Source organism: Cavia porcellus, unplaced genomic scaffold (genome assembly GCF_034190915.1).
Source record: "Cavia porcellus strain 051 isolate PalLab524CR breed Dunkin Hartley unplaced genomic scaffold, mCavPor4.1 scaffold_8, whole genome shotgun sequence".
NCBI classification, from domain to species: Eukaryota; Metazoa; Chordata; class Mammalia; order Rodentia; family Caviidae; genus Cavia; species Cavia porcellus.
Window position 1 is genome coordinate 6,161,946 of NW_026947491.1, and position 138,429 is coordinate 6,300,374.

Below are 138,429 nucleotides of genomic sequence, written 5' to 3' on the forward strand. Positions count from 1 at the left end.
TGTCCTGTCCCACATAGAGATGACTGATGGGCTGTGTGACCTGTGCCATACGAGTTCAGGTAGCACAGGGACTGCTCTTTGCCAGCATCACCCACGAGTCTACCTTCACTGGAGTGATTAGGATGTTTCACCCAGGTTTCCCAGGAGCACACATCTGTGGTCCATCCACAGCACGGTCCGGCAGGGAGGGGACAGAGCTGGCCTGGGAGCCAGGCACCCAGCATTGCAACCTTTGCACCCAGGACCGACTCCTGTGCCTGCCAAGGGACTCTCCCCAGTAAGAGGCTGGGGTCTAAGGGGTTTGATGGAAAATAACCATGTAAGTTTAAGTTTTAAAAATTAATTACAGTAAAAGACACATTCTTGTGAATCACATCGGAATCCTCCCCGGCTTTGCACATACTTGTCCCTTTGTCCTGGCCGCTTCCTGCAGCAGCTCTGCAGTGCTCTTTCCTGAGGGTCTTTAGCTGCGCTGTCCTGACTACCTCCATGTCCTGAATGGATTCGAAACCTCTCCCTTTCCTGGTCATTGTGACTTTGGGGAAGGGCCAGAAGTCACATGGCACCAAATCCGGTGAATCGGGTGGACGAGGAGCTGGTGTCGTGTTTTTACAAGTCTTGCTTTCATATGGGTGACGCTTGGTGACAGCTGTCACTGTATTTTCGATCACACCTCATATCACTCTGCACCCTTTGAAGACAATGGGGCCCAAACAAGGGCAAAAGCAACAAAAACCCTGAAATGAAAAAGATCCAGCACCCGATGGACTCCCTAACACCTGTACCCACAAGAGGACCCAGTTGGGGGAGGCAAGGTCAGGGCTAAGCTCAGACTCAGGGTAACAGGGACCCAGAATCCCAGCCCCCTGAAATAATATGAACAGCAGGACTACTAAATCTTTCATTATTTCCCGTTTCCCCTTGAGCATACTGACTTTGCAATAAAAAAGCTGTCATTGACACTCTTCTGCATGGACATGGGGCTTTGCCTTGGTTTTCTCCCTGGTGAACCCACTTCTGTCCCTGTGGGTGTCATACGGATCCCAGGTGCCAAGCAGGCAGTGGGGAGCCCAGTACAGGCACGACATACAGAGTCCTTGCTACAGGAGCAGGCAGGGGCAGCCTTTGTCCCCACCGTGACCCTGGGGTAAGGACAGGGAACAGGCACAGGCTGGGCCAGCTCCCTACGCCACGAAGGAAGAGAGCAACCCCTCAGAAGCCTTGGGGCTCCCTTCCCAGGGGCCACCTTCTGCCTGGGTTACTCTGTGAAGTCAGTGAGCATCATCCTTCAGAATGTCCCATGCCTGGGTTACCTGTGCCTGGGGTGTGTTGTCACCACACCAATCCATAAGGACCCAGCTGTCACTGTGCGTGCCACCACAGCTAGCTTGAAACAGTGTTTTAAAAGCAAAAGTTTTTTCAGGAGGTGCTAATAATAGGTCAAAGTCTGACATGGAATTTGAACTATTTTAACAAAACAAAACAAAATACATAAATACAACCCTCAGAATCCCAGATCACACATGGTGCCTTTACAAGTTATTATGTTTTATTTTTGGTTTTGTTTTTTGTCTTTTTGAACAGGGTTTTGCTGGGCAGTTCAGGCTGGCCTTGAGCTACTTTGTAGCCCAAGCTAGTCTCAAACTCACAGGCATGCGCCCACTCCCCAGGATGAGTGCATTCGTTATGGGTTGCAAATGTGAACAAACAAGAAGCATTTTGAAAGAATCATACGCCCAACGTTGACACCCAGAGAGCACTGTGGTCAGAAGGCGAGTGGGCCGTGACGCCAGCCTGGCCCCGCGAGGCTCGAGCCTAGCCCCAGTTGCATCACACATCACCCCATTTTTATGGCTGCGCAGAAAGAGCACAGCGCCGCTGGGCTGTTCCCGAGGTTTCTCTTTGTGGATGGTCCTCGGGGCTTTGACCACATCCCATAATTACCTCCCCAGGACAGGGGAAGTGACATAATCAGAGGTCTTATGTGAGGGCCGACTACTGTAAAATCTCACTTCACTGGGATTTAGGGAGCCGTAATCTCTAATTAACCAATTTTCTTTTGCTCAACTTCTAGAACATAAGGAATCTCTGTCTGTCTGCCGTCTGTCTGTCTGTCTGTCTGTCTGTCTCTGTCCCCCTGAGAAATAAGGATAAATTTAACAAATATGTCAAACAACAGTTCTAAAAACTGTTGAGAGAAATTAAAGTGAGTATAAGTGGTGAGATATATGTCTAATTCAGGGATGGAAAGACTCGGGATTGTTAAAATATCAGTTCTCCACTCTCTCCTGGAAGTTGGTCAATAATTCAACCCAACAATGTGCAAATTTTTAGCAGGACTTTTCAAAAACTTAGTAAGAGAATTTGAACTTTTATTATAGCATCACCATTATAATTTTGAAAAGAAGTGAAGGTGGAGGACTTTGTTTCAACTCAGTGATGCAGTGCCTATCTGGCAAGTGCGAGGTTCTGAGTTCGATTCCCAGTACAAAAAAATTACATTGCAAGTATATGCAACAGAATGAGCCAACATAAGAATAGAATATCTGATATAGAAGACAGGATTGGGATTAACGATCATGAAAAGAAAGATTTCTTTTTTTTTTTTTGTCTTTTTCAGGCTAGGCTTATGCTCACTTTGTAGCCCAGGATGGTCTTGAGGGTTTTGTTTTGTTTTGTTTTGTTTTTTGTTTTTTGGTTTTTTTTGGTGGTACCAGGGATTGAACTCCCAACCTCACTTTTGTTGGGCAGTTGCTTATGCCACTGAACTAAATCCCCAGCCCCTCAGGCTGGTCTTGAACTCACAACAATCCTCTAGCCTCAGCCTCTTGACTGCTGGGATTGCAGGCATGCACAGCGAAGAATGATTTTTTTTTTTAATTTTTTTATTTATTTTTGGTGCTGGGGATCAAACTCATGACCTCGTGTTTGCCAAGCAGGCACTCACATGGCTGAGTTAAACCCCTGGCCAAAGAATGATTTCTTAAAAATAACAAAGGACCATGAAAAATCAACCCAACAGCTACAAGATGATACAAGGAGGGCCTCTTCACCAACCTGAGAACCTCAGTGAGCCATACAGGAGTGGAGAAACCCTACCCATTGCCCCTCCGCCATCCTGGAAACTTTGGCCTGGAGGAACCCAGGGCATTCTCCTCCACCACAGGACAGGCAGCCAGCATGGGCAGCATCCAGGGCTTGGCAACCAGCTTGTCCAGACAAAGCCATGGTAAATCCACTCTAACAAGGGAAATGCTTTGCATACAAACCCCTAATATGTAATTGGTTCTGTTATATAACTATAGGCTTTGCTCCTATGGTCCGAAGTACAAAGTCAATAGTTAGCACATTGTGTCAGTTTCTAAATTGTGCTTCCTGCTGTCATTATTGCTAATTGTATGACTGCAGCTAGTTCATCATATCTGTTGTAATCAGTTGTTCTCCCTTGTGTAACAATATTAGGAAACTCTAGAGTAACAACCTCACCACAGCCCTATACCGAAAGACTGAGGCCTGAGCCAAGAAGAAGTCAACATTCTACTCTCAATTAATTAGGAAGGTAGGGTCTTAGAAAACACACAAACCAAGAATCTCCTACACACAGAGGATAGCCCTGAAGGATACACCTTTCCTAGCAAGACCTTGATATTAGAGTGCTACCTACCACCAAAATTCACAAGAATCATCACAGAAAGCAAAATAAAAATGTGTGAAGTAGAAAATGTCAAGATGAAGGAGCAAAATGCAATCTCAGACATTCCGCCCACCCAGAACAAGTCCAGGAGACACTGATATAGAATAAACTGGAAGTTACACCCTGAAATTTCTGTAATAACAGCAACTAAAGTAAGAAAACAGTTCCATGAGGCTGTTAAGGAAGTTAGATCAGAAATAATCTCTCAAGTAAAAAAAGAAATGACAACCATAATGAAAGAATTGCCGAGCGTATCTAAAGAATATGCAGATAAAAACAGAGGAGCATAGGAAAATTATGGAAACTTTGAATGAGTAATATAGGAAAGAATAAGATACATGAAACAAATTCAGAGAGATAGCCAGGAAATTGAAAATTCCATTGAAAAGTGGCAAAATTACTAGAACAAAACTGAAGTTAGGCTTGCAGATGGTAAAGACAGGATTGCAGCTAGTGATCACAAAAAGAAAGATCTCTTAAAAATAACAAGGAACCAGGAAATAACTCAAAGCTACGAGATGGTGCAAAGAAAAACAATATAAGACCAATAAAAAGGAGTCAAAAGAAGAAAAAGAAAAAGCAGGAGTCAACACAAATGACACAAAAAGACTATTTACAAAAATAATAGCAGAAAATTTCCCAAGCACAGGGAAAGAATTTGACATTCAGATAATGGAGTCATATAGAACTCCAATTAGCCATAACCAAAATAAATCTACACCCTGACATGTAATAATCAGGATTCCATAAATTTAAAACAAAAAATTCCAGAAATTTAGCACAAGAACAGAATACTAAAAACTGTTGGAGAAAAAAAAAACCCATATCACCTATAAAGGGAAGCCCCTCAGAATAATGGCAGATTGCTTCACACAAACCATCAAGTCAAGGAGAACTTGGGGTGGGGGAAGAGCTTGGAGTGAAGTATTTAGTCCTGGGAAAAAACGTCAACTTTCAACCCAGATTGATGTACCCTGAAAAACTATCTTTCAAAATTAATGGAGATACTTCCATGACAAAGAACAACTGAAGAAATTCATGATTACCAAACCAAGCCTACAAAGAGTAATGAAATATATTCTAGAAAGATACAAAAATGACTACAATTCCAAGAACCACAATAGAAAGAAACAATGAAGCAGTGCAATCAATTAAACAGAGGGAAAAAAGTAGGAAACCAATAGCAGGTGTGGTGATGAAGGTCTCCAATCCCAGCACTATGGGGGTCTGAGACAGGAGGATGTGAAGCCTGAGCCCAGCCTGGGTAACTTGGTGATTTAGTGTGGTTCTGTCTCAAAATGAGAGAGAGAGAGAGACAGAGATAGAGACAGAGACAGAGAGAAGGGAGAGAGAGGAGAAATGATTATAGAGCACCTACTCTAGCTGGGCCTGGTGGTGCATACCTGTGATCCCAGCACTCAGGAGGCTGAGGCAGGAAGATTGCTAGAAGTTCGAGGCCAGCCTGGGTTACACAGTGAAGAAAGAAAGAAAGAAAGAAAGAAAGAAAGAAAGAAAGAAAGAAAGAAAGAAAGAAAGAAAGAAAGAAAGAAAAAAAGAAAAGAAAGAAAGAAAGAAAGAAAGAAAGAAAGAAAGAAAGAAAGAAAGAAAGAAAGAAAGAAAGAAAGAAAGAAAAGAAAGGAAAGAAAGAAGAACCTGGTGTTAGCAGGAAGAGCAGGATCTTTGCCACAGGCAGAACTTGGTTTAGAATCCCTCTCAGTCTCTTATTGGCTTTGTGACCTGATTTGACCTCCTCCAGAGCCTCAGTTTCCTTTATGGTTTAAAGACCAGAGAAAAATGACCCCTGCTTTGCTCATGGGCCTGGCACAGCACTTTATGCAGAACAGGTGTGGAGCAGATCACCTCCCTCCTTCCCCTCTCCTCCCCTTCTTTTCCCTCCTTCCCCAGGAGGGCACAGCCCTGGCCTGCAGCTCCTGGGCACGGAGGCCTCCACGCGGGCCTGCAGCACAGCAGGGCTGGCAGAGGGGACGCATTCAGTGCCCCCCTAGCAGGAGGGGAGGCCTGGGAGGAAGGAGCTCGCGTGTGAGAAACTCCTGGAGCCCTCGTGCCTTGTGATTAGCATAATAGGTGTCCAGAGAACTTTGAAGATAATAACACGTCTGCGCCTCCCTTTCAAGCAGCGATGGGGTGATACTGGATGTCGGTCGCACAGCTCGAGGCCCTCTGGGGGCCAGGACTCATTGCTTATCTTAAGAAAACTCAGTGTATCAGGAAAACGAAGCCCACAGAGAAGAGGGCGCAGGACTGTGCTTGGAAACGCCTCCGCGGGGTTGGTTCCTGGGGTGGAGGAAGCCTGTGGTATCGGTGGCCCATTTTCCAGTTTACAAAGTTTTGTTTTTGGGGTGCACATGCATACAGGCATGGGCATGAGGCTCAAACCTAGGGCTTCCCACTGAGTTCACCCCCAGCTCTTTCTTAATTTTTTTATTTCTATTTTTAGAATGAGTCTTTCTAAGTCACCAAGTTCCCCAGGCTGAGCTGGAATTTGCCACCCTCCTGCCTCAGCTTTCCTGAGTGCTAGGGTAACAGGTGTGTGCCACCACACCTGGCTCAGTTTACAGAGTTTAGACAAAGCCCTTGCACATCCATGAACCTGTCGGTACCGCGGCACCTCAGTGGTTTGTAAGGTAATCATCCTATCCCGGAGAGAAACCAGGGCCCAGACAGGAGCCCATGGGGTCATCCAGCTGGCAGCCCTTTGTCAGGCGCAGGACTCGAATCAGCTGTCCTCATTCCAGGGTACTGTGGCCTCCTTGGGCCCGAATCTGCTCTTCCCACTCACAGCAAGACCTCTGTTTACCTTCAGCTGCCGCGGCCCCAGCTTGGCTGCCCCATTCCCAGGAGCTGGCCACATGACTGGACACAGTACCTCGAGTGGTCTCCTCAGCAGCTCTGTCCCTTAAGGTGCTCTTGTCCCTCTCCTACCTGAGCAACATTTCCTGTGCCTCAGTGCACACAAGGCAGCCGCGGTTTGCATTTCTAACCCCCTCCACACTCTGGGGCCCCCTTCCACTGCTGCCTAGGTCTTAGCTTCTCCCTTGAGAGTTGGGGTCACTCCCCCACTGTTGTCACTCCTCCTGCTGTTCCTCCAACCCCCACCCATCAAACTGTCATCCCCTCCCAGGAGCTCCCCCTGTTGGGTGTGGTGACGCATAGCTTTGTCCCAGCACTCAGAGGCTGAGGCAGGAGGATCACTGCTGAGTCCAAGGCCAGCCTGAGCTACACAGTGAGTTTGAGGCCAGCCTGAACTGCATAGCAAGACAGAGCCTAAAACAAAAAGCCAAAACATTCCTGTTGCTAATGTGTCTCCGCCGCTGCTAATTGCTGGATTCTGTTTCAATAACAGGAGACAGAAAGTACTCCTGGCAAGGAGCCACCAGCGGGAAGAGTTCCCGGGAGCTTGTGTCCTAGGCAGTAAATCACTTCTTTGATAAAAGCACTACTTTGTGGTTAAGTGGTGTCTGTGTAACCCACAGTGCAGTGCCTGCTTGGAGTAGAACAACCTAAGAACTCAGAGACGGCGCCACAGGGCTGCAGGGAAAATTCGTCCACTGCTGGCCAGCCAGCAGGCAGCAGCAGCGGAGCTGGAGTGGGAGGACCTGCCCACCACAGGATGTTATGGGTGTCGCAGATTTCACAAGCACAAAAGCCCGGCCAGGCCATCTGCTGTGTTGGAAAGGAGCCAGTGAAGTCCCAGCAGGGTGCTGTGTCCCTGAGGAAGGCTGGGAGGCCTGTCAGGTGTCTTGTGGAAAAAAACCATCCCAAGAGCTGTCAGAAGAAGTTACCAGCCTCCCTTCCTGTGTACTGCTTACACAGGAAGGGAAGCGGCTGCCTTTGTGCCAGGGAAGTGGCCCGCATGGCACAGGCCTGGCAGGTCCCGCTGGAGCCTATTTCTCTTGGGGTAAAGGGAGCAGCAGAAGCCTGCACATCTGGCTGACTTTATCTTACTTTTTATGGCCCCAAAACCCCAAGCCTTATCTTCATATTTATGAGCTCACACATCAAATGGGCCCCTGAAGCTCCCGCCCCTTAGATTTCTGACTTGGCAGTCCCATTTCCACAAGAACTTTCCCCTGTGCCTCTCCACTCTCAGCTGATGACTCCCTTCCTTTCCCCTCGATGCACCCAGAAGAGACTGTGGACTTGTCCTGTCCCCACTGCCCAGCACCTGCACGTGGATGGACCCTGCCGTGGAGGCTCTGCCGGCCTCTTTTCTGTGTATTTATTTTTCTCCTGGGGTGGAGGTGGGGCTCCTTTCCCGTCAGCTTGCAAACATCCTGAGCAAAGCAAGAGAGAAACCCTGCATCGCCTGCCTGAGGTAGACTCTCTTTCTTTCTGTTTGCAGTAAAAATTCCCGCCAGGGTGGCCTGTACCTGACTTTGCTTACACCTCTTCGAGTATGTCTAGAAATCAACCCGCCCATCTGCATTTCCACCCACCATCTTTCCTTGTGCATTCTTTTTCAGTGCCATATTGCGTTGCCTGACTCCATTACAATTTCCTCTCCTGTTTACACATACTTGTGTTAGTATTTGCATTTACAAAGAAAGCTTTTTTTATTTGTTTGTTTCTATTTATTTATCGATGTATTTTTTGAGACTGGGTCTCACTATGCACTTCAGGCTGGCCTTGAACTCACTTATGTAGCCCAGTTTGGGCTATATCAACTCACAGCGATCCTCCTGCCTCAGCCTCTTGTATTTATTTTTTTAGGACAGGGTCTTGCTAGATAGTCCAGGCTGGCCTGGAGCACATTATGGAGACCAGGCTTGGTCTGAACTCACAGTGATCCTCCTGCCTCAGCCTCCTGAGTGTTCATGCCTGGCACCAAATCTCTACATCATCAACCTTTTTAATGTTAGCTATTCTGTGAGTGTGTAGTGGCACCTTACTGTAGTTTGAATTTGCATTTTTATGATGAGTAGTGCTGTTGGACACCTTTTCTTGTATTTATTAAACTTATAGCGATATCTTTTGTGAAATATCTGCTCAAATCTTTTATCTATTTTAATTAAATTTTATTTTTTATCAATATGCAGGAAATCTTCATTTGTGATATGTCTTTTGTTAACATATGTATGAGGTGACTAAAAATAGTGAATGTTTAAATATTTAACAGTATATTACAGAAAAAGGCACATTGCCTTGAATTCCCTCAAAATCTTCCTCCTCACTTTAAACACGCTCATCCCATGGTCCTTGCTACTTTCTGTAATAGTTCTAAACTCCTCTTTCCTCACTGTCTAGAAAGTGAGTTTTAAAAAAAAAAAATACAGTGAAAACCAGGCGCGGTAGTGCATACTTGTAACCCCAACACTAGGGAGGCTGAGGCAGGAGGATTGCTACAAGTTTGAGGCCAGCCTGGGCTACAGGGTGAGTTCAAGGTCAGTCTGAACTGCACAGCGAAGCCCTGTTTCAAAAATACACACTCAAATACAGTGAATGCTGCTGCTGAGCACCGCCCAGCAGAAAGGCAGGCTTATGATACACGATGCTGTGTCCTCATCCTCCTTAGTCATCCAGTGTGGCCCTGTGCGATTTCCAATTCGCTCTTAAAATCAAAATGACCATAAAAGAGAAACATTTTAAAGGACAAGGAGGCAGCCAGGACAGTGCAGCTAAAGACCCTCAGGAAAGAAGACTCCAGAGCTGCTGCAGAAAGGGGCAAGGATGGTGGGATGAGTGTATTAGAAATAATGGAAGTGTTTTGAAGGGAATTAATGGTTATTTATCTCTATTTATTTATTTATTTTTGTCTTTGTGAGACAGGGTCTCGCTATGCAGTTCAGGCTGGCCTTGAGCTCACTTTGTAGCCCAGCTGGTCTCCGGCTCACAACAATCATCCTGCCTCAGCCTCCCGAGTGCTGGGATTACAGGCATGAGCCACCATGCCCAGCTCAATGGTTATGTATCTTTTACTGCAATAAATTTTTAAAAATTTTTTTAGATCTGGGGATTGAACTCATGATCTCACATTTGCCAGGTAAGCACTTGGGCTGCTGAGCTAAATCCCTGGCCCTTGTAATAAACATTACTCAGATTTTTAAATCTCACCTAATAGGGTAGATACCTTCTCTCCATCTAATTTACCTCATAATGCCTTTTGATAAACTGAAGTTCTTTATTGTAATGAAGTCCAATTTAATGATCTTCTCTTTTGAATTAGCATTTTTCATGTCTTCTTTATAAGATCTATTCCACACCAAGGCATACAGGTATTTACCTATTCTTTTTCTATCTTTGTGGTTCGACCTATTATGTGTAAGACTATACTCTACTTGAATTAACTTTTGTAACAAAAAAGAGTTAAATTTTTTGTATTGGTGATCACTTAATTCAGAGCCATTTATTGAAAAAGCATCCTTTCACCACTGAATTTTAGTAGCATTTTATTGAAAATTAGTTTATCTTATCTACATCTATGAGTCAATTTCTGAGGTTTCTACTCAGTTCTGTTGGTCTTTAGTTCTCTCCTTGCATCACACTAGATGACTCTGCATTTATCTTTTAAATGTTAAACTAACCTTGCATTCCTGGAATAAATCAAACATGGTTGTGATGTAGCATTACCTTATTGAAACATTCCACTTAGGGGCTGGGGATTTAGCTCAGCGGCATAAGCGCCTGCCTTGCAAGCAGGCAGTCCTGAGTTCAATCCCTGGTACCAATTTAAAAAAAAAAAAACACCAAACATTCCACTTAAATATTCTTTTTTTTTTTTTGTCTTTTTCCTTTTTATCGGTACCAGGGATTGAACCCACGACTGCCTGCTTGCAATGCAGGTGCTTATGCCGCTGAGCTAAATCCCCAGCCCCTGACTTAAATATTCTGAATAAAACAAAAGATGTACATTTCTACTTATTTATATATTTAGTTTTAGTATGGGGATCAAACTCAGGACCTCACATTGCCAGGTGGGCACTTATGCTGCTGAGCAGTCTCTCTCTCTCTCTCTCTCTCTCTCTCTCTCTCTCTCTCTCTCTCTCCTTTCCTCCCTCCCTTCCTCCTTCTTTCTTTCTGGGACAAGGTCTCACTGTGCATTTCAGGCTGGTCTTGAAAGTACTTTGCAGCCTAGGCTGGCCTCAGACTAGCACTGATCTATCTTCAGCCTCCCCAGTGCTGGGATTACAGCGCCAGCACGCCTGGTTTGCATTTGTGTTTCTGAGAGAGATGAGTCTTTAATTTTGACTTTTGTTTCTCTTTTTTAGCACTGGCCAAGTTTATTTGAAAAAATAAAGAGTGAGGGAGAAAGTGGCTCTGCAGAGCAAGTTTGGGTGGAGTGAAAGAAAAAAACCAGACAAACGCTCACGCTGGAGGAAGCAGGACAAACTTCATGAAGGAAGCCACAGCTTTTCCTGAAGTGTGCTTGTCTGACTTTGATGTCAAAGTTGTGTTCACCTCATGAGATATATTGGTTAGTACTCTCTCTTTTCATTATTTGGAAGAGTCTGTGTAAGAAAAAGAAGTCTTGCTTTTTGCTTTCTTTTTATTCTTCTCCTCCTCCTTCTTCTTCCTCTTTTTTTTTTTTTTTTTTTTTTTTTGGTACTATAGATCAAAACCAGGGTCACTACACCCTAGATCTTTAAACGTTTTGTTTTTTTTTTTTAATTTTTTTTTGCTTTTTTCTATTTTATTGGTACTGGTGATTGAACTCACGACTGCCTGCTTGCAAGGCAGGCACTTATGCCACTGAGCTAAATCCCCAGCCCCACGTTTTTAAAAATTTAATTTAAAACATTTTCCCTGATTGATGTGTTTTGAAATTTTGTTGAAGTTTCTCTTCTTCCTCCTGCTTCTTTTCTTTGTTTTTATCCTTAAATAAAATGGATTTGAAAAAAATTTTTTGAGAGTTGCTTTCCATCTCCTGAATTTAAGCAATGATCCTCCTACCTCAGCCTCCCCTGCCTGGGATTGTAGTTGTTTGCTACCACCATAGGCAAAACTGAAATTTTCTTTTCAGAATTTTTTAAATTTATGTAATCAATTTCTCTCTCTCTCTCTCTCTCTCTCTCTCTCTCTCTCTTTCTCTCCCTCTCTCTCTCATTCTGTCCTGAGACAGAGTCTTATGATGCAGTTCAGGCTGGTCTTGAACTCACAGTAATCCTGTTGCCTCAGCCTCTTTAGTGCTAAGATTACAGGCACGTGCCCCCTACAGTGGGGAAAATCATGCGTGTGTGTGTGTGTGTGTGTGCGTGTGCGCGTGCGCGTGTGCGTGTGTGTGTGTGTGTGTGTGTGTGTGTGTGTGTGTGCGCGTGTGTGTGTGTGTGTACTGACAATTGAACTCAGGGCCTTATACATGCTAGGCAAGTGCCTTACCACTGAGCTATAGCCTCAGCCCCCAGTTTTGTGAATAGCTATGGAATTGTTTAGATTTTTTTTATTTCTCCTTAAATGTCTTTGGATAATTGTGTTTTTCTAGGAATATGTCCAGTTCTTCCAAATTTTCAAATTCATTGGCATAGCATGGTTTATAATATTCTCATATGTTCTGTGATATTTAAAGTGATGCCACTTTTATTTTTCTACTATTGTTTAATGGTGCTTTTTGAAATTAATCTTTCCAAATTTATTGAATTCATTTTTAAAAGGGCGAATATTTTGTGGAGCTTGTCTACTGAATGTTTATTTTCCCTTTTATTAATTTACCTCAGCTTTTTCTTTCTTCCCATTAAGTTTAAATTTTCCCAGACTTCTTGCAGTACATGCCCATGTCAATGATCCATGCTCAGTGAGACCTTTCTTGTTTGTTTGTCTGTTTGTTGTTTGAAAAGTATGTTAGTTTTTTTCTCTTGTTGCTGAGACAAAATACCTGACATCCCAAAATAAAGGAAGAAAAGGTTTATTTAGCTCACAGTTTGTGGAGATTTCAGTCCATAATCTGCAGGCTATAAGAGAGGGTGGCATGGCTGAGGGCAACAGTTCATGATGGCAGAAAACAGCAAAAGCAACAAGAGCAGAAAGAGAGGAATGTGTGAGAAGCCTTCCCTCCCTTGTATGGTGTATAGACCACACCCACCCTAGAGCAGGTGCAGCACTCACACCCCCAATCCCAGCATTGGACCATGAAGTGATCACAAATTCTAGAAGCCTGTCCTCATTACTGCATGAGGCTTTGGGGGACATCCAGATACCAACCATAACAGACTGGGTCTCACTATGTGATCCAAGCTGGCCTAGAACTCACTACATAGCCCAGGCTGGCCTCAAACCTGTGTCAATCCTCCTGCCCCAACCTAGCTCTGGGATGACAGGCATGCACCATGGTAAGACCTTTCTTGACTGCCTGCTTCAATTTGAAACACCTCTTCTCCCTCCTTTTCTCCCACATTTTTCCCTTGGCATTCAGCACCATTTAACACACCATATATTCTCCTGATTTATCATCCCTTGCTGTTGTTATCCAGTTGAATCCCTTCAAAGGCAGAGTTGTGCATTTTATTCCATTCCCTGTTGAATCTCCAGGACTAAAACCACTTCCTCTTTAATAAAGAAAACAAAGAGTATGTGTGTCCAGCAATGAAACTAGAGCTAGATTTATCTTCATGTATATTAGCACACATCTGCAGTACATAGTGATCGCATTCATCCTGGGCTGTTAGTATGCACAGAAAAAATCTTAATTTTTTTTACTTTCTTTTACCTTCCCTTCCTCCCTCTTCCATTTTGGTTCCCCTTCCCACTTACAGAGGATCTATTTCTCTATTTCCTATGACCTATCTTTTCTTTTATTCAAAGTTTTTATACTTTGGTTTCTTCATATAATAGAAATCTTGTGATATTTGTGCTTGACTATCTGACTTACATCACTTAACATCATGGTCTCAAAATGCGTCCCCTTTTCTACCAATGACTCAAATTTATCCTTCTTTATGGCAGAATAGTACTCCATTGTGTGTAAACTCCACATTTTCTTTATCCATTCATCTACTTACGGGCAAACAGGCTGCCACCAAGATTTAACTATTATTAATTGTGCTGTTATAAACATGGGTGTGCACAGATAACTGTATACCATGTCTTTACCTCTTTCAGAAAGAAACCTAAAAGGAGAATAACTGGGTTGAAGGGAATTTCTAGTTTCAGGGTTGTTTGTTTTTGAGCCATCTACATACTGATTTCCACAGTGATTGCCCTGGTTTAAACTCCCACCCACAGTGTGGAAGGGCTTCTTCTCTCCCGTAGCCTCACCGCCATTTGTTATTATTTTATTTCTTGATAAGAGCCATTGTTTCTGGACTAAGATGGAATCTCAGTGTTGTTTTAATTTGCGTTTCCCTAATGACCTATGATGTTGAATATTATTTCATATATTTATTGGCTATTGTACTTCTGAGAAACGTCTATTCAATTGCCCATTTTTGATCAAGTCTTTTTTTGGGGGGAAGGTCTCTTTTTTTTAATGTCTTTGTGTATTTCAGGTATTGGTCTTGTATCCAAGGAGTAGCTGGCAAAAAACCAAACCAAAACAAAACAAGTGACAACAACAAAACCTATTCTGTAGTTTGTCAACGGCTAACTTTATTGAGCCTCATTCCACAAAGCTTAACAAGAAAGGACAAGTAGTATTTACTTTTTATAGAGGGGGAAATCAGGGCACAATAAACAGGAAAATACTGATTAGAAACCTAATTTTAATCCAACCTGTGCTGTTTCCTAAAACCTCTAGGTCTCGCCTTTAAGAATTTAGTAAGAAAAAAAAAAAAATTCAGTAACAAGCAGGGCGGGGTAGTGCACGCCCCCATCCATAATGCCAGTAATCTGGGAGACTGAGGCAGGGGGATCACAAGTGTGAACCCAGCACAGAGCGAGGGTGGGTGTGTTAATGACTTAGGGAGCTCGGTTTCAAAATAAAATTGAAACATGAGGATGTAGCTCAGTGCAAAGGCCTTGGGCTCAATCCCCAGTACCAAGGAAAAAACCTGTGCAGAGCGGCGTGACCGAGGTCCGACTCCGCAGTGGGGAGCCGGCGCTCCACGGCCTCTCCAGTGGCTGAGCACGTGGGTCTTCCAGTGAGCCACCACAGGAACACTGCATAGGAATCGCTCTGCCCTGGACACCGCCCAGTGGTGGATTGGGTCGCTTTTAGTTACCAAGACCAAGAAAGCAGCCCTAAAGGGGTCGGGGTAGGTATGCAGGACCTGCGCAGTCTTGCTAGGGAGCAAGCGGATGGGTCCCTGCAGCCGCAGGAGTCCGGAACCCAAATTCCAGGGTTGCAGTTTCCGGCGGGAGGTCTCCTCCGGCTCTCCCGGAAGCGACTTCCGCTACCCGGGTAACGGACCGGGGCGTCCTCTTGGTGCCTGTGGGATGGAGCTGGAGGACGCGGTAAGAAGGACGCTGGCGGGCTGGGGGCGGCCAGCGGCGGGAGGAGAGCGGCTCGGGGAAGGACGCTGGAGTTTCTGGCTCGGCGAGGTTGCCGTGACGGAGGGCGGAGCTGTGGGTTAGTGGGTGGCCACCCACGTGGCTCGCCCTTCTCCGCGGGACCACCCACGACACAAGCAACCTTTGATGTGGGGGACCCGGGCATGAACCCAGATGGCCCCAGGGCATCCCTGCGTCTCTCTGGGAATCTTGGCCGCCTCTTGCGCGGAGATTCCTAAACTTGGGCTTGGGGAGAACCTGAGATGTCCACGTTAACATTAGCGTTATCAGTAAGGGGTCATTCGAAATTTTACAAAATTATCAGAATAAATCTGACAGGCCATTTGACGTGCGGCGTAAAATGCGACCTTCTTCGATGAGACTGAGTGTTCGGTAATTAAGTGGGAACAGGAAGTCAAACCAGAGACATGGAAGTCGGATAATTAGGCCTCTGTGTGTGTAGAACAAGACGGGTATGGAAAGCTGGTAGGAGCTGCTTGGTACAGGTTAATTCGGTAGTGAACGACTAATGTCTAAATACTAAATATGAAATTAATAATTAGCAGGGCATGGCGGCACACACCTGTAATCCCAGCACTTGGAGGCTGAAGCAGGAGGACAGGACTCTATTAGAGGCCAGCCTGGGCCACACAGTGAGTTCCAGGTTAGCCTAGAATACATAGTGAGACTCTGTCTCAAAAAGATAAACAAAGAAAAAGACCAAGCAATTAATAATTACGTAGCATTTATGCTGTGAGTGGATCCCATGTCTGTTTTGTTCACCTTTGAATCTCCAGAACCTAGTAAAATGCATACTACACACCCAGCTGACACACTTTTTACTTCTGAATAAATAAATGAGCTTGAAATAATCTTAATAAAAACTAGTTCCTTAAAAAAATGGACGGAAAACAGTAAAAATGGAAATAAAGTTGTGTAAAGGGAGAGGGGATGGGGAGGAATGGTGGGGATAAGATATGTTACATACAGGTACAAATTCCCTATGATGATTGTGATTATTGTATATGTCAAAAGTGTACCAATATAATTAATTTTTAAAAATTAATTTCATTGGAGGAAGCATATATGTTTTTGGTCGTCCTATCAGAAGTTCATGATGGCCATTTAATTTTAAAGTGTGGTGATGCACACCTGTAATCCCAGCACTCAGGAGACTGAGAAAAGAGGATTACCCCAAGTTCAAGGCCAGCCTGGGCCACATAACAAGATCCTGCCTCAAAAAACCTAAAGAAATAAAAATAAAGTCTGTATACTTCTTGTCTTTTTTTTCCTTACACTTACAAGGAGTTTTATATTCTCATCTTTATTTACCCTTATCATTTTTCATCTCTCTGTTCTCCTCTCATACTTTGCATATTTGGTACATTTTCTCTAATAGCTTAATTCAGTTTCACACTGCACAAGAGACTGGATGTTTCTTGTTTGCAGATAAATATGTCTCTGCTCGGTTTTCTTGGGATTTTTTTATGTATAGTATAAAATTCCCAGGAACTTTTCACATAGAACTAAGAACTGCAGGCATTAGGATTATGGTGTAATGAAAACACTTTTGCTATCTTTTTCTATAGAAAGAGTTAAAAGAACGCTGCGCTCAGTGTGCTGCTGTCTCTTGGGGTCTCACTGATGAAGGCAAATATTACTGTACTTCCTGCCACAATGTTACAGAAGTAAGTAATGGGGGGGGCAGTTTTACATTTTCTTATATTTTAAAATTTTCAGCAGAAGGCTGGGCTACTGCTTAGTTCACAGTGAGCGTATTTTTATCTCGTACAAAACCTAAATTCCAACAATTAGTTGTCTTCAGGTGATGTTTAAGTTAGGAATTTGCAAGTCAGATTGAGAATGAACAATCAGAATTGAAGGCTTTGGTATGAATTATCCTATTTAATCATCCCAAACTTATGTAAGTCACGTTAAAAATAGTGATACTTTTCTAATTTCAGTTTTAGAGTAACATTCAGACATGGGAAAGGAGATCAAAACTAAATTGCACGTAGGTCAGACAGCAGCAGTTATAGTAAACACGCATCGTTTTAGTACTGAAGTGTGTTTTGCATAGAGACAAAATTGAGTCAGTTTGACTTTTGGGTTGGTGTGCGAAAGCCTTAAAAGTTTATTCGTTTAGCAGATACTTAGTGATGATTACTTTGTTTAGGTACTATTTTAGGAACTGAGAGATTCTGAATAAAAAGCAACCAAAAGGGCTGGGGATTTAGCTCAGCGGCATAAGTTCCTGCCTGGCAAGCACAAGGTCATGAGTTCAATCCCCAGTACTAAAAAAAAATAGGCAACCAAAGATGCACCAGAATGGGAGGTTTAACATCTCCCCGAGATGCTACCAGCCTTAGTTTTAGCTCGCCCACTTCAGTTCTTCACACTGACCAGAGCGTCTTTGGAAACATTACTTAGGGGGATGGAAAGCTACCTTAACATCTACTTTGGTTTCCTACAGAGATCTAAGGAAGTTACCAACACTGATGTTATTCCTAACACCAAGATAAAATCCATCAGCAGGGGCCTCAAAAGGAGAAGCAAGTTGGGTGAGCTCTTTGTTCATAAGCGTTGAATGTCTTTATTAATGTCTTTCACTGTGATGACTTGGGGACAGAAAATGGAATTTTATGTCGATTCTAGAGAAAATGCCAGATTTTAAAGCAGGTATGGTTTATCCAAAACAGAGTTAAAGTTGGTAGCTCGGGATGGTAGATTGTACATGAATGTATCTACATGTGTCCTTTTCTTTCTTACCTTGCTGTTTTTGTCAGTGACTCCAATTTCCAGTGGAGCAGCTATGATGCAGATGCTGATAAAACCAAAAGGAGCATTTGTTCTTTTTATGCCCTGGCATAGTCTCCTGTCCTTCGTAGCTATTGATTATGGGTAAAGTTTTCTGTGCTTTTAAAGGAAAACGCTTCCGTTTTGAAATGATTCAGCAGTAAGATGTTAGGTAAGGCCAGCGAAGCATGGTATCAGTTTTCCAAGTCCCATGTCACACACTGAACTGTGACACACCCTTTTAAAATAGGGAAGATTATTCTCTCTTAAAATCGCCATGGGTGTGCCTGGAGAGGCAATCATGTCATTAATCCAGTGAGCGCCTGTAATTAAGTGTGACCGAGAAGGGGCTCAGGTAAAGTCTTGGAGATGTTTGCTACTTTGTGACTAACTCCCTAGGACCAGATTCTGAAGTGTGAATCCAGGAAATGATAATGGTGATTCCTCTATGTGAGGTGACTCTGAGGACACACACACACATATGTACATTTCTATACAAGTATATATTTATGAGACATACATTGACATTTTTAGATAAAGAACAAAGAATACCTAAATACTAACTCTGTTCCTATTTAAGCTTTAATAATAACTTTTTATTGGGCTAAGACCTGATTAATGTTCATTAAGTTTTTTCAGAATAAAACCTGAGGAATTCAGGCTTGATGGATTGACATAATTAAAGTGTATAGTTTATTTCTTTGGGATTTGTTTGCTTGTTTGTTTGTTTGTTTATTTTGAGACAGGGTCTCACTAGCTCAGGCTGGCCTTGAAATCACTGTGTACTCCCTGCTGGCCTCGAATGTGTGGTGATCCTCTTGCCTGAGCCTCAATAGCCTTAGCCCAATGCTGGGACTCCAGGTGTGCGGCACCATGCCTAGCCTTAAAATGTATAGTTTATACTTAAAATTCTTAAGGAATGTTATGATTTAGATCAAGAATGACCCCAAAACTCTTGATGGGAACTTGAGGTGCTTTAGTATGTGCATCCTTGGTTTCTAGATCTATATGATGATAACAGCAATACTACTTGTTATATAAAATAGGAATTCAGAATTTGGAGTACAGCTTTATCCATATGTGGACTGCTAGAATAGTACACAGGAACCATGTGCATGAGTGTCCATGTGTGTATGTGTTTACACTGGCTTGATTTCTGGATGGTTGGGATCATAGACTCCGCCTTTCGCAGCCTGGATCCCTTCCATGTGGGAATCAGCTCCATCAATGGTGCTGAAGACCTTGAGACATCTCGGTGCAGGACAGGAGTTGGGGTCTTCTGTGAATACAGGCAGGAGGGAGCTGGGGGCAGCAGCAGACCCCAAAAACCATGTATGAAAAGCCTTGATTGCCTGCTGTTCAGAGTGATGGTATTCGTCTAGCAATGAGGGATGAGACCCCCAGGTCCGCCCAACTCTGCTGTTCTCTCTGGCCAGTTGCAGGAGTCATTTACTGTTAGCTCTATGTAAGGGGCAGCGGCTTGCTGTGTAACCAGTCTCTTAGGGCTTTTGGAGGATGCCAGGGGATAACTTCCAGGCTCCTGCACCTGGGCAGAAATCAGTGTCGTTTCCCTTGCTCGCAGCTTCTCACTGTGACCCGGACTGGGGGAGAATCCAGCTCCATGGAGTCCACTGCCCTTTTCTGTGCCCCTGGAACCCCCGGTCACATCACTCACTGACATTTATTCACTCATTTGCCAACCATGCCTTGTTCCCGTATGAGTTGAATAGCAAAACAGGGGAGCAGTGGCTGCTTAATACTTCTGCAAGGCATTGTTCAGTAAAAGTTACTTTTTTCTGAGACAGAGTTTTGCTATGTAGTTCAGGCTGGCGTTGAGCTCATTTTGTAGCCCAGGCGGCCTTGAACTTGAAGTGATCCTCTTACCTCACACTCCTGAGTGCTGGGATTATAGGCGTGTGCCACCACACCTGGCCAAAATGCATATTTTTACAACTTATTTCACTTGTGTTTTTAACATGACGGCTCTTCTTTTCTTTTGCCCCTTAAATGAATATTTCAGAAAAATTATAGGTAAAATGTTAAAAATCGGATAAATTGTACAAACTGCTTAGGTGGTTAGCATTTGTCTGCTAATTGGCTAGAGGGGACACAAGAAGTATAAGCATAGAAACTCTTCAGATTTATACAGAGGATCCAAATCACAGTGCATAAACAGACTGGAATTACATGGTAGTGTGGTAGCTGATTGGACACAAATGTCTAAAACTTGGCTCGTTGTCACTTAGAGAAAGGCTGGGATTGGTACGTGTGCGAAGGCTTTCAGCATATACTGTGTCAACAAGCAGAAGCCCTGAAGGCCCTCGGAGTGACCCCAGAATTAAAGGTGAGCCTGTTGGGGTGTAAAGGTGCTGTTGGGGAGTGAGGCTGGGGAGCCGTATAATGCTAGGAGTGTAGACGTGAGCTCTTCTCTTCCTGTGGCCTCTGATTTGCTTGCTATATAGAAGGAAAAGACTCAGCTCGGGAATCTTTAATGTCTTCTTCTCCGGGATCTAAGGTGGAAGAGGGTTTATGCATGTTGCCCCTCCACCTGGCACTGTGACGAGAAGCTTTTTAAGGACAAGCGGGTACAAGTGCACTTAGGTGAAAGGCCTTACAGATGGTACAGGAGAGTCTGCCATCCAGACACAGCTGTGTATGTGTGTGTGTGTGCGCGCGCGTGTGTGTGCACGCACGCTCATGCTCGCACACACCAGAATCACCGAATCACCCCCCTTCCACCTCAGGATGAAGTGTTACACAATTTTTGGAAGCGTTACCTGCAGAAGAGTAAGCAGGCATATTGTGCAAACCCAGTCTACAGCAGAAGGAAGACTGAGGTAGGCACAGGTCTGAAAAGCCGGGTTGCAAGATATGTAATGAGTGTGGAGATGGAGATCGAGGAGCTCAGGACTGCTGTGGGCTCCCAGCTCTGCCTCCTCAGGGTGCTGGGTGCTGGATGTGTGTCAGTACCTGCCGGGGTGCTGGACAGAGGACATCACATTTGAACCTATTCCCTGCCTTCCCAGCTTCCTTCTCTCACAAGCTCCTCATGCAAGTTTTCTGTCCCTGTAGTAAGGTCGGATTCTAGGCCCTCAAGGCTGGGATCTCGGCTTCTGACTGCAATCAGTCTCTGGAGGCTGTAGCAGCCCAGGAGACCCCGGCTTTGCAGAGGTGCTCACCCCGTGTACCCTTTAGAGTACACAGAGGTGGTGATGCAAGGAGGGTAGTTGGTGAACCTGCTGGGCACCTGCTGTAAACCTCGAGTGCTGCCAGAGCTCAGGCACACAGGAAATCATTGGCCAGTGGGTCAGAAAGACAGCGCGATTGCGGGAGGAAAGATCTGGAGAAGGGAAAGTTCATGCAAGTGATTGGTGTTAGCCAGGTCCAAAGGCAGGCAGGAGCCAGCGGTGCGCATGGTGCCTTCTCCCAGAAGTGCAGGGCCTCAGACGCAGGGCCTGACGGGCGCTTGCCGTCCTCTGCAGTATTTCTTCTCACTGTGTTTGTCATGAGCAGGAGTCGCCCCACCACCCCGACAGGGACCATGTTAAGCCCTGTGCAGCAATTTTACTGGCAGTATTTTGCAAACAGATGTTGGAAGGAAACGTCTGTCATTCAGATGGGGTGAGTGGGCCCGAGCTGCTCAGCGACATAAACTGGACATCTGGCCTCGACAGTGGAGCAGAGTCACAATCTGACGCCCCAGGGCCAAAGCCCTTTGCTGCCCTGAGAACACTGCACTCAGGTAAAGATGAGAAGCGGGGTGCTGGGGTATTAAAGCCCGGCTTGGCTAGCAGTCACTCAGTGCACCCCTCAGGGCCTGGTGAGGAGAGGCTAGGGCCTGGGAGGCCTGAGTGAAGTCTTCACATTCAAAAAAGCACATCGTCAGCCGGGTGTGGTGACGCAGGCCTGTCATCCCAGCACTTGGGAGGCTGAAGCAGGAGGATCACTGGGTTCAAGGCCAGCCTGGGCTGCAAAGTGAGACCCTGCCTCAAAAAAATCAGAAAGGTACATCATTTGTCCTCCTCCTCTTCCTCCTCCTCCTCTTCCTCCTCCTCCTCGTCGTCCTCCTCCTCCTCCTCCTCCTCCTCCTTCTCCTCTTCTTCTTCTTCTTCTTCTTCTTCTTCTTCTTCTTCTTCTTCTTTTTGTCTTTTTTGAGACAGGGTTTCACTGTATGGTTCAAGCTGGCCTTGCATTCACTTTGTAGCCCAGGTTGGCCTCAAACTTGAAGCAATCCTCCTGCCTCAGCCTCTGAATGCTGAGATTACAAGCATACATACCTGACTCACATTGTCTTTTGTGTAGTCTTTATAGGGAAATAAAGAGATCTTTAAAGAGTCCAGAGAGGAGGCTAGCTCCAAAAAAATTGCCTATGTGTGGGCTCAGACTTGTTAAAGAAAGTTACAGCAAAAAACATTGTAGCTGTCCTTCCCTAAAATAGATGAGCGGTGAAGATAATATACCCAGTTTCTAAACACAGACTCAAGCAAGCTGAGTAAATGTTATTTATTTGTGCAACTGCTTTCTGGTTCAATTCCTTAATTTAAAATAAATAAGGAGGTCAGGTATGGTGATGCACAACTGTCATCCCAGCACTCAGGAGGCTGAGGCAGGAGAAGCACTGGGAGTTGGAGTACAGCCTGGGCTACCCCTGAGTTTAAGACCAGCCTGCACTACATAGCGAGACCCTATCTCAAACAAACAAACAAAAATAAACCCCGATAAGATTAAAATGTTCATGTTCACTGCTAAAAACCTGAAATCTCTCTCTTGGACTCCATCCCACGCCCCTCACACAGGCGCCGGTCAGGCTGTGCCCTGGCGAAGCGCTCAGGGGGCCAAGATGAGTTGTAGCTTAATCTTCAGATGTGTGAAGTGGCAGAGTTGTTCTGGTGGTGCCCTTTTGTTGTGCAGCATAGTTGTTTGCATCTTGTCTCTCAAGGTCTCGCTCTGTTCTATAGAAGCAGCCTCTGTCTGTTCCGGGTCCCTGGATGGCGTGGAGTACTCGGAGCGGAAGGAGAAAGGTGTCGTGAAGATGACGGTACCCAGGACACTCGCCCTCTGCTACTTGTCCTTACTGTGGCAGAGAGAAGCAGTGACTCTCTCAGATCTGCTGAGGTGAGCCCAACTTCCTGTGCAGCAATGACACCTTTGGGTATTTTGTTTGTTGCTTTTTTGAGACAGGATCTGCTCTGTAGTTCAGGCTGCCCTGAACTCACTAGGGAGGCCAAGGCTGGCCTCAAAATCTCAGGGATCCTCCTGCCTCAGCCTCCCGCATGCTGGGATTTTAGGAAGGCACCACCACATCTGACCCTGTTTTTGATTCTTCTTCTTTGTCTTCATCATCCTCTTCGTCTTCACCAGGGATTGAACTTATGACCTCACACTTGCCAGGCAAGCACATTCCTGGCTCAACCTGTTTTTGGATATTGTTAATTTCATAAGGGGGCTTAATATGTGAAAGTAGCTGAAAGGTTGGAGAAACTGAGTTGTATTCTGAAGCTTAATTCCCCCTTAGCTATTTATCTTCTCATTTTTCTTACTTTTTTGTTAGAAATAATAGTATTTACTTCACATGAGATGTAGGGCAATGAATTATCTCATGTGAAAGTGAAAGTGACATAAAAGCACCTGATCAGAAGTATTGAATTTTTTTGTTTGCTTATGTATTTGTTTCATTTTTGAGACAGGGTCTCACAATGCAGTTCAGGCAGACCTTGAACTCACTGTGTAGCCCATGCCAACCTTGAACTTGTAGCAGTCTTTCTGCCGTGGCCTCCCGAGTGCAGAGGTCGCAGGTGTGCAGCCCCACCTGCGAGTGTTAAATATTTTTTAGGAAAAGATGAATTTAAGATTAGCAAAATTAAGGACAGGTGGCTCACACCTGTAATCCCAGCATTTGGGAGGCTGAGGCAGGAGGATCGCTGTAAGTTGGAGGCCAGCCTGGGGTACAGAGTGAGTTCAAGGCCCACCTGGACTACATAGTGAGACCCTTTCTCAAAAAGACAAAAAAAAAATTAGCAAAATAGTTACCAGTAGTTGACAAAGCATGCTTTCCTGTTGAAAGAGCTAAAATACAGATTATCTGTGTTATGAAAGTTGTAAATAAAACCATGAAGAGGAGCTGCTATAAGAGGCAGCACGCATTTTGATTTTTCAAAATAGTCTACAGGATTTTATAGCTCACGAGTTGCATAACCACAGCGTGGTGTGTAAGACTTTCTCACTGGACCAATACAGCAAAATCATGAAAGTATGACTCTTCCCTCCTGTGCTCTGAGGAACTGGACTGGGTTTAGTGCCCACAAAGATTTGGAGCCAGATTCCTCCCTCTGCCATTTCTCTGTTAAATCACCTTAAAGTTATTTAGTTTCCCTCTGCTTCCATTTCCTGGCTGGTAAAAGTCATAGCCACCTCACAGGGTTGTAGGACTCTCAGCAAAACTGCATCATAAGAACCTGGTCCTCGGCCAGGCATGGTGGTGCTTGCCTGTGATCCATGCCAGTAATCCGGGAGGCTGAGGCAGGAGGATTACCCTGTGAGTTTGAGGCCACGCTAGGCTACACAGTGAGTTTAAGGCCAATCAAAACATAGCAAGGGGGGCTGAGGATTTAGCTCAGCGGCATAAGCGGCCTGTCTTGTGAGCAGGCAGTTGTGAGTTCGATCCCTGGTACCGATAAAAAGGAAAAAGACAAAAAAAATATAGCAAGACCCTGTCTCAAATTAAAAAGAACCCCTTTTGGTCACGATTGCTATTAAGTCCACCGTTGCCATCATCATCATCATCATTGTTCATTATTGGCACCCGGCTCTTTTATTAAATGAAAGGCTTCCAGTAAATGAAGGTTGTGCCTTTGAATTCGGCCACATCAGCCTATAACCAGGCCTTTCCCAAGTATGATTAACTCGGCCCACAGAGCCCGTGATTTGGGGGGGGTCCTGCCTCTGACTCAAGCTTCCGCCTGCACTGTGTGTGCATCAGGTGATATCACCCTCACGCAGGCCCTAATTACCATCCTCGCTAGCAACTCTGGCTTCTGTCTCCAGCCCAGACTTGTTGGCCCAGGGCTAGCCCCGAATATTTATCTTACAGCTGCCTGCCTGCAGGACACACTCCTTGGACATCCTTGTGCTATCTGGAGATCTCAGGGCTGCCAAGTGGCCCTGTCTGTCCCATCTGTCCCCCTGCCGTGCTTCTCCTACAGTGCTGGCTGGCTTGGTGCACACTGTACCCTGCTCCATCTTGTCTGGAGCCCAGGACATCTCCATTTCTTCCTCCCCCATGCACAGTTGGTCATTACGTGCTGTCAGCTCTCCTTCCAGAACAACCCTCAGAATCATCCCTTCCTGCATCTGAGACATCTCTGTCCTCACCCATGTTGCTTCACAGTTTCCCAGCCAAGCTCAGTGTCTGCAATCTTGTGTGGTTCCTGCCCATTTTCCTGCTGATAACCAGAGAGATCTTTAAAACCATATCCGTCTCCTCATGTCCTTGGAGCTGGGTAAAAGGGCTGGCCGTCCTGCCCAGGGTGACCCTAAGGACCTTGCGGCTGTCCTGGGCGTCTGTGGAGATCTAGGAGGTGTACTTTTAGGGGAGCATCTATGGAGACAGGGTACGGGGAGGACAGTCCTCTCCTCCCTTCACCCCTGCCCCCACACCCAGAATTGAAAACTGCTTTCTAGGAGATGGGATTTGCTAGTGGGGCGTTTCTTGTGCTCCATGAAGTATGTATTTAGGAACAGAGTTTAGGGCTTGGCAGAAGAGGAAAAGAGACCAGAACCATTCATCCCCGTTTTTTGTTTTTCTGCCAGAAAGAATTCGAAGCCATCGGTCCTCTGGGCGTGGTTTCCTGACCAGCAGCTTCAGCAGGGGCCAGGCAGGAAAGCTGGTGTCAGACCCGGTCTAGACCCACCAAGCCGGAACCAGCCGCCAGGGGATTCATAGGGACCTGAAGTCTCAGAACTACGGCTAAACTTAGAAAAATAAGTATCTAAAGGAGGGAATTGGAGCCTGGTCAGAGTCCCCCAGGCCTGAGGACAATCATGTCCGCCCTGCCTTACTCTGCTGTTTAAACTTTCTGCAGTGGCCGCAGTCTTTAAGATGGATTCATAAACCCCTTCAAGCATCCTGGAAAGGTCCCTGCCTCCCTAGCAATAATGATTATAAAGAAAACCAGCCAGCACTTATCTGTCCCCAAGTATCCCCCAAGCCTCCCTGCACTGTGACCTGTGAGGTGCAGGTGTGGGTCGAGTCCTGGCCATCAGGAAGTCCTAGGCCAGAGCAGGAATAAATGGGTCCATACGCAAACCAGAAAGTGCTCAGACAGGAAGTGCAGTTCTCAGGGGACCTAGGGTGTCGTGAAATAGCGTGATTAAAGGGCCACTTTATTTTTTTAATTACTTAATTTGGGTTTTTTTTTTTAAGATAAGGTCTCTCTCTAGCCCAGGTTGGCCTTAAACTCACAGCAGTCTTCCCGCTTCGGCTTTCCAGGTGCTAGGATTATGGGATGGGTCCCCACGCCCAGCAAGGTGGCTGTTTTGGATTGCCTGAGTTACTGCTTGGTGTTTTTTGTAAATGTCTAATTTTTGTTCTAGCAAGACATGCAATGTTATTTATAATTTAATGAAGAGTAGAATTATGATTTTTAAAAATTTTCCTTACATAACTTCTTTGAAAAAGATGTGCTTTTTGTTATTTGCATACCACGTTGCTTTGGAGGGGAGAGGGAGAAGTCGAGCTCACTTTGAATGAAAGAGGCAGCCCTTGAGACTGAGAAGTCCTGGCATTCCAGGCAGACAGACCACTAGTGCCAAACCCTAAAGCAGGAGCAGGCTGGGTACGATCGAGGGCACATGGCAACACTGCCCGGAGGAGAGCGTCAGGAGAGGGAGATTGCCAGCATGGCACAGCCAGCTCTTTGTAGGGAAAGTTACAAGTTGAGGTGTTTCCTAGATTGAAGCAGCATTCATGTGTGGTAATACACACACTTTAAAGATGTGCTGTTTGCCGGGCATAGCGGTACTCACATGATTCCAGCCACTTGTGAGGCTGAGGCAGGAGAATTCCAAGGTCAAGGCCAGCCTGGGCAATTTGGCAAGGCCCTGTCTCACAAAGTGAAAAGGACTGGAGATGTAGGTCAGTGGTAATGCCTGCCTAGAATGCAGAAAACCTTGGGTCAATCCCACACACGGGGGGTGAGGAGTGAGTACAGAATTTGCTCAACTAGGGCCGGGGATTTAGCTCAGCAGCATAAGCACCTGTCTGGTAAGCATAAAGTCTCAAGTTTGACCCTGGTACCAAAAAAAAAAAGAGAGAGAGTTTGCTTAACTAATTCTTTCCCTTTGGTTTTTTTAAACTTAAGTTTATTGGTACATTTTAGCTATTCATAATGATTGATTTATACAGTCAGTTTGTACTGAACATGACATAATTTGATTCATTTTTTTCTCTATCTCCCTATCCTCCCTTCAACACCCTTTTTTTAAAAAACAAAGTTTTTTTAAAATTTTCCCTCTGAAGTAAGATTTTTAAGAGTTTGCAAAATCAATACAGAACTCTGATTGAAGCCTTTTCTTTTTTAAAAATACAGATTTGTCGAAGAGGATCATATTCCTTACATAAAGGCTTTTCAGAATTTCCCAGAAGAGATGAAATTGTATGGACGTGACAAAGGAATCTTTGCTATAGAGGTGAATTTCTCCTTTTTTTTTTTTTTTTTTTTTAACTTTATAGCTTTCTTAATAAGTCACTAATAAGACACTGTTGTAGCTGCGTATGGTGGCACTTGCCTGTAACCCCAGCATTTAAGAGGCTGAGACAGGAGGATCACTGCAAGTTCAAGGCCAGCCTGGGCTATAGAGTGAGTTCAAAGCCAGCCTTTATTACATAGTGAGACCCTGTCTCAAAACAAAACAAAAAAATCACAGCTGTGTGGAATTCATATTCTCTGCCTGAGTTACTGCTTGGTGTTTTTTGTAAATGTCTAGTTTTTGTTCTAGCAAGACATGCAGTGTTAGTTATAATTTAATGAAGAGTAGAATTATGGTTTTTAAAAATTTTCTTTATGTGACTTCTTTGAAAAAGATGTGCTTTTTGTTATTTGCATACCATGTTGCTTTGGAGGGGAGAAAACGTTTTCTCCTGTTTGGGGAAACACAAGTCTAAGTCTTGTCTGTGTTCCCTCTTTCCCCCAAAATAAGACTGAGCTGGAAAATAATCGTCCTTGAAAATTAGAGACCAATAACAGTCAGGTATGGTAGCTTCCAGCACTCAGGAGGCTGAAGCAGAAGGATTGCTTCAGATTCAAGGCCAACCTGAACTGCACAGTGAAACCCTGTCTCAAAAAGACAAAAAAGAAAAGAAAAAATTAGAGACCAAAAATGCCAGCTCTGACCAATCAGCCTTTCCTGGCCTTCGGAAAACTAGGCCCTGTTCAGAGAGCCCCTGATGTCCCGGTTGTCAGCTGGGATTCCTCCCCAGCCTGTTGGGCTCGAATGTGTTGGAGACAGCAAGTGAAACACACACAGTTCCGGCATCTCTTCCCTCACATTAGAGAACTGTGTATGGTCCAGGGTCACATAGAGCCCTTACTGAAGTCCTGCGTGACACCCAAAGCTTGAGCATGACTCCAGTTTTATACAAGAGCCGGCGCTTTGGAAGGCGAGGTAACCTGTCCAGGCTGAACACCTGGTGTCTAGGCCAGAGTGACACTGATTTAGGCTTCATACCCATCGTGTCACCTTCTGGTCTGTCTGCCTTGTTCTTCAAAACCCTTCACTGGCCTCGGTGCAGCGAGGGCTTGTCACACTGGGTCCTGTCCAGCAGTCATTTGGAAGCGTCAGCTAGAAGGAAATGGATGCTGCAAATGCAGATAAGTCGGTCTGTGTCTCCTGTGACATTTAGGTCTCAGGCTGTTAAATAGCGGCAGCATTCTGCTTCTGCTCAGGGTGACATGGAGACTGATTAGGACCTTCAGCTCAGTGTCCTAACCAGACTCAGGTGGGAACGGTTCCAGGCTTCGGTGCTTTAGACCTCAGTTGTTACTCATGAGGAACCCACCCTGCATGGTCATCACTGTTCTCTGGAGAGGGGTCTGAGCCGCAGGCATCCTCTGGCCTGCTGCTCCTCCCCGGCATGGAGCCTTGCTGGCCATATCAGGCCTTGGGGTTGAGAGGGTTAGGGTTAGGGACCGGGTGAAGCAGCGGGAACAGGAAGCAGAGCAGAGCGCTCCAGACCAGTCACGAAACCTCCAGCAGCCGAGGTAGGGAAGGCCCAGTAGGCAGAGAAGGATTCGGTGGAAGGGGCCCGCAGTGTGGGTTTGAGTCTCCACTCAGCGGAGTGAGATGACAGTTGCTGAGCGTCGGCAAAATCAGAATAACCAAGCTTCGGTGCTTCTGAGGCCCCCAGCCCTGCTTATGTCTGTCGCAGTGTGCGTGAGCATCCCTGCTCTGAGGCACCCTGGGGCCGGTGCTCAGGAGGGCTTGAGTAGGTGACTGAAAGCCCGTGCCTTCAGAGCAGGCAGCTGCACCCTGCTAAGCGGTCCTCTGGGAAGAGCCATCTGGTCCCCGGCCCCAGTAGACAAGGCTGCATGGCTTCACATCGGTTCACTTCTCCTCCAGAGACCCGCGCTCCAGAGTCAGCGGCTGGAGGTAGTTACCAGCCTCCCCTTGGCTCACCCAGCACCCTCCCCCATTCCCCTAGCTTTCCTCCCTGCTTTCTGCCCCACCCCTTTTTTCTCCCAGAGCTCTGCCAAGTGGGATTTAACTCAGGCTCCAGCCTGGCCCTCCAGGCCAGTAATGTTTGCTTTTTTTTTTTTTTTTTTTTTTAGTACCAGGGATGGAACTCATGACCTCACACTTCCCAGGCAGGCACTTATGCCACTGAGCTAAATGCCCGGCCACTTTGTATTTTGTGGTACTCAGGCATTGTTATCACACTGTGACACTGCGTGAAGCACACTTTGCTATTGTGTGTGTGTGTGTGTGTGTGTGAGTGTGTGTGTGAGTGTGTGTGTGTAGGTATGTGTATGTTTAAAATCTATATCTTTAGGGGCTGGAGATTTAGCTCAGCAGCATAAGCACCTGCCTTGCAAGTGTGTGGTCGTGAGTTCGATCCCCAGTACCGATAAAAAAGAAAAAGACAAAAACAAATCTATATCTTCTGGCTGAATCAATCCTTTTGTTTTTGTTTTTGTTTCTGTTTTTGAGGTAGGGTCTGGTTGTGTAGTCCAGACTGCCTTGGACTTGCTTATGCAGCCCAGGCTGGCCTTGAACTGACAAGAATCCTCCTCCCTCAGCCCCCCAAACACTGGGATTACAGGCGTGCGCCACCCCCCCACCCCGGCTCTCTTCTCAGTTTATACTGAGCTTGTCTGTTTTGACAGTTTTTGCCTTTGAATGGGTTTCCTCTGCTGTGACTCTGGCTCTGCCATGAGACTCCCAGAGTGAGAGCCTTCTTTCCTCATGGTGTCTCTTAAGAAGCTTTTTTTGTTCTTTTCAGTCTTTTTCCTTTCTTCCTTCTGGTTAATTCAAAAGACCTGTCTTCCAGTTCACAAGTTCTTCCTTCTGTGTATTTCGTCTCCTGCTTTGGCACTCAACTCTATTTTTATATCATTGATGGAGTTTCCCAACTGCAGGTTTCTGGTTCTCTCTGTATCTCCCTGTGTTGAATTTCTTTTTCAGCTCATGAGTTGCTTTCCCATTGCCATTGAGATATTTTTCTGTTCTCCTGTATCTCGCTGAGGTTGTTTGAGATCATGACTGTGAATTCTTTTTCAGGCACGTCATCGGGAAATTTCTTAAGTCCGTTCCTGGAGACTTCCTGTGTCCCGTGCAATGTCCTGTTTCTTGTGTCCCTGTACTGGTTTCTGTGCATTCCGGTCATCTCTTCCAGTTTTTTGGAGGCTTTCCCTGTATGGAGAGTCCTCTGGGGGTGGATATTGGGCATGTGGGCTTTGGATCAGGATGACTGTGGCGGTGTGGTCCCAAAGTTCCTTCAGCGGTACCCTCACTGCTGGCACCTGTGGCAGCATCATGGCCTCAGCTGTGGGTGTCCAGGGCTATGGCAGCATCTTGTGGCTCTGTGAGGGCGGGACTGCTGTCTACTGGCTGTTGGGCTGGCAGGAGACATTTGGCAGGCTTTCTGACTGTGGGGACAGTGTCCAGCCCACTCTCGAGCTGGACTCTGGCGTGGAGGTGCCCAGAGCCAGCCTGTGCCATGACAGCCTCACCTGGGAAAAGGGCACCACCTCCACAGAAGTGGGGATACGGGCTGCCTGGCAGTTGAGGGTGGTCTGCTGCACCCATCTTTGCCTCCCTTCCCTCTAGCCACTTTTAAGATATTCTGCTCCTTTCTGGTTGTTGGTATGAGTTAGATTTTCAGGTGCCCTGTCCTTTTGACTAGGTTTTACCTAGCTTAGCTGTAGTTTTCATCAGATTTGGGAAATTGTCTTCCAGTATGTTTCCAAACATCTTTCTGTCCTTCCCTTTCTTTCTCTCAGCACACTAGTCACATACTAGACAGCTAGACCTTGTGCAGACCCACGAAGGCTTTTGTGTCCTTCACCCCTGGCTTGCTTAGTAGGTTTCATTTTCAGTTTCTATTGATGTGGCTTCAGAATCACTGATCAATACTTCTTGAGCTTTTAGTCTGTCTTAGATGTTCAGTGTTTTTCATGTGTAGAAATTTCCTTTCTGTTTTGTTTTATTTTGTCTTGTGGTACAGGAGATTAAACTCAGGAAGTGCTAAGCTACATCTCCAGCCCTTTGCATTTTTTCTTTTGAGCCAGGATTTTGTTACACTGTGTAGGCCGTCCTTGGATTTGAGATCCTCCTGCTCCAGCCTCCCACATAGCTGGGATTAGCACTGTGTGCTGCCACGCCCAGCTAGACCTTCCATTTTAATATTCTTTCTTCCATTTCTCTTCTTGTTATGCTAGTGTTTTCTTTTATACCCTTCAGTATATCAGGGATGTTTACTGTCATTGTCACAGTCATTTCTGGGTCTCTTTCTGTTGATTGGCTTTTCTCTTGGCTATGGATCATTTTCCTGCATCTTTAACACTGAGATTTTTTGAGTGGATACAGGGGTTGTGAATGTTCCTTGGCGATGGAGTGTTTTTTCAGCTGGGTCAGGTCAGCTGGGCCCTGTAGGCACTTGCTGCTGAGCTTTGCCAGGAGACCGCAGAGCCTCCATCCCAGGGCTGACCTGGCCACCTGCAGGCCACCCGTCCCTCCTCAGTGCTGGCCCTGGCTTCCATGAGGCTGCGCATCATCAGCTCTGCTGCTTTCCAGTGATTTCCCCGCCTCGGGTTTCTGCGGCATGTGTCCAGATCAGTTCTCAGCGCAGACTTGAGAGGACTCTGCCCGCACATGCCAGTTGCCTCGGCCACCAGGAGCGCACCATTGACCTGTCGCTGGGCCCTGCCACAGAGCAGCTTGCTCCCCCCACCCCCCGCCTGCTTCTGCCCTGCAGTTTGGGAACTGGCTGCAGGCAACTCGGGGCCACCTCTGCAGTGCTCTGGGACTGCAGTCCTGTGTCCTGGGTTGTCCGGTGCCTGATACTCTTCTCTCTGTCTTTCCCAGGTTTCTGGGTTTATGGTGGGAGGTTCATTCCCACAGCTGTTCATCTTCCAGGGCAGAAACGGAAAGAAACCTTCTGAATAGTGACTTTTCAAACGATGGGGAATAGAGTCCATCTTGGGTGCTTCTTGGGTTTAGGTAAACCACTCCTTTAAATGCCTAAATTCTTAAGTCTCAATTCATGACCATTGGTGCTCCTCTGATGTCTGCTTAATTCTTTGCTCAGGTGAATCGAGTTTTTGGAGTCACACGGTTTTGTTTGTACGAAATACTTGCCCTAGTAATAGTCCCTCTGTCATCTACTTTTTCTTCCTCAGTAATATTTTTGACAAGTCACAGTTGTATGCTTGTTTAGGGTACACTGTGATTTCTGTGTCTTGTTTCATTTTGTCTTTTGAGACAGGATCTCACTGTATAACCCAGGCTGGCCTCGAACTTGAGGTGATTCCCCTGCCTCAGCCTCCCAAGTGTGAGGATGACAGGATGACCACCATGCCTAGCCTGTGATGTGTTAATATATGCATATTGTGTAAGACAGTGAAGTCAAGCTATTTAGCACAACTGTCACTTTATTTTACCTGTCCTTTTTATGGCAAGACATTTGACATTTGCTCCCTTAGCTGTTTTGAAATATGCAATACATTGTTATCAACCATAGTGATCTTACTGTACAATGATCTCAGACCTCATTTCTCCTCTCTCTTGATCAGACTTCCATGGTTACAATTCGACACATGTATATTTTTCAAACAGTTTAAGGCAGCCAAAAGATACTGTCGAAGATTTTCTGAGAGAAATAGGAGAAAACTGTAATGGAGAACTGGGACCTAACTGGTGATTCTGTGTTATAATCTCTGAGGCCTGCAATCATTCTCTGCTAAGCAGAGCCACAATCCTGAATGGTTCTGTGTGGTCTTGTTTGCTCCTGGCCCTGTCCACCCCAGTGTCCAGCAGGCTCAACCCGGGATTCCCCTCTATTCCTGGAAGGAGATAAGAAATGAATTTTGCACTTGCCCAGAAAACCCAGTAGTGACAAAGGGACTCAGATGTCACAGTAGCCATGTTACCCTCCTGGGACTCAGTAGATGGTTTCGGGATTCTCCACTCTGCTGAACACCATCTTCAGATTCCCTTCAGTGTGATTCTGTGTCTTTGGAGCAGTTGCATGGCAAGCAGCAGAGTAGAAGACAGGCATTTCTTTTGAAGACAGTTTCCCTGTGTCATCCAGGCTAGGCTTGAACTCTGTATGTACCCTACACAGGTCCCAAACTCCTGGGGATTCTCCTGCCTCAGCTTCCCAAGTGCTGGGATGACAGGCATACCCCACCAGGCCCCACAGATCTTAAGGAAGTCTCTAGAAGGTTTTTCCCAGCTCTAATTCTGGGGCCAGAGCAAATGACTGTCTGGCGTCCGGTTGGCAGGTCCGCATGGACCAGCACCCCTTCCCTGTGTGTGTGTGTGTGTGTGTTCACCAAAAACGTGTTCCCTGTGACATAGCATGACCACCGCCAGCTTCCCCAAGGTGAGACTTCAAATGCAAAAAGTGCTTTTTCATTATTGTGTGGTAAATTTGTAGCCATTAAGATAATCCCAGCAGCCAGAAAGTCCGAGGTGAATTATTTTCTGAGTCATACTACGTGTGGGATTCGTTTTCCAGCCCTCCCTAAGTAGCACAGTGCTTCACCTTCCTCAGGACAACTCCACGCCTCGCTCCTTGCCCTCTGTCACAGGGAGTCGTGTGTTCCAGTGGGATTAACAGGTGCTCGGAGCCTTAGCCTCTTAGTCCAGTCTTAGCTCCTGAGTGACAATCAGGAGGGAAGGGCCCTGCGCTGTTTCTTCAGTAGTGCAGCAGGAAGTTGGGCCTGGCCGGCTGGGGCAGTGTCATCCGCCTTATCACGGGAGCCCGCGTTGTGTAACAGAAACTACAGCTTGGCTCTGCCTGTCTCGGAGCATTGCTTCTGGGGGAAAGTGAACTCACTGGGATATTTGTGAAACTCAATTAAAATGCTTTCCCAAGCACTCGGAGTTTCCTGCATGCCAGGACAACTGTCCGCAGCCTGTGGTCGTCTTCTTAAGAACATGCTAAGCTCGCACCAGCTTCCCGGGGAGCAAAGTGGACGCGTGTCTCGGTTGAAGTCCCGGGTGTCCCAGAGAATTGCCCTCCCCGCCCCCAGGCCCTTTAGGAGGCCCAGCATCCGCCAGTTTATTTACTTGACAGCGGCTTTTCTTCATTGTGTGCCTGCCTGGCTCTGGGTCACAAAAGCGTTCATTCACGCTTGTGTAGTGTGTTGAAACTGTGAAATGGAAAGGGCTCTCTGGAACAAAGGGAGCCTTTTCCTCCCTGGCCAGCTGAGGGCTGGTCTCAGGGCACTCTGCTGCTTCTTGGCTTCTCCACTGCAGAGCCTCCATCAGTGATGACAAAAGGTGCAATTGTGCAAGGCGATGGCTGGGAGATAATTCCGAGCTTGTGTGCGTGGGCCGCCGGGCCCAGTGCTGTCACGAGAGTGTACCTGTGGCATCTGGGCCAGGGGTGCACACCTCTGTACCAGCCCCAAGCCCAAGAGAGCTGGGGGCCCCTGCAGCCTGTCCCAGCCGTGTGGGCTGCTCCTCCCAGGAAGCTGTTCTGTGTGTGTTTTAAAGGATCCCGGCAGCTGCGGACCTGACTGTGCTCCTGAGCTGGGGCAGTGGTGGCGGAAGCAGAGGCGTAGAGCGCCTTGTTTTGCTTTCCACACCACCCGCCTGGGAGTTTCATTCCGCCCCCCTCTGCCCTGACCTGGGATAGAGTCACAGGCAGGGCCTGGAGCTGCTGAGCTGGGCATCTGCATCATCCCTCTGCCGAAGCCCAGTTCCCAGCCCAGCACAAGGCCTCTCCTGCTCCTCCTCCTCCTGCTGTCTCTACCTCTTCTGCTGCATCGGTTTCACCCATTAGCACAGAAGACAAGGCTGAAGCTCTGTTTACCTCCACTAGAAACTGTCGGTTTGTCTGGCTGAATAAGCAGAAAATCTGGGGTCTTCAGGGACACTTTGTCTACCAGGCAGCCAGAGCCCTAAGGAGGCAGGGTCTGGGCCTGCACGTATTTGTCCGCACTCTGGACAGTTTGTTCTGCCAGGGACTCAGAGACATGAGGCTTGCTCTGGTTTTTGGCCGTGACTTTATTTTATATATTTCGGGTTTTCTTTTTAATACACTAGGAATCGAACTCAGGACCTCACACTTGCCGGGCAGGTACCATGCCTTTGAGCTATATCCCCGGCCCTATTTTGTATATTTCACACCTTCAGACAAATTTCTAAATAGATACCATGCAGCATATGCATTATGCAGCCACAGTCCTTGGCCATGTTTCTAAATCCTCTCAAGAGTTAGTCCTTTTATGCTGGGCATGGTGTACATGCCTGTAATCCTGGCACTCCGGGTGGCTGAGGCAGGAGGGTCACTTGTTAGAACCCAGCCTGGGCAACTTAGCAAGTTAGTAAGACCCTGTCTCAAAATAAAAAGTGAACCAGTGCTGGAGAGGGATGCCATGGGAAGGCTCTGGAATCCACCCCCTATCCTGGGACGGGGTCACTTCCTCATCCTCAGGGAGAAGTGATGGGAACAGCACCTCCACACCCTTCCAAATGTTGATCAACAACTCTGAATCTTCTCTCTGAATGACCGAGAAGAAAAGATGTCATGCTGGTTTGGCCAAACCCACTGAGTGGCTTGGTGCTGGTGACTCATTCACTGCCTCAGAGCAGTCACGCCCCTGTGAACCTGGAGGAGGGAGGGCGCATTCACCTGCCCAGAAGCTGAGCGGATGGAAGAAGAGGCATCCCTATCTCACCCGGATGCAGGTGTATCTGTGCTGGGTTCGAGTGCCCCGCCTCGCCTCCATCAGCCTGCTGCAGCCTTTCCCAGGTCGGGCGCCTGTGCCTTAAAGACCCCAGGAAGTGTTCTGCTGCTTGGCAGCACAGTCACCCCAGAGAAAGCCAGAGCCGCTCTAGGGTCTCTGCGGGTGGCCCGTCAGCAGATTCACAGTGGAAGCCTCGCTCTGGCTCCCAATTGCATCGTGGCCTAAGTGATCCAGTGTTGCACACGAGGGTGGCAGCCCAGGTCTGGGGGCAGAGGTAGGAGTGGACGGTGGATAGTATCCAAGACTGAGCTGTGGCCACATGGAAAACAGGTAGAAAAGAAATCAGAAGCAGAAATGCCATTTGCTCAGCAGTCCCACTCAGGGTCTATGCACAAAGGAGGCCTTGAACTCCTCAAATTTCCAGCGATCCTCTTGTCTCAGCCTGCGGAGTGCTAGGATTCCAAGCAAGAGTCACTGACACCCAACAGGGCCTGGCATTTTTGATCTCTAGTTTTTAAGGCTGTTTTTTGCTGGCCAGGTCTTATTTTGAGTGAAACACAGTGGGTTTTTCCTTAAACCAATGATTAGATTCATTAAAAGGGACTGCCTAGTACTGGGGAGAGAGCTCCGCAGAGAGCATGTTTACCACAGGCAGACACTGGGTTCGGCCCTCCACACAAGACAGATGAGGCTGCTTGGGTGAGTTGGGTTGTCATGGAGATTTTTAAGGGCCAGTGGTCCTGTCAGGTTTTGTCAATTTACATCCTGTGGTGGGTTGACTTATCATCAGCTGCCCTGAGGCAGTGTGGTGCCGGGTGTGGAGGGCCTCCTGAGGATGGCTGCCAACAGCAGACAGAGAACTGGAAGGAAAGGTGGTGTTACTGATTCTTCTGGAGAAGCTTGTCTGGCTGGCTTTCCTGATAGGAACTCTGCTGTTCTATCATCAAAGGAGCTCAGGTCCTTGTCCCTGAGGACAGCTATGGTTCTTTTCTGGGGAGCTCTGGTCCTTACCTCGAGTGTCGTTTCCTGGCTCCAGTGCAGACCTCTCAGCCTGCTGGCACAGATCCTTCATCCCACTGGTGCAGACTTTCTAAGCTTCCGCCACTGACCCCGGAACCTTCGCCAGGGCAGACCGGTGAACAGACTTGCAGGAGACATGTCGTGGGCTCCAGGTCTTCCTCTGGACTCGTGGGGGCCATTGCTGTAGGATCCAGGCCCGCAGCTGGATTCTTTGGATCTCTAGCGTGTGGACAGATCACTTGCCCTCTGCTGCATTTGACTCTGGTGAATATCATAAAATAATACTACAAATTATGTGTCCTATATTAAGTCTTCTCCCTTGTAAGCCCTGACTACAGCACTTGCCTATTTCTCAAAGTCTTTCCAACTCTATTTCCCAACTAGGTTATTTCTTTGCTAAAGGTGACATCAAAGCAGCGCCTTTGTACTTATCTGGTGTTGTCTTTCCTTTCTTCCCTCACTCCTCTCCCTTTTAACTTTTACTTTTTCTTGGAGAGGGGTTGGTACTGGGGATCAAACTCAGGGCCTTTGCAGTAAGCTACGTTCCCAGCAAGTCCCCTCACCAAAAAAAAAAAGTTTTCATTTTGAGACAATGTCTCACTGAGTTGCTTTTTTTTTTTTTTTTTTGTCCTTTTGAGACAGGGACTTGCCACCTTGCTGTGCAATTCAGGCTGGCCTTCGGCTCACTCTCTTTGTGACCCAAGCTGGTCTCAAACTCAAAGCCATCTTCCTGCCTCAGCCCAAGTGCTGGGGTTACAGGCGTGCACCACCATACCTGGCTTTTCACTAAGTTGCTAAATTATCTAGGCTGAATTCAACCTAGTGATCCTCCTGCCTCAGCCTCCCAGACTGCTGGGATTATAGGCTTTTTATTGAGGTAAAACAGATATCTGGGGAAATCTTCATCTCATAAAGGTACACAGTGTGGTGAAGGTTCAGGACCCAGAAACACTGTGGTGCCTCCCGCTGGGCAGCTGTTGTGCCCTATGCTGCCTCACCCTAGGGTGGCCCAGTCCTGACTTCTGACAGGACAAGAGCAGGGCCAGGCTGCGAGCTTCCTACTTTATCCAAGTGGAGGTATTTTTTTTTTCACATTGGGCTTGGAACACTGTTTTGAGAATTCACACTGTTTGTGATCCCAAGTATGATGAGTGTTTACAAGCTTCTTCATGAATGTGTTACAGTGAAAAACACTGCCATGAATCCCCATCAGCATCCTCCCCTTACTTTGCACACACTCGTCCCATTGTCCTCGCCACTTTCCGAAGCAGCTCTGGAGTCCTCTTTCCTGAGGGTCTCTACCAGGTGGGATCAAACCTGCAGTGAATGATGCTGCTCAGTGCCGTCCAACAGAAGGCAGCTCGGAAAAACAAGACATTATCTTCTCATCCACCTCAGTCACTGAATCTGGCACTGTGCAACTTCTAGCTGTTCCCCAAAGTCACAATGACTGGGAAAGGGGGGTGTTTTGAATCTATCCAGGACAGCACAGCTAGAGACCCTCAGGAAAGAGGACTCTAGGGTTGCTGCAGGAAACAGCAAGGATGATGGGATGAGTATATTGGAACAGAGGAGGAGTTTGAGGGGAATCCTGGTGATGTGTCTTACTGCAATACCTTTTTTAAATTTAAACACACAGTTCTGTTTATTTTGCAGTCACATCTTGTGTGTCAGCCTGTGTGTATCTCTCCTGTCCTTGCTGCACATTTTGGAAGCTTCCTGCAGGGGGCTCTTACGAGCAGCGCTAGGAGGACTTACATCCTACAACAGATTCGCAGAGCACTGTGGTCAGGATCAGGCGCTGACAGGTCCTCCCGTGACAGCTCTCCTGAGAGCCCAAGGGCCAGCCTTGTACTTCACTCATGGCTCCTGACAGTGTCCTCTGTCACACACCAGCTGTTTTGCACACTCACCTCCCTCTGGACCGTGAGCTCCTCGAGGGTTCTGTGTCATTCATCTTGGTCTCCCCCCACTTCCCAGAGTGCCTGGGTGGAGCGGACCTTCCACTTAATCATTTCATGCCAGTGGGTGGGCAAAGCAGCTGATTACACACAGCACAGACATGAGGAATGTTCAGAAGTTGCAGAAATAGAAGTCACGTGGGCAAAACACAGCAGAGGCAGGCTTAAGGTACTGGACAGAATTTATTAATATTTATGAGAAAAAAAACAGATTTTTCTGAACTTACATGAGAATCTCCTGTGAAGGAGTTTTGTGGGAAATTGGGTATGGATTTTCAGCTACTAGACGTGGAGTGCAATCTAATCTCATGTAGAAGCACGCAAATGTTCCATCCCAGAGGGCTGCGCTTGTGAGCATGTGTTTGAAGATTGCAGAAAGGTGCAGGAGGAGGGGGTGAGTCAGCCATGTAGACGTCACTGTGACTCTCAGGTCTCAGCTCAATTCCTCATCTGGCTTCTTAGAGCAAGAATGACGCTTTCATCCTCATCATGGCTATAGCCAGCAGGACTTTCAGAGACAAGCAATTTTAGTGCCTTTTTTTGATTTAGTATTATAGCTTTTTAAAATCAACAAATCAAGCCAGGTGTGGTGGTGCAGCCTGTAATCCCAGCACTCAGGAGGCTGAGGCAGGAAGATCACTCCAAGCTCAAAGCTGACTTAGGCTACATAGTGAGATCCTGCCTCCTAAAAAAAGAAAAATATTGCTGAGTTAGCATAGTAAAGATTTATGGGTATTTCCTTCTCCATATTCCTCCACATTCCAAAGATTATTCAGTAACATATGATGTTAAAATCAAAACTACTCCATTCTCCTCTTTTGATTTCAGTCTTGGCCGGACTATGAGGAAATCTATAAACACACTGTTGAAATCGCCACGTTCTTAGATTTGCCCCGTTTTCCGGACATCACTAAGGACTGCTTCCTGCACCCCAACATCCTGTGTGTGAAATACCTGATGGAAGCCAACCTCCCTGGTGAGTGTGCAGGCGGCTTGGTGCAGGGCAGCAGGGTACAGGAGCTTTTCCCTGTTCCAGGCCGCCAGCGCCCCCAGAAACGCTGCATACACCATGAAGCTGCCTTTCTCTTTTCTTATTTTTTTTCCCCATTTCAAAATCCTTTCTGAAAAGGATTCAGGCCTTTCAAAATTGAGGCCATTTCGGGGTGTGGTGGCTCACACCTGTAATCCCAGCACTCTGGAGGCTGAGGCAAAGGGATCATTGCGAGTTCAAGACCAGCCTGAGTTACAAAGTGAGCTCAAGGCCAGCCTGAACTGCATAGTGAGACCCTGTCTCAAAAAGACCAAAAGGGGGCTGGGGATTTAGCTCAGCGGCATAAGCGCCTGCCTTGCAAGCAGGTAGTCGTGAGTTTGATCCCCGGTACCAATAAAAAGGAAAAAGACAAAAAAAAAAAAAAAAAAACCAAAAGGAAAAAAAAAATTGAGGCCATTACAGTGCCCAAATGCCAGGTATACTGGCACGCACCTGCCATCCCAGCACCCAGGAGGCGGGGGCAGGAGGATCTCCATGAGTTCAAGGCCAGCCTGGGCTACATAGGGAGAAACACTTCCAGGGACATTGCTGAGGAATAGAGTTCTACCTTGGCATAGGAGATTTCTGCTTGAGGGAAGGTTGGTTTTTTTCAGCACATTTGCAGAGCGTGCGCAGAGCAGCAGCATCGCAGTGTTGCTAACACCTAGCTTGGTAAAGAGTAGCAGTGTGTGAAGTATGGCGACTGTGTGACCAATCCTGGTTTGAGTGAATCCCAGAAGTGACCCTCCGGCTCTTGGCCCTTGAGACCCTGCCACTTGCAGTCCCCAGAGGAAAAGAGATGGAAGCCTCCTCCCTTCCTGGTGCGCCCTCAGCGAGCCAGGCTGTGGGGAAGCCTCACTCCGCCCATCCCTCTGCCCACCCCGGTGTGGCAGGACAGTCATGCTGCTGGCATCTGCCCGAGTTTCTTGCTAGACTGGAAATGTGAGACTGGCGGAGTCTTATTCTTAAGGGAAAATACAAACATGCTGTGATGACATCGCGACTGAAGCGGCATCAAAAATGTAGCTTATCGTATTTTTCATTATTATTTTGTGAGGCAGGGGCTTGGTATGCTACACAGGAACTCTTGGGCCCAAGCGATCCTCCTGCCTCAGCGTCTGCAGTAGCTGGGACTCCAAGCCTATACCTCCATGCTTCCCTTGAATATATTTTAAGTAGGAATACAGATGTGAAAAAGTAATATGCAAAAGTATACAATAACTATAAAAGTAAAGAGCAAATGTGGCGATATATGTACAAATATGAGCAGAAGGTTTTTACAAACAGTAACAAAAATAAGTGAAAGTTTTAAATGTATACTTTATAAAGCTTAGGAGTGTATATCCGTGCTGAGATTTCTGAAGCCACTACTGAATCAAGATTTCAGAATTGGGGCTGGGGATTTAGCTTAGTGGCATAAGAGCCTGCCTTGCAAGCAGGCAGTTGTGAGTTCAATCCCCGGTACCGATAAAAAGGAAAAAGACGAAAAAAAAAAATTTCAGAATTATGCAGTTGGACTTGTGGGAGGAAAAAAAAAAAGATTTCAGAATTTGGGAGACCTTTTTCTGTATTTTCATGGGGTGATAGATTAGAATTACTGCCCTGCATTGTTTTTTATTTATCTCTGTGGGGGAGGGGGAGACTGAGGATTGAATCCAGGGCCTCACAATGAGCCACATCCCCAGGCCCTTTTTATTTTTCTGTATTTGCTTTATTTACTTCTGTCTTCTTTTTTCCTTCTTTTATTTTTTGTTGGTTTTTTTTTTCTTTTTTTAAGCAGAGTCTTGCTGTGTAGCTCAACCAGCCCTCAAACTCAAGGTGATCCTCCTGCCTCAGCCTCCCGAGTGCTAGAATCACAAACATGTGCCACCATGCCCAGTTTATTTTTTTATTTTGAGTTAAGGGCTCGTTGATTTGCCCATGATGGCCTCAAATTTACAATCCTGCCTCAGCTTCCCACAGTGATAGGATTATAGTTGTGAACCACCATGCCCACCTATACTGTGTAGCTCTTAAGATACTGTTTATGAAGTTAATAAAAGGATTGAAAACTTGTGTTATGAAAAAAAGTGAAACAAGCCAGATTACAAAATGACATGACTGAGCCAGGGATATAGCCCAGCGGTACAATGCCTGCCTGCGAGCGCAAGGTCCTACGTTCAATTCCTAGTACCAAGAACAACAACAACAACATGACTATAATTACATGAAATTAGAAGTAAATATCCTGAAACATGAAAGTGGCTATTGCAGCCAGGTGTGGTAGTGCATGCCTGTAATCCCAGCACTCAGGAGGCTGAGGCAGGAGGATCACTGCTAGTTCCAGGCCAGCCTGGGCTCCATAGTAAGATAGTGAAACCCTGTCTCAAAAGAAAAAAAAGTGGCTATTTCGAACCAGGGGCCACTGCAGACAGTGATGGCGGCCTTGGTGAGACTTGGCCTTTACATTTCTTCAGGTTCTACGGCCTTAGCAGAGCATCATGTCTTATTTCCCAGAACTAAAGATTGTACCCAAGGCTTGCAGAGCTATATCCCCCATGCCCCACTTTAAATTTTTGAGACACTCTCACTGGGTTGCCCAGGCTGGCCTTGAATTTGGGGTTGTCCTGCCTCAGCCTTCTGAGCAGCTGGGGTTTCAGGTGTGTGCCCTTCGTGTGTGTATCTCTCCTGTCTCTCTCGTGTGGCCTCACATCTTGTGGGTACACATGTAGCTGTGCTGTAGTTTGCCAAAGAATTTAATTCCGAAGGAAAAAAAGCACTTCACATTTGACCATTTTGCTCTTCAACAGATGAAATGCACGCATTAATCCGCCAGGTGACAGAGATGACCGGCTGGGGAGAGGTGGACTCCCTGACCTTTGACCCCATCGCGAAAGCTGCCACAACTGTGAAGTATGACGTGCTGGCTGTGGCTCTCATCGTGGTGGTCTTAAAGCTGCTCTTCCTACTGGACGACAGCGTAGAGTGGTGAGAGTATTTCCATTGGATGGCAAGTGACACTTGATCCGTTCTGAGCACACGTCTGCTTTTTGTTTGTTTTGAGGCAGGATCTCACTGTGCCATTCAGGCCAGCCTTGAACTCACCGTGTAACCCAGAGTGACCCCCAGCTCACAGCAGTCCTCCTGCCTCAGCCTCCCTAGTGCTGGGAGGACAGGGGTGGCTGGCCAGAGTGGTTTTCCTAGTGTTTCCTCCTAGCCTCAGTGATTGTTTCTCCAGGAAAATTCAATGTTTCAAATACTATTTGATACTTTTCTATCCAAAGAATTCCAAATGTAACTCTTAGCTGTACCAGGTGGTGCACACCTGTAATCCAGCACTCCAGAGGCGGAGGCAGGAGCGTGGCCACAGGTTCAAGGCCAGCCTAGACCACAAATGGAGACTCTGTCTCAAAAAAATAGATAAATAAAAAAACAAAATGTACCATCACATGTGTGATTTCTAAATAAATCAGTTCGATTATTGTTCTCCCTAGGTCTTTGTCTGATCTCGCTGAAGTCAACAATGAAAAGAACAAAACAGGTACTGACTTTTCTGTGTGTCAAACTCAGAGTGATCATAAATGATGTATCAAAGATGCAGTAAACACAGGGCGGGAACTGGAATAATACATCCACACACAGGCACACGTCTGCATGCACATGCCACACCTGTCCAAGGATACATTTCAGCTTACCCCCTACCAGGTGGCAGCTGCCAGACTACCAGCGGCTCCTGCCGTGCAGAGTGCGTGGCCACTCCGAGTGCCCGTTCTGCCCGCTGGCCAAGGCCACCATGATGTCCTGAGCCTCAGTCTTGGCTCATGCTGGTCCCTCTGCCTTTTCTTCTCAGTGAAGTGGTGAATAGTAGCGATCCTCCTGCCTCAGCCTTCCCAGTGCTGGGATGATGGGTATGCACCACCACACCTGGTTGATACTTGAGTTCTTAAACTCAGACCCACTGTCCTCCTGTTCTAATTAGCGCAGGAGGCTGAGGAGCGGTCGCTTTGTCTTCCCAGAGCCTGTGCGAGGCAATGATTGGCCTCTGACCGCTGCTCTGAGCATCCAGGTGTATTGGGGCCCACAGCAGTTTTGGCTGCTTCCCCAAGGCCCGATCACAGGCCGAGCGGACTGATACTTGACCTCTCCCTTTAGACCTTGGGATGCTGTGCCCCCCGCAGGCTGGGCCGTGGTCCCTGCACTGTCGTCTGCCACCCTCTGACATTCCCGGCTGCTGAGAGGTCACACCTGGGCACTGAATGGGCCCCCAGGCCAGATGGTGCAGGTGACACCTCTGTGCAGAGTCAAAAGAGACGTCTTCATTGGGGAACCGTCCCCTTGGTCCCTGCAGGCCCTGTCATGCTGCCTTCCCGAGCTCCGCACAGCTATGGGGGAGCCTGGCAGGGCGGGACAGGGTCCGAACACCCAGTGCCAGCTAAGCCGGCTTCACATGCGTGTCACTCACTATCCCTCGGTCTGCGTGGGCTGGCATGTGGCGCTGGGTTTGGGGAAAGGTGGCGGCCCAGTGGCACTGCGGCAGCAGACCCTGTCATTGTTGTTGTCTGGAGAGGCAGATGGGGGAGGTGACGACCCCAGGTGCCATTGTGGAAATGTTCCACTCCGCCTGGACCAAGGTCCCAGAAGCCCTGTCTCACTGTCTCACTGTTGCACAGTTCGGTTCCCCCATGTCTTCGTGGCCTGTTTCTTGCAGGGAAGCCATGGTTCAGTTTCAGGAAGTGGTACCACGTCATGAAGAGGACACTGGAGGAGCAGAGGCGGAAGTGGGAGGACGCACGCGCCAAGTACGTTGTCGCTGCTTCAGAGATGTTAGGGACCACCAGGGCACCCACCCCTGAGCTGCACCCCCAGCCCCTCTTGTTTTTTATTTCTGAGACAAGGTCTCACTAAGCTGCCCGGGCAGGGCTTGAACTGGTGACCTTCCTGCCTCAGCCTCCCAGAGCAGAAGTTCCATCAGCACAGACTCATCAGTGCTGGGACTTTTAGTCTCAGACAAGTTCACCCTCAGGTGAGCTTTTCCCTGTGGGTGCTGGATCTAGAACCCAGGGCACCACATAGGCTGGACGAGGTAGAGCGATAGCCCACCAATTCCAGGCCAGCCTAACCTGCAAGGGGAAAACTCACAGTGCAGTGTGTTCCATGAGTGGTGAAACGAGCCCAAAGCCCAGGCATTCCACCTGCGGATACAGAACAGTGCAGCCATGCAGGAAGCATAGCCCTGTCCCCCAAAGTCATGCGCACATCAAGGTCATACGAGGGCCATCCACTCTGCACTGCTCACCCAAGCATGGGGAGCTCTCGTCCACAAAAGATCATTGGGCCACTGAGTATGGCCTTGTTCACCCCTGCTGGAGCCACAGCAGCTCCCAAGGGCCACGAGATAGCCCGAGTATGGGGCAGCCCCTGAGAGCCAAGCAGAGACTGAGGGCACCCCTCAGTGTGGCTCTACTTCCCTTCCAGTCACTTGCAGGGACAGAGAAGCATGTGTGGGTGCACAAGGTCAGGGCGTGGAGACCAAATGGACTCCCAGCACTCAGGAGGCTGAGGCAGGAGGACCTGGGCCACATAGTGAGTCCGAGGCCAGCCTGAACTGCATAGCCAGACCTTGTCTCGTGGGGGGACCTTTCTCTCCCTCCATCTTTCTCTGTCTCTCATAGTCCTGATGATACTGACTTGATTATTTTTCAAATCCTTAAGAAAAATCCCAATTCTAAATTGACTACAGCAGTCACTGGCCATCATAAGATTACTAAATGTCTACTATTACGCATATTTTCTTTCCAAGCATTAAAAAGGAGCACTACTATTACTGCTATTCATTGTAGGTTACCAGAGGTAAATATTTTTGACTTCCGATTCCCTGTCAGCTTTTCTGGAAAATCCACAGATAGGTTCGTTTGTTCAATGGTTATCTAGGCTGTAGGGAATAATATTAGTAATTATATTACTGTTATTATTATTCCTCGTGCAGCTCTGCAGGGCTAGAGAGGTCAGACTCACCTGGTTGTATCTTCATCCACTTGTGACCACACACTGACATGAGTCTCTGCAAGCTGCCACTCCCTGCCCACATGGGGGCCCAGAGGAGACCGGCCTGCCTCTGCCTTCTCAAACCTTTGTTTGGCACTCAGCTTTCCCTGGGAAGTGGCAGGGCCGGGTTCTCCAACTCAGCACTCTTTCCTGTCGTCACAGCATCTCAAAATCAAAAGGGGCCCTGGGGGCACAAAGGCAGCTGTAGTTGTGCCCACAGGTTCTGAGACACCTGTGGAGCTCAGAAGGCGTGGGAATGAGATACAGGTCAGCTCTATGGCCAGACATGGGCACTGCACTTGGGAGGCTGAGGCAGGAGAATTCCTGTGAGTTTGAGGTCAGCTTGGGCTACATAGTGAATTCAGGGCCAGCCTGAGCAACACACCAAGACCATCTCAAAAAATCTTCTTCCTCCTTAAAAAAAGAACACCATCATTGTCACCATATTTGCAGACCACAGCATCCAGGAGGCAGCCTGCAGTGGCACTAGGCCAGGACACTGTGGTCTGTGTGTCTCCCTTCAGGCCTGCAGGGCTGCTCACCGGCAACCCGAAGGATTGCAGCAACTCTTAGTCTCTGCCCTGTAGGGGACCCTGCAGGCCCGGTTAGTCCAGTGTCCCATCCCACCCTCCCCATGCCAGCAACTGTCCCCAGCCAGCCGTGTCCAGCAGGAACCCAACCGGAGGTGCCAGGACTTGGCCCTCGGTGAGGGCAGAGGCAGCAAAGGACAGCTGTCACTCTAGCTACTTCACTTTGAGCAGAAGCCACAGGGAGGTGCTGTGGAGGGAGCTCCTCCTGCCTCAGCTTCCTGAACACTGGGGTGGGGGCACCAGCACGCCCCGCCGCCCTTTACTCAGTTCTGTATGATCAGCACACTCGCACCGTCCACTGTGCCGGGGCTGGACCCCGCCTCTGGCACTGTGTTGAGTGTGCCAGGAGCTCCTAGCCTCCCACCCCAGCTGTCCTCTGCCTTGCACAGGTACATGTGGAAGAGCGAAAAGCCACTCTACCACTCCCACATTGACAAGCCTGTGGCCTACAAGAGGAGGGGTGAGTCGGGCTTCCAGATAACCGGGTGGTGGGGATGCTGTGGAGCTGCCACGAAGATGGCTTGACACTTGAGGGCCCAGGGCAAGTGCATGCTTCCTGGAAACGTCCGAGATGGAGAGTTCCCCAGAGAACCTCGGCCGCTGCGAGAGTTCTCAGGCTCTGTGCCCTTAGCCACTGCATAGTTCACAGCAGCACAATCTAAGATGCCAGACCTCGGGCTATGTGAACTGTTGCGAGACTCTCACTCCAGATTGCACTTTTTTTCAGTTCTGGAGGTCAAGTTCAGGGCTTTCACTATGAGCCTTTTCTTAAAGATTATTTTATTTCGAGACACGATCTTATGAAGTTGCCCAAGGTGGTCTCAAACCTGTGATCCTCCTGCCTCAGCCTCTCAGAGTGCTGGCATGACAGACATGCATACCATTCTCAGCTCTCTTTAAATCTGGATAAACTATACCTCAAATTTGCCATTTGTAATGGTGTTTTCTTACGTGGTTCTTTGCCCTTTATCCAGTTTCTGTCTTGCCCAGTGCCACCCTCATTCTCTGCTGTGAAATGTTCTCTCAGAACCAGGAAGCCGGCGCACCAGACTGGCGTGTAACGTGGCACTGCTTGTGTGCGTGCGTCACACCTCCCTTTTCCTTGCATCTCCAGAAGTGGTGGTTAATCTGCAGAAGCAGTTCAGCACCCTGCTGGATCCAGCCCCAACCGTGACGAAGAAAAGCGCTGCGAGTTTCCAGCTCAGCTGGGCCGAAGGCGACCCCGGCCGGCCCTGTTTCCACAGCCACAGTCTTGGGGGTGTCCTGCTAAAAAAAGGCCAGGCACTGGTGACCAAGAACTCCTTATACTGGCTGAGCACCCAGAAATTCTGCAGAAGGTAGGTGATGCTTCAGAGCTCAGGGCTATAGTCGAGGGCAGTCGTTTCGATCTGTGGTGGGTTTGGGTTTGAGTTAGGGTCTCTCCATGTGACCCATACTGGCCTTGAACTAGCAGTGATCCTCCCGCCTTGGCCTCCCGAGTGCTAGGACCACAGATGTGCCCTCCACACCACGCCCAGCACATTTCTGAGTTACGGCAGGAAGGTAACCCACTCCCTGCCCTTCTCTCCCAGCTACTGCAAACACGTGACCACCTACGAAGAGTCCAATTTCTCCCTGAGCTATCAGTTTCTACTAAACCTCTTCGCCTTCCTGCTGCGAGTAAAGGCTGCCCTCCTCCACGACGAAGTGAGCCTAATTGAAAAAAAGCTTTTTAAAAAGAAATACAATGAAGCCAAAAAGAACCCAAGATCCAGGAAAGGAAGAAGATAGTGGACCAACGAAAATGGAGACTTTGTTGGAAAAATATTTTGCAAGTGACAGTAATGTGGAATTGTGGAAAATATAATTTTACCGCATGTAGAGATGGAACAAGCTTGTAAATATGTGTATTACAAAATGAGCAAACTTTGCATTTATTTTTTTAAGTGATGTATGTTCTTTGAAAAAGTTAAAACAATAAATTATGTAAATCCAGAAATTTTTATTTGCTGTATTTATTTGGATTTCGGTTTTGGTGTTTTGAGACAGGGTCTCACTGGGTAATTCAGGCTGGCCTTGAATTTGTGGCAAGCCTTCTGCCTCAGCCTCGTGAATGCTGAAATCACAGACAAACTGCACCATGCTCAGCTGCATTCATTGTGATTTTGGTGTTGACTTTGGTTTTTTGTTGTTTTTGAAACAGATCTCACTCTGAAAGTAGCAATCCTCCTGCCTCAGCCTCCCAAGGACTGGGATTCTAGGAATGCACCACCACAGCCAGCTGCAGACACTTCTAAAGCCAGAGTGGAGGAGGGCAGCTCCAGGACCTGCCTCCTGGCATCTGGCAACCAGAGGCAGTGAGCTCATTGGTAAGGTGCCTTTGTTACCTGAGAGAGCCACCTAGAAGAAAAGAGCAGTGTTAAATCCACCCAGCCTTTGCACAGAAAGACCCATCACTTCGAGGAGATGAGGAGGCTGAGGCAGGAGGGTCGCTGCAAGTTCAAAGCCAGCCTGGGCTGTGTAGTGAGCCACTGTCTGAAACACCAAAAAAAAAGTATATATGTATATGCATGTCTGTATGGAAAGTGGCTGTAGCACAGTCCATGGAGTGTCTGTACTGCAGGAGGTTAACTGTGTGTGATTCTATATTGCCTAAGCGACTGGCAGTTTTGGACCTAGCAGGCCTGTGCGATTGCAAGCTGAGCACGTGCATGAGGGGCGCCCTGTGCCCAGCCCATCCGGGGCCCCTGCAGCGGGGTCACGCACAGAGTCACTGCGGTGAACGCGGTGCTCCAGGAAGCGCACACAAAGATGGTTTTGTTGACTTCATAAATGGAGAACCTGCTATTTCAGCTCACTTGGCCTTTTGCCCTTCTAAACAATTAATCTGGTTTTTATGGCTGTTTGGGTTGGACGGGGTGATGCAGGCTCCAGGAGGAATCCCAAAGTTGAATACCACTTAATGCGGTGACCTTTTTCCCCACCTGCATCCTTATTAATTACCTTCTGAGATTCAGTTCAGTGGCAGAGGCCCGACCCAGACCTGCCCCAAGTGACCTCGGGTCTCCATCCTCTCCCCGGATGGACATGTGAACCATCTGGAAGGAAGGGAGTGGGGTGACATCAGGTAAGCAGCAGCAACTTCCTAAATTTCTGTTTCTTTCCATCGAACAATGTGTGTATATTTTTATACACGCCCTGTGATCTTGGGAGGCTGAGGCAGGAAAATCACAAGGTTAAGCCCTGGGCTATAGCTCAATGCAAAGGGCCTGGGTTCAGGCTGCAATACTGTGGGGAGGGGTGGTTAAGGAGAAAAACACCCTCCTCCTTTTAGCCCTGTGACTGCCCTCCTTTGGGTGGGGGGACCAAAAAAAAGTCTCCACGAAAGGTATCTGCCAGGCTGGGGGCCCACAGTGGGATTCACAGCCATACAGGATCGCCTGGCCCCTCGGCCCCCGACCCCTGGGTGTCTGCAGCGAGCCAGCTCTGTGTCACCCAAGGGCTGCGGGCAAGGCTCTGCCCCATGACGTCACCACACCTGCCACTTCCCAGGCGACCTGAGCACTGGTGGTTTCAACTCCTGCATCTGCAGTGTGTTCTTTTCTTTCCTTCTTCCTTTTTTCTTTTAGCTCCTGGTCCCTATCCCTTCTTTCCTTTTCTTTTCCATTCCTCTCCATTCCTCCCCCCCCTCCCCTCCCCTCCCCTCCCCTCTCCACAGTGTGTGGCTAAATTGCCCAGGCTGGGCTTGAATTTGTGATCCTCCTGCCTCAGCCTTCCAGGGTTGCAGGGATTACAGGTGTGAGCCACCACGACCGGCTCAGCACAGCCTACTTTTGACAGGCGGTGCAGCCTACCTGTGCAGGTCCTGTGGCCTAGCTCCACACCCAGGGCACCCCCAAGACTTCTGGGAGATCCCTGTACCCAAGGGGCGGTCAGCAGGTCTGCAGATGAGGAAGACAGACGCCAGAAGACACAGCACTCACCCTTAGCAGTGCTGCCATGCAGGCCTCACAGGGCAGGGCTCTGCCTTCTGGATGGCACCTTGAATCAAATCGAAGTTCTTTTTAGACAGAAGGGAAACTAGGGCTCATTTTTGCAGCAGGTGGCAAAGCGATTGCCTGCCACGTGCTTGACCCCAGGTTCAGTCCGCAGCACCACCAAATAATAAATAGTAAATGTAATGCATACATGAAGGATTAAAAAAATAAAAATAATAAATGTAGGCGGAAGCTCGCCTATAACCGCAGTGCTCTGGGAAGCTGAGTCAGGAGAGTTGTAAGCTGAAGCGCAGCCTGAGTGACTTAGCAAGACCCCGTCTCAAAACAAAACCAAAAAATCACAAAAAGGGAAGGGATAGGCTCAGTGTGAAGGTCGGATTCAGGCCCAGCGCCAGTCTGGTGCCTGTGGCCTGAGGCACCATCCTCCACCCCCTCACGCCATCCCCTGGGTGGCCCTGCAGTGTGGCCAGTGCATTTCACAGCGGAGGACGCTGAGACCTGGAGGGGCCAATGATCTTCGAGGGTCACCGGGAAGCCACAGAGCCCATCTGCAAATCACAGCACTGCCCTTTGAGACTGTCTCTCTCAGGTGCCAGCAACTGGAAGTCTCAGTACCCTGGGCTGCCCCCACTAGCATTTGTGACAAGAGAAAATTCTCACCAATCCCCTCGTCTGCAGCAGACCTTTTCTGCATTCCCTGCCTCTCCCCTTGATGACCTCACCCTTCTCCTGATCACCCCATCTATAAATCTCCAACCCCCCCACCACCACCACCCCAACCCCTCATCAGTCTTTGCCTGGACACTTCAGCCGGCGCCTCCCGCCCACATAGTGACTGCCCAGCTCAAGCCCTCTCACCTCTCTCCCCGGGATTGCAACACCATTCTCCTCTCCAGGCAGTTATCATTCCTCAGCCAGTTCTTTTCCAAAAATAGCTTTAATAACACTCTGGGGCCGCACGTCCTCTGATGGCTCCTGGTTGTCTACGGGCCCAGTAGCTGGGCCTGGGAGGTCATTGGAGTGCGGCTCCTACACCACCACCATCCCTGTCTCAGGCAAGCCATGGCAGCTCGTCCCCTGAGGCGGTGCTGGGACATCCCTCTGTGTCTTTCTATGTGCAGCACCCACATCTCCTTTCAGAGCCCCTCCTCCATCAGACGTGACATCTGCTCAGGACACCAGCGTCTGGATGGAGCCACGGGATGGCAGACAGACGTGCACACCCTGGCCTGGGGGCCAGAAGACTGTGGTTAAGGGATCAGAGTGCTTTTGAGAAATGCAGGAAAGCGCACATCTGGGACATTCCTACCTCTCGTTTGTAAAAATGAGTTTTAGCCTGGCCAAGTGCACAGCTTTGCATACCTGTAATCTCAGAACTCTGCAAGGCTGAGGCAGGAGGACCACAGGTTAGCACCCAGCCTGCACTATTTAGCAAGACCCTGCTCAAAAGTTTAAAAAGAGGGGGCTGGGGATTTAGCTCAGCGGCATAAACACTGCCTTGCAAGCAGGCAGTCGTGAGTTGGATCCCCGGTACCGATAAAAATGAAAAAGACAAAAAAAAAAAAAGTTTAAAAAGAGACTGGGGCTGCAGTTCAGTGTGAAGGCCCGGGGCATTCAATCCCCAGTACCACAAAATGAGTCAGCAAAGGAAACGAGGGTGTTGGTGTGGCACTCGCCTCCCTGGCTCCTCCGAAACCTTCCAAGCTCTACTCTGCCTTCCTCTCCTGCCCTCTGACCCTGAGCTGGCCCCAGAGCAGAGTAAGCCTGGGTTTTACAAGGCTTTAAAGAGCTTTGATGGGAAGGATTAAAGGGGATCCAGGTAAGTAACATCCAGGGAGCTCCCCGAGGTTGAGGTTGTCGCATGCTGCAGATGCAGCTCACGCCTGCCCGCCTGCTCCTGGGAACCACCCGGGGCACCGAGATCCCACCCCCCGCCCTGCCGCTGCTTATCACCAGATTCTCTGGATTTTTCCCTTTTTCCCTTCCCAACCCTTGGTCTTCTTTTTTCTAATTATCCCCAAAGGAGTAACTCAAAATCTCAAGTAGTGGAATTGATCATATCATGATTGAGAAAAGACAGAGAAAAAAAAAAGTGCAGAAATATTTGAGTAGTTGGGCAGGGAGGGGCAAGCCGATCCTCCCAGAGTTCTGGGAGGCTGAGGCAGGAGGATACAAATTCCAGCTCCGTGGGTAACTCTGCAACTTAGTAAGGACTCCAAATAAAAAATAAGAAGGGCTGGGGATGTAGCTCAGTGTAAAGGCTCTGGGATGGATTCCCAGGTTCACACATACACCGGAGTTTCAAGTAAAGGAAATGTGAGCTTCAGGAAATTGCTGGAAAAATCTAGGTTAATGACATGTCCCCTTTGGGTATGTGACAGCCCCTCTTTACATGGGTCCGCTTAGCAAGTGAGCTGAGCTCTTCCCACTGAATACCAGAGACCTCTGACCACCAGTGGCCTGGGCCTGCGTTTAGTGGGGGACGTGGGCCAATGAGCCTGTCTCAGGTGTGCTCCTTGGCTGGCAGTGTCTGGTGGCTATGCCTGACCCTTTTAGTCACAGCATCAAGGCTCAGGGAGGCTCAAGACAGAGCACCTAGGCCTGAGGTTTCCTGGGCGCTGTGTTGCAACCACAGGGCCCTTACTAGAATGACTGAGGATGGCGGTGAAGCCATCAGACAGGAACGCCAGGTATCTAGGTCCTTCCAGGTGCCAGCAGTCGGCAACGCCCAGCGTCAGCAGCCTCCCTGCTGCCATCCATCCGGGGCCCCCTGGCTGCTTGGATCGCATCTGGATCAAAGCCCAGGTAGCTAATGAGACCTGCCAGATCCCCAGCAGGGGCAGGATGGCTCAGAACAGGGCAAAGCCTTCCCCAGCAAGCACGTTCACCACAGTGGGACTGAGGACACTAGGAATTCGACATATGAGCCAGGTGGGGGGTGTGCACCTGTCATCCCCTGCTTAGCACTCAGGAGGCTGAAGCAGGAGAATCACTGAAAGTTTGAGACCAGCTTGCACTACATAGTGAGTTCAAAGCCAGCCTGGACTACAGAGGGAGACCCTGTCTCAAAAAGGAAAACAGAATGCCAGTATCACAGGTGTGACCACCACAACAAGCTTGGTCATCAGTATTATTGCCCTGAAGTCCACAGAGGAGGAGCCTGGGGCTCAGAGGCTCAGTGCCTCTCCTGAGTGACAGGGATGGAGGGGAGGGCAGAGCCCTGCACTGCTTCCTCCCCTGCTCCATTGCTCCAGAATGGGGACTTTCTTGGCCCTCTGCAAAAGCAGTGACATAATTGCCGTGGTGGCCTGGGTGGGACAGAGGCTGGGTGTCAGGACAGTGGCTGCTCTGCTGTGATCATCTTACAGTTTTTGAGATGGTTTCACTGTGCAGTTCAGGTCTGCTCATTATGTAGCCCGGGCTGACAAATGTGCAGCAGTCTCCTGCCTCAGCCCAAGTCCTGGGATGACAGGTGCGCACCAGCATTCCTGGTGGCCTTGACATTTGAAGAAATACAGACCAGGACAGCCGGATGGAGTGGACGTGGAATTCAGAACACATCCAGGGGATGCTAGGACAGGGGCACAGGGTGCTGGGGCTTCTCATGGGATAGACATCGGGGCAGATGGAGAAGGACCTGGATGCTCCTGAGGATCTGGGACTCAGGCTGTCACAACAGTGGTCTCCAAGCATGGGCACTGCAGGGACCAGCTGGCCTCTACCACCATTTCCTCTACCAAGACCTGCAGAGAGGGGCTCTCTTGAGATGGTCTTGATGTTTGAAGAGGCCTGTGAGGGAGCCCGGACTATGACTTGATCTGCCACCTGCCCTGATCAGGTCCCTGAGGACCTTGTCATCTTCATCATGAGAAGGGCCTCAAGTTAGCTTCCTACTGCAGAGCCTGTGCCTTAGGAAGCTACTTAGCCACTTTCAAAAATTCTTCTTTCAAAATACTACCAGCCTGGACACAGCACTGTGTGCCAGAGTCCCAGAGACTGAAAGGCTGAGGCAGGAGGATCTCCTGAACCCAGGAGTTAGAGGCCAGCTTGGGCCATCTAGTGAGACCCTGAATCAAAAATTAGAGCAAAAACTATCAACACTACTCTGTCATAGTTTAAAAACTGAAGGCAGGTTAGAAGGGGCACCGAGCCCCTGAGGTATCTGGGCTTTGTGGGAGTATATGGAGCAACATGGAATCTATATTTTACTTTGATTTTATGCAGCACTGGAGCAGGAACCCTGGAGCATTCTGCTGAGCTTTGTCCCTAGCCCTTTTTTATTTTTAATTCTGAGACAGGGTCTCACTCATTTCACAGAGTTCTCAGGGTAGGGTGAAACTTATGATCCTCCTGCCTCAGCCTCCCTCAGTGCTAGTATGACAGGCACGTGCCCCACCAGGCCTGGCTAAATTAGTTCACTTTGAAAGCATAATTGAAACAGGAAATTACTGCATCAGAAGAAAGAGCAGGCTGCAAGGCTCCCGTGTTGTCTCCAGGGCTGCAGGACAAGGACAGGAGGGGTTGGGACAAGTGGAGCTATGGTTGCCACCTGGGTTCCAGACCTGGGAACAGGAACAATAGTGCTGGGGACAAGGGGCAGGTGGAGCTGACTTGGACAGGGCAACCTTCATATGCCTGGTCTCCAGCACAGGCCAGTGGATCGCTGCGCACTGGCCTTGACTCCCATGCTTCTGGGTTCTCCTGACCCATGTCTCTGCTTCCTGTCTCCACCGCGGGTTCCCCTGCTTCTCAGTGTCCACTGTTTCGGCGCCAGGCTCCAGGCCGGTCCCCCCCTCTCCCCTCCTTTGTAGCCTGGAGAGAGCCTGGCCCAAGTCCAGCTCCAGCCCAGACTTCTCCCAGAGACCCAGTCTCACAGCTAACCACCTAGGGGACCCATCTCCTCTGTCTCTCATCAAAAAGCCTCCCACTCTCCCCAAGTCGCCCGCACCCCTCCCAGCAAAGGGCGACTCACTGCTTCCAGCTGCTCAACTGAAAGCCTTGGAGTCCCACTGGGCACTCAGACACCACAGGCAGTTTCACCACATCCCACTGCTTGTGAATTAGCAATCTACCAGGATTCCCCGCTTCCCTGACCACCTCCACTGGGCCATCCGGAGCTTATGCTCCTGTTACCTCAGAGGCCACCTGTTTGGTCCCGACTGCTCAATGGCCAGGTGAATTTTGTCTATGCGTTTTCTTTTTTCCTTTTTTTTTTTTTTTGTCTTTTTCCTTTTTATCGGTACCGGGGATCGAACTCAGGATTGCCTGCTTGCAAGGCAGGTGCTTATGCCGCTGAGCTAAACCTCCAGCCCCCATGTCTATCCGTTTTCAAAGCTGAGGATCAAACCCAGACCTTGTGCTGTGCATAAAGCGCTCTGCCCTGAGCTACATCCCTAGCCCCAGATTATTTTATTTTTTAAATCTGTGATGACTCCATGTTTGCAAAATGATCACATTCATTGTGAGGAGGAGGTGTGTGCATAACTCAAAAATAATTCTTTTTTTCTGTCCTACCCCTCTCCTCCCACCCCTTGCAATTCTTGGTCTTCTTCCCAGTCACAAACGCTGTTTCCTTTTTTTCCTTTCTTTATTCTTTCCATCCCTTACTCATTTGAGAAAGATCCAAAAGACAAAAGGAAACAAAAATCACCCTAATTTCTCTACTTCCGGTTACCTTTTATTTTGCTTTTTATCCTTTGGGTTTTTCATAGAAGAGAAGCCATGTCCTATTGAAGCGTATGAGCCTGGTTTACTTCCCTTAATCTGGGGATCTCAAAGTGCATCTATTTTCCTGCAAATTCCTCAAGTTTATCCTTGTGCCAAGATTCCATCTCGCCCCAAAAGGAATGGCCATCATCAAAAAATCAAATAATAGGGGCTGGGGATTTAGCTCAGCGGCATAAGCGCCTGCCTTGCAAGCAGGCAGTCGTGAGTTCGATCCCTGGTACCGATAAAAAAGAAAAAAAATCAAATAATAACAAATGTGGGACAGGCTGCGGAGGTGGGGTGGGGCGCTTATTTTAAATCAAGAGAGATCCATAGCTGCCCATTCACACCACACCCCCTTCTCAGGGTGCAACCCTAAGTCCTCTCAAAGCCTTCAGGGACCGATTCCCTCCACCGAGCCCCCTCCTGTTCTGGGCCCAACCGGCCATGCCTAGATGCCCAGGCCTCACCCCGGCTCAAAGCCCCACTCCACCAGGCTCCCCGGAAACCGTCGTTTCTCCGCACCTCGCGGCTGCCAATTTGGCCAGCTTAGCTCATCAGGGACCCTAGCTGGCACTCAGGCGCCTCTCCTGTTGGGTCCGGGCTTGGGGTGGGGAGGTGACAGTAAATGGAGCAGACAATGGAGTGACAGGGCAACAGGTCAGCGGGACTAGCCCCAGGCTGGGGATGAAGGCGGCCTGGAGGAGTCGGGGCGTCGCGACCCCCAGATGGGTACGGGAGCCTGTGCCAGGCGAGTGCACGGACCCGCAGCTCCTGCGCTCACGAGTGCGGCGGGACTCCGCATGCACACGCGGGGCGGCAGATGCGCGCCAGGGCTGCGGGACTCCCGCACTGGTCAGGAGGGTCCCTACAGCCACACTGTCCCAAGCGCACCACTCCCGAACGCCGCCACGCGGAGCGCGTGGAACCCCCAGCCGGCGCTTCTCGACTCCCATGGGCCCCGCCCCCGCGTCCCGCTTCCCGTCCTATCAGAAGGCGCGACCCTCCGAGACTCCGCCCTTGACCGACTCACCGCTGGCCAATGAGCGGCCGCGCCCGGCGCCCAGTGCGCACAGCCCGCGCGGAGCCGGCTCAGAGCGAGAAAAGCGAACCCAACCCGTCGGGGCCGCCGCTCCGGACCCGCCAGCGCCGCGGCCGCCGCCTCCTCCCCCCGGTCGGGTGTACTGTCCCAACCCGAAAGTCCAGTTCTGCGGCCCGGCAGCGGCGAGCGAGCGGGCGCGATGACACAGGAGTACGACAAGTGAGTGAGGCGCCGGCCGGGCCGCGCGGCGCCGCGATCGGCCCGTGCGGCCGCTATGCGCGCCCGGGGCCCGGGCAGCCTCGCCGGCTACCGCCGCCGCCCGGCGGGGCCCGCAGCTCACGGTCGCCCGGCGCGCGTGGCTGGCATCCCGCGCCGCGGGAGCCGCGACCCGGGCGACGGCCACGGGCGAAGGGGACTCGCGGGGCCCTGGCATCGTCCGCCACGCTCGGCCGGTCCGGGGCCGAGGACGCCGCCGGCATCGCCGGGGGCGGCGCCGGGCTTCCCGTCCTGTTTGAAAGATCAGGAGTAGCAAGAGGAGGCTGGAGTTGGGGCGATGGGTTAGGACGGACCGCGCGGGAGCGCGCCCCGGGAGCTCGCGACTGCACAAAGTATTTTGTTTGGCAGAGGGAAGGGGATGTAAGACCAGGGAAGCCAGGCCCGGGAGCTGGGCTCTGCGCGCTTGGCAACTTGTAGGTAGCTATGAAACTGCCTCAAAATTTTTTTTCTGGTGCTGGGAATTGAGCCAGGACCTTTGCACTAAGCTACATCCTTGGCCTTTTTTGTCCTCCTTGTTCTCCTTCTCCTTATTTTATTATTTATTATTCGGAGATTGCTCAGCCAGCCTCAACCTCCCAAAGTACTGGCGGGAGGGACCAGAAAAACACTTATTTTTTTAAAAAAGAAATTCACGCCCAGCCAATCAAGGCTGTTTTAGATCAGTAAATTCAAGGCAGATAACTTTATGAAGTGTTTCCAAAGGATCCTTTTAGGTGTGCAATTTTTCTGGATGAGGCTGGATATCCTGTGTGGAGTCATCTCCAAGGCATTTAGTTTTGGGTGTAGAATATGCAGTTCAATTAATTCTTCGCTTGAACTCTGTTTCAGACCCCTGAGTACCCAGGAGCCTTCAGGGCTTGACCATAGCTGGAGGGCTGTGAAGAAGCCAGGACTCAGGACAACTGCTTCTGTGTTTGTCTTGCCTTACAGCTCAGATAAGGCAAAATTTTCCAAAGCTAACGTTTTGGCCTTAGGCACGCTTTGGAAATAATAAAACACCCCGAGGGTGAACGCAGACATAAAGCCATTGGAAAAATATTTATTTTCTGATGCTGGTACAAATTTGGGATGGGGGTGGAAGACGAAGGAAAGCTGAAAAACTAGCATTACAGGAATGGTATGGGCCAAGGGCTGTCATAGTCTTTGGAAGTAGCTATTAGGCTATTAATAATAGCTTAGTGCAGCAGAAATCTCCCCAAGTACCACTGTGTGTGTAGCTGTTGGTTCTGCACTGGTAGCCCTGGGAATGCCCGTTGCTATACTTACTTTTGGTGGAGGTCTTTTTGGACTTTTGAGACAGAGTCTCATTATGTAGCACAGGCTGGCTTAAAATCACTGTATTCCTCCTGCCTAAGCCTCCCTAATGCTGGGATTATAGGCATGCACCACCATACCTAGCGTGTATTTTCTTAAAATTCTAGATTTGTATGTTCTTCTCTATTTTTAAACAAATTGGGACCATGTAAAATCCTATCCCAGCTAGAGACCAAATATAGGTTTCAGTAGAGACCTGGGCTTTGGGATAGCACTGCATTCGATCCAGGGTGAATTCTGGACTCCTTCTCCTTTTCAGAGCTGCTGTTTTTCTAAACCCCTATTTTTAAAGGGCCCCGGTGTCTGCCAAACCCTAACCCTTGTTGATTACTTGAAAAGATAACCAGTCTCTCTCTCTCTTCCCTGTTAGAAAAGGTGGATCACCTGTAGGCCATTTACATATTTCAAGTCTGTGTTGCAATGAGTGCTTACTTGTTGGAATAATAATTCGGTACAGCTCCAGACATTTACAATTTATTGTTTGCCTTTTAAAAAAAACAACAAAACCAGGCCAGGGTTACAGTTCAGCCACATAGTGCCTGCCTAGCAAGTGCAGGATCCTGAGTTCAATTCCTGCTCCCCTCCACAAAAAAAAAAAAAAAAAAAAAAAAAAAAAACTTGCCTAATTTAGGCTAGAGTCAATGTTGGATTTTTTGTCTTTATTGACTTATTAAATAGTCCCTGCTGAAAAGTTGTTGAGACTGTTGACATTGTAATTTTTTTGGAATCAGTAATGTTTGCCTAGTCTTTTAAATTAATTCTTCTATAAGGCTTCACTAGGCTTACCATTGATTTTCTGAATTTTTCCCACCAAACTGCAATGTTCACACAAAAATAGTTCTTTGCCTGTGTGAGAAACAAGGGTAGGTTTTATTTATTTATCTGGGGGAGCAGAGGGCAGCTGAGAATGGAACTCAGGGTTCTGTACATGTTTGGTACATTCTCTGCCTCTCAGCCTTAAAAACTAGTAAAGATTTTAAAAAACAGATTTCCCTTGCTCTTTTTCTTGAACCTCCTTCTATCCAATGGCTTCATTTATTGTAGATTCTTAAGGGTTTATCTCGAAAATAAACAGTTAACTCCCTTGCCTGAAAATTATGCTTGTTTATTGATTTACAATCCCCTTTGGCTACATTCCACGCCAATCTCCTGGATCAGGGAATAAACCTAACTCTCCCATCTGCCCCCAAGGATTCACCAGGGTCCCTTTTTCTTTCCGCCCCAGCCCTGGCTTTTAGGAAGGAGATTTCTTCAGGCCTGACATCAGCGGGAGTAAGAAGAAAGTAACATGTAGCAACATGAAGCACTCTATGTCCCTGATGGGGCAGAGAGAGGGTGTGGGCCTGTGGCCTTACTCTGTGTCCCTGCATCTGTTGGTGTAAAACCTGTGAATCACTTGGCCTGGTGTTTTCTTTTTTGAGACAGTCACGCTGACCTTGAACTCACTATGTAGGGTAACCTGGCCTCCGTCTCCTAATGAACAGTTCTCCTGCCTCAGCCTCCTGAATAAGGCCATGTGCCATCATGCCCAGGGCTAGTGCGGTGTTTTCATTCCCCTGCAGCAAAAGGCCAGTACTGGTCCTCCAGAATGAAGCGCTTTACCCGCAGCGGCGTCCATACACCAGTGAGGATGAAGCCTGGAAGTCATTCCTGGAAAACCCGCTCACTGCAGCCACCAAAGCCATGATGAGCATCAACGGAGACGAGGACAGCGCGGCAGCACTGGGGCTGCTCTACGACTACTACAAGGTGTGCCCCCCGCAGCTCCTGTAGTCCAGCCCGTAAAAGAGCCGCCACCTGAGCCATGTCCGAGCTGGTTTTTGTAGCCACTATAAATAGTTTAATGGGTGCTTTGACTCACAGGCTTCAAAGCTGGACTTGTGCGATCAGAGACTCAAAGGGTCGCTTTGCAGCAGACAGGTGACGCAGCCAGCTGTCCCAACCATCAAAGAGGATGGCAGCTGTGTCACCGACTTGCCTGTCTTACCATGGTGTCCTCGGTGCCAAAGAGGGGCCGAGCTAATGCCCCTGCTCTGACCTGTTCCCTGTGGGGTCTAGGGGAGCCACTTCTATGAGTGCTGTCACAGGGCCTTTGATTTGATCTTGTTGAGGAGCCGAGGAAAAAAATGCATATTCTTACATCTGAGATCTGCTAGTTCTAAGATGAGAGTGTCTTGTTGCCTGTTCCTAGAGATTTGCATTAGTCCTTTTTTTTCCTTTGAGGGGAGGAGGTTTGAGAGGGTCTCACTATGTAGCCCAGCGTGGCCTTCAACTTTTGGAGATCTCCTGCCTCAGCCTCCTTACTGCTGGGATGACAAGCATGCAGCACCATGCCCAGCTTTGTAGTGGTCTTAACTAAACAGAAGCCAAGACCTGCATGATTTGCACAGGACCTTTGTTTTGTGCCCTGGTCTATCTCACATCTCCTTTGTCCTAATAATAGAGCTGCTGGGGATTTAGCTCAGTGGCCTAAGCGCCTGCCTGGCAGGTCTGCAGTTGTGAGTTCAATCCCTGATACTACCAAAAGCAAATAAAAAATAAAATTTAAAAATAAATAAATAAATAAAATAGAGCTGCCACTGGCTGATGGCTTGTGTCATGCTGGCCGTATCGACCCTCACTCTTAGGGTCTACAGCTAGTCCGTGGGCAGGTAAGGTCTCCCCTGGCCTGGTTCTGGCCACAGATTGTCCTCTCGGCCAGACACAGTCTGCTGTGTAACAGTGGCTTCCGCCTTCCCTTAAGCCAATAGCGGATACTTAGGGATGGCTTAATATGAGCTTAGGTTGTGCTGGGCATGGTGGCATGCACCAGCAGTCAGGAAGCTGAGGGAGGAAGATCGCTTCGAGTCCAAGCCTAGCCTGGACTACATAGTGAGACCCTGTCTCCAAAAACAACAGCAAAAGAAGTTTAAGTTCCAGGTCAAGGATACAGCTCAGCAGCACAGTGCCTGCCTGCCTTTTTTTTTTTTTTTTTTTTTTTTTTGTCTTTTTTCATTTTTATCAGTACTGGGGATCAAACTCACGACTTCTTTTTTTGGTCTTTTTCATTTTTATCGGTACCAGGGATTGAACTCAGGACTGCCTGCTTGCAAGGCAGGTACTTATGCCACTGAGCTAAATCCCCAGCCCCATTGCCTGCCTTTTTTGTTGTTGTTATTGTTGTTTTTTTTTTTTTTTGGTCACCTTTTTGAGACAAGGTTTCACTATGCAGTGCAAGGCTGGCCTTCCACCTACTGTGTAGCCCAGGCTGGCTTCCAATTCATGTAACCCTCCTGCCTCAGCCTCCCGAGTGTTGGGGTTATAGGTATGTGCCACGACGCCCCTGTAAAGGTCACAGTTTTATAGTGAAACTTGTTAAGTTTCCTGTGATAAGTGTAAAAGTTATTTTAGTTTGGTTTTTTTAGTGAAATATGTAAGATCACAAGTTTAAACCCAGTCTGGGCAACTTAGCCACTTACAGAAACAAACCCCATTGAAAGAAAAACTTTCTTGGGGGTGTGGCTACTTGCCAGGGCTCTGGGTTCCATCCCCAGTACTGCAAAAAAAAAAGAGAGAGAGACAAAAGGAGAAGAAATAGAACAAACGAGTTACTACTTGGGTAGTGGGCACACAAATGCCAGAGACCTTCGTGCTTTCCTGCTGCAGTGCTGGTGCCAGGCTCTGGGGCCGTGACAGTCCCAGTGTGTGTCTGTCCTGTGCCCGCCCTGAGCAAGTGGCAGCACAGTGGAGTCATTAGAAGTCAGGGCTCTTCTGTGTCAGGCCACACAGACAGGTGGGTGAAATCTAGCTTCCCCCAGGAGCTGAGTGCTGGAGCCCAGTGATGACCTGGGCTTCCGGCTGCTCTGGGTTTATCTGACCCAGGAACCTCCCTGTCACCATGACGACCGGGGTAAACTCCTTGAGGACCGGTGTCTTTGTGTGTTGTGTCCCAGCTGTGTGCCCAGAGCCCACCACTCCACCTTGCTCATGGGTGATCTGGGGATCAGAAATGAGTGACCGGATGTTGGAGGCGCGGCCCACGCTTCTCAGGTGAGGATTGAACTTGCCCCTTGTATCCCCATCTAAGGTCCCTCGAGAGAGAAGGTCGTCCACGGCGAAGCCCGAGATAGAGCACCCAGAGCCCGATCACAGCAAAAGGTAATGTTGGATTACAATGGAAATAGCACATGTCAAAGATACCATGTTCCCCTACAAATAAAACACAAATTTAAAGGCAGGTATGAAGACCTACACCCATCATTCCAGCAGTCAAGAGGCTGAGGCAGAAAGATCGCTACCAGTTTGATGCCAGCCTGAACTGCACAGTGAGACCCTGTCTCAAAATGCAAAACAAGACAAAACACAAAATGGAAATAATACCAGTGACTCAAGTGAGTAAAACTCAGTACAGTAAATTGGTCTTCAAACTCCTCCTGTTTGTTTTTTGAGGCCAGGTCTTGCTATGTAGTTCAGGCTAGCCTCAAACTCAAGATGATCCTCCTGCCTCAGCCTCCCAGATGCTAGGATGACAGCAGGTACCACCACATCTGGTTGCCATGAGAAACATCTAAAAATCATTTTATTTTATGTATGTATTTTGGTTTGGTTTGGTTTGGTTTGGTTTCTGAGTCATGGAATCACTGTGTATTTCAGGCTGGCCTTGAACTCATGACAACCCTCCTGCCTCAGCATCCCAAGACCTGGGGTTGCAGGTGTGTGTCACTGTGCCTGGTTGAAAATTTCTTTTTAAAAATCACTTTTAAACGGGGTTGTGTTTATAGGTAATAAAGCATATTTACAGAACGAGCAATCGCTTAGACCCTCTCTACTCTGATGATTACTTATTTATTGTTTTCTTTTGTGCAATCCTGGACAGGCTTCTGCCTCTGTTCCAGAAAGGCTTTGGTGCTTTCCTCTGCTTTTGTTTGTCTCATAAATATTCTCCACATTGCTCTGCTGCTCTTCATCCTTGTCCTATGGGGAGGGCTTATCTGTGGCTGTTAGTCCTTGCCTTTCATTATGGGGTTCCCTGACATTGTGCAGGGCACCAGTGCCCCAGCCATAGGCGCCCCCAACTGCATCCACACCTGGCTGTATAACCCCTCTGCCGGGCCTTTCTTCCTCTTCCTCTTCCATGACTTTCGTGGTCACTTTTATTTTTGCTGAACTCTCTTAACCTAAATGCAAACCAGCTTTCTTACTGCAGGCTGTGCAGTCTTTCCCTAAAGGACAAAGCCTTAGTGAAGAGCTTTCTAGAGCGCTTTTTCCTTGTCTCCCTTTGCCCCTTTATTTTCCTTTCTTGCTTCCTTCTTTCTCTACAGGGGTTGGACTGAGAGCCTTCACGCTGCGCTGCCTCCCCAAGCCCCTTTTTAACTGTAGCCTCACTAAATCATTAAGTTGCTCACACTGGGCTCACACTTGCTATTCTGCCTCAGCCTCACAGAATACTAGGATGACAGCCACTCTGTGCCTTGCCTGGCTTTTTGTCTTTCTTCAGGCTAAATTCCTGGGCATGAATGAGTGGCCTAGGATTTGAATTATTTTATTGAAACTACAAGATTACCAACCTGCTCTTTCCCTTAAAAGTTTTTAGCCTGTAAGATTTCAAGGAGAGCCAGCTGTGGTGGTGCACACCTGTCATCTCAGCACTGGGGAGGGAAGCTGAGGCAGAGGGATCATTGTGAGTTCAAGGCCAGCCTGAGTTACTGAAGTACATAGCAAGACGCTGTCTCAAAAAACAAATGTTCCCAAGAATGTTCAAAACACCTTTCCTATTACCCACTACCTGTCATAGTTTATATTGACCAGAATATTGATTGAGCCTGAATCGATTAGACATGAAACTTCTGCAATCCAGTGTGTCCCTGGGTTTTCTTTCGGGGACAGAGAAAACCAGACTGCACAGTGCTCTGAAATGTGAGGCCAGGCCCCTGCCACTGGAGCATTGGGAGCGCCCACGCACCAGACTTCATTCCTCATGTTCATTTATTTTAGTGTTTTTGAGACAGGATCTCACTTTGTAGCCAAAGCTGACCTTGAATTCATGGCGATTCTCCTGCCCCAGCCTCTCGAGTGCTGGGATTACAGGCCATGCACCACCACCCTTGGCCCAGATTTAGTGTAAAATACGAGAATTTTAGGGTTGTGGGAAAAAATGAAGCTGAGGAGAGGAGAGCTGTGAGTACATGGTGTCTCCTCTGAGAACGTTACGTGCCTGCCTTGTGAGGGTAAGCCTCCCCCGTCTTGCCGTGCACTGCTCACGCAGCCCGTGCCACCCTGATCATTGAGGGCAGGGGGCTCATGCCCACACCTGTGTCCGGTCCCCAGCACCGCTAGGAAAAAGCATCATGGGAGAATCATCTGCGCACCCAGTCTGAGAGTGTCATCTTCTTTGCCTCCCTGCAGAACCAGTGTCCCAAGTGTGGCCGAGCAGTCCCTCCTCACTGCTGGCGACAGCAGGGTACAAGTGCTGAAGAACGTGCCCTTCAACATCGTCCTTCCTCACGGCAACCAGCTGGGCCTTGAGAAGCGCAGCCCCCTAACGGCGCCTGACACCACTGTCACCGTCTCCATCGCCACTATGCCCACCCACTCCATCAAGACAGAGATTCAGCCCCATGGCTTCACGGTGGGGCTGCCCCCAGCCGTGTATCACCCCGAGCCCGCGGAGCGGGTGGTGGTCTTCGACCGGAACCTCAATGCCGAGCCATTCGGCTCCGGGACTCAGCCCCCCAATGCTCAGCGGCGCACTCCAGATTCCACCTTCTCCGAGCCCTTCAAGGAGGGTGTGCAGGAGGTACGGGAAAGCCTGCATCTCCTGGGCCCCGTGTTTGTCTAAGTATTGGGTTCCACCATGTCCTCATTACGTAAGCCTGAAACTCAGCCCGAAATGGGTGGATTAGGAAGAAAAGATTTTGTTTTCCTTAAGAGAAAAGGCCCTGGAGGTATAACTTGTAAGCTAAACCTATAAATCCAGACATTATTATCAGGGGTACATGGCTAATCTTACCAGCTGCCCAGTGAACAATCAGGATTTCAGCTGAGAGATTGGCTCCAGAACAGGGCCCCGTGCGTAATCTCCCACTGGGCCGGAGGAAGCCTCGAGGGCTGTTTGCAGTTGTCGGGCCCCACTGAGCTTCCTGAAACCCCCCTTTAGTGTGGGCGTCTTCCCAGGCATCTGCTGGGCTGGTGGGACAGTGAAGGACGGGGCAGGGCACAGGTGCACCCTGTGACAGCTCCAGATCCAAGGGTTTCCAAGCGCGTGGGTGATGGTGAGGGGCGCACGGTGTCTGAAGGCATCTTCGGTGCCCCACATGGGAAGCAGCTTCCATGTGTGCATGGGAGGCAGGGGCAGACCCTGCTGCTTCCCGAAGGAGCACATCCCACTTGCCAGCCTGGTGTCACGTGACGCCTTGACATGATCCTCTTATTTGCAGATGCTAGCGCCCAGAAAGATCTGACGTGGTCAAGAGAGACAGGAAAGGGCTGATTGACCCCAAGCACTTTGTCAATGTTCATACACAATTGTCTTAAGTCTCTTGAGTGGTGTCTAAGAGTAGACATTGTCTTTTTTCATTTTTATCGGTACTGGGGATCGAACTCACAACTGCCTGCTTACAAGGCAGGCGCTTATGCCGCTGAGCTAAATCCCGAGCCCCTAGACATTGTCTTTTTATCATTTTTTCTTAATAGACAAGGTCTCACTACGTCGTCCAGGCCAAGCTCAAACTCACAGCAGTCCTCTTGCTTCAGCCTCCCCAAATGCTGGGATCACAGGCATGCGCCACCCTGCCCGGCTCACAATTTTCTTTTTTCTTCTTCTTTGTTTTTTTAACTTAGATTTGTTGTAGATTTCAAAGTCTGATTTAGAGATGAGCATCGAAAGGGTAGTGAGCTGCCGTGGGCCGCAGCAGGGCCTGACCGGGAGCGGCCTGCCACCGAGCAGGGCCGTGGCTCATCACGTTGCTGTTTCAGGTCTTCTTCCCCTCGGACCTCAGCCTGCGGATGCCTGGCGTGAACTCGGAGGACTATGTTTTTGACAGTGTTTCTGGGTAATCGCTGCCTCTTCATCTGATTCATTTTCAGCGCTTCTGACCTTCTCCCTTGTGCTCACAAATCAGAGGTGGCCGGGGTGGCGCTTTCCCTTTCCTGACCGCTGCTTGGCCGGGCCCAGGCAGCGATCTTCACTGCCGCCCGTTTGATCGTGGTCTCTGGAGTCTTCGGTTTCCTCGTCTTCTGGTGGTGGTGCCTTTTCTTCCTTGGCTTCTCTCTGGGGTGTGGACGGCTGGAATCTGAAAGGAGAGATGGGGATTAAACCAGCTCTCGAGGCCGCTTCTGTTCCAAGTAAGTGGGACTCTCGGGGTAACAGACAGGTGACAAGGCCCAGATTTTTTATTAGCCTTGCTAGTGATATAATACATGCAAGCTTTTTTTTTTTTTTTTTTTTTTTTTTTTCTGATCTGGAAGCTTCATTTTAGTTTCCCAAAATTGTGTACCTTGCTTTAGAAAGGAGTATTGTCTAGTTCCTGGATCATGCATGCAGAGTCTCAGGTTCCTTAGCAGTGTGGGATTTCTGTGTAACACCTCATATGTGTTTGATATTTGTTAGGTTTGCAGTGGAGAAAGGTGTTTAAAGTCCGGGCCTTTCTGGGAATGAAGACTTTCCTTAGCGCCTTATGCCTGTAGGCTCTGGGACGGGGCTGCAGCCCTCCTCCCTGATGGGGCGGCCTTCAGAGGCCTTGGTGAGGCCCTGAGTGTCCTGGGTGGTGCGGAGCCAGCTGCGGTGCAGCTGTGTTGAGAGAAATCGTTACTTACTGAGACGCCCTTGCAGAGCTCACTGCTGGATGTCGTTTGCTGACCTCTGGCGTAGGGAGGTTGGACAGTTCGTGACTGAGTGGTGGCAGAAGGACATGGGAAATGCAGAGAACCGCAGCCTGCCCATCTGCAGAGATGTCAGCTTTTTTGGTTTTTGAGATGGGATCTAGCTGTGAGTTCAGCCGGCCTACTACTCACCACACAGCCCAAGCTAGCTTCAGACTCCCAGCAGTCCTCCTGCCTTAGCCTCCCAATGCTGGGGTTCTGAGTGTGCACCCCACGTACAGCTCAAGTTGGGTCACTGTAGGGTTTCCAGCTGTCTTTCTGTCCCTTTTGCCAGATAAACCCAGGCCGGCAGTGTGACCCATGAGGGTTACTGGCTGACACCTTCCCGGCCTCAGCCTCCTGTGTGTAGCTGGTGACATCACAGCCTAGAACTTTTCGTGGACCCATGTGAGGGACTCAAAGTGCTGGGTGCTGAGAGCTCAAGCTGCATCCCTACCCCAGGAAGAGGCATTTCACACACAGAGGCATTTCAGGGCTGTCCACAGCGTTCACCATCTGCCATCTCTGTCCTTCAGGAACAACTTCGAGTACACCCTGGAAGCATCCAAGTCGCTGCGGCAGAAGCCAGGGGACAGCACGATGACGTACCTGAACAAGGGCCAGTTCTACCCTGTCACCCTGAAGGAGGCAAGCAGCCCTGAGGGCATCCACCATCCCATCAGCAAAGTTCGAGTGAGTTCCTTACCCACTTCTGTTCTCTGGGAAAGCCCAGTGGGTGTCCCAGGTTCTGCTGGATGTGGTGACACATGCCTGTCATCCCAGCACTCGGGAGGCTGAAGCAGGAGGCTTCTCCCAAGTCTGAGGCCAGCCTGTCTGAAAACATCAGAAGATGGCGTCTCCATGGCCTGCAGCAGCTCTGAGTGCCGGCTCAAAGCGTGCTGCTAGGAATCTAATGGGCTCACCAGCCACATCTGTGTCCGCAGAGTGTGATCATGGTGGTCTTCGCTGAGGACAAAAGCCGGGAAGACCAGCTGCGGCACTGGAAGTACTGGCACTCACGGCAGCACACCGCCAAACAAAGGTGCATTGACATCGGTAAGAGCCGGCCGCACAGCGCCGGGCCTGGGGGCCACTCTCTATGCCCAGTTGTTCTTGGCAGCGGTCACTTCCTGCCCAAGGTTCCTGGCCTCCTCGGCCAGCCACAGTCTCCTCCAAAGCCTGTCCTGGGCTTCCTGGAACCTGTGTTCCACCTGGCTTCCCCTACAAGGGCCTGCGGCCAGGTGGTGGCTCCCAGGTGCTGCCCGGCCCGGAGCCTTAGTAGTGTGGGGGCATTGGGTTTCTTTATCGTTTTCTTTTGGGCCACACTGGAGTGGCCAGGTGCCTCACACATGCTGGGCAAATACTCTTGACACCCAGTCCAGTCTGCATGGTTTTTGAGGGGATGTGGTGATGCATGCCAGAATTCCAGCATTGGAGAGCTGAGGCAGGAGGATCCCCGAAAGTTTGAGGCAAGTGTGTGCTACATTGTGAATTCAGGGTCAGCCTGAGTCCCACAGAGAGACCCTGTCTCAGAAACAAAATAGTCCCCCAATAACCTTGTTAGACCTACATTTCTTAATTCTTTATAATCTTTTGTTTTTTGAGCTAGAACCTCTGTATGTGCTCCATACTGTTGATAGAGTGATGTTGAGCTCACTGTGTAGCCCAGGCTGGCCTCAAACTGGCAGAGATATTCCTGCCTCAGCCTCTTGAATGCCAGAATTACAGCCTGTGCCATTACACTGGTCTTAAATTTCCCAAATTTGAGATAATGAGACTAAACTGAATGTATCTAAGCTGGGCTCCATTACAGCAGCTCTCTGATTCTTTCCCTTCCTTTTTGGGTGCTTCCTTCTACCCATAGAAGCACTCACTTACATTTCCTGGGGGTGTGGGGTGGGGAGCAGAGCTCTGCCGTGCTGCCCTGGCTCACGGAGCCTAGAGCTCACAGCCCCTTGGTCTTCTCTCCTCCTGCGCCTGTGTCCAGCTGACTACAAGGAGAGCTTCAACACCATCAGCAACATCGAGGAGATCGCCTACAATGCCATCTCCTTCACCTGGGACATCAACGATGAGGCCAAGGTAGGGAACCGCACCAGGGATGCCACCAACGACGCCCGAGGAAGGTGCAGCAGGCAGAGCTGCTGAGGGTCAGCGTGGCGGGGGCACTGAGGGCCGGGCCATGAGGACACGGCCTCCTGGGGGCCTCTGCAGCACAGCGGCCTATCCCATGCAGATGCAGGAGGTGCGACAGGCAAGGCTCCTGGCTCTGTCTGGATCAGGCCACTGCGCCAGCGTACAGGGTGAAAGGGCTCTAAGCCGGGTGCGGTGGCACCCCCTGTGATCAGCATGCGGGAGGCTGAGGCAGGAGGGTCACAGCCAGTTCAAGGCCAGCCTAAACCGCATAGCAAGAGCCTGCCTCTACCAAAATAAAAATAGATCTAGGCTTTACTGGGGTAGCCTGAGACCCTCAGAGCAACATGACCTAAAGAGACTCGTGTGCACCACTCTGCTTGTGACCTCAGGGGACACAGAGGATGCAGTCAGACTCTCTGTCCCACCCACAGTGGATTAAGCTTTTTTCATCTTTTTTTTTTTTTTTTTCCTTTTTTTCCGGTACCGGGGATCGAACTCACGACCGCCTGCTTGCAAGGCAGGTGCTTACGCCGCTGAGCTAAATCCCCAGCCCCTAGGGTTAAGCTTTTTTGGTGAATGTCGCTGATCGGTTGCATGTTGTGACCTGGAAGTTTGTTTCTTGTTTGAGTTGTAAACCTTACAAAGTTCACAGCAGCACTGAGATTCGGTTACTCTCCTGAAGTAAGGGCCTCTTGGAGCCTGAAGATCTAAAATAAACAGGAACAGGGGGTGCACATCTCGACGCCCAGAACTCAGGGAGGCTGAGGCAGGAGGATCCCAAGTTCAGGTTCAGCTGTGCAAATTAGTACCGTAGCATGATATTGATTCAAACTAATAAATGAGCAAGCCTCGAAGCCACGACTGAGTGCTAAGACCCTACATCCTATCCTCAAGCCCCCAAAATAAAATAGAGAACGGCAAAGTCTAGGGAGGAAGTAAGACCTTCACATGCACCCTAGGATTGCCCAGTATCCTCCGGCTCGGCCCCACACTCTGACTGCACTGGTGGCGTCTGGGTCCAGGCCTTGAATCGGGCAGCTCCAGCAGGGCAACCAGTAGTGAACCGGGTAGGGGAGGTAGGGCACAGCAGCTCAGCTCAGCTCTCAGCACCTCTGTGTCTCCTGTGGATCCCAAGAAAACTTCTGGGGTGCGGTGAGCCCAGGGACACAATACCTGATGGCGTATTTTCTTCTGATGACATCAGAATCTTTGTGCTGAGAGGTAGGTTGTGTCGCAGTTACCATCCACACTGTATGTTTAAAAATATCAACAGCAGCTGGGCACCGTGGCACACACCTGTAGTGCCTGCATTCAAGAGGCTGAGACAGGAGGATTTCGGTGAGACCAAGGCTAGCCTGGGCTACAAAGCAAGGCCCTGTCTCAAAAAACTAAACAATTAAAATACACGAGCCACTGCGAAGTGCTCGCTTAGGGAGGGCAGGCGGAGGGTGTGAGGGCAGCAAGGTGCTGTAAGCAGAGTGTTTGGAATTCACTGTGAGAGTGATTTTTAATTGGTTTGGGCCAAACACAGAGCCTGCCTTTACAGGGATTCCATTCTCCTGAGACAGCGCCCGGCTGCCAGTGGAGGAAGGTGTTGCCGTGTGGGCTGGTTGTGTGAAGCCGGGGACAGGTTTGGTTTGTTCCACAACTTGAAATTCCCAGTGTGAATGGAAGGGCGGAGGGAGGGAGAAATGAATCAGCACCCGCCTGGAGATGGTGGCTAAGCCGAGGCGGAGATTTGAAACCAAAGCGCATCCGCCCTGGCCTAAATAGAGAAAGATGCAAGGAAGCTCTGTTACGTTTGCTTATTTATTTGGGTTTTTTTGAGATGTCATTCAGGCTGGCCTCAACTTTGCAGAAATCTGCCTGCCTCAGCCTTCTAAGCGCCGGGATGACAGGTGCACACCACCACACCTCAGAGGGGTCTCCTCTTTATCAGTCAGTCTGTGGGACTTCGCCTTAGACGTGTTTCACAAAGTCCTCTGTGGTGTCTGAGCCAGAGGTTCCATTCTGGTGACTCCAGACCCCTAAGTGACAGCGGGAAGCATTTCCAGTCCCTCTGCCTCTGCGAGCAGGGCTGAGGATGCCCGAGTTGGCAGGGACCTTGGTGGCCGAGGAAAGCTGTGGTTCGCCATGAGCCCTGTGCCTATGAGCCGGGCTCCAGGCGCCTGGCACTATGGCTTAAATTTGGTTTCATTCTCTTTTGGGGGCTTGGGGGCAGGCGAATTATTCCTTGTCCTCTACGTGGCCAGTACCATGAAACAGCCAGCTCCTCTGGGGGAGCACCCTTTGTCACCCGGCCCAAGTAAATGCCCTGCCCTGTCCTGCCGGTCAGTGTGCTGGAAGCCCCCAAGGCAGGGCTCCTTTCCTTCTGTTACAGTTTTGCTTTGAGACAAGGTCTTGCTGTGAAACCCAGGCTGGCTTTGAACTTGCAGAGACCCTCCTGCTTCAGCCTCCTGAGTGCAGTTACCACACCCGGCTTCCCCAGCACTGTTTGAAGACACTGGGGTTGTATGACAGTGGCAGCTGTCACCTGTGCCCCCAGAGTGATCCTACACTGAGACCCTGCGCTGGGGCTCAGCCGGCTCAACTGGGATCCTGTCCAGGGAGGAGAGCATGTGCCAGGGTCGTGTAGGTCTAGCTTCACAGACGCCAGGGCACATCCTGCTTATTCGGGACACAGGTGCCACATCGCCATCTGCCAAGTGTCCTCAGGGTCACTGCCCACGCAGGTGGGATGCAGCAGGGCAGGGCTGGGCAGAGGTGCCCAGGTCCTGCCAGGGTCTCCGCCTCCACCTGTCTTTTATCTGTGTGACTTTTTCCCTGGCAGCCGCACCCTGCAGAAACCCAGAGCGTGCGTGGGCGGTGCTGAGGCTTGGCCAGCTGCTGACAGCCCTGTTTCCTGTGGGCCGCGCCCACCAGCGTGGGAAGAGCCCTTCCTCCACCCTGCTGCCTGTTCCTTCTGTGCTTTGCTTGGTGTTTGGAGGCAGAGTTTCACTATGCAGCTCAAGGTGGCCCTGAGCTCATGGTGATCCTCCTGCCTCAGCCTCCTGAGTGCTGACGTGAGAGGTGTGCGCCACCACGCCCGGCATCTTCTCTTTTCAGTGGTCACTTGAGGAGTCGCACGAATGCTCATTGCACACCAGTGACCTTGGGTCTCTCACAGTAGCTGCCGGCTGTGGGTACTTCGGTCACCTCCTTTGTGAAGGAGCCAGGAGCAGGTAGCACTAGGCTGGCTCAGGTCACCAGCTCAGTCCCAGCTCCGCCATGGGCTTCTCAGTGCAGTGAACCTGCGCAGCGGGCTGGGGGTGGCAGCCCCAGGGCTGGCTCCAGCAGGGCATAAGGGGCGCAGGTTGTCACCCTGTCTGCTACTTAGATCCAGCTAAGAAGCAGGTGTTCACTTCTCAGCCGAAACCCTTCTAGCCCCACAGGCCTCAGCCTGCAATTATAACTGCATGCGATTGTGTTAGAAGCCAAGCGTGGTGGTACCCGCCAGTCACCCCAGTACTCAGGAAGCTGGGGCAGGAAGCTGGGGGTGAGTCTGAGGCCAGCCTGCGCTACATAGAGAGACTCTATCTCAAAAAAAATTTTTTGACATCTTTAATTAGTTTCATTGGACTTAAGAAAAACCTATGTCACATTTTAATTTCTTATGGTTGTCAAATTCCTACTACTTCTCTTCTCTTTCTTTTTCTTACTCACTTTGTAGCACAGGCTGGCCTCGAACACACACAATGATCCTCCTGCCTCAGCCTCCTGAGCTCTGGGAGGGCTATTGAGCACCACCACACCTCTGTGAAACTTCTTAGAGCTGTCCAGACCCATCTTCTGGACCATTGTGGAAGTTTGTTCAGGACTTTCTGCTTTTGATTTAGTGATCTGTGCTGTACTGGGGAGGCTGTTGGGGGTGCTCACCTGTGTTTGACTAAGCCGAGTTGTTTTGTTTGTTCTTTTTGAAACAGGGTCTTGAATGCAGTTCAGGCTGGCCTTGATCTCCCTTGGTACCCCTGGCTGGTTTCAAACTTGCAGTGATCCTCCTGCCTCAGCCTCCCTAATGCTGGGATATCAGGCATGCATCACCACACCTGTTAAGCTGAGTTTTATGCTGAGTGGGTGAATTGTAGCAAGGAAGAGCCCCAGTGGCCCCAGGGACTGTCAAGCTGGCCACAGCCACACCCCACAGAGCCCCAAGGTCACCATAAGTCATGTCACTTATTTGGGGCAAACCAGATTTGACAGTTCAGTTTGCAGTATGAGGTCCTTTAATGTCACGCCTGAATCGGAGTGACCGTCACCTGGGTCGTCCCCTCTGCCTGAGTCTCTGCATCACCGGCTTTTCCCAGGAGCCTCCAGGTCCTGCAGGTCACTGTCCCCCTCTCACATGCGTCTCACCCCATCTTTGTGCTTCAGCCCCAGTGTGACCTTCAGCAGGGACTGGGCACAGTGACTGTGGGGACCAGGGCCTCTTCCAGGTTACCCGTCTCTCAGCATTAACCAAGCCCCTGCTGTTGTCCTCCTTTGTCACTCGGGCAGCCAGCTGCCCCTGGGTTTGGGAACCAAGTGTCACCACACAGGGAGAGCTACTGGTCCGTCGCAGCCAGGCACTGCACTTCTTAGAAGCCCGAGACCAGCCTGACCCGATTTCCCTTCAGAGCAACCAGTGCGTGGTGGCCAGACTGAGCGGGGCTGGGCTGGCGAGGCGAGGTCACAGTTGTCCTCCTTGACCTGGCTTCGTTCATTCAGGCACTGTCATTTGCACATATGTGCAGTGGCTCACTGTCCCCGGTGCAGTGCTGAGGCAGGGGTTGGCCCAGTGACTCAGACACAAAGCCAGTCCTCTTCCCTCACACTGCTCGCCAGTGGGGCTAGAAACATGCTTTCAGGATTCTGGACAGTGCTTCAAGCTGCAGGAACCCCAGGCTTTTTTCTCTTGGATTTGTGAGACTGGGTCTGGCTGTGTGAGCCAGGCTGGGCTTGAACTCTCTTTGTAGCTCAGGCAGACCTCAAAGGTCTTGGTGATCCTCCTGCCTCAGCCTCTCAAGTGCTAGGATTACAGACCTGCGCCATCACACCTGGCCCCAAAAGCTTTATTGAGCTACAGGATCTCTTTTCTCTTCTTCCTCTTTCCCCCACAAAGTGGCCCTTGGGAATTTAGGTGGGGAAGAGGCAGCGGGATGAGAGGGACCACTAGGTAGGGCAGGACAGGACACTGATATCAATCCGGAGGCTGGGAGCAGTACAGAGAGAAGCCTGTCTGTGGACGTAGCAGGAAGCTGCAGAGCAAAGCCTGACCTGTGTTTAATCATCATGTAAAAACTTCCTTAGATAGCTTCATGAGTGGTGGCTCACAATCACAGCTCTCAGGAGGCTGAGGCAGCAGGATCCCCAGGAATGGGAAGCCAGCCTGGGCTCCAAAGTGAGTTCAGAGCCATCCTGGACTACGTAGTGATTTCCAGTTGCTTCCATTGTTCCCTGCTGGGAACTGACCTGAGGCTGGCTGCCTCCATCTCAGCCATCCTGTTCCTTGTGTGTGCCTTTGTCATCATCACCCTGGGGACCAACTTGGGAGAAGCAGCAAGCTGTTAACAGCTTCGTGCGGGTACCGAAACACTTCCTAGAACTGCTTACCTGTCAGTTCCGGGTCTGCTGCCTCTCACCTTCTGTGCTTGGACTAAAATAATCTAAGCTGTGAAGACATGGCTCCTGTTTGTCATCCCAGATTCCTAGGAAGCTGAGGCAGGAGGGTCAAAAAGTTGAGCCCAGCCTGCCTGAGACCCTGCCTCAATAAAAAAGGGCTAGGGATGTAGCTCAGCGTGAAGACCCTGGGTTCAATCCCTGCTGCTGCCAAGAAAAAAAAAAAAAAAAACACCCGTGGACAAGCCATTCCTTTGGCAGGATACATCTATTTTGTTTCCCTCTCCTTTTCAATCCAAGGCTTGCAAAATTAAATGCTCAGAAAGATTCTGAATGCATGAATTCTTAACCAAGAATGAGGAACTGTCCCCAGAAAATGGGCTGGACGTTTTTAAAAGAATCTGGCAGGACATCTTCAGCCTGTTCAGCGGTTTATTTTGTGGTTAGCGTTTTTTCCCTTTCTGATAACTGTGGGTGGGAACATCAGAGGCGCATCTTCAAGGATTAGTGGCCCACTTCCCTTCCAAGTAAGGAGCAAGAAATGCAAAAGCACGGAACAGGTCATCTTTTAAAATCCCGTTGTGTTTTGTTTGAGTTGTTGCCTTTTTGAGAAGGGGTCTCGCTCTCTAGCCCAGGGTGGCCTTGAATTCACAGGGACCCTCCTGCCTCAGCCTCCTCAGTGGTGCAGTTACCAGCTTGAGTTGCCACACTTGGCTGAAGTCCCACTGGAGAGGTCCTCATGTCGCTGAAGAAGGCAGCTGTGTGTGTGCAGCTCCACAGTGGGCTTCCGAGTGTGGCGTACACATGCGCACACTCACTGCGATGGCCACTTTCTGCCTCTTCGCCTTCCTCTGTAAGCGACGCTGGCATGCATTCTGTCCTGTCATCAGTAGACTCGAGAGTGGCTGGAGTTTGGTTGGGAAGCAGCTATGCGTGCTGGCGTAGACCTGTAATCTCAGTATTCAGGAGGCTGAGACAGGAAGATTGCTGTGAGTCTAGGGGCATTGTGGGCCACCTAGTGAATTCAAGGCCAGCGTGGACTACACATGAACCCTGTCTCAAAAGGGAAAAAAATCATTTTTTGATAGGGCTGTGCCTCTAAAAAAATTTTTCTTACTTAAAAAGTCCTGGTGGTGAGATGTATAAAATGCATGTAAGGATGTCTGAAGTCTGTGTGGTACTGGACACTGCACACTGGGCCATACCCTGGCCTTCAACTCACCATGTAGCCCAGGCTGGCCTTGAACTCCCAGCAGCCTCCCTGCCTCAGCCTCCTAGGGCTGGGATTGCCAGGACAACAGCTCAGCCTCACTCACTCCGGGACAGTGTGGTCTTTTGTGCTAGGGCCAGTACACAGAGAAAGTGTCTGGAGTGCTGTCGTCATGGTTTTAGGGTTTATCTTTCCCAGTTATTTTCTCCTCCTGTTTGCCCTGTCTGGTGTCCGGCGGACACCTGGTGCTGTGGGTGGCGAGGCTCTGAGTTCCTGCCACTTCTGAAAGTGCTCTTCCTTTTATGTATGGTTCCAGTTCTGGCCACAAGAGGGCGCCCATGTCCAAACGGGGACCAGTGGTGTGGCAGAGCTGAGGTTCTGAGTCACAACTGGCGAGCTGCATGGGCTGCTCAAGTTCCTTGGCCTTACCGTGCAGCAGCCCAGTGTCTGGACAGCAGCGTGTGCCAGCCAAGCCTGGTCTTCGGAAGCTGTCCTGTGGGTCGGGGGCTGTGACAGACAGCAGGCTTGAGAAACCACCTGGCAGCTTCAGGCCTGTGTTTCATTTGCGGTTTGGGGCCTGGGGCTGGAATCCAGGGACTTCGAGCTGAACTAAGTGCCTGCCCTTTTTATTTTTTATCTTTATTTTTTATTTTAAAGAGGGTAAGATTTAACAAAACAGAACAAAACAGATCATAAGGAAACAATTTTAAGAAACAGATTTCAAAGCAAGACCACTGGAGATCTTCACTATCATATTGTATCTAGTTTTCTTCCAAATAGTTGTCCCCATCTTCACACATAGTGAATACATACTCAACATTATAGAACTAATCTGATCATAACAGGGTGATGAAGGATTTTTAGGTCTTCAAGACCTGACATTGGGGAAGTCAACAATGGCTGCCATAATGTCTCTCATTCTCTTCAAAGTAGCTGACCTTATCTTTACATATGCTCAAATTGAACATAAGGGACTAGAGTAATGTCACTCTGAACAGTGAATAATAGTATTGCTAGATTTTATATCATAATGCTACAGAATTAGCACTGGGTTTCTTAGTGTCTCTTCTTCAGAGTATCTGTTCATTACATCTGTTCCCGTAAACAGTTTAGAAATTCTACACGTGTGAGTCTCTACATGTATATCAATCCTTCCTGTATTATAGGGAAAAACAGATCAAAACAAGACAATAAAACAAATTCCTAGAAAAAACATGAAATGAAAAAGACATAGGACCACAATATTAGGTGATCTACAGTAGTTACTATGCTGTCTCTTGTTAGTTTCAATAGGATTGTCTACATCATCAGACATAATATAATTGAACATAGCATTACATAGCAATTTTAATAAAAACACAACATTGGGGGCTGGGGATTTAGCTCAGTGGCATAAGTGCCTGCCTTGCAAGCAGGCAGTCATGAGTTTGACCCCTGTTACCGATAAAAACGAAAAAGACCAAAAAAAAAACCACAACATTGGAGACATTGTAGGACTTCAAAAGCAGTTAATAATCAAACCGGAATGGGTATCTTATTACATCTTGTCATCTTCAGAGTAGTTGCCTCTGCTCTTAGACTTGATACTATCAAGCATACCAAATTCGAATAAAGTCAGTATATTTTTTACCTTGCCATGGGGGTCTCACTGAGTTCCTCAGTTGCCCAGGCTGGGCTCCAACTTTCGATCCTCCTGCCTCAGTCTCTACGAGCTGTGTGTAATGACTGTGAGCCAACTGGAGTCCACATCAGGGTCGGATGGGGACCCTGGCACTGTGGGCCACTTCCACTAGATCCTGGTGCCTCCCTCAGGGAGGGACAGAACCATGTTTCCCGGTTGCTAACTCAAATCCAGCCTGGAGCAGGGGCCACTGCTTCTGTCTTCCTGTGGGCGGGATGTGGAGAGCTTGGGTCTGTGCCGAGGGCCAGTGTGGCGATGTGGGTGGTAACAGCAGCAGCACTGTGCCACCCATCCCACCTGATGCCCAGAGACCCTGGAAGGGAATGAAGCAGAACTTGCGGGTGTCCCCTGCGCCTCCCCATCGTCATGTTCTTGAGACAGGGTCTGCCGTAGCCTCCCTGCGATCCTCCTGCCTCAGCCTCCTGTCGCTCCCATTCCCCACGCAGGTCTTCATCTCCGTGAACTGCCTGAGCACTGACTTCTCCTCGCAGAAGGGTGTCAAGGGGCTGCCCCTGAACATCCAGATCGACACCTACAGCTACAACAACCGCAGCAACAAGCCGGTGCACCGCGCCTTCTGCCAGATCAAGGTCTTCTGCGACAAGGTGCGCACGTGGGCTGCTGGAGGCCCTGCTCCCCTGCCCCACCCTGTCCCAGTCTGTGGTGGGTTGGAGGTGATGATGATATCGTTAGATTTATTATCGTGACTGGTGAGGCGGTGGGAGGGGCTGTGTCCCACCCTGGACCCCAGGGCAGCGATGCTCTTTCTCCACTTTCCTGTGGGGGGAGCAGCCACACACAGAGCCCAGTGACCTGGGCAGCAGGGGTGTCCGCTGCAGAGGATCGGCCCACGGAACTTATGCAAAGCTTCTGGGCTGCGCACACCTATAAGCTCAGCACTCTGGGAGGCTGAGGCAACAGGAGGAGCACAAGTTCAGGCCCAACCTGGGCAATGTGGTGAGAGGCTGCCTCAGAAACTGGAAAAAGAGAAAGGGTCTGGAGCCATCACCCAGTGCAAAGGCCCTGCCGTTTGATCCCCAGTAAAAATATTTAATAAAAGAACAGCACCGTTGTCCCAGTGAGCAGGTACACAGAGAGGAGGGTAGACTGAGGGTGAGCACTCACAAGGAGAGGACTGGTGAGCCCGGGGATGCCACCAGTGACAACGTCCTCTCCAGAGGGGAGCCACTCCTGGGGTCGGGGCAATCCCAGAACCCTATCCTGGTCCCTTTGCCCGCAGGGAGCCGAGCGGAAAATCAGGGATGAGGAGCGCAAGCAAAGCAAGAGGAAAGGCAAGTGTGGCGCGCTGGGGGCCGTGAGCGTCTGCAGGGGCCGGGTAGCTTTCTGGAGCGCCGTGGGCCTCCGTCCCGGGGGCCCACAGCTGCTCACACCCGAGCCTCCCGCTTTGCAGAAGTCCCGGTGGTGCCTAGGAGAGGGCACAGGTAGCATCTCCAGATGGTGGTCATTCCCTACAATCGCTGCATGCCGGATTTGCTAGCTCACCAGGGGAGCTTTTCATAGTCCTGAAAACCCTGACTGCAGGTGGCCTCAGGGTCCCTTAGGGCAGCGGCGCCCAGGACCCATTTTGTAGAGTGACAGGGCCAGTGGCTCTTCGGTCCCTGAGCTAAACACTGGTTCCACCCATGTGTGAACACCTGTGTGATAGGTGTGACGTCAGCGTTCAGACACGGGTTAGAATGCGAGGGGTCCCACAGGGGCAGCTCTTGCAGCCCGCATGTGGTGTGAGCGGAATACAAGGTGACAGGTGACAGCAAGATACTGCCTCGCATCTCCCACAAAATCCTCCCCTTGCTTCCAGCACACGTGGCCCATTATCCTGGCCACTTCCTGCAGCAGCTCTGGAGTCCTCTTTCCTGAGGGTCTTTAACTGTGCTGTCTCAGCTGCCTCCACATCCTGAATGGATTCAAAATGTCTCCCTTTCATGGTCATGGTGCCTTTGGGAAGAGTCAGGAGTCACGCAGGGCCAGATCGGTGACTGAGGTGGATGAGGACACAGCGTCATGTTTTTCTGAGCTGTGTTCCACTAAGTGGCACTTGGCGGCAGCAGTCAGTATGGGAAGCAGCAAAGACCATGGACCCTGTGCCAAGGATTGCAGGCCATTCTCTGTAACGACCCTGTTATCCTAACGCGTCTAAACTTTGTTCACATTCATTGGACTTTCCGATCACACCTCAGACTTCCAGGTTCCAAGCTCTTTCAGTGAGTTTTGGCCCCTGGAGCAGGGACTAGATCGGCTTCCCTGTGTTGTATGCTCTGTGTGCCTGCGTGCTCATGCATGCAAAGACGTCTTTCTGTCCACCTGTGGATTTTACCAGAAACGCCTCATTCCCCTGCCGGAGTGGCACCTCCCAGGCACTTTGCTCCATACAGTCACACCAGGAGACGGCTGTGTGACACCCGCCCCGCGCGGCTGCCTCTTTCTCCTCCTCAGTGTCCGACGTGAAGGTGCCGCTGCTCCCGTCACACAAGCGCATGGACATCACGGTCTTCAAGCCCTTCCTGGACCTAGATACGCAGCCTGTGCTCTTCATCCCCGATGTGCATTTCACCAATCTGCAGCGGGGCGTGCACGTAGGTCCTGGCCCCAGGAGGCTGAGGCAGGAGAGTCTAAAGTCAGAGCCTGGGCTGGGCAAGTTAGTGAGAGCCTGACTTCAAATTAAAATTACAACAGGGCTGGGAGTGTGGCTCAGTGCAAAGGTCCTGGGTTCAGTCCCCAGTGCTGCTCCATTGTGAGTGGGGGTGCAGTGGCCCAGCCCAGAATCACTCCCACTTAGCAGTGTTTGTGGTCTGAAACATTTAGAACACCAACTTGAAAAGCAGGGCCAGGGACCAGCTGAGGTGCTGCTTAGTGGCGCAGCACCAGCCTGGCAACCGCAAGGTCCTGAGTCGATTCCCAGTACCCAAAAAACCAGTAATAATAGTCATACGTGAATAAAAAGCAATCTATGTTTTTGCCTTAGGTTCTTTCCATTGCGTCAGAAGAACTGGAGGGGGAAGGGTAAGTTTTATGCTAGTTTTGTTTTGCTTTAATTTTTGAGACAGGGCCTTGCTGTGTAGTCAGCCTGGGCTAGCACTCACTGTGTAACTCAGGCTGGCCTCACACTTGCCGCATTTGTTTTGTGTTTTGGTACTGAGGATTGAACTCATGCCAAGCAGTGATTGTTTCGCTAAGCTAAATCCCCAGCCCGTTTTGTTTTTTGGCCTTTTTTTTCTGAGACAGTCTCCACATTACAAATTCGTGCAAGACAAAGCACGTTTTTGTTTTGTTTTTTGTTTTGCTTTATTGAGACAGGGTCTCGATAGGTAGACCAGGCTGGCCTCAAACTCATGGCATTCCTCCTGCCTCAGCCTCCTAAGTGCTAGAATTACAGCCACCACACCCAGCTCCAAAGAACTCATTTTTTTCCTGAGCCATCGAAGAATCAACTGTAACCCCCAGCCCCATTTCCCGGAATGAATGTCACCATCAACACCTCCTCGTCCTCTGGCCCTCACCCACATTTAGGTTTTCTACTTCACAATGTCCTTTCTGGGGCTTAGTGTGGTGGTACACACCTGTCATCTCAGCACTGAGGAAGCTGAGGCAGGAGGGTCACCACAAAGTTCAGGCCAGCATGAGCTCCATAGTGAGATTCCGTCTCAAATACAAAAAGCCAAGCCCAGAGCCAAGCTTGGACATCCTCAGGGTTGCATGACTGTGTCTTGGGTTGTTGCCCACAGATCCGCCCTGAAACGGGGCCCATATGGGGCGGAGGATGAGTTCGCTGCCCCACCTTCTGCCAAGCTGACTCGGATAGAGGAGCCAAAGAGAGGTAGGTGAGGCCCCGGTGCAATCGGGGAGGGCACTGGGTCCTTAGTGTGGGTCGGCTAGGTCCTAGCTCTGATGCCGGTGCCGGTCCTGGTCCCAGTCCCATCCCAGATGCGGGCACTCAAGCCTCTTTAGTTGGCCCCGCCAGCTGGGCTCTCCCAAGCCTGTGCCTCACTGCGCCCTCCCTCCCTTCCTGCCCCCCGCGGCCAGTGCTGCTGTACGTGCGGAAGGAAGCAGAGGAAGTCTTCGATGCCCTGATGCTCAAAACCCCGTCCCTGAAGGGTCTGACTGAGGCCGTAAGTGCTGCCATCCCCTCGGGGTCTTGGTTGGGGGATAGGACCATGCGGCCCAGGCTGGGCTGGAGCAAAAGATCCTCCTGCCTCAGCCTGCTGAGTGCTAGAAAGACAGGCCTGTGCCACCACACCTGTCTTCAGGCACCTTTCCTTAAAGATCTTGCAAAACCTTAATCACGGAGAGAGAAGACAGAGAAAATGAGCGATTGCCAGTGTTTCCTGAGTGATTTCATCTCTGTGTGCATATGGGAAAAGCACACGTGTGCATGTGGGCGTGTGTGGTCGATGTTTAAAGCCACAAAACATCATTCTAGAATTATTATTTTCTGCTCTCTTAGATCTCAGACAAGTACGATATTCCCCAAGAGAAGATTGGGAAAATATTCAAGAAATGCAAAAAAGGGTAAGGGGGGGCGGGGTCCACACTGGGGCGTGGGTTGGGGTGTGGGCTGGAAGCAGCCTTCAGGCCCTGCCTGTTTTTTCTTATTCAACTGTATTTAAAACTGATCTGCCTCTGAAGACTATTGCCTATGTTGCTTTCTTCTTTTTGATTCTTTGAGGCTCAAAGGGTCTCACTATGCAGTTCAGGCTGGCCTTGAACTCACTCAGGCTTGCAGGGATCCTCCTGCCTTGGCCTCCCTGTGCTGGGGTCACAGGTGTGTGCCACCACCCTGGGCTCTTCCCCTTCCTTTCATTCTCACCATTCCAGGTGACTGTGTCCCCCTTACCCGAGTTTATAGATGAGGTAGTGGCTGGGCCCAGGGCGGGCAGTGTGGATGGGTCTGAGCAAGCAGGAGCCACGGAACCGCTCAGCCAGGTCTCACCGTGGGAACCCGTGCCCTCCCCAGCATCCTGGTGAACATGGATGACAACATCGTGAAGCATTATTCCAACGAGGACACCTTCCAGCTGCAGACAGAGGAGGCCGGGGGATCGTACAAGCTCACGCTCACAGAGATCTAGGGCCTGGCTCACAGCGCCGGGTTCAGAGCGGTGTCCTGCGCCATTGCCAATGTCACCGCCGGGCGCCCACCCTGCAGACACAGGTGATGTGAGGAGGGGACCCTTCCGCCCTGAGGCAGAAGCTCTGCAGAGGACAGTAGCCCACGTGCTGTTACCCGGCTCTGGCAGCCCCCAGGTTGCTGCCGCACGGTGGATCATGGTACAGGCTACAGGCCCCGTCCACACTCGCAGGGACCTTGCATGGAGGGCACAGGAGGCCCATGTGGGCTCAGGATCTCGGGCTCAGTCCCCCACTGTGTCCCCCATACAGTGTTTACATCATGGGGCACCAGGCTGGGCCCTGGCTGGCAGCCCTGTCATGAGCTGAGCGGGGGCAGTGTAGACCGGTGGAGCCTACGAGTGCAATACCGACATGAAGGTCCGCTGTAAATGTGTACATAGAGGCTGACAGAGACTTCTAATATATACCAGGGCGCTCGCACGGGCCAGGTCCTGCCCAGCCACAGGTGGCCAGCCCCCAGCGTAGTGGGCCTGGCTGGATGATCGGGCTCTGCAGCCACCAGAGGCTGCTGCGCAAACTCCTGAGGTGCACACGTGAAAAGGGGCGTCACACTGACCAAAGAGGTCTGTTCTGGTGCTGGTGGCACCAAGTGTTACCCAGAGCACCCAGAAGTGTAGCACACACCAGAAATGATGGTGAACCTGAGCCGGACCTCTTTCCCTCTTCCTCCTCTTCCTGGTCTAACAAGTGTTTCCCGCCTGTAATCTCAGCACTTGGAAAGCTGAGGCAGGAGGATCTCTGCGAGTTCAAGGCCAGCCTGGGCTACATCATAACCTCTCACCAGTCTGGACTACAGAGCAAGATCCTGTCTCAGAAAACCAAAATGAAAGAAAGATGGTTTTTGAAGTTTGATTATTTGTAAGGTTTACAATTCTAGCAAGCATTTGTGAATTCTGAGACTAATATATTTGTGAATATATCATTGTGCCAGGGCAATGTTTTGTACACATGTTCAAATATATCAAAATCCTTTAAATGTAATTTTATAATAGAAACTAAGAGAAATGAGATCACGGGTATCTTAGCTTCAGGGAGCAGCTGGAGTAGGTCGTTTGTCTCAGTAGCATCCATAGTTGCATTTTTAGGTTAAAATTCTCTAATGAAGTATGCAGATCAGCCACCGGCTTTCTGAGCTATCAGGGGACACGGGTCATACATGATATTTTGTATTTTGTTTTACAAAATTGAGTTTTGTCTTGTTTGTTATTCATTGTATCATGGATGCTGTGTTTTAAACCAAAAAGATTAAATTTTATATGTCTATTTCATAAAATGTCATTTCTCTTTATTCGGTTTAATTTTATTATCTATTACAAGACAAAATAGAGATCTTAAAATACTAGCAACAGCCTGCGTATGGTGGCACACATCTGTAATACCACCACTCAGGAGGATTGCTGTGAGTTTGAGGCCAGCTTGAACTGCATAAAGACCTGTCTCAAAAAAAAAAAAAAAAATATGGGGGCTGGAGGTTTAGCTCAGTGGCATAAGCACCTGCCTTGCAAACAGGCAGTCATGAGTTCAATCCCCAGTACTGATAAAAAGGAAAAAGACAAAATATATATATATATATATATATATATATATATATATAAATGAAATATACTTACATTAGCATTTTCTCATTTCACATATATTAGATTGCTTCCATCATCTTAAGTTTTTCTTATAGGTATCCAAAAGAACTAAATTATTTATTATTATTATCTTTTTTTTTTTTTGAGAGAGTATTTTACTATGTAGCCCAGGCTGGCCTTGAACTCAAAGAGATTCTCCTGCCTCAGCTGCAGTGCAGGGATTACAGTGTATCCCACCATACCCAGCTTCAAGGAACTGTGTAGTAAACCAACTCTGCACGCCTTTCCAGGACTTAGCCAGTTTTAGCTGGAGACAGGCCCAGGCTGGTGAGGCAGGGGCTGAGGACTGAGGGCCACCTTCCTCAGGAGCTCCTCTCTTCCTAGGGAGGCTCTATCCAGTCAGGTCACAGCCCAGTCCCCACGCCAGCCACCCAGCCCGACTGCAGGTCCCATGGCTATCCCCACAGCTGTCCCCCGAGCCAGCAGCCAGGCAGTGCTGGCCTCAGTGTCTGGCCCAGGTGGCAGGCAGCCAGCGGCCCAAGGTAGTAGGCAGTGACCTTTTACCCCCTTCTGTGCTGGCTGCAGTGACTCCAGGCTTTCGAGGTTCACAGGAGTCACTTGGGGTTGGCATGGGGCCCCAACCTGTCCCCTGTAGGGCCACAGGAGAGTGGGGCTGGGCCATGGCTAGCTGGGGCAGAGGCCACTCTCAGAGGACCCCAGAAGTCACCTGATGCCGGTCCCTGCATTGCCAGCATGCGAGAGGCTGAGGCAGGAAGGTCTAGACAAGCTGAAGTCTAATCAGAAAGCTAGAGATGGACCTGGGACACAGTTCCCCTCCCTGACAGCGTGCTCGGGGCCCAGGCTGCATCCTAATCCCATGGGCCATGCTGTCACCTGTCCAAACTGCAGCTGCTCAAGGATGGCAGAGGACCCAGCCCCTGAGCGTCCACAGCCTACTACCAGGAAGGGTAACAACAGTGTAGTGGCTGAAGTGACAGCTTTCTGGAGGGGGAGGGGTGGAGACACTGACCCCAGGCTGGCTGTGCCCAGGCTGGGTGCTGGGCTGGGGACAGCTGTGGCAGGCATCGCCTTTCCCCAGTGTGTCCCTTGCTTCCTGGGGCCCCTTGGAACTAGCTGACCACAGACAGTGGGGTCCAGGCCTCCTGGGGAAGAGCCCCTGATTTCCAGGAAGAGCAGAGCCACAAACACCCAGTGTTTCTGTGCCTGGGGCTGTGCCAGAGGTAAGGCCGGGACACGGTGGTCACAGTCACGCAGCAGGGGGAGCTGAGGGAGGGGCTGGGCCGGAGCTGGGAGTCCGTGAGTTTGGGGCTCAGCCTGTAGACTGCACGGATCATGCATGTGTGTTTGGGGTTCCAGGAATCAGGGATGAGAATGTACAAAGGCCAGAAGAGTCCTTCTTGTATGTGTGTGGCTTTTTGAGACAGGGTCTCACTGTAGTTCAGGCCAGGCATGAACTCACTGTGTAGCCCACTGGCCTTGAACTCATGGTGAATTTCCTGCCTCAGCCTCCTACATACTGGGATTACAGGAATGCACCACAATGCCCGGCAGAAAACTCATTATCCCAAAACATTCCTGTCCCCTTCCAACGTCATTTCCTGCCCCTTTCAATTCCCAATATTCATGGTTCTAATTTTAGTCCTTTGGAAAGATGTGGCCAGGGGTGGCACCATATACCTGTAATCCCAGCATCCTGGGAGGCTGAGCTGGGAAGCTCACCACAAGTTCAAGGCACGCTGGGCCGGGCCTGGGTAACTTAGCAATTTAGCCTGTGTCAAATAAAAAAGAGTGGCTAAAGATGTAGTTCAGTGTCAAGGCCCTAGGCTCAATCCCTAGCATTAAAAAATAGATATTCTATGTTCACTTCATGTCTTAGGTATAGAATCTCAGCAGCCATGGAGTCAGGGTGACCCAAAACCTTTTACACCATGGGCTAACAACAGGTTCGATGGGAGCACCTGATGGGTTCATAAATTAACTAGAGGCCAAGACGATGCCCTGGAATGGAAAAGGAAACAGCAGAAACCAGACTCCCAGCAATGTCCTGGCGTAATGTCCAGCATCCAATTAAAAGTTACTAGGCTGAGGATAAACCGGGAACATGGGAATCACAACTGAAGAGAGAAAGCAACCCATGAGGGGCCCTGTGTGGGAAGGAAAGACATGTGCTTGCTTCATGGTGCTACGAGAGAGGGGGACAGGGACAAGGGCAGAGAGAGAGTGCCTCTTGGTAGCTATTTTACTTTCGATAACATTTGGTAGAGCTATCATTTAAAAAATACTAATTTTTTTAAATACTAATTTTCAAAAGGCTTCTTGACTTAAAGCCAGGTGTGGTGGCACACACCTAAAATTGTGACACTCAAGAGGCTGAGGCAAGAGGATCCCCACTAGTTCAAATTGAGGCCAATGAGGGCTACACAGTAAATTCAAGGGCAGCTTGAACTACAGTGGGAGCTCCTGTCTCGAGAAACAAAATCAGGGCTCGATATGGTGCTGCAGGCCTGTCATCCCAGCACTTGGGAGGCTAAGGCAGGAGGATTGTTGTGAGTTTGAGACTAGCCTGGGCTACAAAGTGAGCTCAAGGCCAGCCTGAATTGCATAGTGAAACCCTGTCTCAAAAAAATAAAAGTCAGGCATCATGGTGCACAAGCTGTTACCCAGGAGGTACCCTCCTGTTACTCAGGAGGCTGAGGCAGGATGATTGCTGTGAGTTCAAGGCTGGATTGAAAGGCAAGACCTTGTCTCAAAAATAAAGTAAAATCTGGGGCTGGGGATTTAGCTCAGCGGCATAAGCACCTGCCTTGCAAGTGCACAGTCGTGAGCTCGATCCTTGGTACCAATAAAATAAATCAATAAAGAGAGACTGAGACTCAGCTGGGCAAGTGGCCACTGCAGAGCTCTGCAAAGCCTGTTTCTAAGGTTTCCACGTTGACATGGCCATCAAAGCACCCACACAGCACCCTTGGGATCCACACTTCCTGGAACCTCCAGCCCATGCTGGGGTCTCAAGGCCACCAAGCCCAGGATGCCGGGGGAGACAAGCCGCCCCCCCCCTACCCCATCCCACGGTCAAGACTGTGAAAAGGAAGCCCAAAGGGGAACCTGGAAGGAGGTAACCTCGCAGGCGGGCTCTCTTGCTCTCTCCTGAGTTTCTCCAGTTGTCCAGGAGGGGGCTCTCGCCGCTTTGGAAACCCATAGTCCCAAAACTGCACCACTGCCTGCAGGCACCTAAAACAGCAACCCTTCCTCAGTGTCCCAAACCACAGGTACCAGCTTCATGGGCCACCTGGATGGCTGCCATGAACACCCAGGGGGACACAGGGGGAAGCCCTGATCCTTACCTGTCCCCAAGGACCATCTTTACAGGGATAGGCCACCAGGTCCCCTGCAAGACACATGTGTTAACTTCCTGCCCAGAGACACAATGGCCAACAGCCACATTTTAAAGAAGGAACAGTTTGACCTGGCTCATGGCTTCACAGGGCTCAGTCCATGGTAGGTTGGGTCCAAGGCAGGAATAGCACATAGAATCATGAGAAATGGATGCTACTGTCATCTCAAGCCACCACTGGCTGGTTACTCTGGAATGCATAGCTGAATCTGTCGTGCTCTCTGAGTCTCGTGCAGTGGGTACTGGGACCTCCTTACCAAGCAGCTCTGTGCCAGGGCCACAGTGGGAGACTGTGGATCTGTAAGGTGTGCCCATCTCCATGGTGTGACATTTCCATCATGCCACCAACAAAACATGTAGATGTGGAAATTCAAAGTATTTGAATGGCAGCACACACCTGTCATCCCAGCACTGTGGGAGGCTGAGGCAGGAGGGTTATCCATTCCAGCCCAAGCTGCACAATTTAGAGATTCTGTCTCCAAATAAAATTCTAAAAGAGCTGGGCATGTAGCTAAGTGGTCAAGCACTTGTCCAGCACAAGTTCAATCTCCAGTATTGCAAAAATAAAATTGCTGAATAAAACAAAACAAAACAACTGGTAACAGCCTTGATGAGTGACTGTGCAGGGCTCTGTGACGCTGCTGTTGGGATCTCGGAGTGGCAAGACTTAGGAAAGCCATACATGCTTCACCACGCAGCCCTAAAGTTCCCATGCCAGGCTGTACCCACAAGAAACAGTGTGAGTCCACACACACTCCTGGGACATGAGCTGGGCATGGGGGCACACCGGGCATCCCAGCACTTTGTGAGGCTGAGGCAGGAGGATTTCAAGTTCAAGCTCAGCCTAGGGAAATTAGTAATTTAGCAAGACCCTGTCTCAAAATCAAAAATGAGAGAGGGCTAGGGATGCAGCTCTGTGCAAAGGCCCTGGGCTCAATCCCCCAGGACCAGGACAGCAAAAAAAGAAACCCCCACCTACATCCTCACAGCTGCATCTTCCAGCAAGGCCTGGGGCAGTCCTCGGGCTTTGCATCTCCCGGACCCACAGGCACCTGTAAATGGGGTGACAGTGTCCCCCAGGAAGGCCTGGCTAAGAATCAGAGAGGCGTGTGGGTGTGTGCGCCACACTCAAAGGAAGTAGTACCTGACGGGCCGACTCGCCTGCGTCCACCTTCTGTTCACATTCACATCACTCCCCTTCCAGGTCTTTTTCTGTCTTTTAGAGACCAAGTCTTGCTGTGTAGCCTGGGCTGATCTCAAACGTAGCCTGTCCTCCTGCCTCAGCCTAAAAAAAAAAAAAAAAAAAAAAAGCGCTGGGATTATAGGCACCTAGCTCCTGGCTGCCTTTCTGAGGGTCCACTTGGAGACGGAGGGGCTCCACCCCTCCCCCAGCCCTGGCCTGGTCCTGCTGCCTGCAGGACTGGTTGGGCTGCTCTGCTGCCACTGGCCTTTTCCCCACTGCCCAAACCCGATGTGGGGAGATAACAAGGAGATAGCCCCGGCTCCAAGCACAGGCAGCCCTAGAGCTGGGGGTCAGAGCTGAGATTGGACAAATCTGGGAGCACAGGCAGGGGACCCTGGAGCCACCGGCCAGGAGCCCTGAGGGGAACGATGGCCCAGCCCAAGTGGCCTTGAGAGGACCTGACAAAGCCCACCATGCTGTGTGCAGGCCACAGTGGCCAGCGTAGGAGCAGCTGGGAGGTCATGGGGAGGAAGCATTTCCTGCCCACAGGACCTCCCTGCCCAGGGTTAACACAGCTGAGCTGTTGGTTGGTCTTGAACTCTCCTGCCTCAGCCTCCCAGAGTGCTAGGATTATAGGTGTGCACCACCATGCCCAGCTCAGTATGCATTTATCACAGTTCTATGCACAGTCTTAATGTCCTATGGAGAGAGGACAGCTGGCTCCCAGGGACACTGGATACACCTGGGTCTGTCACTGGGTGCCAGGGGATGAGAGTGGCACAGAGGTGACCAAGTGTGAAGAGGAGAGGAGGAGAGGCCACGCTTGGCACTTGGGGACAGCAGCTCCTGGGAGGACAGCAAGTCTGGGCATGTAGGACAGGAATGTTCCCTGTCCTGCCACCGATCACACCTTGCCTCTAACCGACCTCAGGCATGCTGTCCTCTCCCTTAGCCCTGAAGGACTGGGCCCTGTCCACAGGCCACAGGCGAGGACGCCACTTTCAGCAGACCCAGCTATGCCGGGAGGTTGAAAGGATTTGATGAAAGCTTTCAAGAACAGGGGCCTCTGCTGGACACTGTGCCGCACACCTGTGACCCTGCACTAGGGAGGCTCAAGCAGGAGGAGCCCAAGTTCTGACACAGCCCGGGCAATTTAGCGAGTTAGCAGTCCCTCCCTCAAAATGAAAATCAAAGCAGGCTGGGAGTGCAGCTCAGTGTGAAACCCCAGGTTCAATCCCCAGTACTGGGGGAGAAAAAGAGAACAAGATACCCCCCAATTCAGCTCAACGGGATCTCCCTCCCCATCCGCCTTCTGCAAGCCATTCTGTAGTGCAGGCTGCCCCTGAACTCAGGGCATTCCTCCTCCTGCCTCAGCCTCCTGAGCGCCGGAATTACAGGCATGCAGCACACGCAGCCACTCACTGTTTTCCTTGAACAAGTCTGTGTCTTGTAAAGAATAATGGTAAACAGGATGTGGTGGCACATGATTGTAATCCCAGCACTTATGAGGCTGAGGCAGGAGGATTACTGTGAGTTGGAGGCCAGCCTGGGCCATACAGGGAGACCCTGTCTCAAAAACCAAGAAAGTGGGGCTGGGGATTTAGCTCAGCGGCATAAGTACCTGCCTTGCAAGCAAGCAGTCATGAGTTCGATCCCTGGTACCGGTAAAAAGGAAAAAGACAAAAAAAAAAAAAAAAAAAAAAAAAAACCAAGAAAGTTACTGAATTCTTCTGCACCAAAATGCCCTTTCTCCTAGTCTTTATTCCCATGCTCATCTCTCATCTCCCCTTCCAAGCCTGTGTGGACTTGCCCCTCCCACAGCTACTTGAGTGGCTCAAGCTCAAGTCTCTTAAGATGTCACAGCGTTTGCACTTGGCCTGCAGTCTGCTGTATGTCAGCTCCGCAGGCCAGGCTGCACAGGAACAGAGGTCACAGTGATGGCGCATCGCAGATACTCCGCCTGCTCTCTGGTTTGGTTCCTGAGACAGAATCCAGGGCCTCTGCACTGAGCTACAAACTTAGCCCTGTTTTATTTTTTATCCTGAGACAGGGTCTTGCCAAGCTGCCCAGCACGGGGCTTGTACTTATGATCCTCCTGCCTCAGTCTCCTAGACCCAATTTTTTGGGTACTGAATTAGGTCCCAGTCACTTCTCTCCTCACAAACCTCCCCCCTCAATACTCAGGAGGCTGTTATTGTGTGGCAGGGACCTTGGCCAAGTCCTCAGGAGCAAAGCCTTCCTGGAAATCCCCTTAGTCTCTCTGGAGGACTCATTTTCATCCCCACTGGACAGATGCCCAAGCAGCCCGGAGAAGTCAAGCTACCTGTGTAAGGTCACACAGGAGTTGCACTGCACCCAGCCTTCCAGTTTGTGTCCATCCTGGCTCCAGGTGAACACCCAGCTGCAGCGGCATCTTGCCTAGTGAAAAGTGGCCCACACAAGATGCATGTTAAAAAGTGGCTGGTGTGATGGTACATGCCTGCATCCAATCCCAGGACTCAGAAGGCCGAGGCAGGAGGGTCACTGTGAGTTCCAGGACATCCTTGGCAACTTATCGAGTCCTGTCTCAACACTAAAGAAAAAAAGGTGGGGCTGGAACATAGCTCAATGTGAAGGTCTTGGGGTCATCCCCAGCCCTGCAGAAAGATTTTTAAAAAGAAAAAAATCTCCATGAACTTGGAGTTGGTGATCCCAGGCTCAGGTACAAGATACTGAAATGTGGATTACGCTAAACGGGGTGAGCTGTACTGGATGACCCCAGGGGAAAACACAGGAGGGCACTGACTGGTCTGGGAGTATGAGAAGATCCAGGCAGAGGGGCCAGCGGCTCAAGGCTATGCTCCCTGGAACTGGGGCCCAGCATCCAGACCAGAGACCTGGCTGGCACAGGCAGGGAGCAGGAGCAGGTGGCCGGCAGGTGTGTGCTCAGGGCCCACAGGGACCCAGGCAGAGCCATGTTGTATAGTTTCTCCCTGGCCTGCTCTGGACACCTGGCCCTCCTGCTGCGCTGGGCCTGCTGCCGGCCAGTGCCACACTGGGTCACCAGGGAAGCCACCCTGGCAGTGTGCCTAGCTGCAGGCACTTGGCTGGGCAAAGCAGGTGCATGGATGGTGGGCCCTGTAGTGCTAGCAGCAGTTTGTACTGTTTCCAAGGCCAGCCTGGCCTCTCCAGGCTTTTTTTCTTTTGAGAGCTAGGTAGCCCAAGCTGGCCTCAAATGCATAGTGATCCTCCTGCCTCAGCCTTTCTAGAGCTGGAACCACAGGCTTTGTGCTACCACCCCAGCTATCTCCTCTATAAATCAGAAGTCCTTACATAGTGACCCCAGGTGACCAGGGTATCAAGGGTTCTGGGAACGTGTTAGGCATGCATACTGTAGAGGCCTGGAGACCTGATCAGGCCAAAACCCGGGATGGCCCAACAGGCTGCAGGCTTTCCAGGCTGAGGGTGGAGACCCCTGGCCCGGCCAAGTGCTGGGCTTCTCTCAGCATCTTGCGTTAAAAAGCCAGGCATGGTGGCACATGACTAAAAATCTGAGCCGAGGCAAGAGCCACTCTCCTGGGCTTATTGGCACTTTAGCCAGACTAAGGCACAAAATAAAAATAAAGCCGGGTGTGGTAGTCCCAGCACTCTGGGGAGTCCAGGTTGGAGGGTTGGAAGTTTGAGCACAGCCTGATCAACTTACTGCTTTAGCAAGACAGTGTCTCAAAAAATAAAAAAAGGGCTGGGTATCGGGGACCTAGATCCCCAATCTCCTAAATGAGGGTACGGTGAAGGCTTAAATAAATGAGACAAGTGGTGTGATTTTAAGGCTCCAGGAGGATCAAAACTCTGCAGGGTTTAAGACTCTGGGGGCTGGGACAAGGAATGTCTCTAGGTGGCCAGTATTTACTTATATTCAAACAAAGAAGGGGTTAGAGTGTAAAATGCTGGAAACCTGAGCAGGACCTTGGGAGGGATTCAAGGACCCCTCCAAGCAACAGACGATGCTAATTAAGAAGTATCCCAGGAGGAAGTCTCCAGGTGACTTCCACTACAGGAGTGAGGTGCCTGCAGCTGCCATCTCTGATCTCTGTCCTGTTAACTGGGGTTGAAGCCAGGTGTCCTCAGCTGTGGCCTGTCTTGTCCTTTGAGGCATCTCTTTGTTCAGTTCCACCAGGCCTGGGCCATGACACAGCCCTGCACATGTATTCGGCTTCAAAGGCTCCAACAGCTGGGGATGTAGCCCAGTGGGAATGACTCCGGGTCCAATTCCCAGGAAAGAAAGAAAGAAGGAAAGAGAGAGAGAAGCACAGGAAGCGGTAAGCAACAGTAACAGGCAGGAGGGCGGCTCTCTTGCTCCAGCCTCCTCTGCGTCAGCCTGGGGTGCAGAGGGCAGCGGCCCAACCCACTCTGTTCCTGGTTGGTGCCAGGCTGGGTTCCAGTTAAGGGCTGTAGCACTGCACAGCATGCAAGACCAGCCATGGGTCTGTGACTGGGGGATGGGGCACAGGTGACTGGAAGGAGTGTGACCCTGTGTCCTTGCTGCCAGCCCCTGCCAGCCCCAGGATGCGTCCAGATCAGCAGCTCTGGGTTCCTGAGGCACAGCCCATGGGGCTGTGAGCACAGCTGTTCTGGGAGCCGGGTCTGGGGGTTTCCCTGCCTGCAGATTCCATCCAACCAGCAGGTTCATGTGGGGCTGCTGTCAGGTACCCAAGCCCCCTGGCTGTCTTGTTAGAACAAAACACCATGGCCAGGTAACTGGGGAGCCCAGGGCTCGACCCCTACACTACTCACCTCCTGCTGCACCAGGCACCAGTTCCAGTGTCTTCTCATTCTTTAAGGCCAGAGCCTTTGCACTGACCTACCATCCCAGCGCGCCCTTCCTCCACTTTTATGTTTAAATTTGGAGAAAGGTTCTAAGTCATTGAATTCCCCAGGCTGGACTGGAACTGGCAGTCCTCCTGCCTCAGCCTCACAGAGTTGGGACCACAGGGTGTACCACCATGCCCAGCTTTGTTATCTTTGTGCAAAACCACAAATGCCTTCCAGCCAGCTGCCCCTGGGGAGTGTCAGCCTCACTATCCAGAGTTAGCTTTTCATCCCCACTGGAAAAAGACAAACCGAGGAAGTGTGCTTGTTCACAATTTCAGAGGCACCATGCTCAGCTGCCTCGCTGGCATTTATTTACTTATTTTGGAACTGGGACTCAAATTCAGGAACTTGCCCTTACCAGGCAGGCACTTGTACAGTTGAGTTTATCCCCCGTCCTTTGTTTTGTTTTATCCTTTTGAGACAGGATATTTTTATGCAGTTCAGGCTGGCCTCAAACACACAGCAATCTCCCTGCCTCAGCCTTCTGAGTGCTGGGATTACAGGCATGTGCCATTATGCCTGGCTTTATTTAGTTTTTTTGAGACAGCGTCGTCTTTCTATGTACTTCAGAATGGGCGTGATCCTTAGCCTCCCCAGTGCTGAGGTCACAGGCGGGCACCACCATGCCTGCCCTCTGTGGCAGTTAGGTCTAAGGTGACACAGACATATGATGGTTGAAAGGCATGGCAGATCAAAGCCATCTGATTGCTGCTTAGAAAAAGAAAGAAAAGAGCAGACAAGAGAAGCAAGCCAGAACCAGATACAGTGGTTCATGCTTGTGATCTTAGTTACTCCAGAGGCTGAGACAGGAATATTTCAAGGGCAACTCAGCAAGACACTATCAAAATAAATAGTAAGGTGCGTGTGACATTGCATGCCTGTAATCCCAGCATTTGGGACAGGCTGAAGCAGAAAGATCTCTGTGACTACAAGACCAGCCTGAACCACATAGTGAGCTCAATGTCAGGGACTATAGCTAAGTGGCCAAGGGACCCTGGGTTAAATCCCTCCCCCCAAGAGCTCCAGGGAGGGTGAGGAGAAGACAAATCCCTGCAGGACACAACACAAAGACCCACTTACTCCTAACAGGGTGGGTGGGGTCCCTCCCCATGGAGTCAGAGCCAGTCTGCAACACAGCCTGCCTTGGAGCCTCGGAATGTCACTAACTGAACACTTCGGAGATGAGTTTCCAACACATGGAATCTGGGTGACATTCAAACAACAGCAACGCTCCAGCTGATGGAAGAGGTTGGTGCTGGGGAAGCCCAGCAAGGAGGCAGCCACTATGCCAAGAACAGAGGCAGATGGAAAGGGCTGGAGACCCCAGGGATACTGGGTGGCGACTGTCAGGATATGCAGAGACTCAGGGCACCAGTCAGAGGGGCCAGGCAGAAGAGAACTGCCAAGTGCGGGTGCAGAGCGTTCTCTGCAGTTCTCTGAGACACCTCCTTCCAATTTCTCATGTCAAGATAGGGTCTCGCTCAGGTTGCCACGCAGGTTTCAAAGTTGGGACCCTCCTGGCTCAGCCTCTCAGAACAGTGAGATTACAGGTCTGCACCAGCACGCCTGACTCATCCTACTGTTACTTTCAACAAATATCCTCTCTTTGGCCGACTGAAGCCTCTGGTCAACCAGTCAAGAGCCGTGAAAGACAGGGGTGTCAGGAGTCCTGCACCCCGCCTTGGCGTCCTCAACTGGACAAAGGCCGGCAGCTGCTCCTGGGTCCACTGTCTGCTGCCCTAAGCATTTCCGCACCCTGCTCTGCCTCACCCCATCCGAGCCCCGCAAACGCGGGCTCACAGGCAGACGGGGTCCCACTGCCGGACTTGGGAACCCAGCAACCCAGAGTAAGCTGTCACCTCATCGAGACACACAGGGCGCCTTCGGACCTCCCAGAGGGGTGATTCGGCAGGGAAGGGTCCGAGTTCAGATACGCCGTGCCGAACAGCCAGCCCCAGGGGCCTGCAGAGGAGGCGTCCCCTGTGAGACTCGCAGAAATGTCCCTGCGGCTGCCGGAGATCAGTCCTCTTCCCAGCCAAGCACGCACTCCAGGAGCCGCGTGTGGGTACACTGACATTTAAAACAGGCGGACGAACGCAGGGACGAGCCCTGCGCCGCACGCTGCCGGTTCACAACACTCGGGGCGGCGTCCCCAACCCGAGACTTCCCCGCCGCCACCGGCGGGACCTTTCCCCTACTTTCCCCGGAGCAGCGCCCCGCCCTCCGGCCAGACCAAAACACGTGCCGCGTCCCACCCAGTTCCATCACGCTTCGGCCAGGCTCGGATCACGCGGCCCCCCGTGGCGCTGATTGGCCGGCCGCGCACCGGTTCTGTGCCGATTGGCCAGCGGAGGTGGGCCCGCCTCCGAGGGGCGGTGTATTTTGGTTCGTGCGCCCCGCCCCCGGCCGCTCCCTCGGAGGCGCCCCGCCCTACTCTTACTGGGCAGCGCCGGGGCAGAACCGCGCGGGCGGGCGGAGGCGCGCGCCGGGCCGGGAACTCCGGTCCCCGCCGCCGCCGCCGCCGCCGCCGCTTCACGCCCAACCCACGGCCGCAGCTGTTTTGTTGCTCGCCGACGTCGGCATCATGCACACCCCGGCCTCGGCCGGCCCGGGCGATGCGCGCACGGTAAGTGGCGGGGCGTGGGCGGGAGGACGCCAGTTAGTGTATCGGCGAAGCGCGGAACCTCGCAATGGAGCCGCCGGTGATGGGCCGGGCGTGCGCGCGGGCTCGGGGCCGGGTAGATAGGGGGCGTGTGCCGCGCGGCCAGTGCAGCTTTGTCTGGAATCCGCACTCTGTTCGGCGCGGGGCTATTTCCAGCCATGACGTCACCCGGGCCTGTGGTGGGTGGCCGTTGGGCAGGGGGCGCGGCTGGCGGGAAAGCTGCACGCGGGAGTGCGGGCGGGGCCGAGGTCCCCGGCTGGAAGGCAGCAGGCAAGGGGCGGGCCAAGGCAGTGAAGGGTTAGGTGGATAGCGGGGGCGTGGCAAGGAGGGCGTGGCCGGGGTGGTGCGCCTGAGGGCGGAGCCAAAGCGGAAGCTAAAAGAGTAGAACGCGGCACGCAGCGAAGGGCGGGGCCGAGGGTGGCTGACGGGAAGGGGGCGGAACAAAGGCGGACTAGTTAAGGCAACGCTGGAACTGGACGCGGGGTGGGCTGTGGGCGGGGCAGAGGCTGCTGGCGGGAACTTTGCACGTGGAAAGTGCTTCGGGCCTGTGAGCTGCAACGGTTGTCTACTTCTTTGTGGCTTGAGAGCTGCTGGAGGCCCCAGAGCGCCTTCTGGCTCCAGCTTCAGGCCCCAAGACGCTAGGCTGTGTTTTTCCCACCTGCGCCGCTGCAGTGCAGTCTCTAGACCGGGCGAAAGGACGGACATCGGGCAGGTGACACTTGGCTAAGGTAGCTTCTTGATTTGTTTGGTATGGGGGACTGCAAGATGGAAAGCTTTGGTGTTCGGGCAAATCTAGTAGGAGCTGGTGTGTACAAATCTTAGGTGTGTTCTCCGAAGAGGAGAAATCGCTTAGTTCCTTCCTCCCAGTTCCTGGTTGTAGCATGCCAAGAAGGGGTCCTTCTGGTTTGTGTGGATTGTTTTTTGTTTTGTTTATTTTAAGACAGGGTTTCACTTCAGTTAAGGCTGGCCTTGAATTGAACTCCCCAGGTAGTTCAGGTTGACCTTCAATTTGCAGTGTTTCTCCAGCCTCCACCTCCTGGATGCTGGGATTACTGTGTGCGCCCCTCCCCCATGGTGGATATTTTACACTTTATCTGTTCTGGCTTTGAGTGTAGTGATTGCCTTAATTTTTTTGCATTTGCTAGGAAGCAGGCTTTGGGCCACTTGATTGGGGTTCAGACATCAGATTTGGCCTTTGCTCTGGCCTGATGACTTTGCGGGCGCAGGTATCTTCAGGGGTGCCTCACCCCCCAGGCAGTTAGTGTTATTGTGTGCTCACCTGCCCTGTGACACTCTTCGTCCTGGACACTCTTCGCTGCCACTCTGGCTTATGCCTCTGGTGTGAGTCAAGCAGGGCTCTCAGCAGGGTCAAGTACAGTCTGGAAGTGGAAGTGCTGTGCACAGTCCCCGGAAGACTTGTCCTAGCAGCACCTGGGGTGCTGTGCAGCCCTGTTCTGGTGGCCTTGCCTGCTCTGTCCCCATGCACTGAGTTGCTGGGCGGGTCTCACCCTAGGTGGACATCATGGATATCTGCGAGTCCATCCTGGAGAGGAAGCAGCATGACAGCGAACTGTCTGCATGCAGCGTCCTGGAACAGACGGACATGGAGGCCGTGGAGGCCCTCATGTGCATGAGTGCCTGGGGACAGAGAGCCCAGAAGGGCGAGCTGCTGAGGACGAGGCCACTCACCCCTGTCTCCGACTCTGACTCCGGCGAAGCGGCTGCGCCCGAGCTGCCCAAGGACTTCCAGGCTTTCTCGACACTGGTAAGAGGTGGAGGTGCCTGGAGGAGGCTAGGTGGTGTGGGCCACAAGGCACTTGGCAATGTGGGCTGAGGAGGAGCATGCTGCCCCCGCCATGGACTCCAGGAGACCCCCTTGTGTGTCTGTAACATGCTGTGACCTTGCTTCTGTGTTAGAGAAGCTCTAGAGGTGACAGTTAGGCTGTGACTGACCTGGGCTGCAGGCTGGAAGTCTATGGAGCCAGGGATTGGGGCACTGGAGCTGGTGGTGCTTCACTTGTTCCTCAGAGGTCTGTTGGGCACAGTCTTGTCAAGAAGTGGACAACTGATGCCCCTTGAGGTCTTGAGAGCAGTATAGGGGGCAGTGGCTAGCTCGGGCCTGGTTCTGTAGATACACCTTTAAAGGGAGCAGCACAGTGGTTTGCCCTGAGTGGCCCAGCACTTGGCTGTCACATGCTTCCTTGTTTTCCAGTGTATGACGCCACCTCAGAGCCCGGACCTTGTGGAGCCACCACCAGGGCTCCCTCCCCAGGCAGCCCACACCTTGGCAGCCAAAATGCTGGGCCGGAGGGTAGAGTGGGCATCGCCAGGACTGGAGCCCCACCGAGCTGTGGAGACAAGCGTGATCAGGCACACCGGGGAGAGTGTCACCCTCACCGACTCCACTGTTGGGCAGCCCCAGGGACAGTTGGCCATGGACAGGGCCGGGGAGGGGCGGCCCGTGGGCCCAGGTGACACCCCACTGGACTCACGCCTCCAGGACAGTTCCCAACTCACCAGTGCTACCTACTGCCAGCCTTGCTCTCACGAGCCTGGCAGCCCTCTCTGTGCGGACAGAAACCAGCAGCTGGTGTTGCCCACTGCCCCACAGGCCTGCTCACCAAAGAGTCCTGGTGGCCACCTGCCATGGAGGAGCAGCCCCAGGCCAGGCCCTCTTTTCTCTGTCCCTAGCCCTACTGTCCTCTGCCAGATGGTCCCCATCCCTGTGTCCGGGCAGGCTGGGGTGCTGCCAGCTTTCCTCCAGCCTCCTACACTGATGTCCACTGGACCTGGCAAGCCCATCCTGCCCCAGGCCTCGCCTGCACCACAGGGAGCCGTGATGCTAGTACTGCCCCCACCAGCCCTGCCCCCAGCTGCCACTTGCCCACCTGGTGTGGTCACTGTAGGCAGCACCAGGCTGCTGCCCCTCGCCCCCATGCCCATGCTCTTTGCCTCCAGCCAAAGCTTCGCCCCGCAGGTGGACTTCTCCCGGCGGAGAAGCTATGTATGCGACTTCCCTGGCTGCCGTAAGACCTACTTCAAGAGCTCACACCTAAAGGGACACCTGCGCACTCACACAGGTAGGTGCAGCAGCCTCAGGGCATAGGCTTTGGGAAGGAATACCACCATGAGTCTGCTCCCAGACCGAGCTGGACAAGGCCTAAATCTTAAATCTTATTTAGGGGCTTGGTGCCATGTTGGCCTCCTGGGGAAACCAGTTCAGTTCTCACCCAGCTCCATTTGCAGTCGGAGGGGGAGAGAATTGCATCAGGGAGCCAAGGCGCTGCCAGATGGAATTCAGTCCCATGGGCCACTGTGCACTTCTGCCGACCCTCGGACCCAGCAGGTCCTCAGGAGGCTAGGGTTTGCAGGGAGAGGCTCCGTTGGCTTGGCCAGTCCTGGAGAGCCCAAAGGAGTGGGCGACAGCTGGAGACAGATGGTGGCCATGCGCTAATCCATGCATGGCTGCCCTGCTGTGGTCTGCATCCGGCGTGAGAGCAGAGATGCAGAGCCCTCACTATCACTTCACAGCCACTACCTGTTCTGTTGTGGGCCCTGGGGTCAGGTCCGGCCGGAGTGGCGACCTCACTGCAGGCAGAGGTGGAAGGCCTTGGACCTTTTGCACCATTGTCACCGTCCTTGGGGGCAGCGCTGCATGAGGACAGATGTGTAAGACAAATCAGGAACCCACAAGAGCCAGGTCCACGCTGGCTTTCTGACTTTCGGGCAAAGAGCAAGGCTTTTGGGTACAGGGGGTCTCCTGAGGCTGGGGAGCCATGCTGACTGGGTGCTCAAACACCTCCAAGCCCGGGATGACTGCACTGTCACCTGCTGGGTGCTCAGCAGCTCGAAGCTTGCAGACAGGTGTCCTTGAGGATCTGAGCTGTGTGTCCACCAAAGAGGATGCAGGGCTTAGAAACCTTCGTGGTTGCAACGTGCAGAGTGTTCTAACAGGGAAGCAATTGTTCTTTTCAGGATTCTTACCCACAGCTGGGCATGGTGCACCCCTGTAATCCCAGTGCTGGAGAGGCTGAGGCAGGAAGATCACCATGAGACTGAGGCTAACCTGAACTACGGAGCAAGACCCTGTTTCAAAGAAATAGCACACAAAAAGTTATTCCTTCTATTCCAAGCTGTAATAATGTATTTTTTATTTTTCTTTAAAAACTACATATATGTGTAAAACTGGGAATTGAACTGAGTGACATCCCTGAGTTCTTGTTCTATTTTATTTATTTTGAAATAGAGTCTTGCCAAATTGCAGTGTCTTGGATTTAAGTTGTGATCTTACGGCCTCAGCCTTCCAGAGTCCTGGAGTGATACGAGCTACTGTACCTGGCCTAAAGATATGTTTTTGTTTGGTTTGTATTTTTGAGACAGGGTCTCAAAAATAGTTCAAAAATAGTTCAGCATGGCCTTGAACTTGGTACGTAGCCCAGGCTGGCCTAGGACCTGCCACAGTCCTGCCTCAGCCTCCTGCCACCTGCAGGTTAGCTTAGTTTGACATCAAAGCTCTGACCACTGCTTCTGAGGCTGGTAGCACCTGTCACCTGTCAGGCTGGTAGCAGCGGTGTCGCCTGACTTCTCTGATGTGTGCTTTTTTGCCACAGGGGAGAAGCCCTTCAGCTGCAGCTGGGATGGCTGCGGGAAGAAATTTGCGCGCTCGGATGAGCTGTCACGGCACCGACGCACGCACACCGGGGAGAAGAAGTTTGCCTGCCCTGTGTGCGAGCGGCGCTTCATGCGCAGCGATCATCTGACCAAGCATGCGCGACGCCACCTGAGTGCCAAGAAGCTTCTGGGCTGGCAGGCAGAGTCAGAAGTGGAGGCAGGCAGGCGAAGTGAGGGCCCAGGCAGCCCCATGGGGCCTGTGCCCACCTCATCCTGAGCACCTGCTCCGCCTAGGCTGCGGGGCTGTGGGCATCGTGCACATTGCTCATTTCTTTTCTGTTCTGGACCCTGTTCCGTGTCCTTTGCAGTTTCACAAGTATCTTTTTGTGTAAGGAAACGGGGGACTTGATCGTCTCGGTGACCAGCTCAGCCAGGGTCTTGCCCAGGGGCCTAAGTGACTGCCTGGCAAGCAGAAAGCTGGGAGTTCAGCCTCCGGTGCCACAAAAAGAATAAATCACCAGGGTTCACATAACCATTTTGGCAGTAAAGTTTACAGAGTAAGTCTGGGTTTTTACAAGCTTTCTATTCTGTTTTGTAGAAAGAAGACAGGGTACTAATTTTATACTGTTTTTTATAAAAGTATTTATATTGTTGGTGCTTGCATCACCCGTTTCTATTTAGCCTCCTTGGTGTTTAGTGAACACCCTGAAAGAAGCCGTGGCCACTCTGTTAGAGCTGAGGACCCCTGGAGACAAGACGCAGGTTATGGGGCCTCTCAGAGAACAGGAGGGGCCCAAGTGTGGGGTGCTGGTGTCCTTCGGGCCAAGGAAGATCAGTTTGTGCCCAAGGTGTCACTCGGCCCATCAGCTGGTCGTGTGTCCGCTGATCTCTTGACTGGGCCTCCCCTGATGGCTAGCCGTGTGGGAAGTGGCCTCAGGTGGTGGGGCAGGCACGAGGCCACAAGCTTTGGTTCCCTGGGTGCAAGGACTGCAGGGAGCTCATGGGCTGCTATGGGCTGTGTGGCTCCAGATTGAAGGGAGGCCCTGAGGAGGGAGGCTGTGGCCTCCAAGGCCCTGGCCCAGGCGAGCCCAGGCTGTGCTGTCACTGAGGCTTGGTCCAAGGCCACAGAGGAAGGGGACCCCCACTGCTGTGGTGGTGGAGGGGTTGTGACTGCACTGTGTGCTTAGCCAAGGTGTTGGGGACTTAGCCTTTATTCTGGTGAGGGTGGGGCGGGAGCTGCCTTTCCATTTGCAGTCTGCCACCACTCCACCCAGCCAGCCATCCTCAGTGTGTGACTTGATGCCCACAGAGTCGCCCTTTTATTTCAGCTGCTTTTCATGTGTGTGTGTACGTGTGCGCACGTGTGGAGTGTGTGTGTGCAGTTATGCATTTTCATGCTGTGCACAGTTGGATACTTGTGTTCCTGGAGCTTCTGGGGAACCTGTGTGTAGAACATGTGACCCTGCTGCCCGTCCCCTGCCCTCACCTGAGGTCGATGTGACACTGGCCAAGTGTGGGCCACTTGGTTGCTGCCCTGCTCCAGAGCTCTGCTGGGACGGGGCCCTCGGCCTGGACTCCATGCTCTGCAGTGCACGGTGGATAGCGTTCACAGCCAAGCTCCCGCTTCCTGCTCGGTCGGGGGTGTGCTGGGGGCTACCCGCTTGCTCCTGGGGATGGCCGTCAGGGCACCGGCTCTGATCCGCAAACCCACACCACCCTGCCGCCCGTTCTGCCTGTTCTGCCCGCCGCACAACGGGTCCCTGCACTTTACCCTTCTTGGGTTTGCTTGAGCTTTTTTGACTTTGAGCCTTTAAAAAGTAGTTTCAGTGATAAAACTTAAAATGTTTCATAATTTTCTCCTATGTAACAGACTACAGCCTGTTATTTAAATGAGTATGTATAATGTAATGTTTTTTTCAAATCATAAAATTTTCTTGATTTGCAAACTGGACTGTGTCCTGCTCATTTCCCCTGGCCCAGATTGGCAGTGGCAGTGGGTCTGGACTCGGCCTGGTTCCCAGAGCTCGTCAGGCCCTGCTACTTCAAAAGTGGGGCTGCACCTTCTCTTCAAGTTTTGGGGACGAGAATGGGATGGGACCGGTGCACAGGGTGGCTCTGCAATTGTTCAACTCTCAGGTGGGGGGCGTGGAGCAGGCCCTAGGGGTCTCCCCACCTCCTCACTCCATCCCTGCCTAGGGCCAAGCACTACATCCTGGGCTGGCTGTGGCTGCACGGTACAGTCTAGCACTCGGGGAGGCTGAGGCAGGAGGATGGCAAGTTCCAGTCCAGCTTACAAATAATGAGACCTTGTTTTGAAAGAAAAATACAATACCAGGACCATCAAGGCAGACACACGTGTCACAGACGTCTTCCCTTCTGTCCCTCTCCCTGGAGCCCATGTGGCTTTGTCTTTCGCACTGTAGGGAAAATTACTGTGGGTGTCACCAGAGGTTGGGGGCATCGTTCAGACCTGGCTGCCCAGGGCTGGGCCCTCAGCTTCTGACGACTTGCTGCTGGGCCCAGGGCTCTGGAGGATGCTTCCCACCATGTGACAGGGTCTTACTGTGTAATCAGACTGGGCTTGAGCTTATGATCCTTCTGCCTCAGCCTTTTGAGTGCTGGGATTACAAGCGTGGCCCACCACATAGTTTCCCTGGTGGTCCACTTGACACCTTTTTGATCAGCACCTCAGGCAAGGGCTGAGTCCCCTGCCCACGCTTAGCCTGCTGCTCTTCATCTCCCTCGTCCTGCTGGTCAGGTGGTGACCTTGGGCCCCTCAGCCCTCTCTGTGGGTCCAGCATCTCAGACTTCCGTTCCTTTCAGAACATCCAGGGTCTTGAGTCCTGCGCCCTGCGACCACTGTGTCACCACCACCAAATCCTCCCTGCTTTGCTGCTTTTCTCAGGGCCCCTCTGTGTGCTCAGCAGCCCCTTCGGCCACCTGGAAAGCCAGGTCTGGCTGAGCCAGGAGGATCGCAGAAGAAAGAGCCCAGCCTGGATGATGTGGTGACTTCTTGTCTCAATGTACAAAATAAAAAGGGACATCGCCCAATATAGAGGCCCTGGCAGCTTCCCCTGAGCACACACCCCGACAACATCATGCATGATGACCCTGGAAAGGGGTCTCTTTTATCCCAGGAAGGGCTATGAGTCCTGTGGGAAGCCGGCCTCAGGTGTCCTGTTTTAACAAAAGTGTGGCGTCAATTCAAAGCCTAGTTCTGGCAGTAAGAAAACTCTTTTATTTATTTGTTGTTTTGGGCCAGGGTCTTGCAATCTAGTCCAGCTCAGCTTTAAACTCTCTGGGATCCTCCTGCCCCAGCCACCTCAGCATTGGGGTCACAGGTGTGCATCACCACATTCAGTTTAAGAATAAAAATTCAGCATTCTTTTTTCAGCTTCTTTTACAGTCAGCACTTGAGTTAGCAGTGGTCCTCTCCTGTCAGAAGGGATGCTTTGGGCTTAGGAGCCCTAGGAGCTGGGATCAAAGCCACTCTCACCCTGACCATGGAAATTCTGGCGTCCTGATAGCTGGTGACCCTTGAGGACCAGAGGAGTGGGGACGCCTGGCCCAGGGCTGCATCCTGGGGCTCCACCTCTGAAGGGCGCCTGTTTCAGCAAAAGCTGCCATGGCGGGCATGCTGGCTGGTGGCGCCTGACCACAGTCCCAGCCTCAGAAGCCTGTGCTCCCTGGACAGTGGTGACATAAGAAAGGGTCACTGGCTCCTGACGACACAGAGGACCAGTGCTGGTCTCCAGGCCCCTCAGCGGCTGTGTACGAGACTGCTCAGGGGGATTTGAGTCCAGAGCGGGTCCTCAGGAGGTGGCTCTGTTCCACTGATGCCTGGCTAGGGACAGATGGGGACCAGGACAGCCACTGTGAGCAGCCTTAGTGGCCATACTCCTGCTCAATACTGGCCATCAGCTCCTCTTCCGCGCGGCTGTAGGAGATGGAAGACTGCCTCGAGGCCTGGGTAGGGTTCTCACCTAGGGCTCTGCAGATGAGAAAAGGACCCAGGTGAGATATTACTGTTACATACCACCTCATCTGTGGTGGCTCCACCCTAAAACCCACACTGAGCAGGTGTGTGGTACATGCCTGTTACCCCAGCACTTGGGAGGCTGAGGCAGGAGAGTCTCTCGGAATTTGAGGCCAGCCTTGGGCCACACAGTGAGTTCAAGAGAATTTTTAGAATGTCCTGGCCCTCCAACCATGGGCAAATTCTGCCTCATGTTCCCGCTGGGAAAACAGGAAATTCCCTTTGTATCCTGGGACCTGCCCCAGTGGGTGTAGACAGGGCCTTGAGAACCCCCACAGCCAGCTTCTAATGTGAAGCTCAAACACTTAGGCCAGCTCTGCAGGGAAAGCTCCAGAAACCGGCCCCCAGCTGCTGGCTCCCTGTGCAGCTTCTGGGCCCTTCCCAAGGTCAGGGTACAGACTCCTTAGGATACTCAGGCTGAGACTAAGTTCACAGCTCCAAAACCCATTCCCTGGGGCTGCCCATGAGGACCAGGCCGCGGCCTGCTGGAGGTGCAGGGAGGGGACAGGCAGGGTGAGAGTGGCCGCTGTGTGGCCGCAGGAAAGGTGGGGGTGGCGTCTGGGAGGGGACGCTGTCCCCACACATGGAGGGCTTTTCTTAGGTGTCTCTGGAAGATCGTGCTTGCAGAAAATTTGAAATCCCAGGCTCAGCAAGTGTGATGATAGCAGGTGCTGCTTGGTTTTGTCACCTGCCTGCTGCTCAGCTGAGGGCATTTTATTTTTGTTTGGGATTTTTGGTATTGGGATCGAACGAGGCTTACACTGAGCTACCTTTTTTTCATTATTCTTTTTGACTCACTATGGAGCTTTTGAACTTGTGGCAATCCTCCCGCCTCAGTCTTCTAGCCCCTGAGTGCTGGGATGACAGGTGTGCACCACCACACCCAGCCCCAGCCCTATTTTTATTTTTCATTTTTTTTTGTTTTGTTTTGTTTTTTGTCTTTTTTCGTTTTTATCAGTACCAGGGATCGAACTCACGACCGCACACTTGCAAGGCAGGCGCTTATGCTGCTGAGCTAAATCTCCATTTTCATTTTGAAATAGGATCTTACTAAATCACTGAATTGCCCAGGCAGGGTTCTAATGTGTGACCCTCTTGCCTCAGCCTCCCTGAGAGCTTCTGAAGGAATTAGTGGAGGATGGGACTGGAGGGAGTGGGGGTGGCCTAGGGCCATAGGTCATGACCTCATCCAGGCCAAGAAGGGATGGACCAGGCCTCTGTGACTCCTGGGGCCTGGGTCAAGCTCTATGCACACAGTGGTGGCTAGAGACCAAGTTGAGACCCGGGGGTCAGTGCCAGGCAGGTCATTAGAGGTGAGGGCTGGGTAACGGAAGGGTCCACAACAGCATGCTTTACGCCAGGTGTGGTGGTACACTCAGGAGGCCGAGGCAGGAGGGTCCTCTCCGGAGGGCTGGGATTACAGCTGTGAACTACTATGCCTGGTTTAGGAAGGTATTTTTGAGATGCTGACATTCCAAAGAGACCTCCGGAAGAAAGTGAAGATGTCAGTGAGCAAGGTCATCCTAGTTCCTGAGCCCTGGCAACAAGCCGCGGGACCTCACCAGGCGAGTTTCGGTGACCACCTGTCCCTTACTGGGGGCCTTGGATACCCGCAGCAGTGAGGGCCTAAGGCCTCAGGAGCCGGGTCACCACCCCTGTACTCACTCGGAGGCTCGGCTGCTCTCTCGGCTGCTCTCTGGGGTGTCCTCAGCCTGCAGCCCTGGGGACACCTGGAGAAAGAGACAAAGGAAGAGGCCTCACCGTGTGAGGGTCAGCGGCCAGGCTGGTGGCACATGCCTGTCATTCCAGCACTCTGGGAGGCTGAGGCAGGAGGGTCACAGCTTTGATCGCTGACTGGGCAACTTAGACTCAAACTACAAACTAAAAAGGCTGGGATGGAGGTGCATTGCTCAGCACTCGAGAAGCTGAGGCAGGAGAATCCTTCTGAGACCAGCTTGGGCTACAAAGTGAGCTCAAGTCCAGCCTGAACTGCATAGAGAGACTCTGTCTCAAAAAGACAAAAAATAGATAAATAAACAGGGCTGGGGATGTAGCTCCGTGTGAAGGCCCTGGGTTCAGTCCCCGGAAGTACATGCAGAAAGTGTCTGGCCCAGTGGCGTGAGTGCATTTGTGTGCTGTGTGATCATTGCCCCATCCACACCCAGGAGCCCTGACCTTGCAAAACTGACCCTCAGTACCCGTGGGACACTCCCTCCCCACTCTCCCTACCCAGATAACTCATGCTACTTTCTGTCCCTGTCTCAGAGAACACTAAACAACTTGGAGTGAGTGGTCACAGTATTTCTCCTTTATTTTTAATTTGTTTTTTTGAGACAGTCTCACTATACAGCCCTGGCTGGCCTTGAACGCCTGGCAACCCTCCTGCCTCAGCCTGCCGAGCGCGGGGATGACGGCTTGTGCCAGCCACCCAGTCTTCTCTTCTCTGCGCCGCCCAGGTGTACGCGTTCGGTTGGTCGCAGTGCTCTTACGTAGAACTTGAAGGCACACAACCAGAGGACGCTGGTACAGACCTCTGAACGCCTAAGCCCCAGTTGGCCACCAGAGGGCGCTGCGCCCGGCGGTGTCTGCTCCTAGGCCGCGGTTGACAGGGCTAGTTCCCAAGGGTTCTGCAAATGTCCCCAGGGTGCGCTGCCAGCGCGGGCAGTGCCCATGTGGGCGCCTTCCTTTGGGGAGCAGCCCCCACGACCACAGAGCACCACAACGCCCTGCTGCGGGACTCCTCCGTCCCTGCCTGCGTGCCACCCCAGCGTCGGCCACCTCGGGCTGTCCCCACAGCCCTGACCCTGCCGGCGGCCTGGTGGTGGCCAACAGCGCAGCCCCTGACCACACTGTGTCCGTCTCTGTCAGCGCACCTGGACCAGAGTCCCACCTGGCGGGTGTCCAGAGGGTCACAAGTCACTGCGGTTGCCATGGCACCCAGCCAATGGGGGACACCCCTGTTGGGTTTGAAAGCCACCTCGAGAGGGAGCTGCTTCCCTGCTAGGCCAGAGTCCCCCACTTCCCCTCCGTAGGCCGCAGTTTCCCTGAGGGAAGCTGAGACTCCCCTAGGAATCTTGTTATGTAATTGTCTTTTTTTTTTTTTTTTTGAGACAGAGCCTCTCTATGTAACCCAGGCTGGCCTGGAGCTCCTCCTGCCTCAGCCTCCAGAGTGCTAGGATCTTGGGCGGGCACCACACCACACAGTCTGCTTTATAATTTGGTTTATTTCCTTCCTTTTCTTTATAAAATCCGGAGGACCTTGGGTGGGGGGAGTTCCGTGCACCATGGGGCCTTTGTAGGTAACTACAGGATGACGTCCCCTCTGTGCCTGCGCCTCGCAGGTCCGTGGAGAGACCCACTTTGAGCCTCCTGTCTGTCACCTTGGCTGGGGCGGGGATGGTGAATGGAGGCTGCTGGCCCCGTTCGTCTAAGCGGGGCTGTAGTCACAGTGTCCCCGGGACGGCAGGGAAGCCAAGCGGCCTCGGAACGCAGTGACACGGGGTTCCACCAAAGCTCCGGACGCGACGCGACGCGCCACTCCGGGGCGGAGCCGCTGTCGCGGCTAGCGCCCCCTCCCCAGGACCCGCCCGCGACGGCCAGACAGGGGCGGGGGGAGGAGCAGAGGGTCCCCAGGCCGCAGGGGACCCCGAGAAGCCCAGGCGCGCCGTCCGGTCCCTCCCCGGATGCCCCAAGGAAGCGGAGAGGGAGGGGTCCAGGCAAAGGGCAGGGCCCCGGGGACTTGTCGGGCACACGCGGGGGGCGCCCCACTCACCTCAGGCGGGGACCCCGCGGGCCCCTGCGCGCCCCAAGCCGCGGACTCGGCCAGCAGCAGGTCCAGCAGGCGCAGCGCCTCCGCGCGGCCGTCGGAGGGCGCCGCTGTCTCCGGGGCCGGGGCCGCGTCTGCGGTCACCGCCGCAATCGCCGCGCTCGGGCCGTGCTCGGGAGCCGCGGGGCAGTGGGGCCCCCGCCGCCTCTGCACCCCGAAGCTCCGGCTGCTGCCGCTGCCCATGGCGCCGGCGAGCACGCAGGCCCGAGGAGGGGGAGGGGACGGTGCGGAGGGGACAGGGTGGGGGGACCGACCCGGAATGAAGTGCGGCCCGGTTCGAGGACTGGGAGGGCGGCCCGGGATGGCGTGCAGCGGAGACAGGGGTGCAACAGGTATCAGGGCATGGTCAGGAGTTAGAGCACGGCCCGCGATGGGGGTGCAGCTAGTGTTGCAGTGCAACACAAACCGAGGCGCGGCCCAGAGTCAAGATGCAGCCCTGGCTGGGGTGCAGCAGGTGTGGGGTGCAGCACAGGGCGGGGGAGCAGGGGTGCGAGTCCTGGGGTGCGAGGCCGCCGTGGGAGTGGGAGCAGAGGGCAGCAGCCGCGGTGGAAGGAGGACAGGGTGGTCACGGGTAGACTCCATCCCCAGGCCGCTGTGTCTCTCACGAGCTTCACCGGGTCCCTCACATCTGCAAGGACGGAGAGTGGGGGGGGGGGTACTGGGGGAAGGGGGCTTCCCAAGGGCTCAGATACCCCCTGGGCTCAGCCTTTTGAGATCATTGGGTGATGACTTCACCGCCTGGCCAAGCTCAGCTTGTAGGAGCGGCAGTGACCCCACCTGGAGGGGCCAGGCATAGCACTGGGGTGAAATTGGGAAGCCAGCGAGGCAGAGTATTATTGATCATTATTCTGTGGCAGAGGGCACTGTTTATCCAAAACAGAACCGTAAACCGGGTGTGGGGGTGCACGCCTGTCATCTCAGCACTCAGGAGGCTGAGGCAGGAGGAACTCCAGAAGTTCAAGGCCAGCCTGAGCTACAGAGTGAGTTCAAGGCCAGCTGAAGTATATGGAGACTGTGTCTCAAAAAACAAAACTAAACCAAAACAGAACGACAAAAACTCTTAATTCTTAAAAAAAAAGTTGCCCGATGAGGTGGTGCATGCCAGTATTCCCAGCACTGTGAGAGGCTGAGGGAGGAGGATGAAAGTTCAAGTCCAACTTGGGCAATTTATGGAATTAGCCAGACCCCATCTGAAAAAATAAGGTGAGAAAGTAGAGAAAGAGCTAAGCATGACGGCACATGCCTATAATCCCAGCACTTGGGAGGCTGAGGCAGGAGGCTTGTTGTGAGTTTGAGACCAGGGAAGGTTACAAAGTGAGCTCAGGGCCAGGCTGAACTGCATAGTGAGACCCTGTCTCAAAAGACAGTTTTTAAAAAAGTGTTGGCTGTTGGTGGCACCCACCGATAATCCCAGCACTCTGGAGGCTGAGGCAGGAGGACCACGACCATCTTGGGCCACATAGCTTGGACCACATAGCCAGATCCTGTCTAAAAAAGAAAAAAGAACAAGAAGGCACCTGTATTGTTCTGAGCAGCAGTCGCCTCCTTCAGGTCCCTCCTGCCTTGGAATCGCCGCTCCAGCCGGGTTTCCCTTTCCGTTCCTATTTTTCCAGTCATCCTGTGCTCTCAGCATGATTTGGCACCCTGATTCAGACCAGATGGAAGAACAGCAGAGAGAACGTCCCTAACCTAGAATGGAAATCCCTGCCTTATCATTTCAGGGGTAGATGCTAAATCTTTACACTCCAGAAGACAAGATAACCAGAGACTCAAATCCATGTCCACTTACTGTTATTATGGAGAGGACAAGAAAGTGTGTATGACTCCTTATTTTCTTGATTTTATTTTATTGTCTGAGGCAGGGTCTTCCTATGTAGTCCAGGTTGGCCTTGAACTCACAGCAATCCTCCTGCCTCAGCCTCTCCAGTCCTGGGATCACAGGCATGGACACCCCACCTGGCTTTTCTTTCTTTTTAAAAAATGTATATTCCAGGGCTGGGGATTTAGCTCAGTGGTGTAAGTGCCTGCCTGGCAAGCACGAGGTTGTGAGTTCAATCCCCAGTACCGCAAAAAAAGAAAAAAAAATGTATATTCCTAATTATCCAGATCCAGGGGTAGGACCTGTCTAGTATGTTATTTGATGTCATCTAAAGTCCTAAGTGTGCATCCTGTGACTCTAGGGCTGGGGGAAAAGAGCCAGGGGATAGAGATTGTCTCTACTGAGTGCAACTAGGTTTAAATCCTTTAATAGCAAACCTCTTTCTTCTCTGGAAGCTGGAGAGTCAGCCCCAGCTGACCGAGTGCCACCCCAGCAGGGCCCCAGCTTCCCTTTCTTTTGGCTATCCTGGACCTCTGCCCTCCACAGACATCTCTGAGCGGCTCTGCTTCCATGGGGACAAGGCTAGCGCTGGTCTGTGCTTTCCACCTGAGAAGCATTCAGCACAGCTACATGGGTAGGCCCAGTTTCCATCAGATCTGCTAAAAACTAGGACTGGGAGTCGGGCCTGGTGGGTATGCCCACCACTCGGAAGGCTGAGGCAGGAAGATTGAAAATTCAAGGCCAGCCCAGGCAATTTATTGCCTTGAGACCATTCCTCAAAACAAAAACATTTTTTTTTCTTGGAGACAGGGTTTCACTATGGAGTCCAGGCTGGCCTTGAATTCACTATGTGGCCCTGGCTGGCCTCAAATGCTCAACAGTCTTCCCGCCTCAGCCTCCCGGTTTAGGAGCTGGTGACTGCGAATGCCAAGGGGCAGTATTCCTGGGGATTCTCAGGCTCGAGGCCCTGGTGCAGTCCCCAGCACCATGAAGAAGGTTGAGTTTCTATCCGGCTGCAGGGGGCAGCCTGGGCTGAGGTCCAGCGAAGGGAGCCTGGGTCCACACTGTGGACTTTCCATCTCCGCTGGGTCCCCTGCAGAGATGTGGGCCCTGAGTCACTCAGACCCCGTGGAAATGAGGACAGAGAATACCCAGTGAGCCAAACCAGACACAGGAGCTTCAGGCTCGCTCGGTTTCCCTTCTAAAGACAGAGGGCAGGAGGACTGGAGATTTAGCTCAGTGGCATAAGTGCCAACCTGACAAGTGCCAGGTTTGTGAGTGTGATCCCTGGTACAAAAAAAAAAAAAGAAAGAGAGAGAAAAAGAAAGACAGAATGGCAAACATGGACTTAAAAATATTTAAAAGGTTTTTTGGAGACAGGTTCTTATTATGTGATTCAGGTGGGCCTTGAACTCATGGTGATCCTCCTGCCTCAGCCTCCCAAGTCCTTGGATTATCGGTGTGTGCCAGCAAGCCAGACTAAAAATAAGAATTAAGGAAAAATAAAACACAGACAAGAGAAAATGGTAGAAGAGGAATTGTAAGAGGCAGGGACAGCTGTAAAAACGACTGTCCTGTCCCATCTTGGAAGAGAGGGTGCTGGTCATGGGGGCTATTAAATTCTCAGGAAGAGGAAATGGACCCAGGGTAGCAGCCCCCATGCAGAGTGCAGAGCATAGTGCTTGGGTCCCCGCTGATCTGAGATGCTGGGTGCTGGGCTGGGTGTAACTCAGGTCAGCAGAGCCAGGCACCACCCCTGCCCCTGCCAGCCAGGAGCCTGCTCACGCAGGGCCTAGAGCCAGTCGATGTAGCTTGACGGCAGGAAGTTAGGTCTCCAGGTCCCGGGGACCAAGTGGGGTGGCATTAATGAGTAATCCCTGGGGAGGTAAGGACCTCAGGTCTCCAGGCGCTTTACAGGAAACCTTAATAATTAACCTACACTCTTTAATATTTAACCTACACTCTGCAGGGACCTCTGTCTCTTTCAGCTGATTAATTAACTACTTTATCCTAATTTCTGCCTTCATACCTGAAGGTGCTCTTACCCGGGCCCCAAGGAGACCAGGAGTTACAGGACCAAAGCAGAAAGTCCCCTGCCTTCCCTCTGTTTAAATGCTTTTCTTCTGTGAGGGCCAGAAATCAGATCTCAAAGTTCGCTTACTGTTCTGCTCGAGCTCTGGCAGTTATGCTTTTCCGAAGGGAAAATGTGAAGGCGGCCTCCCCTAGTTTCTGTCCCTCAGATGCAAACACGGGGAAATCGCCTAGATTTCCAGTTCTGCAAGGATCCACACTGGAAATCCATGGAAAGTTATTTTTAATTCACCCAGACGATCTGAACATGTAATCAGAAAGCGAACTGGCACGAAAGTATGGTCAGCGGAAGAGAAAGGCAGTTTGATGTGGCTACACGGCATGACTCAAAGTAAAAAAACAGTTGGGATGTAGTTCAGTGCAAAGGCCCCCGGGGCCAGTCTGCAGTACTGGGACCAGCACACCCCAAATGCGTCCGGGATCTCCTCTCTAAGGAACGCCGCTGCCACTGCCCAGGACTGCGCGCCGCTAGCTTTTCACCAGTTCCTGTCTACCCAGCTTTCCACTCTCTGCCCCTGCTAGGACCTGGGTCCCTTTCTGGGCGGTTCTGGGAACCGGGCGCCCCCTGGTGGTCAGCAGTGGACCCACGGTCCGGGAGGCAGCTTCCATGTGATGGGGCAGAGCTTCCATGTGGTGGAGCAGGGGGCATTCAACCCTGCGCTGAAAATGCTACATTTAGTATTTCTTAGGTCCTGTCACGCGCAAGGCGCTGCTCTGCTGGTTGGTGGAAATGTCCAGGTTAAGCAGATTTTAGGCTCGGGTGATGGCTCACTCTGGTAATCCCGATGCTCCAAGAGGCTGAGACAGGAGGATCTCCAGGTTAAGAGCAACGTAGTGGTCTCTCCAGGCCTTGTATCAAAATCCAAATATAGCAAAGGACTGGCGATGCAGCTCAGTGTGAGGGGCCTCATACCCAAGGTCCCAAAGAGGCTCAGGACGTCTAGGGGCCCAGCAGTTGCTGGGTCTGAAGCAGCTTCCCTGATGGCAGGCCCCAGAGCTCCGCTGGCGGGGAACGCTGCTGGCCGACACAGCAGCCACTCAGGCACATGGCACATGCGTGCAGTACCATGACTCGGGGAGGAGGCTGAGGCAGGAAGATCGCCATGAGTTCGAAGCCGGCCTGGGCTCCATAACGAGACTCTGTCTCAAACAAAACAAAACTGGTATCGGTGTAGAGGACCCACCAGCTCAGCGAGGCTTAGGGAACAAATTCCCAGGCTGTAACCGGCTTATGTAGCCTCCGCCAAAGCCCAGTCCTTTCCTCTTGCTCAGGCCGAGGTTACAGCGTCTTGGCCTCAGAGCAGAGGTCCGCGGCTTGGAGGAGAAATAGGGGCCTCTGTACCCCGCACCGTGCAACAGCACGGGGAGCAGGATGCGTGCTCCCACGGTGGACACAGAGAGCAAAGACTGTGGAAGGCAGGAGGCAGGAGCTGAGGGCTGGGCAAATGGGTGGGCTGTGTCAGAGGCGTAAAACCCACTGCCAATACCGCGAGCCAGATGGTTCCTAAAAATAAAGAAAAGCAGAGAGGACATACGCATGCGCAGAACATGGACCCAGAAGGACATCATGTTCAGGGATCCTGAGCACTGTACGGAGAACCCGAGAACCGGAGAACCAGTGGGAAAGTGACGTTCTTAATCCTTCATTTGCATCTGGCGGTCGTTAGGAGGACCAATCAGAAGGAGCGATTTTTAAGCCTTCCTCTATATGTGGGCAGAATCATTCAAAAGATGATTCAGAGCCTTCCTTTTATTAGAACAGCTTATTCTACTTGTTTATACATCTTTTTGAGACAGAGTCTCACTATGTAGCCCAGGCTGGCTTGGAACTAGTGGAAATCCTTCTGCCTTCCAGAGGGGAGTGGAGCTGGTGGGAAAATGAGAGATTTGAACTCAAAAGTCAAACAGGAGCTCGGGCCAGCGAAAATAAAGTACACCCCAGGGCTTGCAGCTGTCTGCACAGGACCACCATGACACCGCCGGACATCCCCAGCAGGCAAGCACAAGGGACACCATGCCGGGGGCCAGCAGGAGACAGGCCGAGACATGTGACTGGGTGGGCAGCAGAAAGTTGGGGGCTCAGTCTATCACCACTCTGCTCATGTGGGGCAGAGGGAGTGGGCACGGTGTTCCTCAAAAGCCAGCTTAGGGACTGCTAACCACACATAGGGTGCAGCCAGGCAAGGGGAGCAAGGGCAGCCTGTGGCAACGTTTAAAAATGTAAAAGGAAAAAAAAAATGTAAAGCAAAGCTGGGTGTGGTGGCACATGCCTGGAATCCCAGGATTCAGGAGGCTGAGGCAGGAGGATCCTTTGCCAGTTCAAGATCAGTTTGATTACAAAGTGAACTCAAGGCCAGCCTGGATTGCACAAGGAGACCATCTGGAAAAAAAAAAATAGTAAAAGGAAACCTTAAAGGGTGGCACACTCCTGTCATCCAGGACTCTAGGAGGCTGAGACAGGGTGGTCACAAGCTAGAGCCCAGCTGGGGTGACTCAGCAACTTAGGCCTTGTCTCAAAATAAAAAGGACTGGGGCTGGGGCTGGGATGCCACCATTCCAGCGGGAAAGGCAAGGTAACCATGACGACTGCTCAGGCAGGGAGCTGGCCTTCAGGAAGGTGATTTGGTGCAATAGAGGAAAATATCTCAGGGCAAGGACTGGAGGGCGAGCGCCAGTATCACTCTTATATTGATTTTTTTCCACAGTGCCATTTGAAGTAAAATAGGTAACTGTGAACCCATGTTTACTGCCTGCCACCCAGGATGTCAAGGATTTGGGAACCAACTGTTGTGGTGAGATTTATATGGAAAGCTAGCAACCAAAGGGCAAGGAAGTCATTGCCAGCAAAGCCACTTGCTCAGGAGTTGAGGCTAAAGAACTTAGAGTTGTGGGCAAGAATATCAGCTACCTGGACACTAGGGTCTGTCCAAATTCCAGGGTGGTGACAGATGTAGGGTGGCTCCTCTACTGAGCATAGGCTGCTGTCATCTGGAAGTCACTGGAAATGCTGTGTTTTGACAAAGAAAAGTTACGGATTAGAAAGTTGTAGCCAGGCGTGGTGGTGCATGCCTGTCATCCCAACAGTTAGGAGACTGAGGCAGGAGCATCCCTGGGAGTTCAAGACCAGCCTGGGGACACAGTGAATTGAAAGTCAGTCTGAACTGCATGGTCAGACCCTACCTCAAGAAAGAGAGAGACAGGAGGGTCACTGTGAATTTCAGGCCAACCTGGACTACAGAGTGAAACCCTATCTCAACAAGACAAAAACAAAAAGACAAAAACCTGGCAACAAGGTGGTGCCTGCCTGTAATCTGTGGGATCCTGAGGCAGGAGGGCTGCTGTGAGTTCAAAGTCAGCCTGGACTACATAGCAAGACCCTTCCTCCAAAAAAGGGGTTGCCCTGAAGGATCTAAAATAATTCCAAGAGAGGAGACTCTACGGGAGAGTGTACTAATGGCAATTTCCTGATTTCAACAATGTACCTCGCTTATGTAAGACACTGAGGGAGCCTGGGTAAAGGTGCACAGGAACTCTGTACTATTTTTGCAACTTCTTGTACTTTAAGACTTCATTGCTGAGCTAAATTCCCGCCCCCTTTAAGACGATTTCAAAGTTTATTGTACAAAAAAGAACTCAAGGGAAGTACAAGGAAAACACAGCACACAGCTAATTTATATCCAGATGTGCATGTGTGATTTATTTATTTATATGAAAAAAATGTGCATCCAAAATATAGAGGTCTACAATTCAGTAAGAAAATGGTGAAGCCCGGTGTGGTGGTGCATGCCTACAACCCCAGCACGCTGAGAGGCTGAGGGCAGGAGGGTCACAAGTTCAAGATCAGCCTAGGTGATTTAGCAATGCAGGGAGACCCAGTCTCAAAAAGAGCAAAAACAAAACAAAACAAAAGAAAAAGAAGATGGAGGAGGAAGAGGAAAAACAGAGGAGAGGAAGGTGGTGAATAACTCGATTCATAAATGGACACTAAACAGCAAATTCAGAGACACAGCAGTAAAGGACACTATAGGAAAGCCCACAGGGCCTCCCTAAGCCCACAAGGAATCAGATGCATTCCGTGGGGTCCTTCCTGCTCTGGGGAAACTGGATCTCCTGTCCCAAAGGTGGGAAGGGCAGGGAGGGCCTGCGGCTTGGTGGCAGGCGTGGCTTTGCCCCGGGGCCAGGAGAGAGACAGCAGGGAGACAGAATGGCTGGGACAGTGACTCACCAGGGTGAGGCTTGCCTTGCCAAGGCAGCGCCCTTCCAGAGTGACCATGGAAATTCAAACTGGCCATGAGGTGGGCGTGGTGGCACAGGCCTGTGATCCCAGCACCTAGGAGACTGGAGCAGGAGTGACCCTGCTGCACTCAAGGTTGGTCCCGGCTACAGATCGAGACCCAGTCGCAACACGGACAAAACCAAAAGAAATAAATAAGCCCAGTAATCTGGAGAAAACCAACCCCTGTGTGTTTGAGATGGAAACTGCAAGCCAAGCCCTGCTGGCCACCTCTGGTCTCAGCAGGCTTGACTTCTCAGAGTCCAGCAGTTTAGCTCAGAGGTGAGGACAGGCCCCGAGTGAAGGAGCCAGGGACTCTGTCCTTCCCCTCCCCTGTGGCTCTAGGTCAAGGGTCGGTTCTGTTTGCAAAGGGCTGGGGTAGCCCACAGCTACTCACTGCACTGGCCTGGGACTCCCGGTGGCCTGCGTCAGTGAGGAGGCTGGGAGACCCAGGCAGGGCTAAGCCTCTGCCTCCCTCGTAGTTAATTCTGGGACTGAATATTTGTGACTTTACATTCTTCTTGATTTTCTTTTCTTCTTTCTTTTTCTCAGTCAGTTCAAGCTGGCCTCAAACTCACTTTGTAGCCCAGGCTGGCTTCGAGTTGCCAGGGATCCTCCTGCCTCAGCCTCCTGAGTGTTGAGATGATAGGTGTGTGCCATCACACCTGGTGCTTGGTTTTTATCTTCTTCCCTCTACTACTAGAGGTTGAACTCAGGACTTTTACACTGAGCTCCATCCCCATCCTTTTTTGTTTTTTTATTTGGAGACAGGGTCTTACTGCGTTGCCCAGGATGGGCTTGGACTTTCAGTTGTCCTGCCTCAGCCTCCAAAGGTGCTAGGGCTTATAGTATTGGGAAGGGTTGGCCTTGCTTCTCAGTTATAGTGTTGCTGGGGAAAATCCCATAACTCCTCAAGAGAAGGGGCTGATGGTAGCAGAAAGAAGAGCTCATACAGAAAGCAGTATATCTATAAAGGAGTATCACTCAGCTTTCAAAAGAATGACATAGCAGAGCATGGTGGCACACTTGAGAGGCTGAGACAGGAGCACCACTGAGTTCCAGGCCAGTCTGGGTTACACAGTTGTTGCAGAACCCAAGAGATAGATCAAGAGACCAGTGGGGAATAACAGGAGGGTTTATTTCCAGGATTTTAATCAGCTCAGCCAAACTGGCATCCAAAGTGTTTGGGTGTTAGGACAAAGGGAAGGCTCTGGTTTTACTTTTGGTGGGGGTGGGGCTGGGGGCCTGCTCTTTAGAAAGCTTGTGGTGAGAGCAGTGAATAACTTTGCCTTTTGAAAGAAGACAGAGCTTTATGAGTCCTGTGAAAACACATGACATAAACCCTGTTTATGGGACACAATTGCCAGCCTTATCTGCCCCAGAACAAGTAGTTACAGCTACAGGGACCAGGGGGTGGAAGGAGATATTGGGTAAGTGCTGCTTCATGGTGAGTTTCAGGCCTGCCCGAGCTGCATACTGGGAGCCTGTCTTTACTTGTAAGACAAATAAACATAAAATGGTGAAAATGTTAAGCTTTCTGTTTACCAAAGTAAAAACCTTCTTAAAGAATTATTCTTCAAAAAAAAATCATCTTTCAGAGTTTGTTTTTTGTTTTTGCAGTACTGGAGATGAAACCCAGGGGCAGTTTCTTTAAGCTGTTATTTTTGAGGTATGGTCTCACGAGGTAGCCTCCAACTTGCAATCCTCCCGTCTCAGCCTCCCAGTGTGCTAGGATTACAGGCCTGCACACATTATTGGGATGCCAGCCCCCAGCGGTGTCTGGGGAGCGGAACAGCCTCGGTTTCCTGCTCTGGTCAGTCGGCCCAGGTGTGGTTGCAGGGTAGAGGCCACGCCCAGCGGCGCGGTAGCCGCTGACCTGCCCCGCCTGGGGTGTGGCCTCGCCACGCAGACTCATAGCGCCCGGCGAGGTAGGATGTTGCCAAGGAAGTTCCCGGAAGGGGGCGGAGCCTACTCCCCTGCGGGCCAATCCTGAGGCAGATGTCAAAACTGGCGCGGAAAACGAAGAAACTAGCCGGTGTCGGTGGGGAGCAGTCAGGCAGCCACAGAGCCTGGCTTGCCCGATGGGGGCGAGAGAATGGCGCCTCATGCCTTGCCTTTCTTTTTTGCTACCAGGGATTGAATTCTGGGCTTTCGCATTGAGCTACAGCCCTAACTCCTTTTAAAAGTTTATTTTTTTTTAATTTTAAGACAGGTTCTAAGTCACTAAATTGCCTAGGCTGGGCTTGAATATGTGATCTTCCTGCCTCAGCCTTCCAGAGTTCTGGGATTACTGGACTATGCCACTGGGCCTGGCTTCCCGCCTCCCTTACAAGTTCTAAATTTTTAGGATGGGTAGGTGTCATTTTAGTAGTCGGGAAGTAAACAGGAGGCCATCATTTTCTGGCTAGCTCTGAGTTAGCGAGTAGGGCAGGAGATACACTAAGCAACCCAAGGCAGCGTTCCACACAAGAACGTGAACTAGATATTAAGGCGACAGCGCCGGTGCAATGATAATTGTGTCAGATCTGATAATGGCTTTATGAGCCAGAGTTATCAGCGAGACTACCCACTCTCTGGGCTTGGGTGCTGGAAAACGCAAGTGAAATCGACCCGTCTGCCAGTCACTTTGAACAAATGATGCTGGGGCGAAGGCTTACTTGTGCCTGGATAAAGGGAGACCTTGAACCCGGGGCCGTACAGTGCAGCGGGCGGTGGCAGGGAGCGGGCGAGGCAGTGTCTCCCCTCCCTATCCTCCACTTATCCAGGAGGGCTTGGTGCTGTGTAGTCTTTACCCGGTTAATTATTCTTCTCTCGATTTTAACTTTTCCTTTCTCATTAATTTCTTGCATTTTGCCCTTCGCAGGGCAAATGTCGCTGAAAATCAGAAAGCCAGGTCCAAACAGAAACTGTTCCTGAATCTGTACCCTGTCCTAGCCTCCGATGAGTCCGAAAGCCCTTCCAGGCCATTCCGAGGCCCAGGAAGTCGGAAGGGAGCTTCTAGCTCTTCAGTCTTTCTCAAAATTCTCCCATTTTCGCTCAGTTTGCAACTTTTAAAACAAGTACCCGGAGGACAGAGGTCTGACGACAGAAAGGGCAGAAATTGCACCAAAGGCCATGCCCGTGTCATCCAGCTTACAGGTTTTCGAAGAACCGCAGCCTCAGCGCTGTCGCACTGCATTAACCTCACAGGGTAGGTTACAAGTTCCGGGTCACAAGTGCGGACCCCAGACCCTTAAGAAATCAGGTCTCCCGTCCAAACCCAGCATCCGGGGCCCAAGTGTCAGGCTGCACAGTTCTCGCACCCGATCTGGGGAACCTGGCACCCCACCCAGGGACACTGATCTGAGTGGAGGCAGAGATGCCTCCCCCGCTACCAGGTATCCGTACCAACACCTGTGCGAGCCCTCTGCCTACCCGGCTGGGGGTGCTTTCCAAGCTGCGGGGTGGGGACACTGTCTCGCTCTTCCGCCGATCCGATCACGGCGCCCTTTGTGTGGGTCCCGGGGCGGGCAGCTGCCTCCCCTCAGGGTCTTGCTAACCTGCGCGCTCGAATCTCCCGCGCTGCCAAAAGGCTGGGTCGGGCTCGACCAATAGGAAGCGCCGCTTGATCGACCACGCCCTCTCGCGGCGCGTGGTAGGCGGCAGGGATTTAAATTGCGTAGCGCGCGCGCGCGAGCCACTCAAACTCGGATTCCCGCTCATCCTCGTGTCCCCTGCTGCAGCCACCAAGCACCATGCTCTCCGTCCGTGCCCCGCTCGCCACGCTCGCAGACCAGCAGCAGCTGCAGCTGTCGCCGCTGAAGGGACTCAGCCTGGCTGACAAGGAGAACACGCCTCCGTCCCTCAGCGGGACTCGCGTGCTGGCCAGTAAGACCGCGCGGCGGATCTTCCAGGAGCCCACCGAGCCGGTGAGGACGCGCGGGCCCGGCCCATAGGGGGCGCCCCGGAGCCGGCTCTGGGCACCAGAGCGCTTTGTCTCAGCGGCTGCCTGCCGCGTACTCCCTTCCCGCCAAAGCGTCCCCTGCCCTGGGGCGCCCCGGTTGCTCCATCCGGGCCTGGCATTCGCCCGGGGGCGCGAGCCTCTGCTGACCACCCGCAGAGGTGCTGTAATAGCTCACCAGCACCCATCCATGCGTCCACGCGAGATGGCACAGTCGGGGTGTGTGGCCTGGGAAAAGGGCGATTTTCTATGGCTTAATTTTAGATTTCTCGGTTTTTTAGGACACAGTCTCCCTATATAGTCCAGGCTGGTCTTGAACTCACTGTGTACCCCAGACTGGCTTTGAACTCGCGGAGGTCCTCCTGCCTCAGCCTGCCCTGAGGGAGTACTGATATTACAGACAGGCAGCCATCACGCCCGGCATTCTTAGGTTTTGTGGTTTTTTTCTCCTCCAACAACAGAAGAGTAAGGGATTTGCGCCCAGCGTGGAGGAGGAACCACTGCTGAGAGAGAACCCCCGGCGCTTTGTCATCTTCCCTATCGAATACCATGACATTTGGCAGATGTATAAGAAAGCCGAGGCCTCCTTTTGGACGGCAGAGGAGGTGAGCAGGTTCAGGGCCTGTCTGGCTGGGTGGGCACAGCTTGTCTGAAGTGTATCCCATTCCTCTTGGGGTGCTTGCCCCCAGGGTGGGGCCAATCTGGTTGCCAAAGGGAATCCCGGACTTGATGTACAGAAGTACACTCATCCAGGAGTGTGATGGACCCACAGGAAAATTTGGAAGGGCTTACGTGTAAGCTCCTGGCACGCTGGAGTCTCCTTAATATTATAATCGGGAACTTCTAAACCCTCAGGTGGATCTTTCCAAAGACATTCAGCACTGGGAAGCCCTGAAGCCCGAGGAGAGATACTTTATATCACACGTTCTGGCTTTCTTTGCCGCCAGCGATGGCATAGTCAATGAGAATTTGGTGAGTTTGCGCCCCAAAATCGTGAGTTCAGTTTCCCAGGCTGTACATGTGCGACTTAGCTCCAGTCCGAACCGGTGGCACTTCCTGTTTTACAGTCCTTATTGCAGTTTGCCCGCTCTATGCAGGGGCAGTGTGAGCTACCACACTGCCTCTCCTTAGAGGCTTTTGTGGATTGCATGTCTTGTAAATGAATCCTTGAAATGAGGATGAATCAGCGAAATGTTAATGGACACCTTAGAAAATAGGAGAGAGCTGTATTCAGATCTAGACCTGTAGATTGAGCATATCATATAAAATGTTGAGCTTTAACACAAACATTTGCATTGAATATGTATTGAAGCAAATCCAGGGCCTTTGGATGCGACCACATGCCCAACCCATTTCTTATCTTTTACTTAAGTCATTCAGTTACCCAGGCTGGGCTCCAACTTGTGATCCTCCTGCCTCAGCCCCATGGTGATGGCATGACAAGCATGCCCAGCAAACCTCTTAATGGTCTTGAGCATGGAAATTCCGCCAGTCTCCATTGTCTGACTCACTTTTCCGCGGGTGTCACTCAAGTTTAATAACTTTGATGCGTTTCATCACCACTAGGTGGAGCGGTTCAGCCAAGAAGTTCAAATCACAGAGGCTCGCTGTTTCTACGGCTTCCAGATCGCCATGGAAAACATTCATTCCGAAATGTACAGTCTCCTCATCGATACTTATATCAAAGATTCCAGAGAAAGGTGAGGGTGCGTGGGTGGGCTGCGGGGGCTTTGCCTCATCCTCAGGTCCTTTCTCTGGCCCAGGCATGTTAGTTCCCCGAGGGGCAGGTGTGAGTCTGGATGTCTAAACAGGCCCTCTGAGGACATTTCTAGCCCCATGGCCCTGTCGGCTGGGAGCAAAGGGCCCAAGCTCATGTTCTTAGCTGACACCTCAAGTGGGCTGCACTGTGGGTGTGTGTGGTGTGGGTGTCCAGCAGGGGGCAGGGGTGATCGTTGACAGGAGGTCACAGGGCAAAGGGTAGCTGAGGGTCTGTTTACTAGGTCCACTGGAAAGGAGGGAGAGTGAGAAACCGGCAGTGCAGTGGGCATAGATGCTGCGGTCAGCTCTCAGCCGGGAACCTCACGTAGACTGGAAACACTTAGTGAGGTGCACATCACTCCTTTATTATTATGGAGTGGTGGCCTTGGGAGGCGGCCCCTTTTCATTAGTTCGTGTTTGCCATCCGTGCACCTCTTACCTGTTCACTCCCACCCCACCCTCTCTGTCTCTGTAACAGCGGGCAGCTAAGGTTTTATGGTTCTTCAAATTGAAAGGTGGGGCCTATAGGCTTTTATCAGGACTTGAAGTAATTAAGCCAATGGGTACCCATCTGTCACAGGCTGAGTCTTAGTGTGAATGGACCTCAGAATTGGTCTGCACTCAGGAGCAGCCAGCTAGGACTGTGTGCCTTAACATGAGTCATGAGATTGTGAGGTTTATTGTGGGGGGAGCCGCCGGGGGGGATTGCAGTGTGACGTCTGGCTCTGGGGAGTGCATTGGCAGGCACTCTCCACCAGGCTCAGCCAGGGGCCATCGAGGAAAAGCAGCTGAGGTGTCATCCTGTCATGTGCTGTGCATACAGGGAGTTCCTCTTCAATGCCATCGAGACCATGCCCTGTGTGAAGAAGAAGGCGGACTGGGCCTTGCGCTGGATTGGGGACAAAGAGGCCACTTATGGTAAGGACACCCCGGCCCCATAGAGCTGAGCCTGGTTTGGTGACCACTGTCGCCTCGTGCACCATGGTGACTCACTAGGGCATTTCTTGTCGGCTCCCACAGGGGAACGCGTGGTAGCCTTTGCTGCTGTGGAAGGCATCTTTTTTTCTGGTTCTTTTGCGTCGATCTTCTGGCTGAAGAAACGGGGACTCATGCCCGGCCTCACCTTTTCCAATGAACTCATCAGCAGAGATGAGGTGAGCCCCAGCCCATACCCCCAGGCATGTGACTCTTAGGTACAGGCTCATGTTTCCTGCAGGGGACCTGGGATGTTGGAAGGCAGGAGTTCACATCCCTGTTGCCAGCAAAGAATAAGCATCTTTGTTTCTTTTACTTGTTTTTTAGTACTGGGGATTGAACCCAGGACCTTTGCACTGACTGAATTCTCAGCATTCCCCAGTGGGAAAAAAAGTCTGTCTTTTGAGGCAGACTCTCACTAAGTTGCCCAGGCTGAGCTGAAACTTGGGATCCTCCTGCCTCGACCTCCCGGAGTGCTGGGATGACAGGTACCACCATGCCTGGCTTGGCCATAAAGTGTCCTTAAACCCTTCCAGGGCCTGCACTGTGACTTCGCCTGCCTGATGTTCAAGCACCTGGTGCATAGACCCTCAGAGCAGAGGGTGAAGGAGATTATCGTCAACGCCGTCAGAATCGAGCAGGTGGGTGAGCAGCCGGGTCCCTCACACTGGCCTGGGGACGCACTTTGTGCTTCTGGTGCCAGAGCTGTGCTCTCTCCCCACTAGGAGTTCCTCACGGAGGCCTTGCCAGTGAAGCTGATTGGCATGAACTGCGAGCTCATGAAGCAGTACATCGAGTTCGTGGCTGACAGGCTCATGCTAGAGCTGGGCTTTGGCAAGGTGAGGCACCATCCAGCCCTCCCACCTCTTTGGAAGCTGGAATTACTCATTGGTATCTTTTTATTGTTTTTTGGAGACAAGGTCTCTCTCACTGTGTAGTTCAGGATGGCCTTGAGCTTGCAGCAGTCCTCCTGCCTCAGGCTCCATTGATTAATTTATTTTTGTGTTTAGGTTTTTCAAGTGGAAAATCCATTTGACTTCATGGAGAATATTTCTCTGGAAGGGAAGACAAACTTCTTTGAGAAGAGGGTAGGCGAGTATCAGAGGATGGGAGTTATGTCCAGCCCCACGGAGAATTCTTTTACATTGGATGCTGACTTTTAGAAGAACTAGAGAAGCATGCTTACTTTGCTGATTTTTTTCCCCCCCTTTCATCATTTAAAAAAAAAATCAGCTAAGGTAAATGGCCCAGCTACACCATGCATGGTCAGCAGTGTTAGCAGCACTTGTAAAAGCTGTGTAGCTACCTCAGAATCAATCCTGTTTGTTAGCAGTGTGCAGTGTGTCACCCAGGGGAGGGACATGGAAGCCCAGCCACCTGGGCTCTTTGCAAGATCAAGTCTCACTTTGTGAGCAGCTGGCAGCCGCGACAGCACCTTAGCACTACAGCTTGGGGACCACAGGACTCGGCCCGGCCCTGGGGCAGTTACAGATGTCGGCCTCACTGCTTCCTAGCAGGCTAAAGTGCATCGAACTAGCGGTAAATAAACTGGCACTTTACACACAGATGCGAAGCGTACTATCACGGGGAGAGCCTGACATTTGATTTCAACACCAAGCGAAAGAAAAGTGTTGCATTTCCCACGAATGGTAGCTCAAGTGACTAAAAGAAAGTAACCTTGTGTTCCTGGGCATGTAATTTGGAAGCTTTTTAATGAATTTGAAATACCCTACTTTTGAAGTCAATTTTGGGCAAATCTCCATGTACGTAGTACCCAGTGGAGATAGGATGTGATTGCTCCTGAGACCAGCTCTCCTGAAAGTGGTGCTTATTCCGATTATGTCAGAGATTTGATCTATTTATAGTTTCTCCATTTAGTTTCTTTAATTAAGACTTTTTTACAATATGCATCCTTTTAGGTACTCCAGTAGTTCATATTTTGGAAAGTTTTGTCACCCAATATTAATAAGAGAAATACCTTAACAAGACAGGCATCTCAGAGGTATTGCTCACGGTGCTTCTCACACTAAGCACATGTCACCTGGCAGGTTCTTGAGTGAGTAGCAAACCTGAGCTGTGAGCTGTCCCTACCTGCTCCATTCAGATATGGTTTTAGATGAAGCTTCAGACTAACACAGTTCCCAGTTACTATTACTTAATCCGCCTTTCTGTGGGAAGAGCCTCAATGGCCATGGGAAGGAGTGGATGGGTGCTTGACATCAATCCTGTGATGCCCCCAAATTCGCCGCTTGTGTTGTCTATGGGTTGGTGGTCATTGGAACCCCAGCCAGGCTTCACTGATTATACCATTGTATTAGTCTATCAATTCTTGTATTACAAGACCCATTTCTGTCTTTTTAAGTTATTCTTCCCTAATGTGAATAAACCCAAGTTGTATGACCTGATGCCTGTGTGGCACTAAATGAATGGCTGCCCTGCTTGTCACAAAGCTCAGACATTGGCCTGCCCTGGCTCGAGCTGGAGGTGGGGTTTCCTGCCTATGCTCCTGCTCCGGCCTCCTGCTCTCTGTAAGACAACACTTTCACGTAAGCCATTGTGAAATCTCTTCACATTGATTACTGCATGAGTGTGGAGTAATTAAAACTGTTCTTATGTCAGTTGTTTGGTAACATTCACATTTTAATGCAGGAAGGAAAGTAATTTCCAGCAGGGCATGGTGATGTACACCTGTCATCCCAGCACATGGGAAGCTGAGCCAGAAGGATCTCTGCAAGTTAGAGGCCAGCCTGGGCCACACAGCAAGACCCTATCTCAGTCCCCTCCCCTCAGAGTTTCCATAGTGATTTATGAGTATTTGCTTTTGTATTTTTATTTGGGACACAGTGTCACTAAGTTGTCCAGGCTAGGCTTGAACTTGAGATTCTCCTGCCTCAGCCTCAAGTGTGAACCACCGTACCTGGCTGGCTCTACTGTGGCCGAGTCCCAGTCCCTTTGTGCCCCTTTCCATCCCTGCTGCAGTTTCAGACTCCACAGATCCCAACAACTCCCAGGGCTGGGTTCAAATTTACCATCCTGGGGCTGGGGATTTAGCTCAGCGGCATAAGCACCTGCCTTGCAAGCAGGCAGTCCTGAGTTCGATCCCTGATTACCGATAAAAAGGAAAAAGACAAACAAACAAACAAAAAAAACCAAATTTACCGTCCTGCCACAGCCTCCTATGCAGTGACAGCTCTGAGGGATCAAGCTGCAGTCCCCAGCCTGCCCTCCTCTCTGCTCCAGCAGGTTCCTCCAGCCTCTGCCCAGAACCCCACAAGCCTACTCCCGTGCCCATCCTCCCCCTGCTGTAGGGGTCACTTGCCCCACTCCCCTGATGCACAGCGGTCTCGAGAGGCTGCTGTTCCACATGTGGCCAGGAGGGGGCTCCCGCTCCTCCCGGCCCTGCTGGGTTGTGGAGACCAGTCTGGCTAAATTGCCCAGGCTGGGATCGAACTTGGAATCCTACCTCAGTGCAGGGACTGCAGGTACGCGCCTCAGCATCTGGCTGGAATACCTATTTAACAGCCATTGTCGAGAATTCGCAGGCCTTCTTCCTTCCGAGCAAGAGGCTTGCAGGTGCACGGTGGCTTCCTTAGACCCACGTGGTCATCAACCTAGGGAGGGTTAGTGGGCCGGGTGGGGCAGGGCGGACCCCAGTCTCCGCTTTCATGTGCTGTAGGTGGCGTGCGGGGGTCACAGTGGTGGTCACAGCCTGGTATCACATCAGTGACCTGTGCAAAGTCCCAAGGGCCCCAGGATGTGGTTCCGGTGGGAGCTGCCAGGGTTGCAGGAGAATTGGAAAGACCTGGAGGCCCGCGGGGTGCGACTTAGTTGAGGTCTCGAAGTCCCTGCCTCAGTTTATGTGTTCCCCTCGCCGCGGGCACCCTGTCCCCCGGGTTGCATTTCCTACTATTTCGTGGAGTTTTTTCCACATACATTGTTTGCACCTGGGCATCGACTTCCTGTCTCCTGCACGGGTATGAGCTGTGGGTTGAGCAGTGCCGCCTGGAGCCCGAGCGTTGGTGTCAGAGACAGCCAGGGGAAGGGACTGCGGGACAGGTGAAGTCGGCGTCCATGGCTCTTGCAAGGCTGCGGGGCCCTCCCTGCCTCCGGGCGCCGCTCAGGAGCCAGGGCTGCGGTTCCATCCCTCAGACAGCCAGCCGCGTGGTGTCTGAAAGCCATTTCATTAAATGTCACATGGAATCAAAATAGAAATCGCGTCTCTGGGAGAAACCCTGTGGCGCGGATGCCAGGCGGGGAACCGGGGCTGGCAGTGTCTGGAGGCAGTGGCAGTGAAAGTGGCAGGGACTGAGCCAGGCTGGCGTCTGTCTGTGGGGCCGCCCCTCCCTGTCCACATTGCTCGCATCTGACCTCCCTGCCATGTGCCATGGGGGCCTGGGACAGCTGGGAACGGGACCCACAGCCCCTCTGTGTCACCCCCGTACCCAGGGTCACAGGGGCGGACAGGGATGCGTGTGAACCAGCTGTGGCTCCAAAGTGCCCCCGCCTGTTTGAGACAGGGTGTGGCTATGTTGCCCAGGCTCCTCTCATTCTGAGCTCCTCCTGCCTTGGCCTCCTGAGTGCTGGGATGGGGGGAGGCCAGCGCTACAGAGCCCAGTTGAGGGACTTTTACATGCTGGAGTGTAAAGACGCAATGTGGACACCAGGGGGCGCGTCAGAGCTCAGCTGGTGCAGGGTTTGGGTTTTCCCCAAAGTCCAGGGGGAGGTAAGGAGCCACCATAAAGAGACACAAAGGGTCTCTAATGCCAGTACCTTGGAGGCTGAGGCAGGAAGACTGCCACAAGTTCGAGGCCAGGCTGAGTTACACATGTGAAACTGGTCCTTGGCTAATAACCCTTACAGAGTGACACAGAGACAAAACAGGTGGGGAGAAAGGATTCCTTCCAGGAGAGGACAGCGGGGAGAGGAGCTCAGGTATGGAAAGGGCTTGCTGGCAGTGGCCACCAAGTGGGGGGCTGAGAAGCACATGGGATCCCTCATCTGGGAACCCTCATCTAGGAAGGCTTCCTGGAGGTGGCAGCCAGGAGTGACAAGTAGGAGTTTGTCCTGTCACCTCCCTCCTGACCTCTTGCACCCAGGACGGAGCCCCCCCTCCCTCCTCAGACACCACTGAGCCCACGATGACTCGGTCAGGTTATCAGCACTGAGAGCTGGGGCCTGGCTCCCAGGACACCTGATCCCCGTGCTTTAAGCCCAGTGACATCAATAAGACTGCACGCTTGCTCTCAGACTCTGGGCCTGGACAGGGAAAGGGACACCAGCAGCCCTGTCCAGTCCTCACTAAGGGCCACACCCTGACCCCCAGTTCCAGGGATGAACCCCACCAGGCTCCCATGGATGCGGACAACCAGATCCCTTGTGTGGGCCTGGCCTGGGCTCAGCTGCGGTGCTGGGGGTCACCACGTCACCTCGAGGGGCAGGAGTCCTTCTTACTGCTGTGGCCCGCTCTCTGCTGTATGTATTCACTCTGTAGACCAGCCCTGCCTGGGGATGGAGGTGACACTGAGGATTTCCATGTCTAATGTGGGGTCTCAAGCAGCCCAGCTGGCCTCTCATTAGGCTTTTTGAGACCGGTTCTCGCTGTGTATCCCAGGCTGGCTCCAATTCTTGGCAAGCCTCCTGCCTCAGCCTCCCAAGTGCTAGTATTACAGATGTGCACCACCGTGCCTGGCTGTTCCTTCTTAGGGTTCCAGCCCTTGCAGCTTACAAGTGGCCGAGTCAGGATTGGAACCTGAATCTTTCTTACTCTTTTGTGCTCCCTGCCCTTTGGGGGTTTGGCTGAGGGCTGGGGTCATGGGTGCGTCTTTTCCCACCGGACCTTCCATAGCTTCCTCCAAGATCAGCAATCTTCGCCCAGCCCTTCCTGTGCATGGAACCAACTCAGTTATGTCCTCCCGGGGCTCACAGCCCTTCCTCCCCTCAGCTTCCTTCTCCCAGAATGCCATCAGATGACAACTGTGAGGGTCTGCACTCGCCAATTTCATTTTCCGTGCCTGAAGTAAAGGGGTCTCGAGCTCATTATGCTAATTTCACTTCAGTAGCCTGAGTTCTAGCTGGTGGACGGTGTCTTCTTCCACCATTCATTCACTGCACCCCTGCTGTGATTCCAAGGAGGCCAAATCCGAACCAAGTTTTTACAACCGGAACTTGAGGTGGTCCTGCAAGTGTCTGGGCCCCTGCTCAGGAGGCCCCCTTCCTGGCTGGAGCAGGTGAGGAGCTGGGGAGGGGTCGCTCCAGCAGGGCGGGTTTGGAGGGGTTTCCACAGCGCAGCTTTAACAGTGCAACCAGGAGCCACCAGCCCCAAATGACAAGGTCTCCAAGTCAGGGATCAGCAGTATGCAGACTCTGCTGGCTGTGGTGTGGAGTCAGCCAGAAGGTCACTTCCAGGACATAGACCTCTCTTGCTTCACAGGGGCCAGCTCTTCATGGGGAAGAGCCCTGCTGCCTCTTTGCAGCTGTGATCCGAGGGAGTCAGGGTCTTCACACTTTGTTCTTTTTTAAACTTTAAAATTTCCTTTTGATTTTCTGGGACAGGGTCTCACTATGGAGCTCAGGCTGGGCTCAAACTTGCAGTGACTCTCCTGCCTCAGCCTCCAGAGTGCTGGGATCACAAGTGTGTGCCACTTCACCAGGCTACTGCCCTCTGCTTCTCCCCTGCACTCACACAGGTCCTCATGTGTCCCTATGCCCCTCGCTTGCTGGGTGTACCTGCTTTTTTTTTTTTTTTTTTTTTGGTACCAGGAATTGAACTCAGTACCTTGTGCTTGTGCTTGCCAGGTGGGTGCTGTACTGCTGAGCTACATTCCCATTCCCTGTGGCTGCCTTTCCAGGCTCGTACCTCTGTTCTTGGGAGCCTAGGCCTCAGGTGTCTCCCATCTCTTCTCCATATCCTGCATGAACTCTGGGTTCCACCAGCGGTGCTTCTCTTCCAGGAAGCCTCCCTGATTGGTCCTGGATACATCTAAACATGTCCTTGCTCCCCAGCTGCTTGAGCCACACTCTGAACACCTTCCTAGCCAAAGGCACCTCTTTTGCTGGACGGGGGCCTTCCGGAGCAGAGCCAAGCCCTGGTCCACTGCGCAGGGTGGGCTCTATCGATCGTGCGCCACTAGGACAGCCTTTTCACTGCGCATGTGCCAAATGGAATAGGCTTTCACTGCACATGCGCAAAACTACAGCATGGGGGTGTGGTCTCCTGTGCAGGTGCCACATGGCCCCTGGGACCCGGTTCCTCTAGGTTAGTAAGTGGGGCGATGCCCTGCTTCTTCTCCACTGAACAGGCAGAGAGGTCAAGAGGTCTGAGACCTGCTCTGGTGCGCAGAACTCGGAGTGCAAGGCCTGCGCCCTTTCCCTGAGCTCCGGCCTCTGCAGACCTGTGGCTCTTCGCACTGGCCCAGGCTGCCCTTGAGCATCAGGAACCCTGGTGGGCCTCAGGTCCCGGCTAGGGATGTTGGACATGGCACTTTGGGGACATGGGGTGTGTGAGGATGGTGATGGAAAGGTTAGTGACAGCTGTGAGCACAGGCCCAAGACTCAGGCCCAAACCTGGACCCTGTCCTCTTCAGCTGTGCCGCATGGGGGCCTTGGTGTTTCCATGTGGAGAGAAGGGTCTTCCTTCTCTGTCCCCAGAAAAACTGTAGGCCATGCTTCCCCCACAGGCCGGTGTGTGTGGCACCCTGCAGTTTGGCAGAAAAGCCAGCTCTGTAGCTGGCAGGAAGTTCCCACTGTTTCTGGGTGAGGTGGCTGGCACTGTACCTCGAATTAGCCCAAAAGTCGGCAGGAGGCAGGAACACCTGCTGAGCTCAGCCTGGACCTGGCCTTGCTGTGTGACATCAGGCAGGGGTCCTCTTCCTCTGGGCCTCAGGCTCCACCTTACTCACTTTTATCCATTATGGGGGATCAGGCTTCAAGCTTTTATTTTTTATTTTTCATTCTGATAGAGAGTCTCACTCAGTTGCCCAGGCTGGCCTTGAACTTGCAAACCTTCTGTCTCAGCCTCCTACGGTGCTGGGATGATAGGTGTGCACCATCAGGCCCAGCTTTAGCCAGTCCATCTTTAGGATGGAGCCAAAAGACTGGATCCTGTAGCCAGAGCCTGATGGCCTGTGTGGCCTCTGATGAGGCCTGGGTGTGAGGGTGGCCCTGGGCTGCTGGCACTGCAGTGGGTCTCAGGAGACAGGCAGGCTCGGGCTGGCCAGCAGCTCCCTGGAACAGCTGCAGCTACTGGGGACAGACAGGGTGGGAGCTGGGCAGGGGTGGGCAGTGCGACCCACGCTCCCATAAGCAGGGCCCTGGGGCCTGAGCTCATCAGCTAAGCAGGTAATTATGTGTGTGCTTTGTTCTGGCACAAAAGAGCTCTCAGAGAACTTCCGAGAGGAGCTGCTTCCTGGCTGATTTGATTTTTTCAGAGCTGGAGTGTGAAAGTCAAGCCAAACCTGCCTGATTGTGCCTGTGAAGCCAAAGCCGCTCTTGGAAGGAAATCAGGACAATTAGCTCCGGGCTACGGGGAGGGGGCGCAGGCAGCAGTGGCAAATGTCAGCCAGTTCCCAGGGGAACAGAGGGCTGCACAGAGCAGGAGTGGGAGAAGGCGGGATGTCGGCTGCCACTGTAAGCCGGGCAGGGAGGCGCAGAGGGCGAGCCCTGAGACTCGGGCCTCAGTTTCCCTGCCAAATGAGCAGGCAGGGTCTTGTGCCCGGGGCTGCTGGCCAGACTGCCCTGCTTTCTTGTTTTCTTCTGCACGGAGGAGAATGTTTCTGATTCTCTGTCTGTTCCAGCTTCCACAGCCAGGAGATGAAAGTTCAGATCTCAGCCTTGCCTGTTTCTCAGACTGACTTGAGGGTGCTCTGTCTTCAGCCTCCAGATCAACTTCCTGACCAGATCCAAGGCGCCATCCCTGCCCTCTCTTTTTCAGTTTCACTATATAGTCCAAGTGGGCCTTGAACTCACTTTGTAGCCAGACTAGCCACGAACTCATGTTGATCCTCCTGCCTCAGCCTCTCGAGTGCTGGGATTACAGGCATGCACTACCCACGCCTGGGTCATGGGGGTATTTTGGATAGAAGTGTTTCTAGAGGGAGTCTGTCTGCCTGGTTTGAGTGGAGCCCAGACTATATATTCTTGTTCTTAACTATTTTATTTTTTGAGACTGAGTTTCACTGCAGTTCAGGCTGCCCTTGAACTCCCTATATCGCTCATGCTGAACTCAAACTCCCAGTTTTCCTCCTGCTTCAGCCTCCTAATCCTGGGATTATAGGCATGCACCACCATGCCTGGCTCATTTTTTATTTATTTTAAAGGGGAGCAGTGAGCAGAGCTGTGGTGTGGGTCACCGGAGTCTGAGACGTCCCAGGCATGCGACAGTCACCATGTTCCTCAGTGGCGGCATTTGTGCATAGACTTGGTGATCATTGCTCCCTCATTGGAGCAGGAGGATTGAACTCAGGATGCCCAGAGCAGGGGCTGTCAGAATTGCTCGGCATATTTTGAGCTCCAACACCACCGTCGTTGTCATTGTGATTTGGTGGCTTTCCCGCCAGGCAAGCCCCACTGAGCTGGCAGGTGAAGTGGGTGGAGTCACGGGTGTGGTGATGCCCTTGGTCAGGTGTGAGATGCTGACCTCTGATTCATCAAAGCTGGAGCCACCGCGGTGGTTAAATAGTTTGGGTGCCGTCCCGGATAGAAGAGATGGAGCCTTAGGGGTCCTTAGGGTGCAGAGGCGTGTGTGGCCAGGAGCCCTCCCTGTCCGATGCAAGGAGCCTGGGGAAGATGCCGGGCCCAGCCACTCCTCTGTTCCCTGCTCTGTGGGCTGTGATGCTGTTGCACCGTTTGAGCCAGGCACACAAGACAGGCTGCCACCTCCCTGCCCGGCACCCAGGGGCCCCCCTGTGCAGGTCTGGAGCTTTGCCCACACAGAGGGGCCCCTACATAGCTCAGCCGCCTTAGCTTGGCTCTGGTGGTGCATTTGGGCTCCCCCAGCACTGAATCCTGGGGGCTTGAGTGGCCTTCCAGGGGCTCCCCACGAGTGGCCTCTGGGACAGGAAGACACTGAAAGAAGGGGCTGGGCACACACAGAGGCCGCGGGCCTCCTGAGGTTGCAGCCACCCATTTGGGCCCAGAGGGAGGTGACAAGTACCATGACACCTGGGGGAGTAGCAGCCAGCAAACTCTGTACAGAAGATGCAAGAAGTCACATAAGGCACAGGTGAGGCGGAAGTTGACAGGAGCTCTCTGCACTGTTGATGGGACTGTAAACTGGTACAACCATGCCGAGACCCGTGTGGAGACGCTCAAAACCTGAAACCAGAAATTCCATTCAATCCAGCTGTTGCCTTTCTAGCTATCAACCCAGAAGCAGTTAAAGGCACCGTGCCACAGTGATCCACACATGCCCATGCATATAAGCACAGCTCATGTTAGCTACATCTTTGAAGCTGCCTGCCCATTAGTAGGTGAACAGGTGAAGAAAGTCTGCCATGTACACACCATGGAGTACTACTCTGCCAGAAAAAGGGGTTATGTGCAGGAAAAAGGATGCTAAGTAAGGGGAATAAATCAGACCCCGGCTTCAGTATTGCATGGCTTCTCTTATGTGAGGCTCCCAAAGTCCAGATAAAGGGGAAGATGGACTACGTGGGCATGCAGAGGTGATTTTGGGGGAGAGAGGAAGGGGTCGTACAGGTGCACCAGCCCCCACGGTGAATTCACGGTTCCATATGGGAGGCAGCTGGCTGTGCTGGTGTCCAGCGGGTGCATTGGGTTTGCTGGGGAAGCCCGGGCTGAGGGAGCTGTGGGGTGCATGGTAGTTTTGCTCAGTGTTTGGCCCAGCAGGAGGGGACAGGCAAGGGGCAGATCTGAGCTAGGAGCCTAGTCCGGGGCCGGGGTGAGACAGTAGCCGGCCTGGGGACTCAGCAGCAGCAGCCACAGCTGCGGTGCCAGGCATTGGGGTTCTCTGGATGACCCCAGGGGCCCTGGAAGTGCTTGGGATGCTGGGTGTAGTGGCCACAGGGCAGGCGGAGAGCTGGAGACCACTCCAGTGCCAGCCTCCTGTGGCCCTGTGGGGCGCACAGCCTTCCGTCTCAGCGCCTTTCCAGCAGAGCTGGGGGCTGGGCCGTGTCCTGAGCAGAGCCCATGCTGCTGATTTTACACTTCATGTAATTGATTTAAAGGGCCGAGCTGCATTAACTGGGCCTTCAGAGCAATGCGTCAGGTAGGGGCCCAGAGCCTCTGCAGGCAGCTGGCGGCTGGTGGAGGCCTCTGACTGCGGGGCTGCACTGGCCCCTGCTCCCTGCCCCAACCCCACCACTCCCCCCAGGTGCCTGGCATCTTGAGGATGAGTTGGCACCTGGCTTGTACTCTCCTGTCCCTGAGGATGGGGACCACCAACACAATTGCTGGCTGTCATCTGTGTGTCACCCAGTCTCCTCTGAACCCTTCGAAAGCTTAGAGGTCACCACTGTGATCCCATTGTACAGCTGGAGAAACTGAGGCCTGACTACATGGCCAAGAGGGGGTAGGCTGGGACAGGGGCTCAGTCTGTGGGTGTGTGGCCCACGCCCTAGTCGCTGTCACATTCCTGTCACTCAGAGGCTGCCTTGGGAGCAGCCCTATGTCATCACCTCTCTAACTGGATGTTGAGAGGTGGCCACCAGCCTTGTCCACTCAAGCTCCTCCCAAGAGGTTTATAGCCGCTGGGGCTAGGGACAGGGACAAGAGCGGCCCCTTGCCCTTCAGGAAACGGGGTGAAATGTCACTAGTAGCAGTGACAGGCCAAGTCACCGTGACAGCAAATTCCTCCGGAGCAGGAAGAAGCCACACAGCCTAGCGCTGTCTGATGCCCATGGTGACACTGTCAGGGCTGCCACAGCCCCCGAGGACTCTGGTCCATGCCACATAGTCTTTTTTTTTTTTTTTTTTTTTTTTTTTTTGTCTTTTTCGTTTTTGTTGGTACCAGGGATTGAACTCACGACTGCCTGCTTGCAAGGCATGCCACATAGTCTATCCTCCTGCTGCGCCTCCCTCAGGCTCTTGTTTACAGGAGGCCCTCCACTGCTCCCACCCTGGTGGCCTCACCTGCCTGTTTCCCCAGGTCTGGCCCAGCACTGCCCCCCTCTGAGTGCTCAGTAAACCGCAATTAGATCAGAGTATGAAGGCCAGGCGTGGCATGCTATGGGGACCTGCGCATGATCCCCAGCTGCCTGTATGAGGGGTTCCACGAAGGATGAAATAAACAGACAGATTTAGTAATGCAAGATGAGGGGCTGGGAGGTCAGCACCTCGGGACGGGCAGAGACCCAGATGCTCCGAACCAGCCAGTATTGATTTATTGGGTATTGGACTGGCGGTAGATTCAGAGGTGGGTTACTCAGCAGCAACAGATAATCCTGGGATGCCTCCAGAGGGCGGAGCTGATTTTACACTAAGAAGGGTCTGACTCTGGAGTGTTCTCCTCCATCTTACAGTCTTAGTTTAGTTCTAGTGGGTGGCAGAGGGTGGTTCATCCCAATCGCTGGTGGGAAGTCTCAGAAGGGTGACACCATAATCCCAAGCCTCCATTTATCCCTCAGGAAGGATGCAGAATTAGCCATCATGAATTTGTGGTGTCCAATATCATGCTTCTAATCCCAGCACTCAGGAGGCCAAGGCAGGAAGATTGCCAGTTGGAGTCTAGCCTGGGCAATTTAGCCACTTATGGAAACCCTGTCTCCAACAAACAAGCAAACAAACAAAAACAAAACAAAGCAAAACAAGGGAAAGTATTATAAACTTTTCTTTGGTGGTGCCAGGGATTGAACTCATGACCTCACACTTGCCAGGCAGGTGCTTATGCCACTGAGCTAAATCCCTGGCCCAAGTATTGTAAACTTAAAAAGACAACAACAAAGGGCTGGGGCTGTAGCTCAGCACAGAGGCCCTCGATGTGAGCCTCTTGCCTCAGCCTCCTGGGTGTTGGAGGACAGGTGTGCGCCACCACACGGGCAGGTGTTCATGGCTTGCTTAGCCTTGTTCTCCAGCTTCAAGACAAAGGTGGCTACCCTGACCTTCCCAGGCCAGGCGTCTGCTGTCTCTGAGCGTTAGTCCAGCCTGGACTCCAAGTTGGCCGAGAGGAGCCCCCACCGTGGGCACTGCTGACCGTGGGCAGGACAAGCCCCTCCTGCGTTGCCAGGCTTGCGCTGGGGGCCTGCCCATGTCAGTGGTCAGACTGACCCCGCCAGGACGTCTGTGTCCCTGTGCGTGGGGAGCAGGCGCCCGGAGAACCAGAGATTTTTGTCTTTCCTGATGTTAGAGGAATTTTGACTGTCATCTAATACAGCACTGATGTGACACATTTCTCTTAGTCTATGTGTACGGGGCACCATGATCATGTTCCTGCGAGGAGCCCCCCTCCTCTGGCGCCCTCCTTCTTTCCTCCTCTTCCGCCCCTTCTCCACCTCTTGGTCCCTTTTCCTTCTACATGAGGGACAGGGAGGTGAGGGCCTGGGGACAGGCTTCCTGTCGTGGAGCCCTTGGGACAAAGCGGGCCAGAAGCTGT

General features: G+C 51.4%; 5 protein-coding genes and 1 long non-coding RNA gene across 9 annotated transcripts; 4 read left to right on the plus strand and 2 right to left on the minus strand.

The window, feature by feature from the left end:
• Positions 1-14,845: 14,845 nt before the first annotated feature.
• On the plus strand, positions 14,846-48,882 carry Taf1b (TATA-box binding protein associated factor, RNA polymerase I subunit B). Of its 3 annotated transcripts, none has more exons than XR_010049111.1 (15): positions 14,846-15,034; positions 16,660-16,758; positions 17,544-17,631; positions 20,113-20,210; positions 20,611-20,703; positions 21,455-21,608; positions 22,825-22,981; positions 27,454-27,553; positions 40,089-40,236; positions 43,080-43,257; positions 43,764-43,810; positions 44,978-45,068; positions 47,294-47,364; positions 47,879-48,241; positions 48,476-48,688. XR_010049111.1 is itself a non-coding variant. In XM_063254283.1 (15 exons), exons 1-15 carry the CDS (start codon positions 14,879-14,881, stop codon positions 48,672-48,674), a joined length of 1,989 nt encoding a protein of 662 aa, XP_063110353.1. In that variant the 5' UTR covers positions 14,846-14,878; the 3' UTR covers positions 48,675-48,882. The 3 variants fall into 3 exon arrangements, 2 of the variants coding, with proteins under 2 accessions (XP_063110353.1, XP_063110354.1); XM_063254283.1 differs by having other exon boundaries at positions 47,932-48,241; positions 48,476-48,882; XM_063254284.1 differs by having other exon boundaries at positions 48,019-48,241; positions 48,476-48,882.
• Positions 48,883-57,637: 8,755 nt separating this feature from the next.
• Grhl1 (grainyhead like transcription factor 1) lies at positions 57,638-85,139 on the plus strand. Its single transcript, XM_063254143.1, has 16 exons — positions 57,638-57,848; positions 60,782-60,968; positions 63,286-63,356; positions 65,604-65,994; positions 67,173-67,249; positions 68,594-68,750; positions 69,002-69,113; positions 70,045-70,139; positions 79,165-79,323; positions 79,959-80,010; positions 81,173-81,312; positions 81,702-81,739; positions 82,462-82,553; positions 82,760-82,845; positions 83,181-83,245; positions 83,691-85,139. Exons 1-16 carry the CDS (start codon positions 57,829-57,831, stop codon positions 83,803-83,805), a joined length of 1,857 nt encoding a protein of 618 aa, XP_063110213.1. The 5' UTR covers positions 57,638-57,828; the 3' UTR covers positions 83,806-85,139.
• Positions 85,140-88,484: 3,345 nt separating this feature from the next.
• Positions 88,485-97,089, minus strand: LOC134477140 (uncharacterized). The gene is made up of 4 exons (XR_010049051.1): positions 96,752-97,089; positions 90,003-90,143; positions 88,809-88,852; positions 88,485-88,695 (listed from the first exon to the last, which is right to left on the minus strand). It is a non-coding gene; the product is annotated as an uncharacterized LOC134477140 (long non-coding RNA).
• A 237-nt stretch (positions 97,090-97,326) lies between these two features.
• Klf11 (KLF transcription factor 11) lies at positions 97,327-104,111 on the plus strand. Of its 2 annotated transcripts, none has more exons than XM_003462699.5 (4): positions 97,327-97,518; positions 99,068-99,319; positions 99,767-100,634; positions 102,165-104,111. In XM_003462699.5, the coding sequence occupies exons 1-4, from the start codon at positions 97,477-97,479 to the stop codon at positions 102,440-102,442; spliced, it is 1,440 nt and encodes a 479-aa protein (XP_003462747.1). In that variant the 5' UTR covers positions 97,327-97,476; the 3' UTR covers positions 102,443-104,111. The 2 variants fall into 2 exon arrangements, with proteins under 2 accessions (XP_003462747.1, XP_063110217.1); XM_063254147.1 differs by lacking the exon at positions 97,327-97,518 and adding an exon at positions 98,065-98,282.
• Positions 104,112-105,380: 1,269 nt separating this feature from the next.
• Positions 105,381-110,211, minus strand: Cys1 (cystin 1). The gene is made up of 3 exons (XM_013144446.3): positions 109,974-110,211; positions 107,867-107,931; positions 105,381-106,156 (listed from the first exon to the last, which is right to left on the minus strand). The coding sequence occupies exons 1-3, from the start codon at positions 110,208-110,210 to the stop codon at positions 106,051-106,053; spliced, it is 408 nt and encodes a 135-aa protein (XP_012999900.3). The 5' UTR covers position 110,211; the 3' UTR covers positions 105,381-106,050.
• Positions 110,212-121,221: 11,010 nt separating this feature from the next.
• Rrm2 (ribonucleotide reductase regulatory subunit M2) lies at positions 121,222-127,501 on the plus strand. The gene is made up of 10 exons (XM_003462698.5): positions 121,222-121,400; positions 121,933-122,118; positions 122,612-122,755; positions 123,006-123,122; positions 123,717-123,850; positions 124,732-124,826; positions 124,929-125,062; positions 125,420-125,524; positions 125,609-125,722; positions 125,894-127,501. Exons 2-10 carry the CDS (start codon positions 121,945-121,947, stop codon positions 126,044-126,046), a joined length of 1,170 nt encoding a protein of 389 aa, XP_003462746.2. The 5' UTR covers positions 121,222-121,400; positions 121,933-121,944; the 3' UTR covers positions 126,047-127,501.
• Positions 127,502-138,429: the final 10,928 nt, after the last annotated feature.

Excerpts from the sequence above, each read along its gene's own strand:
- Cys1 (XM_013144446.3), bottom strand. The coding sequence starts at position 110,210 with ATGGGCAGCGGCAGCAGCCGGAGCTTCGGGGTGCAGAGGCGGCGGGGG. Across the intron at positions 107,932-109,973 it reads CCGCGGGGTCCCCGCCTGAG|GTGTCCCCAGGGCTGCAGGC; the intron begins GTGAGTGGGGCG and ends CTCTTTCTCCAG. Across the intron at positions 106,157-107,866 it reads GAGAGCAGCCGAGCCTCCGA|AGCCCTAGGTGAGAACCCTA; the intron begins GTGAGTACAGGG and ends TCTCATCTGCAG.
- Rrm2 (XM_003462698.5), top strand. The coding sequence starts at position 121,945 with ATGCTCTCCGTCCGTGCCCCGCTCGCCACGCTCGCAGACCAGCAGCAG. Across the intron at positions 122,756-123,005 it reads CCTTTTGGACGGCAGAGGAG|GTGGATCTTTCCAAAGACAT; the intron begins GTGAGCAGGTTC and ends CTAAACCCTCAG. Across the intron at positions 123,123-123,716 it reads GCATAGTCAATGAGAATTTG|GTGGAGCGGTTCAGCCAAGA; the intron begins GTGAGTTTGCGC and ends CATCACCACTAG.
- Klf11 (XM_003462699.5), top strand. The coding sequence starts at position 97,477 with ATGCACACCCCGGCCTCGGCCGGCCCGGGCGATGCGCGCACG. Across the intron at positions 97,519-99,067 it reads GCCCGGGCGATGCGCGCACG|GTGGACATCATGGATATCTG; the intron begins GTAAGTGGCGGG and ends GTCTCACCCTAG. Across the intron at positions 99,320-99,766 it reads TCCAGGCTTTCTCGACACTG|TGTATGACGCCACCTCAGAG; the intron begins GTAAGAGGTGGA and ends CTTGTTTTCCAG.
- Grhl1 (XM_063254143.1), top strand. The coding sequence starts at position 57,829 with ATGACACAGGAGTACGACAA. Across the intron at positions 67,250-68,593 it reads GTTTTTGACAGTGTTTCTGG|GAACAACTTCGAGTACACCC; the intron begins GTAATCGCTGCC and ends TCTGTCCTTCAG. Across the intron at positions 69,114-70,044 it reads ACAAAGGTGCATTGACATCG|CTGACTACAAGGAGAGCTTC; the intron begins GTAAGAGCCGGC and ends GCCTGTGTCCAG.
- Taf1b (XM_063254283.1), top strand. The coding sequence starts at position 14,879 with ATGGGTCCCTGCAGCCGCAGGAGTCCGGAACCCAAATTCCAGGGTTGC. Across the intron at positions 17,632-20,112 it reads CAAAAGGAGAAGCAAGTTGG|AGAAAGGCTGGGATTGGTAC; the intron begins GTGAGCTCTTTG and ends GTTGTCACTTAG. Across the intron at positions 43,811-44,977 it reads CAATGAAAAGAACAAAACAG|GGAAGCCATGGTTCAGTTTC; the intron begins GTACTGACTTTT and ends TGTTTCTTGCAG.